This window comes from Triplophysa rosa, linkage group LG8, assembly GCF_024868665.1.
Source record: "Triplophysa rosa linkage group LG8, Trosa_1v2, whole genome shotgun sequence".
In the NCBI taxonomy this organism is placed as follows: Eukaryota; Metazoa; Chordata; class Actinopteri; order Cypriniformes; family Nemacheilidae; genus Triplophysa; species Triplophysa rosa.
This window is the reverse complement of record NC_079897.1, coordinates 5,993,535-6,137,713: the sequence shown is the minus strand read 5'-3', so window position 1 is coordinate 6,137,713 and position 144,179 is coordinate 5,993,535. Positions and strand designations below refer to the sequence as shown.

The following is a 144,179-nucleotide window of genomic DNA, read 5'->3' as shown; positions in this document are numbered from 1 at the left end:
TATGGCAATACAATTACATTTAGTAGCTTATTTTAATACAATATATCAATATATGGATAAAAGTGTCTGATAAATGATTAAATGTAAAATGTAAATATCATTTTCAGGAAAAAAAATAATAAGTATTGGTCAGCACTTATCAATAATATTGTGCACAAGTGTAGGTGTGGGCTAGCAATGCATTTCTAGGGTACACTTAAATTATAAGCAATAATACTTATATTCCTTGACAATAAAATCAGCAGTGCTCTCCTAAGGCGAGATCGTCGAGCAGCTATCCGACGTCTCCTTTGTGAAGGCATTACAAACATGTTGCAAATGCTGGGAAAACTCATGGAAGGTAAAGTTAGCATTACTGATGTTAATGCACCTGTCTCTCATAACTTAAGTTGTTGCGCTTGTTATTACGTCGCATGGTTAATCTCTGGCCCGTGTACACTCCAGTACAGTAGGTGGCGGACATGCACCACAAAAGTAATTTGCTCCCCGCCATTAAAAAGGAAAAGAAGATAATCAATATGGTGGACAACGGCCGATCGCATTCATACTACACCCATTCAGGGAAATGAGTACCCACCCATTCTACTGAAATTGAGTACCTACCCATTGAGTATGCGATTTCGGACTCAGCCACTGTGTCGTATACGCTGATCCAGAGCATCCCAAACATGCTCAATGGGTGACATGTCAGGTGAATAACGCTGGCCATGCAAGAACTGGGATGTTTTCAGCTTCCAGGAATTGTGTACAGATCCTTGCAACATGGGGCCATGCATTATCATGCTGCAACATGAGGTGATAGTCGTGGATGAATGGCACAACAATGGGCCTCAGGATCTTGTCATTGTATCTCTGTGCATTCAAAATGGCATCAATAAAATGCACCTGTGTTCGTTGTCCATAACATACGCCTGCCCATACCATAACCCCCCCGCCACCATGGGCCACTCGATCCACAACGTTGTGAAAACTGGGATTCATCCGTGAAGAGAACACCTCTCAGAAGTGTCAGACGCCATCGAATGTGAGCATTTGCCCACTCAAGTCGGTTACGACGACGAACTGCAGTCAGGTCGAGACCCCGATGAGGACGACGAGCATGCAGACGAGCTTCCCTGAGATGGTTTCTGACAGTTTGTGCAGAAATTCTTTGGTTATGCAAACCGATTGTTGCAGCATGATAATGCACGGCCCCGTGTTGCAAGGATCTGTACACAATTCCAGGAAGCTGAAAACATCCCAGTTCTTGCATGGCCAGCATACTCACCGGACATGTCACCGATTGAGCATGTTTGGGATGCTCTGGATCGGTGTATAAGACAGCGTGTTCCAGTTCCTGCCAATATCCCGCAACTTCGCACAGTCATTGAAGAAGAGTGGACCAACATTCCACAGGCCACAATCAACAACCTGATCAACTCTATGCGAAGGAGATGTGTTGCACTGCGTAAGGCAAATGGTGGTCACACCAGATACTGACTGGTTTTCAGACCCCCCAATACAGTAAAACTGCACATTTTAGAGTGGCCTTTTATTGTGGCCAGCCTAAGGCACACCTGTGCAATAATCCTGCTGTCTAATCAGCATCTTGATATGCTACACCTGTGAGGTGGATGGATTATCTCGGGAAAGGAGAAGTGATCACTAACACAGATTTAGACAGATTTGTGAACAATATTTGAGAGAAATAGGCCTTTTGTGTACATAGAAAAAGTCTTAGATCTTTGAGTTCAGCTCATGAAAAATGGGGGCAAAAACAAAAGTGTTGCGTTTATAATTTTGTTCAGTATAGTTTAAAGGATGTGTTGATGTTGGAAAGTAATGCAGAAGTTAACAAATTAACATTCTTTCATTATTTACTTGACCCCATGCTGTCCCAAAGTTGTATATCTTTCTTTATTCTGTGGAATTTAAAATAATTTGTCACCTTGAAATTATAAGGTTAAAAATATATGTTAAAATTAAATGACTCACATATTCTTATTCTTTAGTTTTTTCTTTATGTTGTGTACATTTTAAATGTTCTACTTTTTTAGAAAACAATAAGATTATGAAGTAAAATGTAATGTAAAAACTTTAAAGCTCAATATCTTCGAACTGCTCAGAATGTAGATAAAACCTTATAATTCCAAGATGGCAAGACGTCAGGGACTGACAGCCTTAGTCAACATTTAGATTCATATCATGAAGAAAGGAAGAATCATGAGGGTGAGCAAATACAGAAAGAATTTTCATTTTTGGGTAAAATAATATTTCTGAAATTAGTTTTATTGTTTTAAACATTTACCAAATTTAACAAGAGTTACTTAAGTTTGCACTTACTTGCCAAATAAACTGTAATCTAAAATATGTTTTCTGAAAACTTCTATAAAGATCTCAATTATAAGATAAAGATATATTTATCTTTTGAATGATTTTTAGATTTTTTTTAAAACAAGACCAAAAAACTGATTAGCAAAATAATATTCTGCAGAGTTCAGATCAGATCAGGGGCGGTGATATGTGCGGTTTTGTCTCTAGGAACGTATAAAAGCTGGTTGAGCTGCGAAACTCACAGTCTTGTATAGCAAAAAAAGCTTGGAAATGATGAAATGGAGCAGTAATGATTCCACTGTAATTCCTCTGCCCCTCATATCTGCCACCAGTCTGACGAATCCGGGCACAGAAATGGGGTAGGCCGCATTGACTATGCAGGGCTGATCAAAGACAATGTGTTGTTTTGAAATGGGGAGAACACAGCGAAACGGAGCACAAAGAATGAGAGAGTGGCAGAGGAGAAAAGACAGGAAAAAGTTTTAATAATGCAGCCACGATTTTAGGTGCTTAGAGTTATGCCAGAGTCATTACTGAAATGTCCAATTAGGTGTAACGTATTCAAGAGCATATGCAAGAACTTTTGCTATGGCATATCAAAAAGGACAGTGGACACAAAACTGAGAAATGACTGAGAATTCATTTAACTCAATTAAATTAGCCATTGATGCTATAAATCAGGGGTCACCAACTAGCGGACTCTGGTCCGAATGCGGACCGCGAGATGCGTCCGTCCGGACCTCAAATCCTTTTGACATAATAAATAAATGAACGCCTAACATTATTTTCTAATGCAATCAAATTTATACCAGGCACATCAAGGTCCGCTCAGTGGCAGTTTGGGTCCTACGGCGCCACGGACAGTTAACATTTACGCACTGTTGCTACGTTCAGACGTCAATGAGTGAAGAGAGCCGCGACAGACTCGCTGCACAGCGCGCAGACAGATGTAACTGTCAGTGACTGAAAAACAATGTCCTTTTCAAAAGTTAGAAAAGTTGACGCTGAAAACCATGTTTTCCGAGATGAATTTATTCTTCCTGCATCGACATGCACGAGGCCGGTTTGTCTCATTTGCTCGGAGTCTGTTGCGGTTATCAAAAGTGGAAACCTTAAACGGCATTATGAAACTAGACGTAGACACTTTGAAGAAACTTACCCACAGCAGTCCGAGGTAAGGACACAGAAAATATATTAGCTCAAAGCCCAGTAGGAGCGATCTACACGGGTCCTCCCTCACTCACTTACCACCCAACAACGAGCATATGTTCCCTAAGAATACAGTGGATCTTAGGAAAACATAAAAAGCCCTTTACTGATGGGAAAATAGTAAAAAAGTGCATGGAGGCTGCGTGTGAAACACTTGTAGAAGGAAAATGAAGACATGAACTAAAAGAAAATATTAAACAAACCCCCCTTTCAACTGCAACAGCCACAAGAAGAGCTGAAATGTTATCAGAGGATGATCAGTCACAACTTGATGCTGCTATTTGTTCATCTCAGTTCAGCAGAAAACAACACTTTAGTTTTCTTTTAAAGTTGTTAATGTTGAAATGAATGTATGATCAGTGCAGGTTTAGAGATTAGGGCATTTTGCACATTTTCCTTCATTATATTGTTGTCAGAAATTGTTATGCCGTCGTATAGATATGAAAAGACATGTTTATTTCTTTGGTCTGCCAAAAAACATCAATTCATGTTTTAGGTATTTAATTGTCCGGACCTCGGCTGGTAAGGAGGGTTCGTTTGCTGGACCTCAAGCAATTTTAGTTGAAGACTCCTGCTATACTGTAGATGTATAAGATATGATTGGCTTTAATCTCATTTAAAGGTACATGTCTGGGGGCAGTCGTGGCCTAATGGTTTGAGAGCTGGACTCGTGACCAGAAGGTTGCCGGTTTGATTCCCAGGGCCGGTGGGCACCTTGAGCAAGGTACTTTACCCCTACTTGCTCCCCGGGTGCTGCAGTGATAGCTTCCCACTGCTCCGGGTGTACGTGTGTTCACGACTTGCTGTGCGTGTGTTCACTACTCTCTGGATGGATTAAATGCAGAGATCACATTTCGGGTATGGGTCACCATATCTGACTAATAGGTCACTTTCACTTTATGATTCACAATCATCCAAAAACACAGTCTTTATGCTTCAGGTTCCTCGACAGCATTAAAGTAAAGCCAAGCTTTGTCTCTTCTAGCAGTGGCCATCCATGATCTCATTCTGCATCAGGCACACTTTAGGGCCCCACAGTGGCTCTCTGCCATTAAACGCCATGAGCAGAGAGCAGAAGAGTGCAAAAGTGAGCGAGCACAGGATTTAGGGTTAGAGAGGTATAGCAGATCAGCATTCGTCTCAAGCTACCCATTTCACCAGGAAGGCAATGACAGATTTTCTGCTGCCTGAGCAGGACCAGTTTATTTCGCCCATCTAGTTTTCTATGCACTCCCACATCATTGTTCTCGAACCCCGACTGGGGCAGAATATACATTTTCATGCACTACTGGCCTCCTGCAAACACAGGTGGACGTGTCTCTGAGGAGGGGCAAAATACAGATTGACAGAAAGCTAAAAATGTTGAAAACAAGTGCAGATAAGTGTAGCTCTGGATGAAAACGGGACTGAAATGGTTAATCGTCAATATGTTATTATGACTCTTGATCAGGCCCGAGTCAAACGACAGAAAGTTTCACATGCTAAATCATACAAAATGATGCTTTAGATGAGTGTTTGTGTGCTCAACTGTGATAATACGCCGATGGTAAAAACTGCTTGGATGGCAAGGTTCTGCCCTCAAGGACCCATTATTTTAGGGCAGGCATTTTAACGGGCAAAAATGTGGTTCATTCATTATGGGGGAATAAATTCTGGTTTCTCTCCCATCCTTCCCAACCAAACACAAATCAAAAGGTAACAGCCATGCGTGTTCACAGGAGGGTTTGCCTGACGTATGCACAAGGGGCTTCAAAAATGACTGCAAATTACTATCAATATGCCACAATGTTCCTACAATCTCATTAAAAAATGAATTATCATTACATGGGATTACATAGTACACAACTCACAGCAACTTCCTACCTAGACCGTGTTGTTATTTTCGCATTGCTTTGTTTTTGCACTTCAGCAGATTATAGATCATAATACGAGACGTTAGCTCTACGCATGTTGCTGATGTTGCCTTTGCTGAGTTTGCTGTAAAGCAGAGCCAACGTACAGGAAAAAAAGCAGTTGTGAGGGGTTTCCCTCTTACTTCAGCACTCCGCCCAACTGTGTAATTCCTTCCACTGACCCAAATCTGCTCCAAAACCAACCAGAAACCCAGTACAGTACATCGTACTGTGAGTAACCTTAAAACAGGCTAAAGTACATCGTTATTCAAGGCATTATTGGCTAAAACCGAAATAACATGTTTAGATAAAAAAAACTAGCTTTTCTTGCCAAGCAAAAAAGTAAGTGGTAAAAAGTAAATAAATGGTGACAGAATTTTATTTTATTTTCTCCCTTAAAGATAAAAAATCCTCTAAACCCATAGAAATCCTGCTTGGCTACCAATATGAGTCATGGCAAATTTGTGTGTTTTTATTGTTGTTCTTTTGCCTTAATCGAGGCGAGTGATGTGGCAAATGTGCAACAAAAGTTTGTAATTACTGGTTCAGAGATAGAGAGATAAAAAGGCTTTAATGAAGATGAAGTGTTAGTGGCAGGACTCCCGACCCTAATCAGACTGTTCCTTTGTCTCCCCCGTGTGGCCAAGAACAGTACTGCATCTTAAAAATTACAGTAATGGCATTAAATGGCACCAATACTACTATTCTACTGAATTCTGAATTATTACCAAATACCACATCATTTGGATACATTAAAGGATACATTTAAAAACACTACACTATTATCACGTCTTAAATATTGCTGTATTGTTTTTTAGAAGCATTTAATCAAAAAATATTTTTTAAACAGGTTTACACATAATTACCTCCACTCCACCAGCCTTCATTTGTCAGACAAACAGACACCCCAAACCCTCTCGCCACTGTTAAGGCTGGTCTGGATACTAACATGATTTTGCAGTACCGCAGAATTATCTACTTAACTTCAGTCCTGCCCATTAGTGCGATTTGTGCACTATGTTTTAAGTCGCTAAAAATATCCAAGCATGTACCCTGAATGGTCTGTGTCATTGTTGGAGATGCGCGAGTCATTCATCTCAGCCACGTTCGAGCGTCGTCCCACCTGACCTTCGCATGGCGCAATCAGCATCCAGCGGCAGTTCGCCTTGGCAAACAGTGAATCCTGACCTCTACGGGATGGATTACATCCCATTCTTTTATACAAGCATAACTCACTGAGAATGTTTGGTTACAAGCCTGTCAGGGGCCACTGGAAATCAGGGCCAGGTGTTGTCATACTGATATCTCTTCTGGAAGGTTGGATAGAGATGGAAGGGAACTTTTTGTGATTCGTTAATTCTTGTTAAATTTATGTTCACGCTTGATAGTGCATTGAGTTGGCATGCAAGGTTGTGGGTTTGATCCCATGGATCACACATACTAATATGCACTTTAACTGGCGGTTTCCCAGACAGCGCTTAAGCCTAGTCCTATCTTAAATGTTAGAGGTGTCTTGATTGAAAACAACTTGCACTGACATGTCTTAAAATATATCAGTACGATTGTATTGTCTCAAGATGCCCACCAGTAATGTTTTTTTTGTAAAGAATGTTTTTTAAATTGACTTAAATATCCTAATTTTATCTAAGGCCTAGTACTGATTTAAACTAATCGTTGTCCATGAAACCGCCCCTAAATTGCTTTGGATAAAAGCATCTTCCAAACAAAACAAAAAGAGTTCTCAACAAGTGAACCTCAACCCAAACAGGTCACATGTCTGTTGTGGGTCATGGACAGATGTGAAAATAACTACAGTAAATGTGTAACCGGTCATTCTTGCACCACGATGCGCGGGCCTCGAACCGCCCTCGGTCCGGATGGGAGACAGGCGCTCTAACGAGGAGGCTAAAGACCGCAGTCTCTAGCGTCTGTCGCTAGAGCGTCTCTGTTGGTCGGGGAGTGAGGTTTACACACTGCACAGCTCTTCACTAGCTGGCCTCCGTTAGACTCACCCCCCTAAACCTCACTCCCATCCGGGTCACGGCACCAATGTAACCGGTCCTACTCGCCCCGCTCTGTGCGGGCCTCGAAGCGGCAACGATCCGGATGGGAGACGGGCGCTCTAACGAGGAGGCTAAAGACCGCAGTCTCTAGCGTCTGTCGCTAGAGCGTCTCTGTTGGTCGGGGAGTGAGGTTTTTACACACTGCACAGCTCTTCACTAGCTGGCCTCCGTTGCAAATGCATATATAAAAATGCAACAGAAAACTATAAAAGAAAGAGAGATGCAACAGTATCACAGATGGAAGTCCATTACTTGTCATGTCAGTCATATGGATTTGGTTATTATGCTGGGTTCAACGCACCTCGGAAGTGGGATATTTCCGCGGAAGTGACGTCTGGATTTAGTAACGTGAAAAGTATTTAGTAAGATTAAAACATTAACTTTACCATTGATTTAGTAACATTAAAACATTACAAGTAAATGTTAACATAGCGCCATTCCATACATTATTTCCGTGTTGAAGTGGGAACTATCGAATTTCCGACACCATTTGTCTGCCTTAACCAACAAAGCATTGGAAAAGCATACCTTTCCTAACAGTTTCTGACATATTGTATCCTTTACGGTTTACTGTCACCTCACATCACTGTTTACTAATCACATTGGCTGTAAAACACGAATGTAAACAAACAGCGTCGCGGTCAAAAAGTTTACTTACGCGCATGCGCTGACACAGTTGTTGCTGTCGAAGTAGTTCACCTGTTTCACGGTGAAAGCCATGCACATAGCGCACTTTATAGAAATCAAATCATACGGCATCACAGGACAACGGAACAAAACTAAATAGCTTCCATTACAATCGACCGATTTATTTTTCCAAAGTCAGCTCATTTCTTCTGAATACAATTTTTAATGACGTGCAATAATGCTGGGTTCACACCATACCCGAACATTCGCGTTCACCGCTCTTTATTACTCGCAGGAATAGTTCGTTATTTTTGCGTGAGTGACGCGATCTGACAAATATTTTCAACCTTTGCGGAAGACCAGATTTACGCGCGTTCGCGGCATTTCCACCGCCTGCCGTGAGTCTTTGCACGGAATTTGTATGTCATTTTATCGCGCAAAACGCTTAATTCGCGTTTGGTGTGAACCCAGTGTAATAATTCATGCACACATATGAGGAACGGCTTCCTGAAAAAGAACAATCAAACCATCATATAGATTCCGTAGTTGTAATGGGAATTGTATTGATTAATGGGTATTATAAAGGATCTGTGTAGGTTTCCACTGGTAATGTGTTGGTGATGTTATCTGGTGTATGGGAACCTAAATACCCAAACACAAAACAAAAATAATTTTTCTAATTAAAACCATTAGAATTTGTATATATTAATGTAGGCTACATAATAATCAAACTATTTTAAGTTTTTGTTGGCTTGAAAGATTGAAAAAGTATGCCAAGGGAGATGTGACGTCTGACTCTGAAAGCTAGCCTTTGCTATTAGTATACTTGTGTGGTGCACAAAAGAATCATGTGAAGTCATTTTAGTGGAGGTTAATAAGTGTTCTGGCTCCCATTGTGCGAAGCATCTGTGCATCCTAAAAATAGTAGGCTGTTTCGCGGACACATTTGTGCGACACCTCTGGGTCACGGCTATGCGTCTGAGACATACAGGTTCACAGAGAAGCACTCATTACAGATTACTATTATGTCATCCAAATACTTGATTAGAAGAAAAGGACAGATGTAAGAATCCGTCTGGCTGTCTTTTAGGAACCTGTAAACTGGTTATTAGCTGGCGATGGCTGATAAGCCATGCATCTTGTGACAGCAAGTCCAAGCAGATAAATAAAAACAAAAATCTGATCATGACAAAAACAGGTCAAATACATGTTTTTTTCTTCATCTTAACGTGTTTCATTAAGTTTTTAAATGAAGGCCAAAGATCACAATAAATTGGCCAGTGTTAAATGAACACTGCTGGGTGTCTATACTGTATGTGTCCACACTATAGGGTGTTAAAGTGACACTGAATCAGTGTTGAAGATAATGAGATAATGAAGTGATTCATTAAGTGATGATTGATCATTATTGATGAACACCTGCTGTTAACAAACACGATCACAGAAGAAAACATCAACAATAAGAAGTCACCCTGATAGTGTTCAACACTGCTTCAGTGTTACTTTTAACACCCTATAGTGTGGACACATATAGACACCCAGCAGTGTTCATTTAACACTGGCCAATTTGCTGTGTAGGGTCCTTGCAAAAGACATACTGCTTTGTAGTGAACGCAAGATGCCTTGAGCGTTAAGATTACTGATAGTGCTGATTGAGGCTTGTTTTGCGATGGTGCCAGATACGAGGAAGGTTATTTATGTGTACACGAAGCAGCCCTCAGAATTCACTCGCCAGGGACAGCACTGTAAACACCACCAGTCAAATACAAGGCCCCGCAATATCACACACACACTCGCACTTCGAGCGAGACTTCAAACAACTCATAAATCACAGCAAATTTAGCATGCATCCTTCTAACTTCAACTTCCAAACAAGATAAATCTTCTGAGAAAGAGGACACATTCTCGAGCACTTGGCTGAGGCCAAGGATGACCTGTTTTACACCTGCCCTCTCTCTCTCTCTCTCTCTCTCTCTCTCTCAGCCAGGCAACGGTATTAAAATAGCATTTTTTATGTAAATATGACAGCAGTGTTTTAATAATTTTTATGCACTTTCTATTGCTAGCGTGCACCACAGAAACCCTGCCGTCTCCCACCCTGACACCATGTCACGAAACAGGCCATGCCCTGCATTACTGCCCTGAGCTACTAGAAATATTCGTCTGCACACTGTACAGAAGCTATCCACCCTAGCTGCTATCATAGACAGACATATTCAATTGCAACACAAAATCCACAGGACAGGAGAAACAAGTAAATGTACTTGAATGAACTCATCTCAGTAAAGAACCACAGTTCAAATTCAACAACAAAATTCTTTGCTAGCAGTTACATATGATAATGCTGATACATAATATTCATTTGTCCATAGTGATCATGTATTTTTATTTTTTATTTTTCCTAAAAAAGAGTAGGCCGGTGGATGTTGGAACATGTAAAGAAACAGAAAAGGACAGAGATTTATGGTTTACTAAGGAGGTATGGCCATCTAGTGGCCACATGCTATTTGTGTAGGTTTTAATTTACTGGGATGTCAATTTGTGTTTTAGAAAGTACAATGGTAATTATGTGTTTATATATATATATAAAATAAAGTTAGAAGAAGACCATTAAGAGACCATTCCAAATGTTCATTTAATCAGCATTTCTAGATGTATAATCAACATTTCTAGATATATTGTGGCCAGTCCTGTCCAGTGTCTGTTAGATTTCAACAAAATCAAACCTCCAGAGTGACATAAAGTCATCCAACAGCAATGTGAAAGACTGACAGCATGACAAGACAAATAAAACTGTGATAAAAATCGAGGTTATCACATAAAAATACATTAACATACAGTATATACAATAAAAATAATAAAGAAAAGATGCTCTTGCAAAGCAAACACACACACACACACACACACACACACACACATATTTATTTATTTATTTATTTATTTATCAGGGTGTGTACTATTACCGGTGGATATTTGCTGCTTAATCACAGGCCTGGAAAATCAGAGCAGGAATTAAAAGTGATACACCCAATGAAACAGCACTTTTGTGTGTGTCTCTGTATAGTTTGCTATTGTTAATAATTTGTGATTAAGTTATATTTTTAATATTCTTCAAATATTTTAGTATTATTTTTGTCATTTGAAGATTGTGATTTTCATTGTATATCTGAATTGCTACTTGGATGTTTATACAGCTTTGTATTGTGTTGTAGCTTACCCTACAAAGTAGCGCTAGTGAGCAACTCAAACAAACTTAAAACTAAACAGGAGGCATTCTTGGCAAGGAGTGGCTAAACAGTACATTTCCTTTACACAGTGCTGTTTTTGAATTGTTACGGCATGACCTTCATACTTAGTGTAAACATAAACCATAATTACGCCTATTGCGTAAATGAAGAGTTAATGTAGCCTATTTGACCAAAGTTCTTTAAAATTATATAAATCATATAACACCACAGAACTGAATATGTTGGGGATAAGCCTGAGAACAAAAATACTACTGATCAATAAATTGAAGGTCTTTGAATGTTGCTGATCTGCATTACAATCCGCGACATTTTAAGAAAGCACTTACGCGCATGCACGCTCGCACGCACACACACACACACACACACACATATAGTCTTAAATACTGTATGTAATGAGAGGAACAGATGTCCTGGTAGTGAGACACGTGCTCTAAAAAGAGCAGACACTGTTGATCAGGGGCGGACTGCGAAGCAAAAATGGCCCTGGAGTTTTCGGCCAACATCGGCCACTCCAACATTACTGTCGACGGGGAGGGGGGTTGTGTTGGGGGGGAGGTGTTGTATGTAACGTGTCATTGCGTAACATGTATACGTGGCCGTCTCGCTAATGCCTTCACGTTAATAACGTCCGTATGTTCCGTATTCCGGCCCCATACATCACCAAGTTCCGATACTGACCCCTGGTCACGACCACAGGCCCGTCGGTGGGATGGCCGTTCTGGACTTTGACAGAATGTCCTTCTGGTCAGTCCGCCCCTGCTGTTGATCATCTCATTCATGTCCTATATTAGCTTGCATGTTTAAATACTCTACAGCACTACAGAAGGTCAGTACAATGGTATATAAAACACTTTTATCCTATGACTAAACATGTTTGTGTAATCGTCCTTCTTGGTGCCTCCTTTACATGACATCACAAGCCAGAGGGATATAATGTCCTATGTGGTTGGATTTAAAGAACATCGTAACTTGTCGAGCCTTGCCTTGTGTTTATTTTTCCTTTCAATTCATGTTTAATCATGATAGTCATGTGATAAACCAGTAAAGTGATTTAAACTCTTGCACTGATTTGCTAACCTTTTGATGCAGTTTATTTGATGACTCATTCTTAAGATTTATAGGAGTGTCTGTGGAATCTGCACTGATATGTTAGCATTACTAAAAACCACAGCCAGCCTTAAAGAAACAGTTCACCCAAAAAATCCTTTAGAACACTCCTTTACCAGAGCCGTTGAAAAACGGAGTTGCGACACTCGCATAGACGTCCGTTGGAAGAATGGAATGCGGAATTAACTCGTGTCGTGGAACCAATAGTTCCAAACATTGCATTGAAGCCCATTAATTTCACTGTTTCCCAGACACATTCGTAGGTAAGTTGATAAAATACATCTCTGTAAAACTGGTGTTTTATTATAAGGATGTTTTTGGAACAAAATATTGTTTTCCTAAATAAAAATGGCTTTTTTGTGTGTCTGTATGTGGTTGAATGATTTTCTATAAAGACTGCTCATTAAATAAAATAGTATCTACCCTCTCCCTGTATACGCTATATAACAAAATCTCTTACTGACTGAAATTTTTTGTCTTGTTCATTTTTCAGCGCTCTTTGTGGTGCATTTAATTGCAATCATTCATTATTTATTGATAAACTACTTGTGCAATTTTGGGTGAATGTCTTAACATAATTTAACATTGGTATGTACTGATGATCATAGAAGCATAAGATACAGATGAATGGATGTATACTGTTAATGAATTGCACATTAGGCATTCTTCCTAGTCAAATGAAACATACAAAACTGATTAATACTGTCTCTCTAACACTCATCAGACAAAATATTATTATAAATTTAATCAACATAGTAAACATTGCATATATTGTGTTGGTATGTAGTGAAATGTGTTGTAGGGTTGTTCCGATTGACGATACTATCGTGTCGATACACAGACATATCAGCGATAGCTGATTCTTTCATTTAAAGGGTTGCGGTGGGAAGTAACAATGTTGCCAGCTGCACTGAACTTACACTGATAGAATGCTAATTGCAGTCACACAGGAGAATTTTCTAGCCACCTAAGATTGTTTTTGTCTACAAATGCAGCTTGTCATAGATAAATGCGTAAATTTCCCCGCCCCTCGATACTATCCTGTATCTGCGATCCACAGGCTGGCGATTAAACGATCTGACTATACAGAATGTCACCCCAACACCAATTTGTTGCAAATACAGCTGCATCCACTGTCTGTTCCGCTTAAACCCATTCAAACAGACTGATAGCTTGGAACTATTGAGAGCGCCATGAACCACGTGACCACGCGGCGGCGAGACCAAAGTGTGTCGCAACTCTGTTTTTCAACGGCTCTGGCCCTGACCATACTTCCCCCTACACTCTCTAAACAAAGTGCTTCGCGATGCCATAAAATTACCTTTTTTTGTCTAAATGGTTTCATAAAGAACCTTTAACGTCCGAAGAACTTTTCTGTTTCACAAAAGGTTCTTTGTGGTGAAAAAAGTTTTTTCAGATCATAAAAAGGTAAGAAAGAGATCATTCTTTAAAGAACCTTTGACTGAATGGTTCTTTGTGGAACCAAAAATGATTCTTCGATGGAATTGTAAGGAGTGACCTTTGTTTTTAAGAGTGTAAACCAAGTGTTTCCAAGAATAGCTCTACTGTCCCTACATTATGCTACTCAATCGATAATCATGCCACTCCATAGTCCACATCATTTGGGACTTCCTGTCGTGTTTATTCTGGCATGAGCCCAGCTGGGCGAGAGGGTGATGGTGAGAGACATTGAGCTCACTGTAGGAACACGCCAGGTTGGGGGTGAACGGCTGTGTGCTGAACGCAGCATTTCCCAGAGGCCTTTGGACTGGAAATCCAGAGAAAGTGAAAAGAGAAGGGTGGGGGTTATTCTGTTGTAAACAGCCATTAGACTTCTCGTCTTGGCTGAAGCTCAAGAGCTTGAGGGCAGCCGGGTCCATTGCTCTGACACGTGCGCCTGCTGTTTACAACACAAACATGGCCTTTTCTCAAGGGGGAGGAGCTACAGATTCTAGGAAATCATAACTGACTGTGGCAAATGCAAGCTTCACTAAAACACAGCACGTGGCCTGCAGAAAATGTCTCTTGCTCTTTTTAAGCAAGATGTTTGTATGTCCTAATGTCCCTATGTTTCTTAAAATATGTGGGCCTACTGATGCTTTTTTAAGCACTTATTTTTGCAAGGTTGTATATCACACTCCTCACTCTGGTACACATCACCAGACTGTCATGTCTATTTTTATTATGATGAGGTCAAGGAGGATATAAACACTTGTTTGTTGAAGATCCCAAAACGGATTTGGAGTTTTGAAGATGCATGTGCTTCAAAGCCATTAATAAATAAATCGAACTTTAATAAACGAAGACTCGGTTGATAAATCATGGCCCTTATGGTGCACTACACAGATTTTTGTTCAGTGATGTAATGCTTAGAGTGAGAATGTTTCTCATGCATGAAACTGGTTATGGTTCAATGTAGCCTATTGACTAGAAAAAGTTATTCAATTGGGCATTCTAACAGCCATTTTCTGTCATTTCACTTGTTCAATCAATTTTCTGCATTTACACATTTCTTTTCCAAGTAAATTAGTAGTAAAATGGCATGCAACTGATATCCTTCCTGTAACCACCTCACACAAACCACTGTGTTGTTCCTTGTCATAATCTCACGCTCGTATCAGAATGAGCCTCTCTCAAAATTTAGATTAAATGAGCTGTACTATGCAAGAGAAAGGTATGCTGGAAGGCAGGTCTTAATCCAGTAAAGCCCAACCCCCTTCTGAAGTTCTGAACCCAGTAGAGATGAGTAATAAAGGAGGTTGTTTAAGGAGGTTGACACCAGGCAGCTACAGTAACACTCCCCTGAAAGTAAAGGAGGAGCTTTGTGTGAAGTCAGAGTGATTTTGTACGTTCAAACAAAAACCAACCAACCACCCCCACAATTCACACAGGTGCAAAACAATTTGTCAAGCAATGCAAGATGACAGACGGCACGCAACACAACACACATGCAATAGGAACCGCTGCTAGTTAGTCAACATGAAATAAAAATTATTATATTTACTTTCTTATTGTGAATGGTTTATCGAAGCGTGCTGTTCCAAAGATATGTGACACTGCAAAATATATACTGTATACTGTACACACAGTATCTCTTTCACATGCTTCTGCTTAAAATGCAAAATTTTATATATATTTTAATTGTTTATATTTCAGTCAATCTTTTGCAAATTTACCTACTTTATTGTTTTTTTTATCCTTCATAGCACGTTATTTTAATTTCACTTTAATGTTTGTAGTTATTGTATATCTTTGTTTTAAAAGAATGCACACACAATTATGCCAATACCTTGAAACTGAATTATATATATTTATTTATATCATATATACATCAATAAATATTGAAACACTAAATATAAAACTGCTTTTTCATGCTCCTTTTGAATAAAAATTCCAGCGTTATGGATGTGACATATAAACGCTCAGAGAATGTATTTGTTACCAATATACTGAACCATTTGTTTATATTTTACTAAACCCTTGTTGATAGAGTTTAAACATTAGAAAAATATCAGTCTATCCACAAGGTTTTCCATTTTAAAAAAGAGAAATAAACGTGTTATGGATGTGACAAAAAAAATGGACACGGTTTTTGGGAGACGACAAGCTTTGTAGCATTTCTGTGAATTAAAATGCACAAACCTGAAGCACTTATACCTAACAAACGTGGAAGGGATGTCTCTTCATAGAACATAAAATAGTGACTTTATTTTAATTTTCATGTGATTTATGAGGAATATCTACTGTTATGGATGTGACACTCCTGAAAATGTAATTGACCTGACTATGAAAAATCATGCACTAAAAATAAAACAAATGCTTTAAAAACTTGAAGAGAGACATCACATGGATATTTGAACCACTGTGCTATCACGATAGTAAAAACCTTTGGTAAAAACTTTATTTTTTCATGGTAAGGTGACATTTTCATGAAATTGCCCATTTGCTATGTTGCTAATGCTAATTATTTCATGTGACCCGGTTTCATAAACTGCTTAGACTAGTCTTACAAGTTAGTCACCAATTTTTTTTCTTCAAGACTGGTCATAACTTCTTCAAGTCAGTTACATAAAAAGGTAGATTGGTTTTATTGAAATAAGAAAAGTAAGACCGATTAGTCCTAACTTATTGCTAGTCTGTGAGAATAGCTGTTAAGACACAGTCTTAACTTTGGTTAAGTTACCTGGACACTGCAACTTTAAAATATATTTAAAACAATAATAAACTAATAATCTTCATACTTTATTTGCTGTGTCAAGGCACGAAAACAGGAAGAGATAAACAAGTCTCTCAGCTATATAAAGAATAGGGCAATAAATCAGGGAGGGGCACTTGTTCTCTCTCTCCTGTTTATACATTGACTTGCTTGTGGATTATCCCCTTGGTTACTTGGCCTCAGTTTGTTTTCGGCTCCTACTTGAAAACAAAGCTGGCACAAAATGCTCAGATCTACCCAGAATCATTGTACCATTCGTATTAAATCAGGACTCTGTCCTTGAAACAGACAGACGTCCTCCTTGCTCACACCACGGCTCTGTGTCATGTCTGTTTATTTTCATATCACCCACAACAAATAACTCCCCACCCACATAAATTTAAAGGACAAACTTGAGTGACCAAAAAGAGATAGCCTGTTCTTTCTTTCTTGAAAATGTACCCTAATGCTAGGTCATTAAAAACAGGACAGCTTTCACAAAGCATCTGATGACCACATGCCGCATTTATGCCTCTTTTATGATGGTATTGCATAATGGAAGAGGAGATTAGAGACTATTACTTGCTCAGCAAACCTGTCATGCAGGCAGGATAAGGTACATATTACCGTAGAGATAAGGCCCAACAATAAGCCTCACGATTTGAAGTTTCATTCATGGCCACAGTACACATTAGTTTATAAATTTACACTTTGACAAACAACATGTCATTATAATAGTGATGCTTGCCTTAGCAAACATCATTTATGTGATTACATGTGACATTTAATGTGTTTCAAAAATTTCCATGAACTTCACCATTTCAAGTTTTACTGATGTGTAGGTTTGTGTATATTCTGGTATGCACACTGTTAGGCAGATGTCAGACCATTTACTCAGACAGATGTAACTCATAAAGGGCTGAGTAAAAGTAGGATGATCTCAACCTCTTTTCACAAAGAGCACAGTGGGTTCTCAGTAAGATGAATTCTGAGAAATTGGGTCCCTGCGGTATACTGATGAATGTGATTGTAAGCAACGGCACACAAGCAGCCATGTTTAATACTTCATTAGGGTCTGAGTCTGTGCTCAAGTCTATTCTCCCTGCTGTGAGGTAAACAATGAAAGCTTTGGATGTTCAGGTGCAATCCATACAAACAGATTTAACTGGTGGATCATTGCATTTAAGTCTGACATGCCTCTATAATAATTAACTGAGAAAAAACATTATTTACAATTTTAGAACATTCGGTGCATCTAATCACAATTATTTGCTCAGACATGGGCAAATTGACAAAACTCTGATACTGAAAATAAAAAGCGTAGCTGAGTGGTGTATTGCATTGCACACTGAGACCAATAATACTCTCGTCCTGCACCATCCACCCCCTTTTGACTGTAAGTATGTAATATTTTTACAGACTGCAGAAATTGGCCCAAACCCCTTTTTTGGTTTGAATAAAAGCATCTGCTTAACGCCTAAATGATGATCATGTAAGATGATGTGCATAAATGTTATTTCTTTCAAAAACTGACAGCATGATTAACCGAATCCTACTTTATATCAATATTTATGTCATGGATGCAATCCTCATGTTAGCGGTAAAGCAGCTTATGCAACAGCTGGTATGATATTTGAGCAGCCTTGAGCTGGATATTTTTAGAAGAATCGATCAAAATGTTGCAAGTTATGAGACGCATGGGGAAGAAAATGTTACGTGATGGTTCAAAGATTTCTGGGAAAAGTAGCCTCTACATTATATATTATGAACCTAAAATGTTACTTATTTACTCAAATGGTGTCATCCTTTGGTAGCTGTTGGGTAAAACGATTCTAAAGTTCTAAAGAACTCTAAGAAACATTCTGAAACAGGATGTGGTCAACTTTGTCAGAACAGACAATACCACAGCATTAAATACTCAGAATTTACATTCATGGGGATGTTTAAGCATTAATTTGTGAGGATAATAACAAGCAACAAACTGATAAAATTGGGCTAATTGCTGTGATGAGTCAGTTTGAATGAACACGTTTTTTAGGTAAGATAGAACAAATCTGGCACACGCCTTTTGTTTTTGTAACCAACCCATGTTACAAAATGTTAAAAGTGATAGTTCATCCAAAAACGAAAATTCTGTCATCATTTACTCAGCCTCATGTCATCTCATACCTGTATAAATTACTTTGTTCTGATGAACACAGAGAAAGACATTTGGAAGAATGTTAGCAATTATCAATTCTGTGACATCATTGACTGCCATAGTAGGTAAAATTAAATGGTAGTCAAAGGTGACCCAGAACTGTTTTGTTTCCTAAATTCTTCAAAATATCTCACTTTGTGTTCAACAGAACAAAATAAAGATACAATATTTTTTTCCTACTATGGTAGTGGATGATGTCACAGAAATGAAAATTGCTAACATTCTTACAAATATCTTTCTTTGTGTTTAACAGAACAAATACATTTAAACAGGTTTAAAACAACCTGAGGGTGAGTAAATGATCATGACAGAATTTTCATTTTTGAGTGAACTATCCCTCTAAAAGCTACAAAAATAAAGCCAAAAAGAGATACAATAACTGACCCACATGGTCAAGGCAGCTCATTCAAGTTCCTTATATGGAAATGTGGTTCAGAAAGGTCGTTTTTGATTTAACGACCATGTGTGCGATACCAGTTCTCGTAAAAATAGTCGATGTGCCTGTGTTAAATCTCTGGTAACGTTACATACAGCTGCACCATCGTAAGACATAAGGGTGCACTGAGTTTACACATGTCTTCGAGTACTGAATTTGTACACACTCGGTGACTGTTATTAAATCTGACTGATATTCGAGACACAGGGGGTGCCAAAAAGAAACATTTCCACTAAGAATGAAAAACGGGCACAGTGTTTCGTAAAAGATGGTTATTTAGCTGAATTTTTAAAAATGGTAAGCAATTTGAAGTAGTTAACAATTTAAAACACACCGCACAATTTAAATGGACTGAACACGTCCCCTCTGCTTCAAAAATGGTACGTGCCGGATTCTGCGTCATCCATTGTTTACAAATCAACCCTCGGGCTGTTTCTGTTGGGAAGCGTGGCGAACGGCAACACTGGCGAAACGATCCCATCCATTTAAACAAAAACAACCCTCGAGACAGGATATTTTTTTAAATATACGCATATATTTGTAAAAATGCCTTGTCGGAAGGAGAATTATATATTTTTGGAACAGTCGGTGACGGTGGATTCAAAGGAGGTAGACGCTCTCGTGTCGAAGATCGGCGAGGCGCTTCAGCTTCACAACAATAGCTCGATATCGCGCCTGCACGGCGCAACCGGCGTCAAAACGAGCAACACGAACAGCAACGCCAACGCGGCGGGAGGTCAGCGGCGCAATGGATGCTGTATCCGTCTCCGCAGCCGGAGTTTACGCACCAGCCGGGCCAGTCCGTACAACCCGCCCGGATCCAGCGATCAGGAATGGGACCATTTTAAATCCTCGTGGAACCGAAAGAAAATCGACGAGGACGATCCGCATCAGCTTCTGCAGGAACTCATACTATCGGGGAATCTGATTAAAGAAGCGGTTAGGAGGCTTCAGTTTTCATCGGAGCCGCTGGAAAACGACATCTCCAATCCCGTAGACTGACTTGAATTATTTACGTCGACTACACCAGCGAATGCATTGACGTCCTCTCTCACGTTTGATGAAATCTCGAGGCCGCCAGCTCATTGGGATATATCGTTTTTTTGCTGGAATTTAAAACTTTGATAACTTTGATATCACACCCTTATAATTTTCTAATGTCTGTCGATGGGATGGAAATGTTATGTATCTTATTTTCCACTGTTTAGCAAGGTGACCCACCTATAGTTCTTTTTAACACTTTTTTATTTAGTTACTTCAGTGTCCAGCAGTATTCATTGAAATGCAATATGAACAAAATCTAGTAATCTACAGCCATGCATTTTATGAGAGTAGGCTATTATTATCTGGCCTCTGGCTGGTTTGTCCTTGAATGGATGGTGCGTTTTGTTTTTGTTTGCTGCTCGTCAGCTGCATGTGTTGGTAGCAAACTGCTCAATGGCTGTGTTTACAGTGTAGATGTGATCGGACTGCTTGTGGTAGTCCACGCCTAGATCAGGCTACGGGTCCCATTTTTGTTTACTTTCTTTGAACACCTTTTTTAGATACTGATATCACTATTTTGGTTTCAAATTGGCCCTCTGTGAACCCCACGTTGGGCCTTTTCCACTGTCCCTTTGATTGCCAGGCAAGGAGCAAGAACACTCCTTAGGGTGGAATCTGTATCAAACTCGCCAGTGTGTGAGCAAATCTGTTATACATGGGAGTGGGATGTGATCACAACACACACTCTGGTGCCGTTTCAGATTCCAATGTGGAGTTACCATGTTTTTGTTTTGTTTTCACTTATTGTGTAAACCGTGTGTATGCTTCGCAACGAAGTGCTTTTAATGACTCTGGTTGTTCAGAGGGTTTGGTGTCGAATAAATGTGGTGTTTTTTGCATTAGATTGTTTCAAATTGTCTTTATTTTTTATGTACCTATAGCAGGGTGGTAATTTTTTCTTTCTTTTATGGTTAATTCTTACATAAACCAAAAAAGTCACATTTAAAAAAAATACAATCATTCATAAAATATGGTATTTTCAGTAGTCCTACTTAAAAGAATGCCGTATTAGTGTAAATTTTCAAATAGTATTAGCAATTTCACTAGTCAGTAAAAATACAAAAGTTGTGTAAAAACAATACTTTCTAGGTCACTCTTTCTAATTGATTCATTTATACTAATGCGTTTAGCAGAAGCTTTTATCTAAAGGGTCTTAAAAAGAGAGAATATAACATTGAGTAAATCTATCAAATTCAAATAACATTTCAGTATTTTACAATTCAAAATTATTCTGGTATATGTCATTAAAAACAACAAAATAAAAAAATCACTAGTGGTTTTTAGTAGACTACATGTTGACAAAATGTTTATATGCTCTACTACTTCGCTTTGGATAAATGCATCTGCCAAGTGAATAAATGTACATCCCCACAACGTGTGTGTGTGCGTGCGTGCGTAATTTAACTACATGATGAAGGTGAAATCAACTGGTCCTCCTTGACACACTTTTGAGGACATTGCCCCTGCAGTTCAAAAGGCCTAATAAACACATTTAAGAAGTTTTTTCGTAAAAATATAGAATGGTTTGCGTGTGGGTTATAATTAGGGTCAGGCCAGGGACAATATTATGTAAAAAAAGAATAAGTAGTGACAAATGTGAAAATGTAGCATTTGTGTGCCTCAAGTACTATGCATATGAACTGCATTAACAACTGAATGCTTTCATGAAGAGGCAATACGTGGATAGGTTGTCCAAAAATTCCACCATCTGTTTACAATCACAGAAAGAAAACATTGACTCTTCATTATAGATGTGATATCTGCAGCGATAAACATCACGATATGTTCTTTGATCACGGTTTGTGGATGAAAGTTAATAAATGTCTAGTTATTTGCACCCGCAGCATTAATAAATATCCCTAAACTAAACTAAACGTTAGAAATTTAGCGATTTACTTCTTTGCTGAGGTACTTTTCTTATCTTCCAGCAGATGGCAGTAGACTACACTCACAACACCAGTCTGACAGGACAACATCTCTAAATCGGTTTAGTGTTTCAGAAACAGAAACAAACATGCATTTACAGCATAAGGAGAATCAAAATGTGTTTAAATTGGGAAAAGGTTGTTTAAGGAAAGTAGGCCTTCTGAAAAAATACAAATTCGTTAACAAATGCTAATATGGTAATCAACGGTTTACTGTTTACTAAAACCAGTTCAAAATTCCAGTATCATGATTTGGAATTTATACTAGGTATACTTATACTATCTTATTGCAATGATTTTTCAAGCAGCATTATATAAAACATCATATTTTGCTCAGCTTATTTTGTAGAAAGCTTATTTTCTTTATAAGTCCACACCCGGTTGCCTTTGACTTCAGAATTACATCCTGCAGCACCAAAGTTCTCACTTCAGATCCCCATCCACCAAAGGCTTGTGTCATACCTTGAAATGTCACAAACACCCAAGACTCAAAAATTATACATAAGCCTTACATAAGTGTTTTTTTCCACGTCCTGTCCTACATTTTGACCTACATGCTAAAGTGACGATGATGAAATGGGGGTTCAAGATCCAAGTCAAAGGATTGCTTCTGAATCTGTCGCTTTGAAGGGGAGAATGAGTAACACCGGCTTCACATATATTTTTCTTCTGAGATAATGCGGCGTGACTCCTCAATTCTCACAATGGGTTATTGCAGCTGGACATTTTATAAGTTGCCCAAATGAAGTTACTGAGTTACGTATCATGTTGGCAATGCAATAGTTTAGCATGTTTCGGGTGTTCTGGATGATTGTTTACTGGCAAAGTCCTCGTCTCTTGGTTCTTATACAACCTGGGACACCTCCTTCAATGTAAGACATTCTGCTTACTTAATAATTGTTGTTTAATAATCTGGTCATCCTAAAAAAGTAATAGCACACTAATCTGTTTAAAGAACATGAACGTGAATAAATAACTAAATTGTTTGGTGAACTGTTCATTTAACAAGAACGATAAACACAAAAATGCTAATCAGCCGATTTCTGTCTAAATAACAGCTGAACCTAACAGAGAAACACATTTTGGATGCTAAGTGGCAAACGCTGAATTCAAAGCAAACCACATGCACATCCAGACACATATTGTAAGATCTACCCTAATTAGAGCTCATTGTGTGGCACCGCTCTCTCTCTCTGATCAGATACCCGCATGGTTCATGGGCCACTTCAGGGCACACCTGTGAGCAGCTGGAACACAACAGACTAGCTAAAACCTGAGATAATTAACCACATCATCAAGGTCCACCAGGGAATGGTCACGCCAGTGACCATGAAACAGCTGTGAACAAATGAAACTAAAATTTGATTGAATTGGCTGTCATTTCTGGGCCCTGATCCAGACACAGAGGCGGCACTTCAGCTTTAGATGACACTATACAGATTTAGTAATTATTTTTTTGCCTGTTCTTTTACGGTGTCCTGCGTACCGGGGTCGCTCTAATGACCGCAAAGGCAATTAAAAAAGTGCCATATGCACTGAGTAGTTTAAAAGTACATAAAGTAGGCCTACATACATGTACATAATGAATAAGCTGTCACGGTAATGCTTTGTTTTTGAGGGCATGTGCTATGCTAATCCTTTGAGGTACTATGCTAATACTTCAAATGATATGATATATGGGTGAAATGAAAATCATTAACTTTTTCATATAAAACATTTCTCAGAAACAAGCTGAAGTGCAGATGAGGTCACAAAAACCACCTGTAACCTGTTGGTAAAACTTAGAGACTGAATTTAGTCAGTTTTTTTCAATTTTGTCAATACACATTCAAATGTATATTACCTTCAGGCTAACACACTAAGGCCCGGTTTCACAGACGAGGCTTAAGTCTAGTCTCAGACTAAAAGGAATGTTTGACCTGTCATAACTGAATATAACTTGCCCAGAAATATATTAAAATATATCAGTGCCATTGTTTTGTCTCAAGATGCTCACCAGTAATGTATTCTTCTAAGGTGTTTTTATAAAAGCGACATAAATATCTTAATTCAAATAAGGCATAGTCCTGGCGTAAGCTAAGCCATGTCTATGAAACCGGGCCTAAAAGCCTAAAAACTACTATTTTTATTTAATGTGAAATTGGCGATATGTTTCTTTACAGATTGTTCAGATCTGTCTATTGGCTTCCAGTTTCTTAAAGCACTAGTACATTTCTAAAACACCAAAATAATAAAAGTTCTTTGTTTTTTTTTAAAGCTCCTTGGCATCAGGCTGTAAAACCGTTTTTCTAACTACAATCTTTCTTTTGAAGAGTGGGGGGAGTTCAAAATACAATAGGTTTTCACTGCTCTCTCTTTATTTCTTTCATTCTCTCTCCATCTCAATTTTTCACCCTCTTCCTCTTTTCTGACTGACATGGTGATCTATGAATGGCCAGCCCCCTAAAATCTCTGAAAACATAGGCAAGTTCGTGCATTTTTGGCAGGTATTTAAAAGCTGTGAGAAATCCCTCGTACCATGTGTTTCTCAAGATTAGCTCCTAAATATCATTTGTGCTACATGTTAGTGTTTGTCACAAGATAAATTAGAGTGACTTCTTACATACAGCTGACAAAGTGTCAAAATGAAAGGTGTTGGTTATTCTTAAGTGTGAACAGAGGAGTGAATTGTTGGAATGCCTTTAGTTGTTATTGGAAGAAGAGCATGTAATTTGATTTTAAAACATAAAAGCTGTCCATAGCATTATATTTTCCTCCTCCGCAACCCTTAGTTCTCCACAGCCTTTTTAACATTTAAAAATCAATGCAAACACTGTATTCGTTATCTGTCTAAGCTCATCTAACACCCTTTATAAGCATACGCTTCCACTTAGCTTGTACTTTACAAAATGGATATTATTTTATCAATGTCTTACACATGTTCTCTGACGGCATACTGTCCATCAAATACAGAAGAAATACAACAAGACATGTAAGTAAATCACAAAAAAACTATTTGGCATTCAAGCAGATGTTCTGACACAGTTTTGCTTTAGATATGGGATAACATATTCCACCCACTGACACAAAAAATCAGGCGATCTTCTCCTGAGCTACATGAAGAGCACTAATGTTTTATCTGTCAGAGTGTGTTTATGGAAGTGTCATAGATAGATAGCGGTTTAATCCATCGTCATAGGTCTGTAAAGGACTGACGAGCAGAATTATTGAAACATACCCTCAGCCCATATCTCTTTGAAGAGCTGTAGGGCTTTAGTTAAATGTTATTTCTGCATAAACATACAATTGCAAAGCGGGAGGAAATGCAGTGCACATAGATGACACATAATACTGTGACCTGTGTGTTGTTGTCATCATCATAATAATCACAATTATGTCTTTGTTAATAAGAAGCAGGACTGAGATGTGATGACATATAATGTATAATGGTGGAAAGTGGGTCAGTATAATCACTGTGATGAAAATGTAGTCATGCCGTGAAATAAGATTAAGGTCATACTGAAACATAATCTAATAACACACATCCAATGCTTTATTAAAGGGATATTCCACCCAAAAATGAAAATTCTGTCATCATTTACTCACCCTCAAGTTGTTCCAAACCTGTATACATTTATTTTTTTCTGATGAACACAGAGAAAGATATTTGGATAAATGTTAGCAACTGACACTTCTCATTTCAAATTATTGTATATATTTTTTAAAGAATATTTTATTATTATTTTATTAATAAAATATTTTATAAGATATTTTAAAGAATATAGGAAAGCAAACAGTTCTAGGGCACCTTACTATACTATTTAAATGTTTCCTACTATGGTAGTCAATGATGTCCAACCAGCTAAGTGAGATTTCCTTAAAGACACTGACTCTTGAAGTAGATGTTTGAAGTTGAAGATGAAAGGATCGCCGTCAGCAGATGTGGAAAACCATTCATCATTATTTAACCAAAGAAGCAATTTTTATAATGGCATGGCCATTGGAACGTTCTCAACATTTCTGAGTAAAATTATCCTAAGGCCAAGAGATGTGCATGTTGGGTAGAGAGAGTGAGCAGTTCTTAGAAGCAGCAGCATGAACTTTTCTTTTGCATATTTTAAGGTCACAGCACATTACTTGTACATTCAAGTACTAATGTTCAAGAACTCAAATGTTGTGCACAGCTATACTAAGCATCTCTCTTTAGTTTCCAGTGGCCTTGTCCAACTCATGTGTATTAGCGATTTGTTTGCGTGTGTGCTTTTGGTTTTCTTGCCTTTGGCTTGTTCTTTTCTTTCATTTGCTCGAAGGCCTGTTAGAACTGAATATTTCTGAACAGTATGGACTCACAGAAGCATTTCTTTAAATGTAAAATTAATGTAAGTATTGTAATGAACTTGGGGACCTGGGTTGTGCCAGGGGGTGTGGTTGGCTGGGTCCACCCCCATGAGCCAGCTGTCTCCTTTTGAGAATCAATTACGGGTGATTGGTTTGGGTGGAGAGGACATTTAAGAGACCTGATGTGAGAGCCAAGGTGTCCAGAGTCAGGGTGTCCAGAGTCAGGGTGTCCAGAGTCGGTGTCCAAGTCCGGGAGCCGACCTGGGAAGACCGGGGAACGGGGAATAGATGCAAAAGGGCCGTATGCGCTCAGGGACGGATCTCTGTGGGGATGCTGTGTGTAGCTCGAGGCCAATAGGGTCTGTCCGGCAACGAAGATAGCTAGATAGCGTGACCTGTTGGGTTTAGACAGATAAAGGAGGGATGTTAGGAGCGCTGGCCACTGGTTCGTGTGGTTGTGAGCATATCAGACTTCGTGGGAGGGCCTAAAGGCAGCCCGGATATGGAAGGATCCAACGACACGTGAGGACGCGCTGAGCAAGTTGTGTCTCAGTGTTAATGGCATGCCGAACTGTGACTGAACGCTGCGATGAGTGGTGTGGACATGACCCTGCGTATCGGTGACTGGCTGGACGTTGCTACGAGTGGCAGGACATTGACCTTGCATATCAGTGACCGGCTGAATACTGCCGGGTGTTTTGTGGACCTGGATCTAGGATACCGGCGACTGGCTGGTTCTCTGTGAGGACTAAAAAATGTGAATTCCCCTGTGGATGTAAAGTCACCTGGGGTCTCATTTATAAAACTGTGCGTAGGATCCTTACTAAAAGTGTACATGCACCCGAAAGCCAAAAATAGCGTACGCCCAAAAATATTCTGACTTATAAAACTGTGCGTACGCACACCTGTAAGCACACCTGTGACTTTGTGCCCGTCGTCCTCCTTAAGAGTATTCTCTTTAAACGCATCCTCGGAGTAAGAGGTTTGCTACAGCATTTAATGTTCATGTCCAAAAAGGGGGCGTGGTGATGACAGGTAGAGTCACACAGTCCTGCTGATCGAAGAAACTGTGGGGGTGTGTAACTGCATCGCCCTAAGCTGGTTCAGGTCAGAGAGGCACGCTGGTGTTAAAGAAACCAAAGACCACAATCCATATTGTGGCGCACAAATGCATGAAAAAATAAGCAGATCTATTTCTGTTCTGCATGATGCCTTGTGCTTCTGTCTGCACGCATGGTGTGAAATCCATCAGTCCGACCAGTTAAGTATGATCATTGAGGCAGCTGCAACAAAGTTGATCGATAACAACAAGATCTTAAACCATTAAGGTAAGTGAAGCAAAGGGCTTGCAAAGTCTTTAATGTCTTCTCTCTAGACTCCTGTTCAGATTACAGGAGATTCCATGGAGGCTGCACCATCCTGTTTAGGTATGAATGAAAACCAGATAATCATAGGACAAAATTAGAATATGCTACGTTTATTGAAAATGAAGAGAAAAAATGTAAAATTGCGCAATTCCGCGAAAACGTCAACCTTACCATGAAAAAAGCTTTTCCCAAAGTTTTTTTTTTGTACTAACAACACGTCAACATTTGGTGGTTCAAATACCCATGTGATGTCTCTCTTCAGTTTTTAAAGCATTTGTTTAATTTTTAGTTGCATGATTTTTCATAGTTGGGTAAGTGCCATTTTCACATCCATGGCACATCCATGGCTGCGTTTCCGAAAAGCATCGTAAGCCTACAATGATCGTGGCTCCATTGGTGACAATGGTTCTAAGATCAACTTAAGGTTACTATGCTTTTGGGAAACGAACCCCATAATGGTATTCCTCATAAATGGACACATGACAATAAAGTAACTATTATGTTCTATAAAGAGGAATCCCTTCTCCATTCATTAGGTATAATTGCTTCAGGTTTGTGCATTTTTATTCACATAAATCCTAGTTTGTTGTCTCCCAAAAACCGGGGTCCTTTTTTATCACATCCATAACACATATTTATTTCTCTTTTTTTAAACAGAAAAAGTGTTCATAGGCTGACTTTTTTCTGATGTTTAGACTATAAAATATAAACATATGGTTCAATATTTTCATTACAAATACATTCTCTGAGCATTTTTATGTCACATCCATAACGCAAAATGTCATGTCCATAATGCTGGAATTGCCCAATTGCTAGTTTAACCATGAAGCTCACAGATTCAAAATTATTAACATGAAATATAAAGGTTGAATATTGAAAATAGACAATTTAGATTTTTAATTCTTTGCAAAAACAACATTTTTATTCTTGATGCAAGTAACCAATATTTATGTATATATATTTATTCATTTATACATGTTTTTTGCATGATTCCATATTTAGTTAAAAGTAATCATTCCAAATATTTTTTGATTAAAATATTAATATTTGTATCATTTACCTATTTATATTTTTATATAGGCCTACTTGATTTATGACATAATTTATATTACAATAATAATTTACATATTTTTTACCTTCTTCCCCCTATAGCCACAAACTCATGCGAAGCATTTTTTTGGTATCAATACCACTTGAGAACCATTGAAACAAGCATTAAATATTTACATAGATTTATAATAAAACCATATATTTATAAGCCAAATATTGAGAAACTGAGCATCTTTTTGAAAACATTTAGACCTTTATAGTGATTGTGCTGGTCTGTCTCCTAGGAACTGCCCTTACCCCTCCGTGGGTGACCTGACCTATTTGTGAGATCCCATGTGGAAACGTGGGTCGTTTTAGCACTCGTTTTTCATCACCACTCTCAGGTCTCAGTGGAAAAGAGAACTGGACCAGTGTCCTTGGCTTCAAACAGGAAGGTTATCCTTTTTTCCAGATCATTGAATGCTTCTAAACTCTTGAAAATATAGGTTCCTTAAAGGGTTGGGCTATTATCTTAAAGAATCATTCTCTGTAGTGGAAAAAGGTTTGACCTTCTTTGCACCATAAAAGTGTTTTATTCAAGTATCAACTTAGTCTCAAACCTTTATCCTGTAATTGCTTATCAGAAATAAAAATATACACAAACACAGACAATAAGACAATAAATACATTGAAATTATGGAGCTGTAAATGAATGTATAGTATTTAGGTAAGAAAAATCTGGATTTGGAATGAAAAATGTTTGTGTTCGTATTGAAATATTCAATAACATTGACTTTTGAATGCAGACTTGGCAGATCTGAGCTCAGTTTGTGCTTAAGAGGTAAGATCTCTTGTGAAACTGTTAAGGCGACATTTGTGACATCTCCTTTCTATTTGTTCACATTTAATCTTATTTATGTCTAGGAGCAATTATTGAAATATGAAAGAGATCTCATCTGTGATTTGTCCTTAATGAGAAAATTTCTTATAATTTTCTATAGAAATTATATTAATGCAATGTACATAATATTTCCAATGTAAAATAAACATTTTATTAAAAAGTGGAAAAATGTTTGAAGTGTGTAGCGAGGAAGGCGGGACGAGAGCCGTGGGGCAGGAAGGCGGGGCCGGTGGCGTGAGTGATAATGAGTATCAGCTGTACGCGCACCGGTCCCGCATGCCTCACGGGGAGCTAGGGAGCATAAGAGGACGAGCGACGGGACTGCCGACGAGAGAGGACCGGGCCCGGAAATGTTAAGTTTTGTTTATGTTTGTGTGGCTGGTGTAATGCCGAGAAATGCACCCCTGCCAGATTATGCATCCACCCTCCCCACAATGGTTAGGGTGAGGATTAAGTGTTAGGGGAGGGGTTAGGATTAGGGTTAGGTGTGGGGAGGGGTTAGAATTAGCCAATCGGACAACGTGTTATTGAAGGAGGTGCATAATCTGGCAGGGGTGCATTTCTTGGCACAACACCGGCAGTCGACCGTGAGGTGGCTGCCGGCCTTTTACTTCCGTGTTATTGTTTGTTTATTTTTGATTAAAGATTGTTAAATGTTTGCCGGTTCCCGCCTCCTTCCTTCCCTACATTGAACTTTGCTACAAAGTGATATTTCGAAGGAACTATGGGGATTTGGGTGGCATTTTCCTAGACAATATGATAAAATACACTCAACTCTTCATGTGACATTTGTTCCAGACATTATTCTTCCCAGTCAAAACAGTCGCCAGCCTCAGGAACTGTTTCCCTGATTAAAAGATGTCTGCTTTTGTGTTTGCACCAGTGAGAAATAGCGTTGACACATTAAAAGAACTGTGCATCTGCCATTCTGCTCTTGATTTACAAAAGCAGCCCTTTTATGTCATACTGTTAATGTTTTCTTCCTCATCACTGATTTGTGGCTCACATGTCAAAATAGTTTTTCATCGAGGTGATATGTAGTGCATGAAGAGTTGACCTGTTTAGTGTAGCACAGGGTAAACAGAGATGTAGATCACTGCCTGATGGATTACATTACAGGTGCAGTGAACTGCCGTTTTTATTGTTTTATACTATTGTCTGATGTCTACTTATGACGTTCGCGTGGTTTTTTGAAAACATCAAAATCAATAAGTAATAGGCTATTTTCTACCCTGGTTTTGAGGCCGGCTGGAGAAACGCTCGGTTTTTAAGGGCGGGCCGCATAGAAGACTTGGAAGTAAACGCCCACTGCTATGATTGGATAGCAGCTTGTGTAGTTGACTTAGTTGGAGCCTTCTGTGAATTTGGTTAGACACGTAACGTTATGCAACTTGATTTTACTCAAATTTACGGACTTAGCGTATAGATTGTATAGCCTATAGTTGTATGGTGTTAACCATGAAAAATGATATATGAGCCCGCCAAATCACAGAGATGCCGATTACAATTATTACAAATGACTAGAGGTCCCCAATTAATACTATCAGGGCATATCAAGCGATCTCTAACAAAGCAATAGTGACGCATAGTACAAATATGTTTTACTCACATAAGATTGCTGCACCATTCCTATCGGATCCAATATTGATGGCACAGCACTGCTTTTTTATTTTAGTCTCTCCGCAAAGACTTGTTCAAGGAATCCGCATTGAAATGAAGCGAACAAACGCTCAATGTTTTCCCCACGTGAGCTGGAACGTCTTTAAAAATGAACTTCAACCACACATTCCTACTGTCGGAATCCAAAGAAAGGTTATTCAGCGACTGTGTTCTTTCACAACCAGGCACTGCACAATATTTTGCGATCTTTAACGGTGTAAGTTCGGACCCAAAATGTCCTGACCAGAGACATTATTCTTCTCCTGAGTAACAAAGAACGCTTCTAAGCACAGTGGGGAACCTAGGCCAAAAGGGTGCCCCTTCCTGAAAAAACAATGCACTGACTTCTGATCAAAGATCATCTTCTCGGGAAAAGACAGAGAACATCTCTCAGTACAGTGGGAGACCTGAACCAAAAGGACACCTTCCTTTGAGAAACAACGGACTCCCTCCAGGACAGCAAACTCCCTACTGAGCTAACACCTACATCTCAAACGACGCATACCAGTGAATCACAGATGCAGACCTCACCCTGCACCCCCAACTGTTCCTTTCCTCCCCTCTCACTCAACTCAGGACACCCAAACGCTCTAAGGACCGTACACAAGAAAAGAACACGGCACATACACAAAAGCATACACATGTTTGGTATAATCCAAAAGGTCTCAGTGCAACTGGTACAATGGTCTCACTCCCATAACAACAGAATGTAATGACAATGTTTTGTAAGAATTTAACAATCTTCCGTCAGTGCTGGAACATTTCTCACACATTTGGTAACTTTCACCAATCACCTACTGTATGCAGATTAAGTACAGCCCCAGGGATCACAAGACCCAATCACAGCCAAATTCCTAACTCTAAAGAATATTTACATAATGCTTTGTTCTGGTTTGGTATTTAAGGGAGGTTGACAAAAATATCAGGGAATCTGTAGCCAGATTGTAACTCCACGCCAGCAGAGGGAGCCCTCTCCCGAGTATTGACTGGCTACCGCACTCGCTGCCTCACTGGTTACTTCCTGTTCTTGGACTATTTAAGCATGCCTTTCCATTTACCCATTGCGAAGTATTGCCAGTTTATCCTGCCTTACCAAGCGTTTATTGTATCTGCCTTGTTTCCTCTGTTATGACCATTGCCTGTCCTGTTCGGTTTACGTCTCCTGCCACATCCCTTTGTTACGTTGTTTGGATTGGACTGCTTTATGGTATTTTCCCTCTGCCTGTTTCACGTTTACGCTACCTGCCTATCGATTTGGATTTGTTTGCTGTGGATTTTAATAAACGACTGCACATGGATTCTGATTCGGCTTCAGCCTCATTACAGAATACTTCGCCAACAGGGGATCCAGCAGAAGTTTCTAATCTACAGATGGCATTTGCTCACCAAAGCGAGATCCTCCAGGCATACCAAGAACAACTGAGCAAACTACAAGTGGCCAATGAGTACCTCACGCATTATATCAGATCGCTACCCCCCACCACTGCCAAGAAGGTAAGCCTTGCCATCCCCAATAAATTTGATGGTTCAGCAGAGCAATGTAAAGGATTTCTTCGGCAAGTTGAAATTTTTTTTAATCATCAAGGGGAGGATTTTGAGTCTGATGAGAAGAAATGTGCTTTTCTGATGTCTCTGCTAACTGGTAAAGCGATTGACTGGGCCTCAGCGGTCTGGGAAGCGGACCCTTTGTTTCAGAGATCATATTCTCATTTCATCAAGCAGCTTAAAGCGGTGTTTGAATATCCAGCGGGGGGTCAGGATGCTTCAACACAACTTTTGCAAATGAATCAAGGCTGTCGTACAGCTGCGGATTTCGCCATTGAATTTAGAACGCTTGCAGCTCAGAGCGGGTGGAATGATGTTGCACTTAAGACTGTGTTTCAACGAAGCCTGAATTTGGAACTACAGGCAGAACTTGCATGTAAAGGACAAGATCAATCATTTTCTGAGTATGTGACACTGGCAATCCAGATTGATAATCTTATACGCAATAACCCCCGTAAATTCAATTTACCCTTCTCCAGAAGTACTCCTAACTCACAAGCTTCACTGGCTTCCAGTTCTTTCATGCCTCATAACCAACCCGACTCAGAACCCATGCAACTTGGAATCACCAAACTTACCACCGAGGAGAGGTCACGTCGATTTGTACATAACCTTTGCTTTTATTGTGGAGAGGGAGGTCACCGCAATGCGATATGTCCTCAGAAAGCACGGAGGTCCACCAATCAAACTAACCGGGTGAGTGCTGACATTTTTTCCCTTTCTTCCACAAGGCCTCTCACTATCAATGTTCAGTTTACTACTGATAATGGCCCTATTGTTTTCACAGCGATGATTGACTCCGGGTCCGCCCTAAATCTTATACATCAAGACACCGTCAAGCAGCACAACATTCCCACACAATCCTGTGATCCACCACTCAAGATCAATGCCGTTAACAACCAACCCATTGGAGATGGGATTACCCAGCAGACTCTACCTATGCGACTGCAAATAGGACTCTTTCACCACGAAACCATCTCGTTCTATGTGATCGACTCCCCACGCCATGAAATCATTTTAGGATTCCCATGGTTGTCTGTTCATGATCCAGTCATTTCTTGGCATCATTGTGAGATTAAACACTGGTCTCCTTTCTGTTATTCACATTGTCTTGAGGCCCCAGCCATCAAACCTTGCTTAGCTACTAGTGTGGAAAGTCTTGAGTCCGAGTCACAGTCAGTCACTATGCCATCTTGTTACCAAGAGTACGAAGAAGTTTTTAGTAAAACCCAAGCAACCCTACTTCCACCTCATCGTCTTGGGGATTGTTCCATAGACCTTCTGCCTAACGCTATGCCTCCTAAAAGCAAGATTTACCCCCTGTCACGCCCAGAAACTCAGGTAATGGAGGATTACATAGAGGAAGCTCTCAAGTATGGTTTTATTAGAACATCCACATCTCCAGCAGCGGCCGGCTTCTTCTTCGTGGAGAAGAGGGATGGTGGACTACGACCTTGCATTGATTACAGAGGATTAAACAATGTTACAGTTAAGTTTCCGTATCCTCTACCACTAGTACCGGCTGCCCTAGAACAACTTCGAGAGGCAACCATATACACAAAGTTAGACCTCAGGAACGCCTACAACCTTATCAGAATAAAGGAGGGGGATGAGTGGAAAACTGCGTTTCTGACCACCAGAGGGCACTACGAATACCAAGTTATGCCATTTGGATTAGCCAATGCACCGGCTGTCTTTCAATCTTTCATCAATGAGATCTTCAGAGACCTCCTGAACAAGTACGTAGTAGCTTATATTGATGACATTCTGATTTACTCCAAGTCTGAAAGTGAACACAAGAACCATGTCAAGACCGTGCTTTCTAGATTGCTAAAGAATCAACTCTTCGTAAAGGCAGAGAAATGTGAATTCCATGTCAAACGAACATCATTTCTAGGATACAATATTAGTCACCAAGGTGTAGAAATGGACAATTCTAAGATTACAGCAGTCACTGAATGGCCCCAGCCAACCACGGTCAAGGAACTTCAACGCTTCTTGGGGTTTGCCAACTTCTACCGGCGTTTTATACGTAATTATAGCATTATCGCGACCCCATTGACATCACTGCTGAAAGGAAAACCTTCAAAACTCAAATGGAATGGACATGCCAGTAATGCCTTCACTAATCTCAAGAACAGTTTCACGACAGCACCTATTCTCAAACATCCCGATCCTAATCTACCATTTATCGTTGAAGTTGACGCTTCTGATTGTGGAATCGGTGCAGTGCTCTCTCAACGCCATGGGCATCCAGGCAAGCTCTATCCGTGTGCTTACTTTTCAAGAAAACTTACTGATGCAGAACGCAACTATGATGTTGGGAATAAGGAGCTCCTCTCTATGAAAGCAGCAATCGAGGAGTGGAGACATTGGCTTGAAGGCGCCATTCACCCGTTTCAGGTCATCACTGATCACAAAAACCTTGAATATATCAAGAGTGCCAAAAGACTAAACCCACGTCAAGCCCGCTGGTCGTTGTTTTTCACACGTTTCCAATTCACAGTTACCTACCGACCTGGCAGTAAGAACAGTAAGGCTGACGCCTTGTCACGAAGATATGATGCTCCTTACATGGAGCCCATGCCGGAGTCTATTCTACCCTCATCTGTTATCATAGCACCTATCTCATGGGACTTGATGGAGGAAATTCAAAGAGAACAACAGAATGAGCCTGCTCCACAAGGTTGTCCGCCCAACAAACACTATGTTCCTCAAACTCTCCGGTTACGAGTCTTGCAATGGGTACATGCCTCACTGTGCTCTGGACACCCAGGCATCTCAAGAACTCTTCATCTCACACGAAACTCTTTCTGGTGGCCATCCATGGTTAGAGATGTGGTTAATTATGTTAAATCGTGCTCCGTTTGTGCACAGTCCAAGACGCCCAAAGAATTACCTTCAGGTTTGTTACGACCATTGCCCATTCCTCATCGCCCTTGGTCACATCTTTCTATAGACTTTGTTACTGATTTGCCCCCATCTAATGAATTCACAACAATCTTGGTTATCATAGATCGCTTCTCAAAAGCTTGCCGTCTAATACCCATGAAAGCCCTTCCCACTGCCATGGAAACCGCTCTAGCCCTGTTCCAAAATGTCTTCAGAGTTTACGGTATACCTGAGGATATCGTTTCAGACAGAGGTGCGCAATTCACTTCACAAGTGTGGCGGTCTTTTTGCAGTCAAATTGACATTAACATCAGCTTAACATCTGGATATCACCCCCAGTCCAATGGCCAGGTGGAAAGGTTGAACCAAGAGATTGGCAGGTATCTACGGTCGTATTGTGCCCGTGAACAGCACCGTTGGTCAGAGTTTCTTCCATGGGCAGAATATGCGCAGAACTCTTTAAGGCATTCGTCCACTGGTCTAACCCCGTTTCAGTGTGTACTCGGGTACCAACCCCCTATGTTCCCGTGGTCAGGAGAACCCTCTATCGTACCGGCAGTTGACGACTGGTTTCGTCGGAGTGAGAGGGTGTGGGATAGTGCTCACTTACGTCTGCAAAGAGCTGTCAGGCATCAGGAGATACAAGCCAATAGACAACGTCGCCCACATCCTCCCTACCAACCTGGACAAAGGGTCTGGCTCTCAACACGGAACCTCAAGTTGCGGCTACCTAGCAGGAAGCTCAGCCCAAGGTATGTTGGTCCATTTAAAATCACAAGACAGATTAATGACGTTACCTACCAATTAGAGCTTCCTGTTAATTATCGTGTCTCTCCATCCTTCCATGTTTCCCTCCTCAAACCGGTTCACCCGGGTGCTGACCCCAATGTCGAGAATCGAGAGCCACCTCCACCGCTGGACATTGACGGAGCTCCTGCATATGCGGTCAGGGAGTTGTTGGACTCTAGACGAAGAGGGGGTCAGCTCCAATACTTGGTGGACTGGGAGGGGTATGGGCCTGAGGAGAGATCTTGGGTAGCCGCAGACGACATCCTGGACCCATCACTCATCGAGGATTTTCATCGAGCCAGACCCAATCGTCCAGCACCACGACCACGGGGACGTCCTCGTCGAGCGCCAGGAGTCGCTCCTAGGGGTGGGGATTCTGTAACTCCACGCCAGCAGAGGGAGCCCTCTCCCGAGTATTGACTGGCTACCGCACTCGCTGCCTCACTGGTTACTTCCTGTTCTTGGACTATTTAAGCATGCCTTTCCATTTACCCATTGCGAAGTATTGCCAGTTTATCCTGCCTTACCAAGCGTTTATTGTATCTGCCTTGTTTCCTCTGTTATGACCATTGCCTGTCCTGTTCGGTTTACGTCTCCTGCCACATCCCTTTGTTACGTTGTTTGGATTGGACTGCTTTATGGTATTTTCCCTCTGCCTGTTTCACGTTTACGCTACCTGCCTATCGATTTGGATTTGTTTGCTGTGGATTTTAATAAACGACTGCACATGGATTCTGATTCGGCTTCAGCCTCATTACACAGATCTCCCGCACAAATTCCTGTGTGTCGTCTCTTGCCAGGTATGCAACATTGAACTTCTCTTTGCTTTATTTCTTATGATTTTCTATTATTTGTTATTGAATTATGATTGCCATTGATTATTGAATTGAATCTTGAATTGGATTTTGAATTATGCTTCCCTTACCTGGCTAATAAATTGTTATGTTTGAATTCATTCTGTATTGTTCTGAGTTTATAAACTTTAGTAGATTACGCTATATCCTTTGTTACCGCATATCTACGTTCAGGTTAGTGACGGACTAGAATCCTGTATTAGGTGGAGCATTGGGGCACGCCAGCTGAGATTTTAGAGCTCCGGCTAACTACTTGGCATTAGTTTAAGTGTACTTAGACCGTAGGCACTAATGTTTCCGTTTAGAACAGCACATAGGTTGTCTGACCAATCTAAATAGGGTAAGTCTCAAACCTCTGGTTATTGGAATATTATTCTGACTAAGTGTACATGGGAAACTATGGCATGATTATACAAAGCTACCATCAGAGGAAGTAAGATTGGTCTATTTTAACCAGCTCTTCCTGAAACATTATTTGATCTAGTCCCCTTAGACTATGACAACTTAATTAAAGTAATGATTATTTCCAACCAGAGGTCATGACCACTCCATAGAGATAAAGACGGCCATCTGGGCATTACTAGTCATAGAACCTCTGGCAGTCACCAAGACTGACGAGTCTGTGACCGTGAGATCTGCGTATAACGGCCGGCGCGAGACTCTAAGCGACATTGAGAATCGGATGAAGGAGTGTAATTTAGAATAAAACAGAGAAATCAGACATCCGTCCAAATTTCACAATTATTAATGATAAAAGTTCAATGTAAACTAAATGAGAAGTCAAGAGATTATTAAATTGGAGTCAGATAAAATGGAGGTACTTAAATGAAATATGCTTTCATTAAAATATTGTTTCACTAAACAAAGGAAAGACAAGAACACGTGTGAAGCCTTCGCCACACCTCTGGATACCGTCATTGTACCAGCGGGTGGTGCGTTACAACGGCATGATGCTTACACTCACTCTATCTGGTTCCGTGCAGCTTGTGTTCAGTACTGTCATGCGCGAACCAGTGGGCAGAGCTCGAGAAGTAGGCGTTGATATTCTTCTGTGGAGGCGGTGTTCAACCTGTCATAGATAGGTGCATTCCAGGACCTGCCGTTAGCTGAGCCTCGTGTCAATAACAGTTGTTATTTCAGGGCGTTTTCAGGTCTGACACTACAGGATGTTCGCTTGAATATGATTCCCTCTTATATAACAAAAGCTCGGGTTAAAATTGTGGTCCTAGTTCACTGCATCTTTAATGCGCCTATGACCAAAAATAATCTGAATCAGAGCTAGTAATTTTAAATCTCTTTAACCAACGACTTACCTTTATGTCCTTTATATCAATTCTGTTTGTGCTCCACTTTCTTTCTGCTCATTCATGAATACATTTACATTTACATTTACTCATCTAGCAGACGCTTTTATCAAAAGCGACTTACAGATGAGGGAAACAATGGAAGCAATTGGAACAACATAAGGACAACAAAAAGCATAAGTGCAATAAAAGAAAACTGGTCTCATATAGCCTACCACAGTGTACAGAGCTAAGTTTTTTTTTTAAAGAGTAGAAAAGAGATAGAAGTCAGAACTGATCAGTCAGGTGTTGACAGAAGAGATGTGTTTTCAGACGATTCTTAAAGATCTCCTTAGAGAATCTGCTGATCTTGTAGCAGCGGGCAGATCATTCCATAAATGTGGAACCGATCCCGAGAAGGTACATGAGAGAGATTTTTCCCTTTTTGGGTATGGCACCCCAAGACGTCGTTTGTTTGCAGAGCGTAGGGATCTGGCGGGTATATAAGTCTGCATTAGCGAGTGAAGGTAAGGGGGTGCCAAATTAGTGGTGGTCTTGTAGGCCAGGAGCAGAGTCTTGAATTTGATTCGAGCGACTATAGGGAGCCAATGTAACTTAGTGAAGAGAGGAATGACGTGCGCTCTCTTCGGTTCATTGAAGACCACTCTTGCCACTGCATTCTGGATCATCTGTAGAGGTTTGGTTGTGCAAGCTGGAAGTCCAGCCAGTATACATATAAACATACACACACTCACAGGTAGACAGATAGTTCATTCTAATTGCACAGGCTTCCGTGCATTCGTGTCTGAATCAGGAAGACAGGTCGGGGAGGCATAAGTCACCTGGGGAACACAGAGCCCTTATCTCTGTAGATCAAACACATTCAAATGCATTCTATATATAGCTCAAGCACGGTACTGCCGGGTGTTTTTTTCCTCTGATTGAGTCCCATATGAGTCAAATGAATTTTTCTTTTATGAATGTTGTTAAAGGAATAGTTCAACCAAAAACACAACACAACACAAAACTAAAATTATTTCACTGGTCCATACAGTAACCTGTTATCGTAAAGCTCTGAATGGCAGTATTTTATCATTTATATAGTATATTATCATTTTTAGGTGAACTATTCTTGAAGCCACTGAAAGCAAAATAAAAAAATAAAAATACTCAAAGGTTGCATGTTGAAAAAAGCCAACCACCTTTTGATACTAAATAGTTCATCATACATGCAGCATGGAAGAAAATCTAGGACAACCTTCAAAAGGAGAATGCTGGGTTTCAAAATATTCAGAAAAAAAGAGCTCCCACAGTATCCCAGCTGAATAAAATCAGCCATTGACAGAAACAGGACAATGGAATGCCGCTTCAGTCTTGATACATCTGTTTTACTAATAAATCAAGCGCCAACTATAGTTGTCATAATCTCTTTACAGTTAAAATTAAAGGTTTAAACAGAGTTTATAGTCCTTAAGGCATCTAAACATAACAGTCAGGGGTTATAGCCAATATTCCTTAAAAGTGCAATCTCTGGTGTAGGGGAACCCAAATGTACCATTTAACGATAACGTTGCATAGTTTGATATTTCATGTTCCAGGTTGTGGACATTGCATTCAGTGTATTTATAAGTCTGCTGATGTCTCCAAAGACATGAGGCTATTTGTTGATTTTTGCTTGTATTTTCTACAATGAAAAGGTGCCAGAGCTCAAGTCAGTGATATGATGCTAGTGCGTTGCTATGGGGTTACTAAGGTGTTGTAAGCGGTTTTAAGCATTTTGCTTAATGGTTGCAAGGGTTATTTACTGGTCAAAGTCAAACAAGCTCACACTCCGGTCCTGAGATTCGGCTCTGGTGCCATCTTCAATCCACATCTGGATTTTCTCACTCTCTTCATCAAATGGTGACCGCAGTTCTCCCGTCTTACTGTGTTCCACAAAATAAAGAAAGTCGTACAGGTTTTGAATGACATGAGAGTAAATACATTATGATCTTTATAGACCACTTCACAAGATTCAATAAATCCTATAAACAGAATATAATTCAATCTTTAAGATATTTGTTTAATATTTTGATTTGGTTATAAATGTTCTGTTGGTTGTATTCTGTTCAAACTGAATACTAAAATGGGAGACTGAAACGGGAAGTTCTTCAGCAGCATTGTTTATGTCTTCTGAAGTGGTCTATAAGTTAAATCATTCAGAAAACTAATAGCACATTTCTCCTCAACAAACCACAATATTTAAGGTATCATGAATTCATTACCTGGAACTGACTTTATTTTTTACAGTTTATTTGTATTTCCATGTAATTTTACTGACATTTAGAGATTTACGGCTTATTATATATTCCTGTGTCGTATCTTGTAAAATAATAACAAGTTCATGCAGGGTAAATTATTGTTCCTGTCTAGCTGTCTCCAGCGAGCCAATTGATTCAGTCTAAGCTTTTAAGCTCTGAATGTCTAGCTGTTACTCTTTCAGAGCAACGTGTCAAATAAGCCATGCAGGTCCATTGACCCGACTGTCTATGGGGAACTTTTGAAATTTTCAAAGGAACAACGGGTCGCAGGAAATATGTGCAGGGATAAAATGTTGCTTTGCGCAAATAAAGTGTTTGTAAAAGCATACCAAAAAATAAATAACAAGCAAACAAAAATCAGGACATACATTTTATTAAATTGAACAGTATAAACTAGTCACATATAAACAGTCAAAATGTTGCACATAGATAAACAAAACAATCTTTGAAAAATGTTATGAGGGGTGATTAAATTGTAAAATAGTTATGCAGAAATTTGATGATTAAACGGTTTTAAACAAAAATGCACGCATGTATGCAGAGACAAGCCACGTGTAGGTCCCTTAAAAAAAAGAGTAAACTCTTCTTAGCATGCAGTGTGCTGCTTTTACTCTGTTATGAGCAGTACAGCATCGCTGACTCAACCAACGACGTGAATTTGGAGCGGGGACAGCCTGTTTGCCGGCCGACAGGCAATGGCAGACAGGCGGAGTGCTTAGTACACCTGTTTGAAAACAGTCATTATTTTTGCAATTCCGTTTGGTGCTGCTTGTGTCACAGAAATCACACACTTTCAACTGAAAAGGTTTTGCTGTCCTTTTAAAGACCTCTCTCTCTCTCTTTCTCATCCTCACCCTCACCCTCACTCACACTCACACACTCTTTCTTTTTTAGTATGTAGGCCTTCTGTTACCACCAGAGATCTCCTGCGCTACTGCGTGTGCTCGCTCGCTCTCGCCCCTGCAACCGCAGCATCTCCAGCACGCTTCTGGCGTAGGCGTCACGCAGATTCACCCCTACTGCCGACATATCCGAGGCCGAGTTGCGCGTCAGCCGCTTCAGAGCCTCTCCGTGTCGAAGCGCCGCCTCCTTCATTTTAAGAGTGAAGTAGCAGGCGGAGAAGCGATCGTTGATGATGGCGATAGGCAGCGCGAGGATGAGTATCCCGGAGAGGATGCAGATAAAGGCCATCACCTTTCCAAGGACTGTGTCAGGACGGATATCTCCGTAGCCCACCGTGGTCATGGAGGTGGTGGCCCACCACCAGGCGCTGGGCACGTTGATAAAGGAGGTCTCTGGTATGTCGTGTTCGATGGCATATTCCACCGTGGCGAAGATGGAGATGCCGACGGAAAGGAACAGCATCAGGAGACCGACTTCCTCGTAGCACTGAGCTATCGTCATGGCCAGAGATTTGAGACCTGATGAGGAGCACATCGAAAACATTTAACTGTATTTTATTTAGAATTATATTGTAAATAATGAGGACAACATGAAGTCAAAACACAAAGTCTCATTGCTTTGTCTCTAAGTGTCGTTTTTGCTGACATCACCAAGGCCATGCAGACTATTGGACTGAATATAAACCAGTAGGCAAATACTACTGTGGTTGTTCTGTACATTTAAAGGCAGTTTCTTGGATTCTGTCGTGTTTGGGGTGGAGATTGTATACAACACAGCCTATGTGACATTCAGATCTGATATATTCTTTTGTTCCAAAGAAGAATTAATTACTGTATATACAGGTTTTGAACAATATGTTCAAAGGGTGAAAAAATGACAGAATTTTTATTTTTGGGTGAACTATTCCTTTAAATAACAACCCAATGAGAAATAAGCATCAATAATACAATTACATAAATGCTGCTCCACCTACATATGAGCGATTGTTGATAGGATTTGCATCAATGACCACATGATTTTATCCTTGGTAAAACATTTTCCATAGAGATACAATTTCTCTCAGTGATGGATGATTCGTGTCTAACAGATTTTCCTATGCAAACAAACTGAAACATTAAAGGATGCCTACAGAAATACAGAGATACTGTTTCAGAATAGGAATGAAATATAGGCTGGCCTTTCTAAGACAGTAGTGCTGTACAGTATCGCTTTTATAGAGCCTCTTGAATGCATACAACATGTTAGGCTAGATTATATAGGTTACATCCCACAGCGCCAAGTGTTTTTTTAGTGCATTAAAAATCTCAAATTGCATTTGTCAGCCTGTGAATCTTGATACCAGTCAAGAAGTGATATAACATTAATCAAAGCATCTAGGCTTTAAATATAGACACCTTAGAACAGCTGCTACACTTTCTCACTCCAAAATGGCACATAGAAAGGCTTTATCACTTTTTAACAGCCTCACTGAATACATTTGCGAAAAGAACATAATGCGTCGGGAGTCCGCACCTAGCCTATTCGGTGTGTATCAATCAAAAGTGTGTTCTTTTATTTTTAGCAGTGGGAAATGCTTTTTGTTTTTAATAAGCTGTCTTTCACAGCCCCCTAAAGTGTAAAGACTAGCATCCGTGTGTTTTGATTAAATTAAATAGTATTGGGAAACAGTTAAAAGATTTTTATCCTTACTGCTGTCCTATTAAAACAAAACAATTATGTCTGAACTGAATTTGCTCTGGTGTCTGGTCTGTCTGGTGCACAGGGCTAAACCTACTATAGGCTCTATGCATGCATGACTTCCGCGTTTCACAGGAAGAACCCTAGGCAGTTTCCAGTTGGGGAGACTTAAAGAAATTGAAAAATTAGAAAATAGTTTCATTTAGCAGATGCTGTACATTGCGGCACACAGCAGTGGTATATAGAAGTGCTCTTCTACTGTATTTGAAATAAGTTAACATTTCGTTATAACATTCAAATACAGTAGAACTTTTCTTTTTTCCTTGAGAAGATCAAAAATATCAGAATGGAAATCAGCAAAGCTCCATGCGGCAGTCAGGTCGGTCTGACTTCAGTACAACAAGATCAGAAATGAGTAACTCTGTCTGAATTTCAGACAATTGATCACAAAACCTTGGTACAAACGGTAAACGGTACAGCATCTTAAAGCGTCAACTTGCAGCCTTGACACACTTCCCACATTCCCTTTCTCAAAAGAGTGTTTAACTGTTTGGAAGCAGATCTCCTAAAAATAGTCAATACCTCACTGCTTTCAGGAACTTTCCCAGAGTCCCTAAAACTGCTTTAGAGAATTTAGCATAAGCCAAATGGTCGGAGTCATTGCAAGAAGAGCTATCAACCCCCTCCAACCCCCTATCTCCTGGTTTCTTGATATCAACCTCAAAAGACCAGAGTCAAAACCTAGCTCCAGGGGTCTGGACTTGAGTTGGTGCTCTCACCGAAAGAGCCATCAACCCCCTTTTGTTTCTCTGTGGGATATTTTACGACCCCTAAGCTTCAAAGCAGAGGGGAGAAGTCTCTCTGTCTCATGTGAAACTTAACATATGAAGCTAACCAGAGAAACTTCTCTGACAAATAGGAACTTGTGTGATTCAATTGTCCTTTTTTATAAATATATCTAAATATCTAGGTTATATGTTGTCGCTCTTGCCATTTTTAAATAATCTGTAATTGTTAAATAGGCAAGTTAATTCAGGTTTTTTTGTATTCGTACCTCTGAATGAATCATGTCTTGATGCACTTCAAACCTTAGCATATTTGATATATAAATGTTTGTCTTTACAATTCCTCCTTGTTTATATACATTGTGTGACGATAGAACACTTTCTTTTCATTATGTTATAATTTGGAATGGTATTTTGTAAAGTTGCCAGGAGGTCCTAAAGATGCAAATTAGCTGTTGAGTGGACAAAGAACCTCTTCCCTGCTCAACTCTGATTGGTCGATTCAAACTCAGGTGGGCAGGCCCTCTCATGACGTTAAATATAGAGCCTGCTCTGAAAACTTCCTCTCTTGGTTCGTGGCGTCTCTTCAGAGACTTCCCTTTTCCCCCCACTGGGGGAAAAGATGGAACAATGGACTTCTACTGCCACGTGGCTAAGCCATGCGGCCGACCACGAGGCCCGCAACTTTCGGCAGGACTGCCTTCTGAAACCTTTTGAACAATTCCATGTCTACACGCGCATACGGATATCGGTCCAGAACAGAGCTTGCAAGTATCCATTTCTATTTATAGAATAGCTGCATTAAGTCTGTGCCTCTTTGTTAAAGATGATTTTTATTGGTGTTCAGAAATCACTGCCATGCCCTCTCTCTCTCTCTCTTCTCACTCCTTTTCCCTCCGCGCTACCAAGCGCATTTGTGTTTCATGTATTTGATTGTTTTATGCAATCGTCATTGTTTTGTTTATCATGTAGAGTAGAGTTTAATAAACAACCATATATATTCATTTGTGATGGGTTTTCTGTATTCACGCTCACAAGCTTGGTCCCTTCTACTGTGTTTCGATTCGCTACCTTTGCTCTAAATCCTGTTTGGTAAAGTCACGTTACTTATGGCCATGAGATAATGTAAAGTATATAATATCATTGAGGCATTCGCTGGACGAATGCATACAAGTATTGTTATGCTTTATATTACTAATCAGAGACCATAAAATATGTATATTTGATCACGATTATTATACGTATTTTCCTTTGAGCTAAACTAATTCCTTAACTGAAATTTATGTTTTAAATAACTCATTTCATGGATGTGATCTCGAAAGATCTGGTGGAGAACCATATTTGGTGAGCTTTGCTCATCAATATAATAACGTTAGCTAAAACGGCTACACTGCAGTTGTCAAACCTCTACTAAAAAAGAGCAATCTAGACAAAACCTTACTGTCTAACTACAGACCAATATCAAATCTTCCTTTTATAGGCAAGATCATTGAAAAGGTTGTCTTCAATCAGCTGACCAAATTCTTAAACTCAAATGGCTACCTGGACAATTATCAGTCTGGTTTCCGTCAGCATCACAGCACAGAGACAGTGCTCATAAAGATATTTCATAAAGAATTCTGATTCAGGCAAAATTTATAGGCTGGAAAACTGGGTAGGGCTTTCTGGGTTGGTACTTAAATGGTTTGGGTCATACCTTAAAGGGAGAGGTTACTATGTGAACACAGGCAACAATAAATCTGACTGGACACCCATGACTTGTGGTGTTCCACAGGGCTCAATTCTTGCTCCGTTCCTCTTCAATTTGTATATGCTCCCACTTGACCAAATAATGAAAAAGTACCAAATTGCTTACCACAGCTATGCAGATGACACTCAGATCTACCTAGCCATCTCAATGACTACTGGCCTATTTCTCTCTTTGCCAGTGCATTGATGAAATAAAAACATCCTTCAGTTAAATAAAGACAAAACTGAAGTCATCGTATTTGGTAACAAGGTTGAAACTAACAAGGTAAACACATACCATGACTTAAGAGGTCTAAAAACACAAAGTAAGGTAAAAAATCTTGGTGTCATTTTAGAGTCTGACCTTAGTTTCAGCAGTCATGTCAAAGCAATAAGCAAATCAGCGTACTACCATCTCAGAAACATAGCCAGAATCAGATGTTTTGTCTCAAACCAAGATTTAGAGAAACTAGTTCATGCTTTCATCCCCAGCAGGGTGGATTACTGTAATGGACTCCTTACAGGGCTTCCCAAAAAGACCATCAGACAGCTGCAGCTCATACAGAACGCTGCTGCCAGGATTCTGACGAGAACCAAAAAATCTGAGCATATCACTCCAATCCTCAGGTCCTTACACTGGTTACCAGTAGGGATGGGTACCGAGAACCGGTACTTTTTTGGACCGGTACATAATTGGGTCGATACCAGAGTATCGATAAGCTTCATGACAAACGATACTGTTATCGATACTTCCGTTGTTTTATCTCTGTGTATTCGGGTGTTAAATGGCGTATTAGAGGCTGCTGCCTATCATTTTTCATCCCTGATTGATGTCCGAATGGCCGAAGTTTGCTCGACGTATGTGTGATATCTAGGACCATATGATTCCGCGATGTATTTGTAATCTGCTGTTTTTGAGTGTTTATGAGTGAAAGAGTGGCACGGTTGCGCTTGTGGAGCTTTCAGCGTCCGCGTTTCACAACAATGAAGCTTCCGTCAAACACCCCATTGCGGCAAACCGTCAAAATAAAAGTCCTTTATTTGAGAACAAGTTATAACATTGTTTTTAATAAGTCGGCCACGGAGTATATTTACTTACTTTAGTAAATTGAAGTAAATGTGCTAGTAAAATTATAAAAAATAGTACATATAATAAAAAAATATTACGTGCTTAGAAAATAGTACTTAAATTTATGTAGACCTAAAACCAGAAAGGAAAAAAGAAATATGGTCTACCAGCCAAATAACCATAGTGATGTAAAGTAAATATGTTGAATTACATTATGATGTGCTCCTATGCACATGCTAAGTGCAGTAAGTGGTATGCTAAGGAACACACACACGTTTTGTTATGTGGCATTTTCTGTTTGCTCAGAAGCATTTGTAAACTGCAGTTCTAAAGCTCAGCTGTAATAAAGAAACTTAAAATGTTTAACATCTTTTCACATCATGTGTTTTTTGCATCAAATTATAGAGTGTAGTATCAATAACAGTATTGATAAGTACCGGTATCGATAAGCAGACTACATTATTAAAATGACAGATAGGAAAGTAGGCTGTCTGCGGTTCCCTCTGTGGATTATCTTTCATATTTTCTTGTGTCAGATTAGAATATTGTTAAAGAAATAGTTCACCCCAAAATATTCATATTAATTCTCTTAATCTTTTATTCACCCTCACGTTGTTCAAAACCTATATACGAATCAACCTATGGGCCAAGGTTGTTTGGTTGCCAACATTTGTCACGACAGGCGTGAAAGAGAACCCAATTGCAGGCAGGCAGTGGCAATGAAGGGGTTAACAGATTTATTACAACAAACAATAACAGAAACAAAACACCCACGAGGGGGTAACAATGACACGACTAAGGTAAAAAACTGAAAACAAAACACTTCCCTCGGTGGGGCAAAAACAATAGGACAAAATAACTAAACTATGACACGACACAACGTCTAATAACAGGCAGGGAACAAGCACAATAAAACACAATACATATGCACAGAGACCACTCACTTTGAGAGGTCTGGGGCACGAACGGACACACATACACAACGTAATCCACGAGCACAAGACAAAGAAACAAGAGGGTATTTAAAGGGAAGACAAACGAGGGATAACGAGCGAGGGCAGGTGTAGAACATAAGACACGAGAGGAAAGCAATACAAGAAACGAGAGGGGCGGGGCCAATGACGAGAAACTGGAGAGAACGTATAATATTGTCAAAAGGACAATAATATGTTTCCCTCCACACATAACCAAAGGCTTTGCCATGGCTCTGCTACAGGACCAAGAAAAACATGACTAAATGAAGCAGAGCCATGACAACATTTTTTAAAGGTGGGTAACAAGCTATTTCATGCATTCTGACTTCTTTACACTGTTAAACGTGCTGTCTTCTCATGCTTAACATCATCAACTTGTCAAAAAACGAGTTGAACGTATGACATAGTATTTCGCGGTCCTAGCCTAAAAGATGCCGGACATGAACTGCACACGGTAAGTCAAACAAAAGCCGTATTCGCATGGGACTAGTATTATCTGGGGACATCTGGTCATTTGTAATAATTGCAGAGATTGTCTGTGATCATGTTGCTCATTCGCACTGGATAAGCGAACTCTGTGATTTTACTCGAATTTACTGACTTATCTCCCGGAAATGACGTGAAGGCGCTTCCCTCTTTCTAAACATGGCACAAAAGAGAGCATAACACGGATGCGCTGTCTGACAGAGATTCACCGACGCAGCCTTTAGCCCGTTACTGTACACACCAGGCTGGACCTCGCGTTGCGTTTTGCCACGTCCCACAGTTTAGAAGCTATCTATCTTCATTGAACATGTCAAAGCAACTGTTTCAAATCGCGCGAATAAGAGCGTGATTACATAATGTAACGCTAGACAAAGGATTTCAAAACAAACGGATGCTGCGTTAATTGCGTTAAATATTTTTCACGCGTTAATTTGAAATAATTAAATGCATGCGTTAACGCGTTTTCGTTGACAGCCCTACTTGAAAGTCTTGTCGTTGTAGGTGTAGTTGTATGTAAACAGAAGAATATTCCTTACCGCATGCTGCCATGCATGTCATCCATCTCCATACATTCCTTCTTTTTTGTTTCGCTCTTCTGATCCTGTCATGTTTTTTTACAGTGAATATTTTCTCTCTGCCAATATTATTGTTGTCTGGTATCTAGCGACATAACCCAGCACCCAAAATACTGTGAAAACACTCCAACGCAGCTTCCATTCTTTGCGAAAGATGACTGAAAAGGCACACAGAAACCTTGAAAAAATGAGATATAATCCCGCCAAATCTTGTTCAAAATTTCAAATCGCAGAGATGCCGATTCGCACTGGACTAATATTATCACAGGACCTCGGTGTTCGTCAAAATATGGTAGGTAATTTGTGGGGGAATTTTTACTTGACAAATTACAGACATGGCCGTTTCGCACGGGATTAAGATCACAGACAATCTCTGCGATTATTACAAATGACCAGAGGTCCCCAGGTAATACTAATCCTGTGCAAATAGGACTTAAGTCATATGTCTGTGTTTTGTTGGCAATCGGCGCGTAGTGCATAATGTAAAAACAACGAATGGTTAATGCGATGGTGTATTGTATGGTCGTGCTGTAGTTCCCCCTCTGCCCGCCTCCAGCAGCTCGTCTTTTTCCGGAAATATTCATACAGCTGTATCTCCATTTTATAAATTTGATCAAACTAAATACTCTTCGAAGATAAGAGGTATGCAATACTACAGTATACTGTAGGTACTCAAGATTGATATGAGATTGGCAGAAACTGCGTGTGTTACCTTTAAGAAAAAGTCATACAGGTTTGTAATGACATGAGGGTGGGTAAATGATGAAAGAATTATCATTTTTCTGTGAACAAAAACAATGTTGAGACCTTTCACCTAACGGTTCAGAGTTATTTGGCAAAGGTCTCATATTTTTACAAGAATATCAATAATAGCTTTGCCTCCTCAAAAAAACTAAAATCCATCCTTTGACAAAGCAAAGTCTTATGAAAGTCTGTTTTGTGGTGGTGTGATGAGCCTCTGTCCCACACGATGCCCTCCTCCCTCGGCTCTTGCACATCATTTCCTTTATTTATTCATGACTTTGTAGTTGCATTTTAGAGAAGGATTCAATCCCCCATAAATACAAGATCAAAGCCGTCTGTTGCTCAGTACGTTTTTTTGGCTCTACGGATCTGCCTCTTCCTCCAAGTCTAGGAATACTGTCAAGTTGTGAATGGATTAATAAATTTACTCTCTCTTTTACTAAAAATAGTCTGACGGAGTTCATGAATTATTTCATACCCCAGGTTGAGAGTCTATCAGGATATGATGTTAAAACTATGTTTTTTCCTTTTCAAATTCCTCTCGCTGATATCATCTGGATGTTGTATATTTTATTCATTTTCACATGGGATTTGAGAGCTGCGATAAAGGATTTTTTTTGTGAAAATCAACTTAAATTTGCTGCTCACACAAACCTATTGCAATGTAGTTCTTAAAGGAATAGTTCATCCATAAATGAAAATGTCATCATTTGCTCATCCTCCAGTTATTACAAACCATTTCTTTGTAAAATAAAGATATTTTAATGAAAGTTTGTAACTAAGCCGTTTTTGGGTCACCATTGACTCCTACAATAGGACTGACTCCCATAGTAGTCTTTTATCCTACTATGGGAGTCAATGATGACCCAAAACGGCTTAGTTACAAACTTTAAACTCCTGTTAAGGCTCAATACACTTTCCCAGTAGATTGTGGGTGTATATTTTGTGCTTGCTTCCAATACAAAATAGCACATGTATGCAGTAAAAATGATCAGGTTTGTCACCTGTGGAGTGTCGGCCAAGTTTTAGCATCCTCAGTGACCTCATCAGTCGCAGGACCTGAACAACTCGTCCGACGTTCTCCAGCTCCGTTGACTCCCCATGCAGGCTCTCAACAGCCAAAGTCACATAGAACGGCATAATAGCCAGCAGATCTATGATGTTCACCACGCTCCTGCTGAACTTACACTTATCCCTAACACACAAGAACCTGAGAACCAATTCACCTGTGAACCATATGATACAAATGTATTCAAGAATGTCCAAAATGGGCGCTCCAAGTATAGTGAAGTCAAGTGAAATCAGAGCCATGTTCACAATGGACACCACCACGAAAAACATGGACAGTGTCCCAAACATCTTGGCCGCCTTGGAGGAATCTGGCTTTTCCATGAGGTCCCAGAGGCGTTGCCGCAAGTCCTGGCATAAAACGCCGCTAAAGTCCACCTCCTCACTTTCCACAACTTCACCATCATTAATATCCAACGACTCCTTCATTTCCTTCCTTCTGTAGTATTTGTCCCTGCAACAGCTGTCTATGCGGAGCTCGTCGATGCCCCAGTATTCAATCTCTTGCAGGAAGGAGATCACACACAGCTCCTCGCGCACATGCAAGTGACCCGTCTTGTAAAAGTTTATGATGTACTGGAAGGTCTGCGAGTTGCGGTCAAAGAAGAACTCGTTCTCTATGAAATCCGCATCGTCGCACAGGTCTAAAGCAGAGTCTCGGGTGGAGAGGGCCAGTTTACCCAAGCGGGTCTCGGGGTAGGAGGCCAGCAATTCCAGAGAGAGGATGTAGCGACTGCCTCCAACATTTATAATGAAGAAGTCCAGTGGATCATCACTTGGCAGAACGGGCTCGCTGAAAAAAACGCTGGAGTCGGAGGACAGGAGCGAAGCGCTGTCCTCGTACAACTCCGCTGGACTTGATGCATCAGTGATCATGGTGTCCTGTGTAACGTCGAGCCCTGAAAGACCCAGAGGGAAACATGCAAAGTGCATTAGTTTGACAGACCAGAAAAAGGAGTATCAAAATGAATGAACACTAGGCTGAGTCTTTACAGTGAAAAATGATACAGTGACAAATTAAGACAATAAAGGGTGTAAAGAAAGACGGTTTGGAGAGTCTGTGTATATAGTAGTTAAAATATCAACTCTGTGCAATGACTGTGCAAATTCCCTTAATGAATACTTTTTATTCTCTTTTCACCATCACTTTTCAGACATCATCCATGAGGGGAGGGAGAATAAAAGCCTTTGGCAGTGTCCTACTTCTTCAAAGTGGCTGGTTGAGATTTAAATATTTTAGCTGGCCTGTCTAATTAATTGAACTAATGGTACTATTCCTGTAATCATTCATTCTCTTTGGTAACTTTGACTCTATAATATTGTCACGATCGTCATTTTAAAGCCTGCATTTTTAACAAGATCCTTTGAGAGGCCACTAATGAAACCTGTGTGTTGCAAGGACACACAGATGGTTGTATAAACATTATCTTTCAAATATAAATGGCACATTTCATTTCACAACATGTTAGTTTAATTCTTGAATTCCTGACTTTTTATTATTTATGTAAAATTAATTTAGAGCAAACCACTCTAGCAATCTAGTTCGATCGGTCTTCTTACATTTTAGGTTTAAATATTTGCCTGACTTTCTTGCTTACAACACTACCAATGTAATACTGCTTAATGTCAAAAAGCATTTTTAAAGGGAATAATGAAGTAAAGACTTGTAAGTCTGCTATAAATGTGAAGGCTTAATGTAATTATTCTGAAAATAACAATTATGCCCCGCGCTACAAAAATGATGCTGAGATGCAATCAACTGAGAGTCTTTCAAAGTAAATCCTGTTTGAATTCAGTAAGAAAAACTGAGGTTTGTGTGGTTCCACACAGAAACAACAAATATTTTTTAATTAAATTTAAAGATTATATTTCACTCAAGCTGACCCAAACACAGTGTCTTTAGGTCGATGTCATTTAGTGCAAGACAATTAAGGTACTCTACAAGACTTTATTTTAAGATAAAAAAAATATTTTTTCTACAAATATATTAAAATGTAAAAAACACACAATTAATAATATTGATCTTCTAGTAAGTGAAGACACCCACCTCCAGACTATAAACCTACACTGACAACTCCTGCGCTTGCATCCATTTGTCTCTTCACCATTCTATCTTTTCCCACTTTAAACGATGTTGATGTTGTCTGTCGACAAACTGACGTGCAATACATCCGTAACCTTCATAATGCAAAACTGATGCAGTTAAATGTTTCACTGGTTCACCGGAGTTGGAGCGCGCTCACGCACCTTTCACGAGCGTTTTAAACGCGCTGGAGAGGGTGCGAGCCATCAACCAATCATGAGATGCTCCACGCTGCTAGGCAACAAACTCCAGACACTTATTACAAGCGGTAGAAATTAGACGCGTTTCAATCTTCTGAAAACACCAAAGTCTCTGCTTTCGTAAGATCTCCACCTGTATGCGCACCACACGTTAGAAAAAAGCAAACCGTGGTTTGTTTCTCGTGGGTGGGTCAACTTTGCCCTTAAACCTACGCTTGATTCAAATAACTTTTCCCACACATTTCAAAACAAAGTCCATCGCTGGGTATGAACAGGATGGACATGCAACTGCGTGCAAGAACACTTTATTAAACCCAGATTTTATAGCCTGAATATATGTAGTTTTAAGAAAAGGATTTATGCTTTTTTTGCAAACTTGCTTCACATTACAGGCGAAAGAAAGGTTAAAAGTTAAAAAAAAAAGGTTTAATAGGTATCTGCTACAATATTTATAAGAATCAGACTAATCTCTTGCTGGTTTTTCATTCATACAGCAAAATATGCAACATGGCTTGCAATTTGCAAAATATATAAAAATGGCTGATCTCGTATACATTAATGTACTAAAGAATGGATGAGTTACTGAATCAGCATAAGTTAGACGTAACAGAACGAGGCAGTCCACACAGACGCTTTTAATTCTGAACGTATGTAGTAGCTTTCGCAACATTGCCCCCTGCTGTTACTCAAATTGCTCCTATCTATATGTCTCTCTCATACTCTTTGTGGACAGTAAATAGCTAAAGGCCACAGTTTCACATATCTGTGCTTGGACGTCACATATGTTTAAAACAAATATGAACATTAATTTAAAATTGTACATTACATACACTACGAAAATATTAAAACTTGCATATGGATAAATAGTATTTTTTAAAGTTACATGAATAAGGCATTTTATTACCTGGCACACAGTTTCATGGTATGCATATTCAGGGAGTAGACAACAGTGTTGGGTAAATTACTCTGAAAAAGTAATTAATTACTAGTTACTAATTACACATTCGATAATGTAATTAGATTACTGTACAAGTTACTCTCTTCAAAAAGTATTTAATTACTTATTACTAATTACTTTCTATATCCTACATCAACCTTGATGAGTTAAGTGATTCAAGGATAGACATGAAACGGCTCTTTTAATTCATTCAAATAAATAATATTAAACTACATAAAGTAGTATTATTAATTACAAATGTGAGAATTATACATTAAAGCATGGATTTTAAAGTTAGGCTTTGAATTTTGATGTAAATTCCTCTTCTGCACACACACATATTACACAAAGTATTTAGTTTAATTACATCAGAAGTAACTGTAATTAAATTACAGAAAAAATAAGAGTAATCCCTTACTTTACTTTTTCAAGGGAAAAGTAATTAAATTACAGTAACTAATTACTTAGTAACTAGTTACACCCAACACTGGTAGACAAGACATCTGAGGTTGCAAGTGGGACACATGGATGTCCCATCCCTTCGATCTCACGAACCTTTAGAGCGTTTTTACTGTGGTTTTCAACCCTTTTGCCATTGTTTAGAAGTGAATACACTGTTACAAAGGCTCTAAAGATAAAAACAGTTTTATTTGCTTAAGTTTTCCAAATCGCGTAAGTGGATTGGCACATCTAGAAGCGTCTTTTACACGTTAATACCCGGGTCCACTTTCATTGTAACAGCTCTGAAAATAAAATAAATCCTGCATTTTTAAAAGGGTGAAAGTGACACGCAGTTTTTAGAGCTGTCCACAGAACCGAACAGCCGCGACATCACTGAAATTACACTTGCAAAATAAACGTGCCTCCCCATAATAAACGCATGAAGCCATTTCGCGAAAACGCTTTTCATGTACCCTCTTATATTTATTTTGTGCTATTTCATATTACTATCATAACAATTTGATAAGATCTTTAAAAAAATGATATGAATAGCGTGATCCCATCTTTTTGTGTGCCCTATGAGAGTAATTCTACTTCCATAAAAGTCCGCGTGGTCACGTGACAGCCCGCCCTCTCTTTTCAAACGCCATGTTTACTGCGCACCTCCTCCATCACAACCAATTGGCAGCAGCGCTAACGTATGTGAGTATGTTTGTAAAGTATGAATGCAAGAGTCTAATTGCGTTTTTACCACGTTTAACATGTTCTATCAGCTCTGTTTTTAAGTATATGCACGTAGCCCTTTCCACGTTTTGCGGCAAATGTGAATTTAAATGTATTTGTGAGCAAGTGGGCGGGACGAATAAGCTAGTTATCAGGCTCCTGGCGCCCAAAAACGTTTAGTCTTTAGTTTATAGATATGTAACGTTACAAGTGTAATATACATAAATGTTTATTTATTTATTACGTACAATGCCGTTGTTACATAGTTTATTGTGCATGCGATGGTTGTTGTTAGCATGCAAAGGGCTGAAAGCTGTGCTGTGCTGCACACAATCGGGAAACAAACACGCGCCAAATTTGTTATAAGGGCTGCCGACGGAAGGCAGGTGGATAGAGATAACTGTGTTTTAGTAAATCTGTTCATGTTTCCCGATCCCAGGATGCAACTGAGTGATCCCAAACATGAGTGAAGCAGTGGATACTGGTAAGACGGAGGATATGCCTCCTTTGGATGAAGACGCTGGAGTGGAGCAGAAAGATGCAAAGTGCGATGTGGTGCAGGATGAATCGGAAAAAGCTGAAACTAGAAACAGAACTTGTAAGTTTACGTCTTTTAATAATTGTTCATTATTATATAAATTACCGTAAGTTTTTGGACTTTTGTGTAGATCTTTGATGTACATTATTTAAGTAATAGTTCACATAAAAAACATAACATTAATTCACCTTCATGTTTCAAACCCGTATGAACATTTATATTTATGCATTTGGGAGAAACTTTTATTCAAAATGACTTGCAGGTCATTTAATCTATACATTTCTGTGTGTTGCTAATGCAATACCTTTCCTGAGCTTCAGCAACAATACAAAGTTCGTTCTTCTACTGAACACAAATGGTAGCAGAATGTCCGTGACTTATTCATGTAGCAGTAGCTCCTATAGTGTACCTGTCAGACTCAGAACGTTGAACTTCACTATGATGGGTTGATAACCAAGTGAGTCATACTGATGAAATGTATCTTGAATGCTATACCACTCTACCACTAATTGTATTCTCGCATCAAGGTCAAATCGTTGAAGGAAAACGAGAGAAGAAAGTGGTTCAGAGACTTGATATGCAGATGTGTAAACCAAAGGAAAAGGCGAAGATTGAGAGCACCGGAAAAGGCGTCAAACTTGGAGACATTGCACGAATTAATCACTGCATCGGAAAACTGAAAGCCCCTCTTCTGAAACCACTGCACAAGATTGTATATGATCGACCCGGAGCTGTAAGTTTCTTATTTTGAGAACTTGTCTAACCATGTTAATAAACATGCTATTCTAAAAGGTTTATAAATAAATAATGCTGTTGTCTTCCTAGGCGTCATCGCTGAGGAAAAATCTTCGGCTGTTTAATGGGTTCACTTTCGATGTTGACAGTGACCCTTACAGCAAAAAGTTGCTAAAAGTGATAAGGTAGTCTGTTTAATCACTTTTATGTTTTTATGAGAAATATTGTTAAAACTCTACAATGCGTTCTGTTTCGGAGTATTTGAAGTCTAAAATTTAGCTTAATGAAACCTTGTTTATACGTTCTTAAATCTTAATGAAGACAAAAAATGTTGCATGCACATAATATTACATTCATGCATTTGGCAGACGCTTTTATCCAAAGTGACTTGCATTGCATTGTATTATACATTTGTTTCTGACTATGTGCAATCCCCTGGGAACGTTAGCATTGTTAGTGCCGTGCTCTAACCACTGAGCCACAGGAAAGCTTATTAAGATATATAATTTATTCCAGATGGTGTTGCACTTTTCTGGTAGTTGTTGTTTGATAAGGTGGTGTAGTAATAGGGTTTTTTCCTGCCAGGCTTCCGAAAACACAGCTCAAAACTATCTGTCAAACTCTTGATCTGGAGAGGTCTGGAAAGCAAAGTGTTCTTGCAGAAAGGATCATGACATTTCTTCTATGTCCAACCAACTCCGGGAAGGTAAGATACATGCTTGACAGACAGAAAATGCAAAATACAAATTTGAATGCAAATAGTTTAATACTACAAACCAGTCCCCCCACACTTTTACATACTTGGATTAAGGTGATGTGGGACACTTTTTGCAATTCTGAATTGTGTATTTCCATATTGAAGGCAAAACCATATATTGATCTTAGATCATCATAAAACATCTCAACTCTAATTAATATTTGATTATTATTTGCTTTAATATTGAATTTGTAACAGAAATCTTTTGTTTACTCTTTGAAGCCTGTTTTAAAGAAGAAGAAAAGAAAGACAACCAAAGATGTCAAAGGTGACAAGTCTTCATCCAAAAGTAAAAAGCCACAAAAAAAAGTGGAAGGTGGGAAGTCTAGAGCCATCGTCACTGATTCCAGCAGTGATGATGATGACGACGATGATGAAGATGAAGAGGAAAAAAAAGATAATAATAAGAGCACTGAGAAGTCAACGGCAGTGAGTCAGAAGCGTAACAACAGTGAAAGTCAATCTTCTGATAAAGGGGAAGATGATGAAGACGATGACAATGAGGAAGATGGTGAGGAAAAGCAGAATGATGCTCCTGACAGTGAGGAGGAAAAAGTGAGTCGAATATGTTTTTCTTGTCTGTTTAAGAAAGTTTCCATTGAATAATTAATAAAGAATACTTTTATGGTTTTTAGTTAATGAAAGGCAGTTTTGCAATGTGCAAGTGCTTGTGTTGACATCAACCTCACTATCAAAATCCAAACAGAAATCACCTCGTAAGAAGAAATCTCCTGCCAAGAAACAACCTGCGACAAAGAAATCTGAGCAAAAGTCTGATGAGTTAACAACAGATGACAGTGACCAATGCAGTAAGGAAGAAAAGACTGTCAAAAAGGTTACTAGTGTTATTTTCTTACTCGGAACATTATTGTCACATAATAGGAAAAGCTATTTTCAGTTTCTATAAATTCAATGGGCCTCATTCATGAAACACGAGCAGAACGATTTTTTGTGTAAATCGTTCGTTAAGTCGTTTTGACATAAATTTCCGGATTCATGAAAATGTTCGTATTTTCAAAATGTTAGTTGGTACGAAATAAATGTACACCTGCTCCATACCACTTGTAAATAGTGCGTAAAACTGCACGTAACGTTCTGTATTCTTTTAGACAAACTGATGACACTGCATTTTGATGCACTATGTATCATAATGATATTTCACGAGTCGTATAATTTTTTACTTTTTTACTTTGGGTAAAACGTAGAGCTCGTCACTGTCCTTTTTCACACAGCCGTCCAATCACAGTGGAGAAGAGTCAGGACAAACACTACATTGATCAACCATCATACACAACAATGGAGAATTTAATATTAATGGTTACTGCATTTTCATATTAAGTAATATTCTTTAAAATAAGATACTAGTAAGTAGGCTAACTGTTGCCGATTTTTTAAATCACCAACCAACGCATCTCCGGAATAACGCGCAGTGCCTCCAAAGCGTGGGTATTTGTGAATCCGGAGGAGAGTTTTCGGGAAGGTCTGTTTTTACGTGCAAATTACTCGGTTTTACACATATATTTACGAATGTTTCATGAATGAGGCCCATTGCCTGTATAAACACACATGATGAGCAAATTTTGTCTGTACATGTGATTTTCTTTCCCTGCTTTATAAAATTGTATTTAACTGGATCATTGATTTCACCCTTTTCCTAGACAACAAAGAAACCTGCAAAAAGAAAAGCTCCAGTGAAGCCCGTCCCCAAAACCAAGAAAGCTGACAGCAGTAGTAACAGGGGGAAAAAGACAGCAAGCAAGAGCAAATGTGGTAATTAAGTTATACAAAACTTGAAACCATAAAACTAGCGTATGCTTTTATTCTGTGTGCTGACTGTGGCGTGATCTTTTTTTCAGATGATAGTGACAGTTCTGACGATGATCAGCCATTGATCAAGATGATTAAAAAGCCACCAAGCGATGAACAGCTGAAGGCAACAATCCAGGATCTGCTCAAAGATGCAAACTTGGAGGAAGTCACAATGAAGCAACTCTGCCGACAAGTATGATAACACAAAGGATACACATTTGTATTGGGGCCATAAATACTTTAGCGGGCGATCACAAAGAACTCGCGTTTTCTGTTTGAAAATGCGAAGCGTGCTGTGTATGGAATTCCAAAAGTGACAATATAAAAAATAAATACAAAAATAGATCCATGAAGAAATGTAAAAAAGCAAAAATAAATGAGTATTTATACTTTTATTTCCTTATTTATGGGTAATTATATATTTTTTCACGCTTATTTATTTTTTCATTTATTTATTTATACGTTTATTTATTTCCACTTTTATTTATTTCCACATTTATTCATGTATATATGTATTTATTTTTACATTTATTTATTTCTACATTTATTTATTTATGTATTTCTTTTGTCTGTATGCTAATGAGTGGGGGCGCGGTTCACCTCAGACATTAGCAATCAATCTCAGAGCGGCGGGGCTGAAGCTTTGAGGCCACAGTGACACCTTGTGGCGTGACCAAACGAAACGAGGTTGACGAAGTTGCATAGAGAAGGCAATCGAGTCATTTAATATCACCCTAACTGTATGTAGATAGGGTTACCACACATAGCCTACATACTCTTTATTAGGGACATTGCCGTAAAACATTATTCGGTCGAGATTTCTAAAATGTCTTTGCACACATGAACAGAAACTGCACAACAACAGGTCTGCTATGAGACACTTGGAAGAATACACTTGGACATGGAAGTGCGTGAAATTATCCACTAGTGATCATATTTATTGTAAATGCGCTGGATGGAGCTGATAAGAACTTGAGTTGTTTGTCGATGAGACTCGCACAAACTAGCTCAGAACGCCGAGGGAAACCAGCGCATTTCACTGAAGTCTACGCAAGCATTATGATCAATGCGTTTGAAACGCATCTGCAAATACAGTTTACATTCGCGTTTCCTAACTTTGCAATGCATAACACATGGCATTTTGAATGCTTAAATTATAACGCATATTTCCATAGGCGTAATTTGCGGGTGGACGGGTGGGTCATGTCCCCACCACTTTTTGCCAAAGTCAATTTTGTTGCTTTGTAAGCAGAGGCAATTTCTAATAACTCCGCCCATCAGTTTCAGATTGGAATAGACAAAGTGTAAGAAACGCACAAGAACATCAACTTCTTCAGTGGCGTAAAGCGTGTGTTACCTACTTCATGTCGTCGTGGGTTCGGGACTGCTGTCTGCTGAACCTTTTCCCTGTCACATATCAGATTGTAAAGGTATTTATTTGTAATAAACGATGAAAATATTTGAAAATGGCTGTTCAAGTCATACATGTACCAAACATTTTGCGCTTAATTGCACTTTGATGCTATATATTCGTCCTTATTGTTCTCGACATGCCGTTGCTATCGTCTATTGCAAGATTAATTACATTTTGATACTTGATAGAAAACTGAAATAAATGGAAAAAGTCACAACTTTGTAGTTTCATGAGTTCAAAACAAAATTTAGAAAGTTTGTTGTATATTTGTAGCCTATCTGGCAATGCCCGTATAATAAGTGAAAATAAGATTTTTTTAAAGATATTATTTTTCCATCTGTTTCCCCTGTATAACTTACTTGAATGTTTGTCCTTATTAGCAGAGGGTTCCCAAACGTCTCAATCCTTGACCCAGCAACAGGTAATCTGTGTCAAACACACATTTTTAACATGGGGAAAACACATTCGTTTCAGTAGTTTTTATTTTATCACAAATTAATACGTTTAATTACGTACGGCAACAGCCATCCTTACATATAATAAAGCACAACATGCTTTAAATGATCTATTCATGAAAACATGATATAGTTTAAAAACAAATGGAAGCAGATCTGATATGTGGAAATTTAGAATAGTGAGTTTAGCGGATTCGTACGGTGGTGTATTGCTGCCACGTATTTTTCCACTCAATTATGTCGTTAAAACGACATATCTCGTTTTAACGACATATTATTTCGTTTTAACGACATATTTGAGTGGAAAAAATAAAATGTAAGTGGCAGCAATACGCCACCGTAGTAAAGGGATAATATGACGTCTCATAATAATTACACATTAATCTATTACGTGAAAGTGACATGTTTTCTAGCTGGACATAGGTAAAATGTCATGTTTTCGAATCACGGCCCGCTGTACGGTACACTAAAAAAATCCGTAAAAATAGGGCACAATATACTGTATTAATATGAAGGAATTTTCTGTATTCATTTTTACAGTTGTTTTACCTGTATTTTACATTTTGCACTGCATTAAATAGCATTTTAGCATTAACGGAAATGTCCATAAAATAAAGGAAAATGTACTGGTAATTTTCTGCAACTACTTTATCCGTTTTTTTACGGGATTTCTTTTTTACAGTGTAGCCAAAATCAAGAGAGCGATTTCTCTTCTGAGTTGTGCTTACGGATACAGAATATTTAATAAATGTTTGACTGACAACAAATCCAGCCTGAATACATTTCAGATGTAGTAGTTTATATCCACGAAGCTTCCCATAACGGTCTAGTTCATCAACAAGGAATAATGCCACTTCCAATGGGTCCGTTCAGCTACCACAGTGACGACCGGACCATATTCGTTGCCACGATGTACCAAATAACGTTTATGGGACGTGACGAGTACATCCCAACAACCAAACAGTTAAAATCGTTTTTATAATTGTATTTAAGCACATCGTCCCTCGCATGGAGGATTAAATTAATTTGTGATTTAATCTGTGCATTAAAGATTCAATTTTATGCATAATTTAAATAATTTTCTAGTTAAATATGTATTATATAAAATATGACGATTAATAAAACTTAACACAGCACTGTACATCAGCATCAGACACTTTATTCAGATAGGCTACTGAAGTAAATGACATAAATAACCAAAGACTTCAACTCAATGTAGAGGATTCAAAGCAGATATTTATTGACAAAGATTAATAAATATTATCTTTAATCTTAATATTACATTCTTGTTTTACCACAAGTTTAGCAGGATGTCTGTTTTTTAGATACAACTATCAAAAGCTTCTTCAGTCACACTCGCAAACATCAGGGTCCGTTCATTTAAACGCGCCAAATCGATCGAAAATGTGTTTACTCTCACATCTGTGAGGTATAAAGAAAAAAACTTAAATAACCGTTAATGTTTTAATGATGCCAGAGTGTGGCTCTTTGCAGAACAGAGAACGCGCGTGCTGGACAAGCGCGCGCATTAAATAAATAGGAACAGTTTTAATTGTTTTATCTTATTAAACTCCAGTTTAATAGCTCAGTTAATAGCACCAGTTCAGTTAATGAACCATCTTATCAAAAAACTGAATTAATTTACCGAATTCATGCAATTCCGTTTGAATTGTCTATTAATGAAACCAGTGAGAAAAACATGTTGTTTAAAATGATATAATATCTCGTTCAAACAGGAAAAATAAGACGTTTACACAAGAAAATTATTTCGTTTAAACGACATATTATCTCGTTTTAACGACATAATTGAGTGGAAAAATACGTGGCAGCAATACGCCACCGTACGAATCCGCTAAACTCACTATTCTAAATTTCCACATATCAGATCTGCTTCTATTTGTTTTTAAACTATATCATGTTTTCATTAATAGATCATTTAAAGCATGTTGTGCTTTATTATATGTAAGGATGGCTGTTGCTGTACGTAATTAAACGTATTAATTTGTGATCAAATAAAAACTACTGAAACGAATGTGTTTTCCCCATGTTAAAAATGTGTGTTTGACACAGATTACCTGTTGCTGGGTCAAGGATTGAGACGTTTGGGAACCCCCTGCTAATGACAAACATTCAACTAAGTTATACAGGGGAAACGGATGGAAAAATAATATCTTTAAAAAAATCTTATTTTCACTTATTATACGGGCATTGCCAGATAGGCTACAAATATACAACAAACTTTCTAAATTTTGTTTTGAACTCATGAAACTACAAAGTTGTGACTTTTTCCATTTATTTGAGTTTTCTATCAAGTATCAAAATGTAATTAATCTTGTAATAGACGATAGCAACGGCATGTCGAGAACAATAAGGACGAATATATAGCATCAAAGTGCAATTAAGCGCAAAATGTTTGGTACATGTATGACTTGAACAGCCATTTTCAAATATTTTCATCGTTTATTACAAATAAATACCTTTACAATCTGATATGTGACAGGGAAAAAGTTCAGCGGACAGCAGTTCCGAACCCACGACGACATGAAGTAGGTAACGCACGCTTTACGCTCTACGCCACTGGAGAAGTTGATGTTCGTGTGCGTTTCTTACACTTTGTCTATTCCAATCTGAAACTGATGGGCGGAGTTGTTAGAAATTGCCTCTGCTTACAAAGCAACAAAATTGACTTTGGCAAAAAGTGGTGGGGACATGACCCACCCGTCCACCCGCAAATTACGCCTATGGAAATATGCGTTATAATTTTAAGCATTCGAAATGCCACGTGTTATGCATTGCAAAGTTAGGAAACGCGAATGTAAACTGTATTTGCAGACGCGTTTTAAACGCATTGATCATAATGCTTGTGTAGACTTCAGTGAAATGCGCTGGTTTCCCTCGGCGTTCTGAGCTGGTTTGTGTGAGTCTCATCGACAAACAACTCAAGTTCTTATCAGCTCCATCCAGTGCATTTACAATAAATGTGATCACTAATGGATAATTTCACGCGCTTCCATGTCCAAGTGTATTCTTCCAAGTGTCTCATAGCAGACTTGTTGTTGTGCAGTTTCTGTTCATGTGTGCAAAGACATTTTAGAAATCTCGACCGAATAATGTTTTACAGCAATGTCCCTAATAAAGAGTATGTAGGCTATGTGTGGTAACCCTATCTACATACAGTTAGGGTGATATTAAATGACTCGATTGCCTTCTCTATGCAACTTCGTCAACCTTGTTTCGTTTGGTCATGCCACAAGGTGTCACTGTGGCCTCAAAGCTTCAGCCCCGCCGCTCTGAGATCGATTGCTAATGTCTGAGGTGAAACACGCCCCCACTCATTAGCATACAGACAAAGAAATACATAAATAAATAAATGTAGAAATAAATAAATGTAAAAATAAATAAATGTAGGAATAAATACATATATACATGAATAAATGTGGAAATAAATAAAAGTGGAAATAAATAAATGTATAAATAAATAAATGTAGGAATAAATACATATATACATGAATAAATGTGGAAATAAATAAAAGTGGAAATAAATAAATGTATAAATAAATAAATGAAAAAATAAATAAGCGTGAAAAAATATATAATTACCCATAAATAACGAAATAAAAGTATAAATACTCATTTATTTTTGCTTTTTTACATTTCTTCATTGATCTATTTTTGTATTTATTTATTTTTTATATTGTCACTTTTGGAATTCCATAGGTGTGCCGCTTTTTCGGTTGGCTTTTTGAGCCTATTTACACCTGATCACTTAAAGGCGGGGTAACCGATTTCCGAATTACGTTTTAGACAACTGAGTCGGGGTGAGTTCCAAAAGAACCTTGTAGCCAATCAGCAGTAAGGTGCACAGGACGGACATTAGCCAAGCCAAGCGCTGACGAAAGCAAAAGATGGGGGTAGGGGTGTGTTTGTTTTGGTGATTTGAACATCAACAACGCCTAAGAGAAATCGGACACCCAGCCTTTAATGCTTTTTCTCTGATCGGATAGTTGTCTGATTATTTAAAACTTAACCACATAAATGCGTCTCAGCTGAACGGATATCAATCCGATATTTTATTCGCGTGCAAAATGTGTGTTGTTTTGCTTTATTTACTTCTGCAAATGCAGTCGTGTCTAAAAAGGCATGAAAAACTCGTATCGTAACGTTTTCTCTTCCAAAGCGCTTGTGCTCTTGTGGCATTATGCCTTTGCAGAATAACCACAAGTCGCGTTCTCAAGGATGACGAGATCTCAGCGCTCTCACCCTAAACCGCGTCTACGACCACACATGTAAACAGCCCCAGCGCATTGCTGCAATGAGTGTCTGCGTTTCGCGGCTGCTCCATCCCCAGCTGTTTTATCAGTTTATTTGCCTCAGGCGTGGCTAACATGCATCTGTTTGGGAGGAGTAAGGAGCTGACGTATGTGACTGGAATGCGTCCCAGACCACCTCCTGAAGTGGTTTGAGTGATCGGATTGACTCGAATGTGTTGCGGAGGGCATTTACACCTGGTCTTTTCACGATCGTATAGCTATCCGATCAGAGAAAACGCATGAAGTGACCAGGTGTAAATAGGCTCATTGAAAAGAGCAGCATGCAGCATTTTTTATGTTGCAAGGCAACAACCGAAACAGTTGCACTGTCAGTCAAGGAATATAGCGTGAGCTCTCTAGTTGCTGTTAATTGTCATATTAGCAGAAACTTTAAAACGGGTACAAGCAGAGTGTGCTCGCTCTGACCTTGCTCTGTTAACCCGCGACAGCCAACACAAGTTTCTCCCCCATCATTGCTGTCTCCGGATGTTTCAAGGTTCAAGTTCAGTCACCACAACAGAAGCCCTGCCTCTCCATTCATTCGATTGGCCAATGGAAAAAGGCGCATGACGTCGACTGTTTTTCTGCTCGGAGTTGATTTTTTTTTTTACTTCAGGTGCTCAGAGTGCTCCGCCAAATACGCGAGGCGCAGTGGCAAAAATGCGAGGCACCCAGCACTCATAAGCAGCTCGCAAAACGCTCCCAGCCAACTTAAAACAATTCAAAAGAGGCGCATCTAAAGGCTTGTACACACCGGGACAATAATCGCAGGCACTTATCGCCAACGTTTTTCGAGACTTTTTTCAACATTCATACCCAAGTGATTTTCACTGGCGATGAGCCGAGTGAACGTGCAAATTCACTTCCTGACATAGATGGAGCTTAATGAAAAACAGAAATACCCCAGTACACGTGGTGCTGCTTTGTCAATGTGTGCTCGGCAAGACCGTGTTGTGCTTTACCGCTACTTAGTCGTGTTTTACTGTAACTTCAGCCGCTCCAATCTCATTGGTCGTCCAGTTTTTAACGTGGCGCGTCAAACCAAAAAAAAGAGCCTGAGGCATTTAACAAAAATTTACGCTTTTAAGCTGGCCGTATTGCACGTCGGTGTGCACACTCACATTGGCGCCCTTTGTTTAGTCACGAGGCATTAAATATCAAAGATAAACACGCACGATTATCGTCCCGGTGTGGACTAGCCTTAACAGCAATAAACGCTTTCTATTTGATTGGCCCCGCAGGTGGCAAAAAACGCGAGGCGCCCGGCGCGCATAAGCAGCGCACAAAACGCTCCCTGCCAACTGAAAACAATTCAAAAGAGGCTCGTCTAACAGTGAAAAGTGCATTCTGTCTGATTAGTCCCATCTGCCTTTTATATGCATCCATGAATGTTTGTTTTATTATTTTAATGATGTTTTTGCTGCGCTTTTTTTCGTAGGTTTTCGACAAATACCCAGACTTTGATCTGACCAGCAGGAAGGACTTTATCAAGGACACTGTTAAAAGTGTAAGTTCAACAAAGCACTAGATTTTATTAAAGGTTGCATTGATTTGATTTGTTGGTATCAGCATTTTTTTACTCTTCAATGTTATCGTTTTTTCCTTAGGTAATATCCTAAAGGGAAAAACTGCTTTATTTAAAAAGAGGGCGAGGGTGAAGATGATGCATCAAAACTCTATTTTCATGACATCACTTGTTTTGTTTTTTGTCTTTTTATATGAAGTTTCTGAGCTTTCCATCAAATTAAGCTTTTTTGTATTTTAAAGTATTATTGTGTTGATTTGAGACAATTGATCATGAATATTGGATTTTGTTTTTATTTATCAGTTAACCAAATATTACAAATTTTATAATTATATTTTTTTGGATTGTAAAAGGGGCTGTGAGGGGCCATTCGAAAATTTATGCAAGACCTTGTCACTACTACAACACCTTTAATACGCATAGTTTTATGAGCAAAGTCAAAAGTTTATGTCATAATTGTGTTCAGTGAGCCCACAAGTCATTTCGGGTTGTATGTGTATTTCTGTTGATATAGGATTTAATGTTTTTATTACTAGCTTGTAGGGCTGTCACGATTATGAAATTTGATTGACGATTAATTCTAATAAATCATTGCGATTATGGCGATTAATTGTCTGTTTTTGAGCTTTGCCATTTAATTCTCATTCATTTTTTATTCAGCGATTGAAACGACCATATTGTTCTGAATACAAGACTGTTTTTTTCATGGAAATACATCGGAAAAAATTGGGTCATCATATATTTAAGGTTTAGGCTTTTACCTGTCAATAATACAACCACCAAATACTTGTAAATGAAGTAAATTCATCAGGTGTGAATTGAAGCCACCATTAAAATTTGATTTCAAATTTTTTCTCACTTGCAAGACTACAGTAAAATTTTACTTGTGTGTTAATGAAATTTTGGTAGACTGGTTTTCACACTGAGATTTGCTTAAATAATATTAAATTGTACTGCAGGTAATTTGTATATGTTTTAGTTTTTTTTTAAGTGATTGTGTTGTGGTGATACATTTTACAAGTATTACCATGCTTTAGTAACAATATATACACTAAAATATGCAATATGCAGATGCACTACAGCTCCCCCTAGTGTCTTCTATAGAGATGTGCGATAATTGCGATGAGGTCAAACAATCGCGATGAGACGATTATTTAATAATCGTGACAGCCCTACTAGCTTGTATAAAGACTTGGCTGATTTGGTTGATTTACCTTCCCTTAATCTTTGCTTCATAGTTAGATTTTTGTGTTGTGTAAATACATGCTCCTATGTGCATTTGGATCTTATTGTATTTTAAATACAAGTCATAGAACAAGGTCTCAAATCTGTCATGTTATTCATAGCTTTGGATCAGTTGTTAATGATATAGTTTTGGGATGAGATTGGAATCATGGTTGATCTATTAAGTTTAGCGGTTATCCTCAGTGATAGTTTCATCAAAATGAATGTTACCGCAAACCAGAACACTGAAGACATAGCAACTATTTATATTACAGGTAAGTGTCTACTCTAAACCTATATGAATAATTTACTTTCATTGGAGACGACAATGTATCGAAGATGTTGAGTTTTCTGTTTAATACATTGACAGCAACTAAAACAGGATTGAATCTCTCAAATCTGCAAGACATTTTGTGTTCAACGAAGTATTGGGTTTGAGACATTGTGTAAATTATGACAAATAAATGTTTGTAAACTACATCTAGATGTGAAGAGATTGGTTCCAAAATGAGTTAATGCCTAACAATTTTTCAAAAAACATGTTTTTGTGCATTCTAATTAATATAAATCAAACTGCAGTTAGTTTGTTTTGATGTAAGCCATAATAACAATAAATACAGCTAACTAACACAATAAAAACATGATAGCATAATAAAAAGCATGATTGAAACGGATTTATCTTATTTTGGAACCAAACTCTTCATGCGTCTCATTTAAATTCTTTACTGGGTAGCTTACGTAAAATACCACGTTCCCTGACCGGGAACCCGAACCCGGGCCGCGGCGGTGAGCGCCGAATCCTAACCACTAGACCTGTTGCTATGTTAAATTAATTATTAGATAAATTATTTTATTTAATGCTATTTCTTGATTTTTAAAAACTATTTTAAATAAAATACAACCACCAAAGATTGGAGTGAACTCCTGCTCGTTGTGCCTAAATTCTTTCGCAAGTGACAACACGTACTGACTCACTGTATGCTAATATACATATAATGTAACCGTTGCATATGGTGTAAAGACATTATTTAAATATGCCCTGTTGCCATGCTTGTTGCTGTCAGTGGCGGTTAGTTCAAGAGAAGTTCTGCTAGTTTAAGACTAGTCGAAGATAAGAATACTTATCTTCACAGCACACAGCATTGTCATTTCTCTACGTGACCTATAGAGGACGCAGTGTGACGCGTGTTTGGTTCAGATCTGCTTGAGGTTGAAGTTGAGGGGTCATGTTGGTTAGTGGCTGTGGCTTACAGAAGCTGACATGATGCAGGCAGAACAGTAGAGACCGGATCCCTGACTGCTGGACCTTGCATGCTGTTTCATCATTAAAACAAGCTAAGGAAGAGGAAGACAGAATCTGTTAACAGGGTAAGCGATGATCTAAGCGCCGTTGTGTACGTTATATTCATATGCTTAATTCATTAAATTCGAGCATTTTAGAAGCATCGCAGGGCCCCCGGTGCTCAGTGTTACTCTTAATAACAATTAACAATCTGTCAAATCGCTGTTTGGACACGTGTGTATCTTCTCGCCACAATAAGACTGTGAAATGGTTTATTTTGTATTGGGTTATTACCTTTAGTGCCTGTCTTTAACGCTAGCCTCGTGTAGGAAAAGCAGCAGCAAGTGCTTCACATATGAAGTGTTGCTAATGCTAAAGCGTTAGCTGCTCGGCTAAAGTTAATACCATGTTAATCTCAAGGAAATCATAATAAATAATCGGTGTATGTGGGTTTTATAAAGGTTATCAGGCCATTATGTGATGAATTATACAGCGCACGTCGCGAGAGAGCTTAGTTGACAGGGCTGCAAAACTTACTGTATTTACAGTAACGTTAACTGTTATATGCTGTTCAATATATGTTAGTATGTAGCTTTGTTGGACTGATCCGCTGGTTTCCACCAGTCCATTTGCTGTCAGTTTACATGGGTCACAATAACAACAGAGGGGAAAAAAGGGAATTTCTTAAGTCTGTGCACCTGTTCATAAGATTATACAGATGTCTTGTATGATATGGGCTGGATTGTGTACTACTAACAAAAAAGTGCTATGTATTTTTAGACCTTGCAGAACCACGTAAAGACTGTGCACCTTTGTCACTGTACCACGGTTTTGCTGTCATATTGTTTAGTAATGGTGTGAAGCTGTTTTACTGCACTGCTGTATGACTTTTTGTTGTTTGAGTGCAAATGAATTTGACTGATGCAAATTCACTTTAAACATGACAAGCTTTCTAAACCATTAAGGGATGGTTACATTTAAGTGTTTTGCTGTGTTTCAGTGTGTGTTTTCAATTCAATTCAATTTTATGTATATACCGCTTTTCACAATGTGCATTGTTCCAAAGCAGCTTTACAGGAGCAAATAAGAAAAACACAGAAAGGTAAAACACAGCACAGTGCGTGGTGTTTATAGACCAAGCAAGATCATTATAATAAATAATATCTAATAAATAAATGAATAAATAAATAAATGCAGTCTCCCGGTGAGCAAGCCAACACTGCACTGCTCTGCTGTGGCGAGGAACCCAAACTCCAATGATGAATAATGGAGAAAAAAAACCTCGGGAGAAACCAGGCTCAGCCGGGAGGGCCAGATCTCCTCTGACGTGTCATAGCTGCAATCAGTGACCCAGACCAAAGCCACCGAGCAACGTCCACGAAGAACAGGGAGAGCCCACGAGCCGCGACCCAGGAAGCCCCACCCGCCGAAACCGTGCAGGTCCAACCCGGTCCCATTCCGCGATCAACAACAGACAACAGAGGAACAACCAGGGGAAAGTAGTTATGGCATAATTACCTTTATTCCTCTGTTGTCCGACATCGACCACAAAACAAGACCAACCAGACCAGACCCACACAGTCCCAACAAATGAAACACCCCGAACCACAACCAACAAGCCCCCCCACTCCCTACAACACCCACCCAGCTACCTCCAATCAAAGTCACTGAGTGCAGCCATAACTTCAAACTGCTGTCATGTGATGTAAGTTTAGCATTAAATACCAAGTATTGTAAATTTAGCATTTATGTGACAGGTAGTCCGTCTTTGCTCTCGGTTGGGGATGGAATTGTCTGAGCTGGGCCGGCCAGATGGTCGCCTTTTTCTTGGGTGGTGATGGAATTGCCTTGGATGTTTTGATGTTTTGACCCAAATCTTTAAACAAATTTGAGGAATCACTTGTCCATATCTCAGCTCATGCTCGTGCCGCTTTAGATAAAAATGCATTGTGAACAGTGCTAGACAAATTGACACTACTAAATTATGTTGCTGTAAACTTTACAGATAAAATTAAATTAATAAAATAAAATAAATACTCACACTTGCATTTATTGATTATTTTTACCTGGCTATTATGTACAATAAGAGGTTTTTTATTTCACTGACTAGTCTGAGCTGTAATATGGTCTTGATGGTTGTGTACAAAGCAATAACTGGTCACTACAGTCGTGGTCTGACTTGCATGGCAGCATTATTAATTTATTGTGTCACTAGACTGCCAAATAACACAAAATTAGTACAAACCGGTTATTCTGCTATTCTGCACATTTTGACAAGCCTGTGCCTGCATAATCCCACAAGAATTTAAAGTCTTTTTTTTTGTCATTGCCCCATTTTTGTGCTGTAGCATTTGGGTTTGTTCTGCATTTCAATAGTGTCTGTGGACTTGCTATTCTCTTGTAAGCCACCCAGACTTGGCCATAGAGTGAGCAAGTATGAGAATGCAGGAGAGAAAGAGATTGCATCAGGTTTTTTTAGTTGTAATCAGTTGAGAATATTTGTCTTAATGTTATATACTTAGCAAGTCATAAATTAATGCATTCTCATGTCTAAAAAATTTTTTGCACCTGACACTTATAAAAATATGTTGCAAACAAATTCCTTTTTTCAAGGGTTGTGAAAATGTTGCCATAACATGTTTTATGGTCCTGAGATGATAGAAACAGATTTGTCACCATGCTCGCAGTCAAGTAAAAATTATCTTTTATTTTCACTCCAGTGCATCATGCAGTGAATAGACATTCACCATCAGACTTCAGATTTTGTGCACACACGATATTTAAAGGAACACTCCACTTTTTTTCAAGGAAATTTACTGCCTTAACATGGCCGCAGCAGGCGCAGTGCGGCCATGTTACGGCAGCAAACATCCTTGATTATTACGCCGGAATGGGAGTATAGTTGCTAATCATATCGGCCTAGGAAATCGCTACTTTTCATTTCCCGCCGGTCTTAGCAGATGATATAACTACAGAAGAGTCCAGTTTTAAATAGGAAAAATATCGAAAATCTTTGGTCATTTTTAACGCGATGCTATTCTACTGGTCTAATTGGATTCAATGATCTATGCTAAACTATGCTAAAAGTGCTATCGCCAGACCCGGAGATTGGTGGAATAAATTCCAAAACGGTAAAACTCAACTTATTAACTCTGGGGGAGTTGGAGAATGAGCCTATTTCCAAAAAAAGTGGAGTGTTCCTTTAAGGTCTATTCATACCGAGTGTGGTAACAGGTAAAAGATACATTTTTTCAATAAAAAATCAAATGTTGGAGGCTACACCACAACTACAATACAACGATAAAGATGCTGAGCAATGATATTCAAAAACACTTTCAGACTGTGTTTTCGTCTGATAAAAACAGATGATGTAGCACCGTGGTCCTGTGAGGCACGACATTTCGTTCCACTGTATGTACCCACATGTAGCAGAATGACAATAAAGCTCAACTTGAACTTGAACTTGAATAAACAATAAGACATTGATAGATTGATTGATTTGGTGGGTTTGCAGCATGCTTAAAATAAATATGTTCTAATCTGTTAGTGTGGATGCTAATATAGTAATAACAGTATAGTTATGTTAAGTGATCGTTCTTGGTGTGAACGGGTAAAGCAGAGTTGCTCATTAGATGTTGGTTAGCTTTGCATCATTCTTGTAATTACTCATAATAGTAGCTTGCATCTCTGTTTTGAAATGAAAGAAGTGCTTGGATCTTAAAATAAAAACTAAACGGTGTTGACATCAGTTATGTAACCTATGTTGTGATATTCAGCGCAAGATAATGTAAGACTTATTTTGATCAGTTTTGGTTAAATGAGGTTGCCTTCTGTGTTTGGTACATCATAGTTTCCTTTTATTTCAATCTTGTGTTTTTATGAAACCTCTTGCATCATGTCGTAATGCAAGTTGCTCGCCATCGTGGGCTACTGCTCTTTGTTGGGCTGTGTGTGTCATCTTGTTTATGGAATATTTATAGAAATGTGTTGACTGTAGCCACTAAGGAGGTAAATTCCCGAGAGCTTCGGTCCGCAGGGGCAGTCATTGACAAAAAGGGTTCTTTGTAAGCCGTAGGCCACCAGTACACCTAATAACCCTTGAACCGCCTGGTTCACTGTGTAAAGTCTAGAGTCCACTCTTCTGAACATAGGGTTAACACAAGCAGGTTTTGCGCTGAGGGGAGCTTTGCATCACCAAACCTTGTTTGTTGTTTTGTTACATTGGTTGTAGGGCTGCAGCTATCGATTATTTTAGTAATCGAGTATTCTGCTGATTTTCCAATCGGGTATTCGGATAATAAGTACTTTTTCTTTATTAAAGAGCAATACTAAATATACAGTACAAGAGAAAATAAGACAGGTCTCTTAAAATGAACAAGTAATTTGTTTCCTTTTTAGAAAAATTAACATATTTATTGCTGAAATTGCATACATTAATATCTGTGAAAACTAAACCCATTTAGTACATTCCATTGCCATATTACATTCAAAATGCAATATAGGCCTAATACAAATGTATAAATAAGAAACATTAATAAAAATAGAAAGAATAATTTCAAAGGTAAACAACTAACTTCAGCTGATGCATTTAGTTTATCTAAATTAGTTTGTTTCTTTTTTTACTATTAAATAGTAATATATTTGTCCACATAAAAATACAGAGTTAACCGGACTTTTATTTTGGCAGGTCGTCGGAAGACGCTTATTTTTTAGTGTGTTAGCTTCACTCAGTAAAATGTTCTGAAATAAAATCTCAGAGCAACTCTGGAGATGAAGTTCATGTGTTTATATCCTCATAAAGTGCAGTTCATTCACTCAGACATGCAGAACAGCCAGATGACATGTGTAAATAACATGATTCGGCGTCCACTAACGTTAGTCAGAATCTAGTTTTATGGACTCAATGCAGCCGGAAAACAAGTTTCACTCGCAAAATAGACTAAAACTAAATAAAATAGCAGTTCACCATTTCAATAAGCTATCACTTATTTATGAGCATGAGAAATACGTGTGAGCGTGTGAACAGTCTAAAATGCGTGTGTCTCATGGTGAATGCGTGAGACTTGAGAGCCCTGTAACATGAATCGAGTTTAGCGGGCTGTGCGTCGGTAATAACGGTCTGTGGGGAAAGGCAGTGCTCCGTGTGTACTGTAGTTAAATGGATTAAACGAGGCTTCGAGGCAACAAAATTTGCCTTGATGATTTTTTGTATTCAAATTACTCGAGTTACTCGAGGAATCGTTTCAGTCCTAATTGGTTGTGTCCTCTATCACCATAACATTCTGAGAGAGAGAGGACCATACATTTATTTGTGCATTAATAGCATTAATAGCTTTGGGATTTTAACATGACTTGAACTTCCAGGCTTTCTGAGGAATTGTATTTACTTGACAGAAGGGACACTATTGACAGAACCTGAATCTCCAGGAAGAGTAACTAGCAGGGAGCAATACTTACATTTGTGTATATGCTGTGTTTGCTCAGATCCCTGGATGCCCGCCGGTGCCCTCGCCCTGGCCGCACATGCAGACCCAATGGCCATCAGATGACCCCTCCCCCCAGGATGACGGTGAGAGAGCGGCTTAGGCAGAACATCTCGGCTGCCTTTTACCGGCATGGCCTACTATGCGCCTCCTACCCGGTGCCCATCATTCTCTTCACATCTGCCAGCATTCTCACCTGCTGGTAAGTCTCCAGTCAACTTTCAGCAGGATACTCTCATTGTTGACCCTACAGGAAAAATCACATCATTGTAAGGAAAATGATGCAATGAAGGTGAATGATGACTAGGCATGGGCCGGTATGAGATTTTGACGGTATGGTAACCTTAAGCCAAACTATCACGGTATTGCGGTTGCAGCTTTAAAATGTGTTATTTAAAACATTGAAAACACAAAAGATTTGATTTTTAAGCAACACAAAATATTTGGAACAGTAGTAAACATGAACAGTATGTCAGGTTAAATTAGTGCTTCCCAAACATTTTGAAAGCATGGCACCCCTTTCTAGTCTTCTTTTACGTGCATTTCCAGTAATTAAACTTGCATGCATTCATCCATATGCATATACATATACATAAATAAATTAAATGCAGATGAGCAAACAACTAATTAAGCATAAACAAAATATAGCACAAAACCTGATGGATTCTAGCTCAAAACAGCTTATACCTTTGGAACGGTATAACAGAAACTTTTAGTGGTTTTAAAACCTTGACTTTTCCAAACCGCAGTATACCTTGAAACCGGTATTCGGCCAATGCGTAATGATGACTAAAGATGTCCGTCCCGGTCTCCATTCACCATTATTGTATTTAAAGGGGTCATATGGCGCGAACACTTTTTTTTCTGTGTCTTTGGTGCGTTATAAGTTGCCCATGCATGTATTAGAAACATAAAATTGCAAAAATTAAAGGTTCGGAAAAAAAGATGCATTCTATCGAAAAGCGAATGCTCACCCAGACCTGCCTGAAACGCCTTGTGTAACCACACCCCCACAAATCCACGACAGTTTGTGGTATTAGTTGACTAAGACCGCCCAAATGTGTACGCAAGTCAGTACTGTCAGTACAATTGCTTTGGAAGCTGATGTTCCAAATATGGTAAGAGGCGTTATATTTCCGTCACACGCTTGCAGTATTGGAATAGTGTGCACTATGGGAATAGTGCCTAGCATAGTAACTATAGATACCGATAACATTAGTCTATGTGGCATGAACTAAGGAATCAACAACTTTTGACCATAAAACATTTATTGTGGTTTGGTAGTCATCGTTTACAAGCATAACACTAAATTCATGACGAGACACGATCATGCTACGTAAGCTATTGCGACCCGGCAACATTACATTATCTCTAGTCTACCTTACGGTTATAAATTGTAAACCAGTAACCTTAGTGTGCCAATAAATAACCCGAGCACAGCCTAATAACTAATATGCTCAAAAGTACAGGACAGTAAGAAAAAAATGTACATACAAGACTTTCAAATCCAGTAGCAGGAAGGCTAGGTCTCCATCCATTTTGCAACCCGTTTCCTTTTGCAAGTCCGTCAGATATTGATTCTTGTTCGCCGGGCTCGTGTCCGATCACACTCTCTCTTTTCCTCTTTTTTTTTTCTGGCTCGCCATGGTGATGGTTTGGAGACTTGCGATCGTCTAGATCTAGATCGTTTCGTCTTATTGTTAGATGTTGGCTAACTTCACCCAGGCTATGAGTTAAACGTGATGTATGCCGTAAAGCAGGTGATGGGCGGGGCTTGTGAACCTACTCGCGTACCAAAGTTACAAGTGTGATTTTAGCCGGTAGAGGGTTGCTTAGGTAGCAGCGGCAGTAAAATTCATCCAGTTAAGAGTTGTCCTACCACTAAAATAATTTTAGAGAGATTATTTTAAGGTCGAAAAACGGCTTGTTGTTGCTTTAAAAAAAAAAAAAAGTAAAATAAAAGTGAGCTGTGGCTGAGGCTTTTTGTCCCAACACATTAACTTAGAATAGTACCAAAGATGGCAACTTGAATTACTATGAAAAGGACATTTTCAACCTTGAATCTGAAAGGGTGAGTGAGGGCAGCATAGGAATAAAGTTGGCTGGCAGTGGGTTGCTCTTCACAGTTCTCATTGGAGGGTGAGATTAGTCATGAAGTTCTCATGCCAGCAGAGCCGCATGCTACACAAATTCAGCAGAGCACTGAGAAAAATAGCTTGAAAAATCTGTCAGTAAAATGTGAATGAAATCTCTGATGCTTCAGCTAAAGGACAAAATAAAGAAAATAGTGTGAGAAAGTTTCTGCAAGAACAAGCCAGTGTCTCGAGCCTCCTGGAAGAACAAAACTATCCTTTGTCAAGGGACCGTGAGTTACTCAAATTCATGACATGAAATCGCAACAGTGTTTTCCTTACATTGTGGATTTCCATTGTGCATTATTGTACGTAGACTAATCAGTTTGAACCAACAGTCTTTCAATACATTCATCTACAGTATGTATGTATAATATGGTTTATAATAGGGCTATTATACGATGAGCAGATAAGAAGCAGGATCAGGAAATATCATAAACTGGATTTAAATATGTTTGACCACCTTGCCCAATAAAACCTATAAATGATTTTATTTTTCATATGTAGTTATTTTCCTGAAAATCTTCAATAAAAACGACTGATTTCAAGAGTGTGGAAAACAAGATCTGTAAAAAATTAGAAATGAGCTAAACACAGACCGGAAAATCAAACATAATAACTTTTGCAGTCTTTAGTTTCCCTGTTAACTAAATCAGCCTGTGTCATCTCTGTGCTTCACCCAATAAAGTCATTCAGGCCTTTTGAAGAACTGAAAGCAGAGAGGAGTAACAGATGTTCCTTTTGTGAGAAACAGGCTGTCAGATGTCCATCTGGAGGGTATTGCTTTCTTGGTGACTCTTTGTTTCAGGGACATGCTAAACGACATGTTTTTATAACCACCATGTAGTCAGTCCAGATGACCTGTATAAATAAATGATCGAGAGTTATGGAAGTATTTTAATGCCATTAGTCTTTGAAGCAAGAAAGCATGTTGAATTACCACTAATCAAAAATAAATCTGTTGCATTCCCAGTGCTTGCATTTTTAGAGTCTGCAATTCAATATGGGTGTATATAAGCTGTGAATATTTCAAATGGAAACATTTCACACACAATTTCACCGTTAAAAAGTTCAATAATCAAAATTCGCCTTTTAAATTTCACTTTAAAAAAAAAAGTGTCTGTCTGTGCAGTGCAAGCGTCAGTAAAATTTCTGAAAATGTTGATGATGCATAAGAAGATATCAATGAGAACAAATAATTTCACTTAAATGAGCAGATGAGAGGATGTGTGGACTGTGCGGCCAGCATATAAAAAGTTTCTACATTTCTTGCCTTGGTCTTCGTCAGAACTGACTTGCACCACCTGCTGGTAAAGCGGTCAGACAGCAGGTAGAGATCATGCATCGGTGGATTCGGCGCTCTATTGCTTCTCCTGGGATTCCCGGATGCAAAACTTTGAATTTCAAGCCGAATTTGAACCACTTTTAAACCGAAATAATATGGACTGAAAATTGTCTTTCGAAAATTAAAGGTTGTGTAACACTTGCGTTCTGTAATACAAACACTGTGTACTGGACCAATTCTAGGTTCGAAAGGAGGGAAGAGGAGATATAAAAACTAATGGAGAAGACCAGAAAGGTTAGATATAAAATAACGCTTTACTGTACGACAACACAGAACAACAATTTAAATCAATGAAGAAAGGATAAACAGTAAAACAAAAGTAAACAAAATAATCTTCTAAGCAAATGGTACGTAAACACACTCGTAATCTCTTTTCCAGATCTCCAAGATGAAAGGTAAGTATACACTTTCTTTCCTTTCTTTAAATTAGGACTAAACCAAATTATCAAATCCACCCGAGCTGGATGGTTAATTGAGCTTGCTTTTCAATAAGTGTATCTTTTTCTATAATAACTCTGGTTTCTTTCACAGGTGCAAAATCAGCATATCATACACCAGATAAACACAACCATATCACAACGTGAATCAGTATAACATCAACTAATACTCTTTTCAATGCATGTTTCTCCATTCAAATTCAGTTTGTGTGGAATAAAGTTCAGTTCCTTTGTAGTATAGTTGAGTCACACAACAAAAAAAAACTAATCCAACTCAATTGAATCGAAAAAATAGGAAAACGGGATTTATCATCCAATCCAATTCAAACAATCTCTCCTACCGCTTTGTCAGTGGGTTACCGAGCAACGCAACATGCCCGCCTGCCGACGGAGAGAGGAAGTGAAGTTCACAATCTGGGTTGGCTCACCATCTTTGTTCCTCTATTGTGCACGTCTTTCCCCACGTGCGCAACAATCACGGAAGAATTTCTCCAACATCAAACTTTTCTTTACTGTAACATAAAACCTGACCTGCACAACAGGTCATAAAACATCATATAACTCCATTAATACATTCAATAACGTCATACAAAACCCTAAAGCACAACATGACCAACACGTTATTCAAACAACTCAAAATAGTATAAGAGCAAATTACAAAATCAAATTTACACAATCAAATTTCATTACACACACTAAACACATATATTCCATTTATATAAACTGTTAAACAATGCATATTTACACAGCTCGCCATGTGATGGCGGACTTCAGTGATAAACAGCATATACAATTATCAAGTTAGAAAACTCACCAAATAGATGTCATTCGCTCAAAACAAGGTCATTCACGTAAGAATGCAGACAGGTAAGCATTAATCCGTATTAGAAGCTTTAAATCAACTTTTAATAAGTTCAACAATAATCACTCGGTTTCGAATGTCTCCCTCCGTTTCTGTGCTGAGCTGCGCGCTACTGCTGCACACGCACTGTGCACATGTGTTTTTTCTTAAAGGGGAAGCGTCACATAATTATCAGTTAAATGAAATACATTTTAACTTATTTATACAACATGAAATGTCATATTTATTATCTTTTGTCCATTGCAACTAATTTCCATGTTCCTACATGTGTATATTAAAATAAACCACATTTTTATGGTGGGTTACATCCTCCCCCCCTTACCTAATGCACGTCCCTGTGCATTGCCTTAGAAATTTACACTGTCTGGACTGTGCAGGGCTTTAGGTAACTAGGTTGTACTAAGGAATCTACAAGTACTTCACTCAGGCTTTGGAACAGGGACTGGACTACTGTAACTAATGGATTCCCCAGTTCAGGGTAAGTTAGCCGTCTGGCTGCTCTCCTTTCTCTGGTAGATCTTCTGAAACAGCTTTCAGGTTCAGTTTGGTCTATGACACATCTGCTTCCATTCCTTTCTGGATCAATTTGAGCAGGACCATAAACGGCGTTCAATCCCGTTTCAGGTATGTTAGATCTTTGTCCAACAGGTAGACCATCTTCTGTAGGAATGGGTAGATTCTCCTCCTCAGGATCAGGTAAGTTAATTTCTCTAGGATCAGGTAAGCACATTTCATCGGGATCAGGTACGTTAATTTCTCTAGGATCAGGTAAGCACATTTCTTCGGGATCAGTTAAGTTGATTTCTTCGGGATCAGGTCGACTTGCAGTATAGGCCTCTTCTAGAACATCTGCCGGAAATGCCTTCGCTGCGCCTGAAAGAAACTGCTTATCAGCAGTTGACTGGTTAGAATAGTCTGGTTCTATTCTCTTTGGTAAACACTTCACAGTGGCTGGGGTATCATCTGTATACAAGGTTTCCACTCTTAGGTTTCTGGAAGTACCACTACGTTCCTCGAGGTCAGATTGAGAGTCGTATCCATCGGTTTCTCCAGGTAGGTCGATGCTGGGGTGTCGTCGAGTCCTTGGCCGCCTTGCTACTTCCGTGGTATCAGCTTCGTTTTCTATTGGAACCGAAGGAAGGAACCCACATGGCAGCAGCAGGTCACGATGAAGGGTTCTTTGCGGCCCTTCTCCAGTCTCAGGCCTCAATACATATACCGGAATACCTTCAAGCTGTTTCAAGACGAGATATACATTCGACTCCCACCGGTCAGCTAACTTGTGTTTTCCTCAGAGGCGGACGCTCCTGACTAAGACACGATCGCCTTCCTTTAAGTTGGAGTTCACCAAATGTCTATCAAACCGTGCCTTGTTTCGATCTGCCACTTTCTTTGCACTCTCTGTCGCAGCCCTGTAGCTGTCTTGAAGCTGAGATCTTAGGTTACGGACATACTGTGAATGTGACCCAGGCTGGTGGTTGACAGGTAAGCCAAAGGCTAGGTCGACAGGCAGTCTTGGTTGTCGTCCGAACATCAACTCATACGGACTAAATCCAGTCACTTCATTTTTAGTACAATTGTAAGCATGTACTAACGGTTTGACATAATCCCGCCATTGACTCTTCTTCTGATTCTCGAGGGTTCCAAGCATGTTCAATAAGGTCCGGTTGAAACGTTCAACAGGGTTCCCCCTTGGATGATATGGTGTGGTTCTTACTTTCTGTGTACCAATGAGTTCACACAACTCTTTTATGATCCTGGACTCAAAGTCAGGCCCTTGGACGCTATGGAGCTTCTCAGGGATGCCATAATGAACAAGGAAGTGGTCCCACAAGTACTTAGCTACTGTTCGGGCCTTTTGGTTTGGAGTGGGGACAGCCACGGCATATTTAGTGAAATGGTCGGTAATGACCAGAATGTCCTTAATATTGTTTGAACCAGGCTCCACTGAGAGGAAATCCATGCACACGAGTTCAAGAGGCCTTGTAACTGTGATATTTGTAAGTGGCGCTGCCCTTTCAGGTAAGGTTTTGCGACGTACACAGCGGTTGCAGGTCCTGATCTTGCTTTCAACATCAACGGACATCTTAGGCCAATAAAAGCGTTTTCTCACGAGGTCTAAGGTTCTTTCTACCCCCATATGACCCATATTGTCATGCAGGCTCTCCAGAATCAAGGGTCTCAAACTCCCAGGAAGCACGAGTTGATGGTAAGTTTGTGTACCCTCCTGCCGCTTCCAATGCAGAATGCCATTCAGGATCTCAAGTTTGTTCCATTCTTTCATCAGAAGGCAAAGTTCAGGAAGCTCTTTTCTGAGAGATGGCAGAATAGTTTCTCCCTCTTCCAGTTGTCTAAGCACCTCGCGAATGCAGGTGTCTGCTCTTTGTTTTTCTCTTAACTCATCAGATGCAAGTGGGGCTATGACAGGTAAACCACCAAGCTGGTCCTCATCTTCGAAACTTAAAGGAAGAGCTTTTGGATGGTGGGCAAGAGACACAACAAGAGTGGTTTTTGGTAGCGTCTCCCCAGAAGGATTTCTGACCACTAGGTGAACTAAGTGTCTATCACAGATGGCTTTAATGGTGTTCTCATTCAGAATCACATGCTCGGGTTCCAAATGCCTCCTTGTAAACTGCTGTATTCTCTCCATCTCTTTCTGTGATAATGCATCATCAGCTAAGCTGCTGTGTGGCCGCCTGGATAGTCCATCTGCATCCTGGTTTTGCTTCCCAGCCCTATACTGCAACTGGAAGTCGGACGTGGACAGTGCAGCCAACCATTGGTAGCTTGTGGCATCAAGCTTAGCAGAGGTGAGAATGTAGGTTAATGGATTACTGTCTATGACAACAAGGAATGGGCTCCCATACAAGTAATCCTGGAACTTTTCTGTTACAGCCCATTTGAGGGCAAGGAACTCTAACTTATGGGCAGGGTACCGGCTTTCACACTTCGACAACCCACGGCTTGCGTAAGCAATGGCTCGTTTCTGGCCTTCTTGCTCCTGGTAAACGGCAGCGCCCAGGCCTGAGGTGCTGGCATCCGTGTGTAGTATGTAAGATAAACTAGGATCAGCAAACCCAAGGATGGGGGCGGATGTTAGCCTCTCAATCAGGGTGTCAAAGGCTCTCTGGCAACTGGGGGTCCATCGATCGCCAAAGAGATCTTTTGGGTGGTGGAATTTTCCAACTTTCTCTGAGGCATTGATACGTTTCCTCAACGGTGGGTAACCAGCCGTAAGCTCATTAAGCGGCTTTGCAATTTTTGAGTAATTTTCAATGAACCGGCGATAGTAGCCGCAAAATCCTAGGAAGGTTCTCAACTCTTTCAAAGTGTTGGGTTTTGGCCAGGTTTTTAATGCTGCAATCTTTTCCGAGTCTGTTTCTACACCCTTTTCCGAAACAATGTGGCCCAAGTACTTTACAGACGTCTGAAAGAACTTACATTTTTCTGGTGAGAATTTCAAGCCGTACTCTTTTAGTTGGTTTAGTACTCGCACCAACCTCTCCTCATGTTCTTCCAACGTTGGAGAGAAAAAGATAAGATCATCCAGAAAAACTAAGGCTTGCTTCAAGTTCAACTCTCCGATGCACCGCTCCATGAGCCTCTGAAATGTGCTAGGGGCATTTGTTATCCCCTGAGGCATCCTATTAAACTCGAAGAATCCTAAAGGGCAAACAAAAGCAGTTTTATGTTTGTCTGATTCTTCCATTTCAATCTGATAAAAGCCAGATTTGAGGTCTAATACTGAGAACCACCTGGATCCAATCAGTGCGGAAAAACATTCTTCCAAGTTAGGCAGAGCATAAGAGTCCTTTACCGTCTGGAGGTTCAGTTTCCTGTAATCCACACATAGTCTGACATCACCGTTCTTTTTCCTGACGACAACAATAGGAGAGGAGAAAGGAGATTCAGATTCACGGATAACTTCAGCATCCAGAAGTTGTTGGAGATGGTTGCGCACAGCTTCGATGTCTTGAGGGTGTATAGGCCTCACTCTGTGCTTAAATGGTGTTTCATTGCTGAGGTTTATATGATGTTTCATTTTGTCAGTGCGACCGAAGTCAAGCTCATGATGTGCGAATACTTCGGGCATGGAGTTCAATCTTTCAGTTATCCTCTCTTTCCACTAGCTGGGTACTGGAGAGTTCCCAAAGTCAAAAGTGAGTTTTGGTTCAGGAGCAAGTTCTGTTCGAGAGTCTAATTTGGAAGATTTGATAGGCTGAACACTCTTGATGGCATGAATCTCAGCTATCACTGCTTTCGGAGACAAGGTAATATCATGATCTGACTCGTTTTTCAGAACAACTGGTATGCAGAGTGGGAGCTTAGATGGCAGACTTGCTATGCTATCCGTTACCAACATTCCGCCTGGCAATGGGGCTGATTTTGGGGACTCCACCATCACCCATCTTTGCGCTTGGCATCCTGTGATTCACTGTTCCTTTAAAGACTTGGGTTTGACCGGCTGCGATGGTCTCAGATCTACTGCTGCCAAGTCTCACTTCTCCCAAACTGCAGTCAAAAGACAATCTTTTCCTGGCTTCGAGGGTCTTCAGGACAACTTTATAGCCATAAGGTAATGAATCACAATCTCGCAGTACAGTGTCTGTACATTGTTCATAGAGGGCATCCAATGTGTTGGTACCTATTAGAACTGGTGACAGAGTGGTGCGCATATCCGGCACAATCAAGTCCAAGGTCGGAACTTCAACTTCTTTTCCTAACAAACTCTTGGGGAACTTGATCATCGTTTCCACGTACCCAATATAAGGCACATCTTGGCCGTTAGCTCCCTCCACTTCGAGTAAATTGTTCAAAGATTTGACCGGTAGATTAGACAAGTGCTTTTTATAAAATGAATTGAGAATCGTCGTCACCTGAGAACCTGTGTCTAACAAGCAACTACAACGTTGTCTGTTCACGATCACTTGTGCAGTGCATTTAGCACCAATTAGCCCTTTCGGCAGGTTTACCAGCTGTCCTCTGGTGTGGGAGTGTGCATAAGTGAAGCAACGTTTGTTCTTGGGACATTTTGCTTGAGTTTCAGTTCCCGTTCGCCCCTCAACCGGAACTAAGCCAAGTTTAAATGATCAGGTTTCGAAGCACTGTTCTCAATATCCCATGCTAGCTGTTTCTCCCTCAACTGCCTTCCCTTCGAGGCTACTAGAGAGGGGTTCGGCTCACTTTCACACTGGGGTTTGATGTGCCCGTTCTCCCCACACCTGAAACAATACCATGGCTTCGGTCTATTGCTTTTGTTATGTGTGTCTCGGCTGCATAATTGTGACTTTTGGGGTAAGGGAGCATCGGCTACAGACTTTGCAATTGCTGGTTTGGGAGTCACAGGCTTAGAAGCTGGCTTATTTGAAGTCTTTTTGTTGTCTTTCTGTGTAATCCGTGCGAGTTGGGATTGTAATTCAACTATCTGTCTTTTTAGGTCTTGAATCTCACTCTTAGAATTCGAAGTAGACTGTGATGCGGTACACTCCTCTTCATACAGGGGGTAAACGCCTTGGTAATGGGACAACACTTTCTGCTTCGAAGCACCGAAGTGCTTCTTCATACGAGATGCTTTGGAGACTCTCTTGTCCTCTGCTGTGCGAAGTAGCAGTAGAAGTTCTGCGAAGGTAGGTGGGTTTTGTTTCTTCTGCTCTAACTGCAATTCTGATATTAGCATGTTGTCCCAACAGCCTCTGACAGACTGTCTCAGAAGTTGTCGGTCAAGGTCGCTTGCAGACACACCTCCCCTCCTGAATGCGGCGTTCAGCATAACTTGGAGCCTCTGAAGATACGTGGAAGGCTTCTCCCCATTGTCTTGCATTGTATTAAGATACCTTGCAAAGGAGTCATCTCCATCTTCAACATTTCCAAAAGCAGAATCTAAGATGTCCAGATAGATGGCTGGAGGAGATTCAGGTGTCAGGTGTTTCACTACATCAACAGCAGGTGATAGTAGGCTTTCAAGGATTTTTCTTGATTTGTACAGGTCTGGCTGATTTGCTTCTTTGAGTAGGAGCTCCACATTAGATCGCCAAGTCTCGTAATCCACCTCATTGTTTGGGTGAGGGCAGCGTCCAGAGAATGGTCGAAGTCTTAGGGGTGCATGTACCTGCATAGTGGATTCTTCATTTCTCACTATGTGTTCAACAATCACTCTCTGTACTTCGGGAGGATTTACATCGGAAAGGTCCCATACCGGCTGTGTTTTTCTTTCAGAGGATGTCTTTGGTGGAGACCCGCTACTACCCTGATAAACATTTGGCTCATGGTCTGTGCTAAGTAAGGGGCTAACCTGGGCAGCAGCTTCTAGAGAATGCCGTTCTGAGACATCAGACGAGCTTGGTCCAGTTCCATCATTATGGGCTTCTGTGCTTTCAAAGTCAACAGCTTCACTTATGACAGAAAGTTCCTCTTTGAGGAGAGTAGCCAAATCTCTCCTGGTTTGCTTTGCTATCTCTTTCAATTCAGAGAGGTAGGTCTGCGTGGCTGTTTTACTGACTACAAGTGCATAGGTGCTGGCTAAGGACCTAATGTGGTAAGTAATGTCAGTTTGGGTCTTAGCATGAAACTTGAGGAGCTTGTATGGCAACACAGATGAAAGGGACTGCACAGCTGCCTCATATGCAAATTCTACTATAACTTGTTTGCTTGCCCCATACTCTGAAGAGTCCACTGGGATTATCCTATCAATAGACCCATACTGTTTAAGGAAATCATATAGTTCTTCATCAACCTCTTCACCAACTACCCCGCTGACTATAACTGAGTTAGGGATTTTTACACTGCTTGTTTGGACAACCTCCATCATGAATCAGTAAGAACTCTGTTTTCTGGTCCTTTTATATCTGCCCTAACCACTCCTGGCTGGCTCGCCAAATTATGTAACACTTGCGTTCTGTAATACAAACACTGTGTACTGGACCAATTCTAGGTTCGAAAGGAGTGGAGAGGAGATATAAAAACTAATGGAGAAGACCAGAAAGGTTAGATATAAAATAACGCTTTACTGTACGACAACACAGAACAACAATTTAAATCAATGAAGAAAGGATAAACAGTAAAACAAAAGTAAACAAAATAATCTTCTAAGCAAATGGTACGTAAACACACTCGTAATCTCTTTTCCAGATCTCCAAGATGAAAGGTAAGTATACACTTTCTTTCCTTTCTTTAAATTAGGACTAAACCAAATTATCAAATCCACCCGAGCTGGATGGTTAATTGAGCTTGCTTTTCAATAAGTGTATCTTTTTCTATAATAACTCTGGTTTCTTTCACAGGTGCAAAATCAGCATATCATACACCAGATAAACACAACCATATCACAACGTGAATCAGTATAACATCAACTAATACTCTTTTCAATGCATGTTTCTCCATTCAAATTCAGTTTGTGTGGAATAAAGTTCAGTTCCTTTGTAGTATAGTTGAGTCACACAACAAAAAAAAGCTAATCCAACTCAATTGAATCGAAAAAATAGGAAAACGGGATTTATCATCCAATCCAATTCAAACAATCTCTCCTACCGCTTTGTCAGTGGGTTACCGAGCAACGCAACATGCCCGCCTGCCGACGGAGAGAGGAAGTGAAGTTCACAATCTGGGTTGGCTCACCATCTTTGTTCCTCTATTGTGCACGTCTTTCCCCACGTGCGCAACAATCACGGAAGAATTTCTCCAACATCAAACTTTTCTTTACTGTAACATAAAACCTGACCTGCACAACAGGTCATAAAACATCATATAACTCCATTAATACATTCAATAACGTCATACAAAACCCTAAAGCACAACATGACCAACACGTTATTCAAACAACTCAAAATAGTATAAGAGCAAATTACAAAATCAAATTTACACAATCAAATTTCATTACACACACTAAACACATATATTCCATTTATATAAACTGTTAAACAATGCATATTTACACAGCTCGCCATGTGATGGCGGACTTCAGTGATAAACAGCATATACAATTATCAAGTTAGAAAACTCACCAAATAGATGTCATTCGCTCAAAACAAGGTCATTCACGTAAGAATGCAGACAGGTAAGCATTAATCCGTATTAGAAGCTTTAAATCAACTTTTAATAAGTTCAACAATAATCACTCGGTTTCGAATGTCTCCCTCCGTTTCTGTGCTGAGCTGCGCGCTACTGCTGCACATGCACTGTGCACATGTGTTTTTTCTTAAAGGGGAAGCGTCACATAATTATCAGTTAAATGAAATACATTTTAACTTATTTATACAACATGAAATGTCATATTTATTATCTTTTGTCCATTGCAACTAATTTCCATGTTCCTACATGTGTATATTAAAATAAACCACATTTTTATGGTGGGTTACAGTTGCATTTTAAAACAAGTTGAATATTTTAAATGAAATTTAAAAGGTGAATTTTGATTATAGAATGTTTAAAGGTGAAATTGTGTGTGAAATGTTTCAATTTGAAATATTCACAGCTTAACTATACAACCATATTGAATTACAGACTCTAAAAATGCAAGCACTGGTAATACAACAGATTTATTTTGGATTAGTGGTAATTCAACATGCTTTTTTGATTCAAAGGCTAATGGCATTAAAATACTTCCATAGAGGGTCATCAAGGAAACATAACCGAAAGATATTTAAAGAGAAAGTTCACCCAAAAAAGAAAATTCTGTCATCATTTACTCACCCTCAGATTGTTCCAAACCTATATACTTTTCTTTGTTCTGCTGAACACAAAGGAAGATATTTGGAAGAATGTTTGTAACCAAACAGATCTCATTCCCCATTTACTGCCATAGTAGGGAAAATAAATACTATGGGATTCAATGGGGGATGACATCCACTTGGTTACTGACATTCTTCCAAATATCTTCCTTTGTGTTTAGCAGAACAACGAAATGTATACAGGTTTGGAACAATCTGAGGGTGAGTAAATGATGACAGAATTTTCATTTTTGGTTGGAGTATCCCTTTAACATTTAAAAAGGCTAAATAACTAGAATCTTTGGCCAATCAGAATGGCCCGGGTCCAGCATGGCAGAGTTCAGGTCCAGTTGACAAAAATATTGGGTCATTGCTGTCTTCTTAATAAATTTTGTTGATCTTGTACATGTTGAAGTTTGCACGTCATTAAAAACATCTGTTCTCACCCCAGTTCTACTGTATTTACTGTACTTGTACGTGACTGTAAGATGCTGTGAAACTGTCTGACAAAAATGGTGAAATGACATATTGCACCCACCCTATCCTTTCAAATATGAGTTTTGTTATGGGCTCTTTGACAGGGAAAGCCTGTCAACTGTTCACTTGACATTCAGGATGGAATGCAGATTAATAATTACGTTAATAATGATGAATGATTTGTCATCTGTAATCACTTTTTTTTATAGTTACCCTCTGCTGAAACTGCCCCTGCCTGGAACAGGACCGGTGGAGTTCACCACTGGAGTACGAGATTACTCTGTCCTGTCCCATGAGCCTCAGGGTGACGGGTCGGAGCGCCCTGATTGGGTAAGACAGAAGGCGTGTTTGATGTACAGTGTGTGTTCGACCTTTGAACAGAATAATACTTATAACTTAATCAAATATTAGAGTGTTCCCTTTCTGTTGTTCTCTCGACTTTGTGTCGAGCCGACAGATGGGGTTCGTCCTTGAGAACCTATCGCTTCCGACTTCTTTACAAAAGGCCAATGAAATTGGCGAATGAAATTTGCATGCTGGGCTCCGCCCCCGGATATCCGGGTATAAAAGGGAGACGGCGTGCTGCATTCATTCACCTTTTTACTTCGGACCCTTCACACTGATCGACTTCGAGACTTCAACTCTACGCCGAATTACTGCTGGAATCTTATGACGTGGTGCAGCGGACTGTCTCTTCCTGCAGCGACTTCCCCTGGGCGTCTCGGCAGTTCCAGAAGTGTTTGAGTTTTTTTCTCTAAAAGAGCTAATTTCTCCAGCGTGGCATGTCCCGCTGTTCTCGTGGGTGCAACACACTCATCGAGGAGGGGGACGGAAACGAGGTCTGCTTCCAGTACGCTGGGGCAGCCCTTGTGGATACATCCTGCCCGCACTGCGGGCGGTTGACGATTCAGACGTTGCGTCATGGGTGGCTGTGTTCCCACGGGACTCAGCCACCACGTCGTCTGCTTCCCGTTCCATGACAGCAGTGGCTATGGCCCTGCCATCCGCTACGGCGAGCAGCGAGGGTGATGTGAGGATTACTGTGAGCGCTAATCCATCAGCCACCAGCTCGCGGACCGTTCGCACCTCATCTCGCTCGTCTGACTGTTCCCCATGAGACGGTCCCACCGTCTTGTTCCTCAACCACGTATTCGGAAACGGTGCGTGATGACGAGATGTCCGTTGCAGCATCGGAGGGTGACTTACTGGCATCTGACTCCGACGATTCCTCGGAGCTCCCTCCCTCAGGGGGTCGAGCCCAGGAAGAAGCGGACGTCAAAATGTCAGCCATGCTTTCCCGGGCCGCCGGCATTGGGTTGCAGTGCACCGCACTGCCTCTCCCAACGCTCGCGGCTGGATACATGGTACCTCGGGTTTGAGAGCAGCTCCAACCCGCACTCGCCCCCAGTGCCGTGTTTTCCCGGAAGTGCATGAGGAACTTAGTACGACCTGGAATGCCCCCTTTCAGCGCGTGCACGTCAACTAGTTCTATCGCCCTTTCTTCCCTCGATGGTGGGGCAGCTAGAGGATACTTCGATGTCCACCAGGGGCTCGACCTAGACTCCCGTCCAAAGCATGTAGGTTTTTTTGGCATCTTAGGTGTCGATAGCTTACTCTGCTGCGGGCCAAGCTGTCCCCTCTCTCCACGCTATGGCCATCCTGCAGGTCCATCAGGCCAAGGCATTGAGAGAGCTCCACGAGGGTAAGTCCGACCCAGCGCTTATGCAGGAACTCCGCGCCGTCACCGACCTCGCTCTACGGGCGACCAAGGTGACCGCGCGGCTCCTGGGTCGGGCGATGTCCACACTTGTGGTCCAGGAGAGACACCTCTGACTGAACCTTGCACAGATGAGTAAATGTCGAGAAAGTCCGCTTTCTCGACGCACCCATCTCGCAAGGGGGGGGGGGGGCTGTTTAATGATACTGTCAAGCCACAGTTCTCGACAGTAAAAGAGCAGACAGAGGCTATCAAGCATATCCTCCCCCGCCGCGACTCAGCCGCCCTCCGGCCGTCGAGTCCCATGCACCGTCTGCTTCCCAGCAGCCCTGGTCCTCTTCGACGCCTTCCGGTTTCGGCGCCCCCCACTCAGGCGACCCCCCCCCCCCAGAAGAAGACATCGAAGAGGAGACCACCACCCCGTCAGCAGCTGCGGCGGAAGCCAAAGCGGCCCTCATGGGAAGACCCCAGGGAGATCGAGAATACCTTTGGGCCCGACCCCAGCCATTCCATTGCTGGTTGGTCAATCCGGGACGGTTCCTGCCCCGTCCCAACAGCCCACTTCTAAGAGTTTTATCTCTCTCTGGGTGTTTATCACAGCCGCTCTCACCCTCTACACGACGGTGTTAGGCAACTCGACGTTGCGTCACGGCGAGACCCAATGTCGAGGATAATCAGCAGCCTAAGCACTCTCAATCGACGGTGCGTTGTGCTACATCATCGTCTGGGTATTATCACAGCCGCTCTCACCCTCAACACGACGGTGTTCAGCAACTCAACGTTGAGACGAGACCCAATGTCGAGGATAATCATCAGCCTAAGCACTCTCAATCGATGGTGCGTTTTGCTACATCATCGCCAGGCAGGTAAAACAGCAGAGCCAATCTCCTCTCCGGGGGCCCGCACACGGCGAGGGATCCGCAGTGCCAGCCATCGAACCACCCCCCGGGAGGTCGATGAAGCAGAACGTACCCCTAGCCTCCCTGTCTCGGTCCCTGGGAGCCTGACAAGAGCTTCCCAACCCGTCACGGTGACTACGGGATACGATCCGTCTCGGCTACGCGGTCCAACTCTCTAGACGCCCGCCCAAGTTTCGGGCATCCTTTCAAACCTCAATCAGAGGCAAGGATGATCCCGTGCTTCGGGCCGAGGTCGCCACCCCTCTGGAGAGGAAGCGATCGTGCTCGTCCCTCTAGCCGAGATGTTCAACGGGTTTTACAGCCCGTACTTCATCGTCCCCAAAAAAAGCGGGGGTCGCTAGATCTGCGTACCCTGAACGGGCACCTGCTCAAGCTGCCGTTCAGGATGCTCACGCAGAAGCGCATCCTGGCATCTATCAGATGTCAAGATTGGTTCATGGCAATCAACCTGAAGGACGCTTACTTTCATGTCTCAATTCAGGGAGAGAGGTGTGCAGGTATGTAGCGGGCAGAGTAACGAGACAGTCACGGAAGTGTCAAGAAGTCCCCGGAGGGTAAATTTATTCACAAGGTTCAATGTACACAGAGGAAAGTGAGTAGTGTTATGGGGAATTAACTCCGTCCGCTGTGGGTGTGTGAATCCTTGTTCCAGTGGTGCTCCGGGGTTGGTGAGTAAACGTGCCGTGTTGTGATAAGTGAGGATCCTGCCGATCGTCAGTCGCTCTCTGTGTGGGACAAGAAGGAGACAATAAGTTAGTCATTCGTTTGAATGGAGTACGAGCTCGCTCTCTTATTCCTTCACCCAGCTTATATCTGGGAGCCTTGATTGATGGCAGCTGTCGACGATCGGCAGGTGTGCGGGTGTGATTTGTCCGTTTCCATGGCGACGCTGATTGCGCACCGGCAGACTCGCCACACTCCCTTCCCTAAGCGTCATCCTGGTCCGGTGTGTCCATCTGTGGGGAAACAGGGGAGAATGGAGGGGAAGCGTACCTGACTGAGATGTCCAGCCTGACCACATTCTTAAGAGTCCATCGGCATTGCCATGGGAAACCCCTGCCCGATGTAAGACTTTAAAGTGGAAGTCCTGGAGCGCGAGGAACCACCTGGTCACGCTGGCGTTAGTGTCCTTGGCTTTGGCCATCCATACCAGAGGCGTGTGGTCTGTCATCAGAGAGAAACTTCTACCCAGTAAGTAATATCGGAGCTCCAGGACTGCCCACTTTATGGCAAGGGCTTCCTTTTCGACCGTGGCATACCGAGTCTCCGCAGGGGTGAGTTTCCGACTAATGTAAAGGACTGGATGTTCTTCTCCTCCTTTCTGCTGAGATAGCACCGCTCCCAAGCCGACGTTGGAAGCATCTGTCTGTAGTATGAAGGGGCAGCCAAAGTCAGGAGCATGTAGGACGGGGGACGACAAGAGGGCCTGTTTCAGTGACTGAAATGACTTCTCTGCTCCTGGATTCCAGTTCAGCTTCTCTGGCTGCCCCTTTTTGGTCAGGTCGGTCAGGGGACTGGCTAGGGAAGAGAAGTTCGGAATGAAGCATCTATAGTAGCCCGTTAACCAGAGGAAAGCACGTACCTGAGTTTTATGGGCGGGCCGGGATGCTTTTTGGACTGCTTCCACTTTTTGTGACTGAGGCTTGACTATCCCACGGCCCACTCGGAAACCCAGGTACTGTGCTTCTGCTAGTCCGAGGTGGCATTTCCTCGGGTTCGCGGCCAGCCCCGCCTTCCTGATGTCCATCAGCACTTTCCGCAATCTGACAAGGTGTTCATCCCAGCTCTCCGAGTGGACTAAGAGATCATCCAGGTAGGTGGCTGCATACTCCTGATGAGGTCGTAAGAGGACGTCCATCATGCGTTGGAAGGTGGCAGGTGCCCCGTGCAGCCCGAAGGGTAGGACCCGGTACTGCCAGTGCCTTCAGGGGGGTGCTGAAGGCAGTTTTTTCTCTTGACTCCGGGGAAAGGGGCACCTGCCAGTACCCTTTTGAGAGGTCTAGCGTGGAGATGAACCGCGCTCTTTCTAACCTGTCCAAGAGTTTGTCCACCCGAGGCATGGGATAACCGTCGAACCTGGATATAAAGTCATTGCAAAAGTGGAGAGTGCCATCTGGTTTTGGAACCATGACGATGGGGCTGGACCAGGGGCTACGTGATGCCTCAATCACCTGGAGGTCTCTCATCCGTGTAACTTCTTCCTCGATAGCCAGTCGACGAACCTCGGGGACCGACCCGGTAAGGCCGCTGCCGGACAACTACACCAGGGGGCGTCCAGATCTCGTGCTGGATTAACCTGGTCTGCCCGGGCCTTTCGCAGAACACATCAGAAAATTGACTGACCAGGGCACTCAGTTCGGGTCTTTTGGACGGGGGAGAGCTGCTTTCCCGTATGTATCACCGGAGGTTCCGAAGCTGCGAAGGCTGTCATATGATCCGCTGGGGCCACCCATTTCTTCAGCAGATTGATATGGTAGAGCTGCTCCTCCTTCCGTCGTCCCGGCTGACGGACACGGTAATTGACCGGCCCCACTTTCTCTAGGACGGTGCATGGGCCCTTCCAGGACGCCAGGATCTTTGACGTGGAGGAGGACGTCAGGATTAGGACCCGGTCGCTGGTTGCAGCTCTCTGGGTTGTGCAGGCCAGTCATCTAGCCGCCGTTGGGCGCGCTGGGGCTCTGCGAGGTGTTCTCTGACGAGGGGCATCACCAGGTCGATGCGCTCTCTCATCTGTTGGACGTGCTCTATCACACTTCGGTGAGGGGCGGGTTGGTGTTCCCAGGCCTCCCGGGCAACATCGAGTAAACCTCTGGGTTGTCTGCCGAACAAAAGTTCAAACGGTGTGAAACCGGTAGAAGTTTGGGGTACCTCACGCACCCCGAAGAGTACATACAGCAGCATCAGGTCCCAGTCACGCCCATCCTCTGCCACCACTCGCCGTAACATCCTCTTCAAGGTTTGGTTAAATCGCTCAACGAGGCCGTCGGTCTGTGGGTGGTACACGGAGGTCCGGAGCTGCTTTACTTTGAGGAGGTGGCAGAGGTCCACCATCAGCCGGGACATGAACGGAGTTCCCAGGTCAGTCAAAATTTCAGAGGGAATACCGATCCATACCGATGCGCGACAAGGGTACCTCAATGATGGGGAGAGGAATCAGAGGACTGGGGGGAGGTCGCTTTGGTGACTTTTGCTGGCAAGTAGGACAACTTTGGCAGAATCTTTTCACTTCTGTCTCCAAACCCGGCCAGTGAAACCGATCCCGGATGCGCTGAGCGGTATTGGCGGGGCCTAAGTGTCCCGCCATTGGGAAGGTATGTGCCAACTCCATCACCGTTGCAGTCTTGGTTTTCGGGACCACCAGAAGAAGTTTTTCCTCCTCCCGCCTCAGTGCGACACAGTACAGCAGACCGTTCTTTACCACAAAATAGGGTATGGGGTGGGGTCCGAGGTGTTGCACATCCTCATCTACTATCCGTACCTGGCCCCAACAGTTCCGCAACCGCTCATCCTCAAGTTGCTCTCTTCCAAAGGAACCCCCTTCCGTCACGCGCTGAAAAAGACCAGAGAGTATGTTAGTGGATGGAGGCGTGCACTCACCCTCTCGCTCGGTTCCGGTGGCCATGAGGACGGGCTGCTGTCCTCGCGCACGCCGGCGCCTGGTATCCCGGGACCTCTGGGTATCGCGCCAAAACATCAACGCCAACAACTGATCGAACCCCCGCCAATCCCGTCCTAACAGCACGGGTACCGATAGATCATCTATCACCCCAACGTCCACTGGCCAAGCCCCAGGTTTTGCAGAGATCGTGACCCGAAAAGCCAGAACCTCGCGGGTATCACTGTGGACACACGTTATGGACAGGGAGAGTTTTCCTTTTGGCCGGGGCCGAAGCACTCTGGGGTGAACCAGCGTCACAGAGCTCCCCGAGTCGAGTGTAGCCACTATGTCCTGGCAATCCAACCTTACGACTCATTCTGGGGCTCCGGAGGTAATTTCCGGTGCCGATACAGCCCGCTAGCCAGGTGCGTGGTACGGGGGAAGCGGGCTCTGTTGGCATCGGCTCGTCCTGGGGTGAGTCCACCGGGGGTCTTCTGACTGGTCGTGAGGTACCCTCCTGGTGTCGCTATCCGGGGTTTACCCTCCTGGGGGGTGGCATCACTGTCTCCCAGGCGAATGTTGCTTCCGCCAGCTCTATCGCTTCCACCAGTTCTCGGAGGGAGGTGGGGTCTCGCATGCCTACGGGACCCCTCAGCCGGCGAGGCAGTGCACGAAGCAGGCGGTCAATCACGACTGTCTCTGCAACCTGGGCCCCGGACGGTTCTCCCGTCAGTAACCAGAGGTGAGCCAACCGCGTTAGTTGAGCAGCCTGCACTCGAACTGGCTGATGTTCGTCGAAAGTCCAGAGATGAACCTGCTGGGCCGCTCCAACTGGTGATAAACCCACCTGGGCAAAAATTTCCCTTTTCAAAGCGTCGTAGTCGTCATTTTGCGGAGCTTGGAGAGCAAAGTAGGCTCGTTGTGCCTCACTGGTTAAGAAGGGAGCCAGCAGCTGCACCCACTCGCGTTTATCCCACGCTTCCCGTACAGCAACCACCTCGAAGGTGTGGAGGTAGGCATCAATATCATCCAGCTCACCTAACTTAGTAAGGTGGAGGTGAGCTGTGGCGCGTACATCCAGGAGGGGTACTCGGGACGCGGAGGTTTCTCGCAGCATGTCGAGAGAATGTTCCATCCTTTCTTGCTGTTTGGCGAGCTGTTCCGTGAAACCTTGTTGCCGAGTAGAGAGCTCGGTGAGCCGGTGGATAATCTCTTCCATCCTGGTCTCGATCCAGAGCGAGAGAGAGAGAGAGAGAGAGAGAGAGAGAGAGAGAGAGAGCAGGATCCTGCAGGGACAATAACAGGGGTTATTTTTTTTCCGTGGTGGTTCTAATTACTCGTACAACGGCACCCGCATTCTCCACCAACTGTAGCGGGCAGAGTAACGAGACAGTCACGGAAGTGTCAAGAAGTCCCCGGAGGGTAAATTTATTCACACGGTTCAATGCACACAGAGGAAAGTGAGTAGTGTTATGGGGAATTAACTCTGTCCGCTGTGGGTGTGTGAATCCTTGTTCCAGTGGTGCTCCGGGGTTGGTGAGTAAACGTGCGATTTTGTGATAAGTGAGGATCCTGCCGATCGTCAGTCGCTCTCTGTGTGGGACAAGAAGGAGACAATAATTTAGACATTCGTTTGAATGGAGTACAAGCTCGCTCTCTTATTCTTTCACCCAGCTTATATCTGGGAGCCTTGATTGATGGCAGGTGTCGACGATCGGCAGGTGTGAGGGTGTGATTTGTCCGTTTCCATGGCGATGCTGATTGCGCACCGGCAGACTCGCCACAGGGTACTAAACTATCTCGACGACTGGCTCATTTTGACACTTGCGAGATCTGTTATGTACACACAGGGACCTAGTGCTTCGGCACCTAGATCGATTGGGACGACAGGTCAACCAAGAAAAGAGAAAGCTCTCCCCTGTGCAGAGCATCCTCTTTCTTGGTATGGAACTCAACTCTGTCTCCATTACAGTGCGACTGACTACAGAGCACGCTCAGTCAGTGTTGAACTGTCTGGAATATTTCAAGCAGTCAGCGGGCCCCCTGAAACAATTTCAGAGGCTCCTGGGCACATGGCATCCTCGGCGGTGGTGATACCCCTCGGGTTGATGCACATGAGACCGCTCCAACACTGGCTACAGAGTCTAGTTCCCTGGAGAGCGTGGCACACCGGCAGCAGGCGGATGGTGATTACTCCTCTCTGCCGACGCACCCTAACCCCTTGGTCTTCAATGACCTTTCTTCGGACGGGGGTCCCTCTCGGGCAGGTCACGAGTCTCGTCATGGTGACGACAGACGCCTCCCTGAAGGGTTGGGGTGCAACGGGCACGCAGTGTCGGGGCGATGGACGGGCCCCCGCCTGCGCAGGCATATCAACTGCCTAGAGTTGTTGGATGTGCTACCCGCACTGAAGGGGCTACAACCTCTCGTGCAGGACAAGCACGTGCTGGTCCGGTCAGACAGCACAACTTCCGTAACGTATATCAACCGCCAGGGTGGCGTTCGCTCACGGCAGCTAACATGACTCGTGTCATGCGGTCCTGGAGCCCCTCAGAGATGCCGCTCTTTCTCACCTCACGATGAAGACGGCTCTCCGGATGGCGCTCAAAAGGGTAGCGGACCTACAAGCATTCTTGTCTCAAACAGAGATTGGCGCACTGGATCATGGATGCCGTCACTATGGCGTACCTGTCCTAAGATCGCCCGTGCCCACTGGCAGTGAGAGCTCACTCCACACGGAGTATAGCCTCCTCGTGGGCACTGGCTCGAGGCACCTCTCTGCCAGACATCTGCAGAGCTGCGGGTTAGGCTACACCCAACACGTTCGCGAGGTCCTACAGCCTCTGCGTAAAACCGGTATCAGCTCGAGTCTTGCAGGGCATCAGGTAAGACCGACGGCGGTAGGGTGTACGCCTATAACAGTACCTTCCCCCTTTTTTCTAGGTGGGTCAGTAACCTCCCTTCTTTCCCCACTGGGTGAAGAACAGGCACTCCATCCATCACTAAGCAAGCACCTCCTGCTGGGCAGAGCAGCCCTGCCCCTTAGGCCGGGTACCAACTGAGTTATCCACAACATAGCTCTAACCGGACCTAGTGCTACTGGACGTTCTAACCCCCCAGCATGGCGGTTCCGTCTGACTGTATCCTCATGATTGGTTCCCACCTTGGTAACCCATGACCTTCCCTAGGTGGACCTCCACCTTGCGGTTAACTCCTTCAGTCCGCACATTCCTCCCATGAGTTCTCCCCTAACGGCGAGACCATGTTGGTATCTCCACTAAACACCTCCCTACGGTAGGAAGTGGTCTCTGTAGCGCATCCCCCATTTGAGGAAGTAGCGCTTACCCAGTGGCCTTACGGTACCGGGCGGCTTCTCGCTGTTAGAGAAACAAGGCCGCCGCCTGTGAGGCCGAAGGCAGGGGCCTTCCCACCTTTCAAGAAAAGCTCTGGGACCCCCTACCTACCCACTGGTAGGTTACAATTTCGCGGTTGCGCTCACGGCTGACACGCCCAGGCCAGTCACCGTCGCTTCGCTAGAGATTGTGACAGGGCACAGCGTTGTGGCGTATTCTATAGGAACCCCATCTGTCGTCTGATTGGATGATGGAAGTCTTACACACAACTAAAATATATATGCCTAAAAGGAGAGTTATTAGTCTGATTGAAGATGAATTGCAATATTGTTGCTTCAATTAAAAATACTGTCGTACTGTAATATATTATATAAATTATTACATATTGTTAATATAAGTTGTATTAGCTATTGAATTGATAACCGTTGCACATGTAAATACTTTATTTTAATATTTAATATGTTAGGCAAAGTTTCAAAAACATTATAGGATCTAGCAGTTTTACTTCAGTTTACTATATTTAAGTTGTCAAAATGCAAAGTTGTATATTGTTTAGGTGAGAACAAAAATAAACGTCAAAATAAATTACATTTGTGTCTGGAGTTAACCTATTAAATACCCTAAATGCATAATGACCTTCAACTGCATTTAATGACAAAGCAGTTGCAATTTTAAATATTTTTTTACAGAGAAAATCTGTAAATTATTACTTAAATACATTTTGGAAACTGTAAAAATACTTTAAATTGTTTTTGAAAACAAAATGTTTCTGTAATATTAAATTATGGTTAATTTTTTTAAATTTGAATAGTATAATTTTTTATTACAGCAAAAACCCGTAAAATAACAGGCATTAACTGTTTAATGGAAAAAAGGAAAAATTCTGTAAAATAATACAGACCATTACCTGTAAAATTACATTTTTTTCTAACAGTGTAGGTTTACGGCTTTGGGGGGGGGGCGTATATTGCGGTCTCTATATATTTTTTGCTGGCGAAGGTCCGGACAATACTTTTTAAAATAAATAATGTTAAATCAATCAATCTAATGTTTTATCAGGCCATTTACTTTATATTCTATATAGCCACAGTCTGTATGAAACATAGAAGGTCTGGTAACTGAGAAAACGTGTTGTAGAATCTGGTGCTGAAGTGAAGTCCCAGTGGTCTATTTTGATATTTAAAAAAACTACTGACAACAAACTGTAACAACTGAAATTTTTTTATTTTTTTTTATTTTTAAATTTAATTTTTTGCATTTTGATTCACAATGAAATGCTCTTAACATGCTGATTATTTATGCTATTAATATCATAAATGCTATGTGTAGATACAAGACGTTATGTTTTATAATCTGTCACAAACCTACTAACAGTAAACTGACTGACAGCTAACAATACTTTATTACTGTTGCATTTTCGTTTACTTAAGCGTTACAGAAAAAGTGTCCATTTATTTACCTGCTGTTGGTGTCTGCAGGTCTTTATATGCGACCATCTTTGGCTGGAGAAGCAGAGCTCACGGAGCGGAAAGGTTTAAAATAAAGCGCATTTGGCGCTAAATAAAGATATTAAAGGATATAGCGGCAAAATATAATCAACATAAATGTCCCTGAGTGCGCGTGATGTTTACATCTCAGTTATGTACACGCGCTGCTCAATTTAAACCACAGAAAGATTTTTTTTAATGGTTCATTATGTCTTGCGGTCCAGATGGAATGAAGGATAAGCTGGGTGAAAACCTGTCATCCGGTGGTAACTGCTCTGTTGCTTGTCAGGGGCAGGGCATGCGTATTTTCAACACCCTGGGAGCGTTTAAAAATGCAATTTGTTTATCTTGCTTTTCAGGTGGTTGACGCGACATATTTTCCCACACCCGCTCTCTGTCCGTTGGTGAAAGTGTGCTTACCTGTGTATGTGCACACACGTGTCTGTGTGTGTGTGCGCGCAAATCGGGTCGGAACTCGATACAGAGAGCAGAGGAGAATTGTAAAGGCGCGACCACGTAGAAACAGAAATGACATGCCGCCATGTAAATAAGATAAATACCATAATGCTATTTAGTTTGTTTAATACGAGAACAAGGTATACACATGTATAGGAAAGGTAACCTTAAATGACTTCTCTTGTGATCATAAAAAAATCAATTAACTTGACCTTCAAGGGGGGCGGGAGGTGCCGTTGGGGGGGCGGGGCGTCCCCCTAAGGTAATGGTAGGGGAAACACTGTTATATAGTAATATACAATTATAGTTATATACAATTATATAGCTTAATATATTTTTTATAGAGTAAAATATGTTATATTCCAAACCTTGAGGGTGAGGAATTCATTTGTTGTGGAATTTTTCTGAGGAATGAGGTCAAGGCTTATATTTGAAGTTTTTTGGTAATGCTTGCAAGCAGGATCAACTCAGTACAGAATGACAGGTATCAGCCTGAAGAGAGTGGAACCCCCTCCTTTGTCTTACACACCTCTTTATACCCTTATTCTAATTCTCAACATCCTATCATCCATCATCATTTTTACTTCCTTGCCCCTATATTGCTTTTTCTTTGTCTTCTCAATACTTTGATTTGGTCTACAGACTACCCAAAATCTCTTAGGGGTTTAGGTGTTACATTTTTTCTCTAGAGGTACTGCTCCACTGAAAAACAGGAAACTATACAGACATACATTTCTAAAAATATTTGTTTACGTTTGAAGCGTAGGTACATTTCTACCATGAATCACTTTCTCAGAAAAATTAAGTAAAGTAAAGAAACACTTATCTATGTATATGCATGTAACTAGCTTTGCTAAAAGATGATTGAATAAAAGATAATTGATGAAATATAATTGAACAGAATTAAAAATTTCCATTACACATTCGTTTTCATTTTTGGGTGAACTATCCCTTTAAGGTTGGGGTTTTGCTCAAATAGGAATATAATAATCTTAGGGAACTACTCGGATGCTGTAGAGCTCTAGTTCCCTTTTACGACCCTATTAACTCCAAAGTGTCATTCCGTGTCAACTCAACCATAGGTCCCCAGCTGAAATGTTTTATTTTTTTTCCTTTTAACAGAAGCAAGACCAACATCAGTAGAGATGAAAGCCAAAATATGAAATGCCACCGATGAATGGTTATTAAGTAATCAATTAATATGTAGAAGGAGGTAAAAATTAAAATTTTCAATCTTAATTTGGAGCCATATTAGAGGGTGTGAAAAATGACATTAGAAATATGCCAGCATCATTATTTTATTTTTACACAAAGATCAGTATATCTGTTAGTAAATCGGTTAATTTTAAGAATAATTTATGCATTTTATGCCAATGGTGACAGTTCAAAAATGAAGAAAGGGCAATTTTGTGTTCTTTTTGCAAAATATGCATGCCTCTAACTCCAGAACCGTTAGAGATACCTTAATGTCCTTTTAGCTTCTTGTTCTTGACCGACTTCTCTTACTTAGGGAACTACATTTTTAAAGCCCTATAAGATGCAGTCTTAGAGATATGAGGATCTAAATGTGGCTTTATGAGAAAACTGTTAAAATGCACACATTTTCAGTCATCAAAAACCAAATGTGGGTCATTTTTCAAAAATCTGGTATTTCATTTCTTTTAAAGAGGAATGTCTGAAGAACAAATAGTGTTGAATCTAGAAATGTATCTTTTTTCTTTCTTTTAAAACATCTGCATTGAACATAAATTTTAACAACATCTTAGTACAACACTACTGAAATTGCTAAGGGACTACTGAAGTTGAGGCACATTAACTTGGTCTCAATAGTTAATTTAAAAGATATTATAGTTCCAAAGGAAAATACTGTCTCAGATAAATTAGCAAGAAAGGATTTTTTAGCCATTTTGGAATGACCAAGAGTTTAAATATGCAGTATAATAGCTAAGTCTATTCTGTTTTTAGGGCAGAGTGTTAACTTACCAGTGTTTGGCAAGTTACTCTGAAAAAGTAATTAAGTAACTACTAGTTACTAATTACATATTCAACAGTTTAATTAGATTACTGTACAAATTACTCTCTCCGAAAAGTATTTAATTACTTATTACTTTCTATATCCTACATCAACCTTGATTAGTTAAGTGACTCAAGGATAGACATGAAACGGCTCTTTTAATTCATTCAAATAAATAATATAAAACTACATAAAGTAGTATTATTAACTGACCAAAGTATTACAAATGTAAGAATAATACATTAAAGCACGGATTTTAAAGTTAGACTTTGAATTTTGATGTCAATTCCACTATTGCACACACAAATATTACAAAAAGTATTTAGTTTAATTACATCAGAAGAAACTGTAATTAAATTACAGAAAAAACTAGAGTAATCCCTTACTTTACTTTTTCAAAGGAAAAGTAATTTAATTACAGTAACTAATTACTTGGTAACTAGTTACACCCAACACTAATAACTATTCACCTGTGGCATTTCATATTTTTTTAACATCATTCCAGATGTTGGTCTTGCCTCTGTAAAAATAGAAAAAATTAATAAATTTGAACTGGGGAAATATTCAAAATTTGGTTGATTTGACACGGAATGACCCCAAAAATGTTGCACTTCTTGCAGTATCGGGGTCCTCCGGTGGCGTTCATCCAGCAGGTGTTAGTCAAGGCAGCAGTCTCACCATGGGACAACAGTCTGGTTCCTGTGGACGTCTTCCGCTCTCCCCTTGGGCGTGTTTTCAGTCTTTTGGAAGAGATTAGAAACCATGTTTACACTGACAGGTCAGTGAGTTTTCTACTCTGACATTGATTTTGACAGTTCTTTCATCACACTTTGTTACCGAACATTTCACAAATCTTGTTCTTTCCTTTGATTTTCTTCACCTCTCACAGAAGTTTGGAGGCGCTGTGCTTGCAGGTGACAGACCTGTTGCCGGGGTTACGGCGCATGCAGGCGGTCCTTCCAGAGCATGGCTGCCTGCTGGTATCCCCTGGCAACTATTGGCAGAATCGGCGCGACTTGTTCGATTCAGATCCAGACCTCCAAAAGACAGTGCACCAGCACGAACCCAAAGGCCTTCACACGTCAGCCACCCTGAGAGGTGATGAAGCTCATTGAATTTTTCCCGGCATTAAAAGTGACCTGCTGTTGTTTGAGGACATTTATGCTAATCCCAATGATCATGTGTATGTTTCAGACTTACTCTTTGGTGTCCCAGGAAAGCAGACGGGTGTGAGTCTGTACAGCAGGATGCGAGTGGTCACATACACAATCACGATTGCACTAAGCACTTATGACGCAAGGTCAGCCTCACTGGTGTTTCTAAATAATGAGAGAACCTCTGACCCTTTCAATGAAAATAAAAAGAAAATCGAGTAATTATTTTGGTTCTGATTAGTGCTGTCAAATCGCAAAATATGTGTTTGTGCTTATAATAATATATGCATGTGGCGTGTTTATATGTATTTATAAATGCAAACATGTGCATGTGTATATATGACAAATATTGACATAAATGTATATCAATTTATATTTAAATATAATGTACATTATGTATAAATTTAAATGTATATTACTCGTATTTATAAAATATATACATGTACGTTTGTGTATTTATATATACAAATAAATATTCACCCTTACACATATTATTATATATTACGTATATGTTATATTATAATGTATTTTATAAATGCAAACATTTACTTTGGAATCGATTTACCAGCGCTAGTTCCAATATTCTAACACCCTGTCTACACCTGACGCAACGCAACATGAAAAAACACAATATGACCCATTAGAACCCATTATAATTTTTAAAGCGAGACATGGAGCGCTTTTCCACCATTGCGCCGAATCGTTCTTGTTGCTGAATCATTCCACTCCGTGCTGATCCATGCCAGCTGGTACGTAAATGGTTTCATTTTCCACTGCAGGGCTGATAACGGAAATTTTTAGAATGTAAACACAAACGCGTCATGCGCTGCCTTGGTAACACCAGAGACTGAGTTATAACGCCTCTGCGCACATTCATTAGCACGATTCAGCACGGTTAGACAACCGTGCCAAAAATTCTGAGCCGAGAACAGTTTGTAATCATTGCGTGTCGAACCAGGCTCATGTGGAAACATAACTGTAACCGTTTCAGACTGTGCTTAGAACGTTTTGGCGCGATTGTGGAAAAGCACAGTTCCCCCATGTGGTTGATAAGTGCAATTGTCTGACCAGTGGCGTAAATACTGTTGCTGTACAAGCTTCCCTGTGGGCAGCGCAATACACGTGAATTTGTTGACTAAGCTGATGGAACCGCCAAATGTTGTTAGCACATAGCGTGCTAGCTACATAGCACATTTGCATCCACCCAAAACACAACACATGGACGCGAATGTGTTTAGTAATCACAGAAAATAGTACTTTTCTGTAGTTATATTTTCGGAAGTTACTAAACACACTCGCGACCAGGCGTTTGGTTTGTGTAATAGCATGGTAGCTTACCTAGCATGGTAACTACAGATACTGATAACATTAGCCTATTCAACGACTGAACTTCTCAACAATTATGTGGATTATGTGCATGAAATAAGGAATCTGCAACTTTTGACCATAAAACATTTATTGTGGTTTGGAAGGCATCGTTTACAAGCATTACACACATTCATTACGAGGCACGACCGGCAAACATTACCTTATCTCTTGGCTAAGGTAATAAATTATAAATTGTGAGCCAGTAGTGCACCAATGGACAACCTGAACACAGCCTAATAACAAATAAGCTTAAATTACACGACAGTAAGAAAATAATTATACATAAGACTACAGGATGGCTAGGTATCCATCCGTTTTGCATCCTGTTCCCTCTTTCAGCTTTCTTTGGTTTCTTTGCTGTCTCTGCATGCTGTTTTGAGACTTGCATATTAGATCGTTTCGTCTTATAGTTAGCTGTTGGCTTACTTCACCCAGGCTTAGTGATGTGGCGGGCATGAAATTTTCCCACCGGTTAATCGACGTGTAAAAACACCGGTAGTACCGGTGACACCAGGGGTGGGGGGTTTGCTGTGGTGTGGTCGAAGATGACACATTTTACTCTTAGTTCAAGCAGCCAATTGCTTGAATTAATAGTGGGTTCAATATCTTTCTTAATAAAAGCACACAAAACTACAAAAAAGTACAGTGACATTTACTTATATTATACACAGACCTAACAAAATGAATAATCACGGCACCATGCAAAAAAATAAGAAACAAATATTAAAAACTTTAATGGCAGATAGGTTGCCTTTAACAAAACGAATAATCACGACACTAATCAAGCAAAAAATAAATAAGAAATGAAAAAAGAAACCTTTACGTTGAAGTAATCACGGCACACACTGTGCAAAAAAAGAAAAGAAACGAATAAGAAAGGGAATACGAAACGAAAAACGTTCATGTTAAATAAATAAAAAAGAAACGAATAAGGAAGGCATAGCCAAAATGAAAAACGTTTATTTTAAATAAATTGCAAAGCAGAGGCTTTTTAAAATTAGAACAAAAAGAAAATTAAAATGTAACCGGGATGTCAGTCAGTGACGGAGCCAGAGAGGGGGTCCAGGGTGGCACTGAATACCCCTGACATCCAATTTGCCTCCCCAAAAGTTGATTCGCTACTTATGTTGATTGACATCTGATTTCACTTCTCGTTGAACAAAGTTTTTATTTTTACGTTTGGCGGCAGTGCTTGCACGTGACATCATCGTAGCGCACACAAAAGTCAAGCGAGTCAGTGTTTATCGCTATCTTTTCTTTGTTTAGAACGGAAAAAAGTTGTTGTGCAGTGGATTGTACAGCGCGAAATCAGAGATTTCTTTTTAAAGACTGTTGAAAGATATAAAAGAAGCAAATGGATCGCTGCAATTTGCTAAACAAATGGAATATTAAAACGTACACGCTTGCTAGCCATTTCAAGTTCAAGTCAGACTCAGTCAGGTACTTTTTTTTTGTTGAACCATACCATTATAGTATTATCTACCTACTTTCTAACGTTACACTTTTAAATGTTGCATAAATGTAAAGTTTCCCAGCGTTTTTTAACCTTAGATAAATATAATCAGTGTTGGGAGAGATCCCCTGTTTCTTTTAACATTCGAAGCAGGTGTACTTCATACAAATATTAGAAATACACAAGAAGGAATCATTGTGTTTTAAATAAGTTTCACTCTTTAGCCTTGGCTTTAGGATTCCTAAATAACTTTTCAGTGTGTAAGTTAACGTTAGGCTCCATTAACAGATAGTATCGGTTCCCAACATACATTGTTTACATCAGGGTCGGAAATTAACAGAGGCTTTGGAAAATAATGAACAAAACTCTCCAAAATTAAGATAAAAGAGGAAAAACAGTCTCTGCATAATAATAAACTAGCTACGACAGTCGCAATCTAAATAAGATGAGGTGAAAATGAACGAATGTGGATGACAGCGTTTTTGCTCTGCTACAGCTTTGAGCATTACAGCCAATCAAGTTCATGGTAAGAATATAATGGCCAATAAGAGGCGTTTAAATGATTCACCAGTGAAGAAGAGCTGTGCTGAAGTGCTCCACGCTCACAAAGTTTATCATTAACAACCGCGTACAGATACGATGTAAGAAAGAGATTCATTAGAGTAGTCAGACTCTTTACTGTATAACCTGAAGCCATTGAGTGTTTTAGTGATGTTGGATGTTCTTTGTTTGTTTTCTATTTATATATTTTTAGTTTGAATAACAAATTTTTATGTTCCTTAGATAATCAAAACAGCAATAAAATAACTCATAAACGCTTCTCAGCTTGTTTTGTAGCGTGTGTTCTAATATCTGAAAGTAATAATCAATATTACAACATCAATGGCAATAATCAGCATCAATGATTTTATTTTAATCTTGCAGTCCTATGAATGAGTATATGTTTTATCAGATATATGCTACTCTGATCCACATAAGTTTAAAGACACCTCTGGTGTTGCTTTGTTTCATGTTTAATTTAAACAAGTTATCAGGGTTAAACTATGTTTTCAACATTTTCATAATTAAATTTTATAATTTATTTAATCTATATACATTTAGAATTACATTAATCTCATTACGTTGTGCAATTGTTTTGTATGCATTTGTCACATTTGTGTAAATTATCACTTGTACCTCTAATCAGCAATCCTAGGATTTATTTATTTATAATTCGATGCCAGGTCAGGGTTACACACACATTTTCTGTCATGGTCTGTGGACCCGCTGAAGTACTAATTGGCCACCCCCTGGCCACCCCATATATAAAACTCTGGCTCTGCCACTGATGACAGTGCTTACATATTCTACTAGGTTGCAGAAAAGCCTCCGCCATCGGCACTTCAGTCAGCACTTCACTCTTCTCACATGATGAATAAAATCTAACTCCTGCTGCTGATCTTTGCTGCGACACTTGTTCTGCTTATGCTGAATGCAGCAAGTAAAGCAAGTCGCACTCTTCCGCAGGCAGGGGATGGGCAGGGTTGTGTGTACAACCAAAGCCACTAGGAGGCTGCTCAGGTTGCAGTGGCAGTAGAATTCGTCCGGTTAAGAGTTGTTCTACCACTGAAATAATTTTGTAGACATTATTTTAAGGTTGAAAAACTACATAGTGTTGCTTTAATTTTGTCCATACTGGATGTGACACGACAAACCCATTAAGAATAAGGCATTCGTCGCGCCACTCATGTCTGGTGTACATAGGGTGTTACAGTTCCTTTAAGTTGTTATTTTTTGAAAATGAGATTCAGATATGTCATGGCATGAAATTAACTAAATAATATTGTTATTTAAAGAACTGTTCATTTGTATTTGTGCGTGTGGTCGAGCAGGTTTGTAGCCAGCCTCAGAGCGCGTCTGAAACAGCTTCATCCTTCAGCAAACTGCAGCCTGCGTGAAGATCACATGGTACACGTCCATTTCAAAGAAGAGATCGGCATCGCTGAGCTCATCCCTCTAGTTACCACTTACATCATCCTCTTTGCTTATATCTACTTCTCCACGCGTAAGCAACATCTGCATTTTCCCTCTCTACAGTCTTATATTGAGCCAGAGAAGAATGTGTAGCTTTTTATTGCTTTGTCCGTTTACTCATTTCCTAGACTTGATTGTATTGTCCTATTATAAATGTTTGGCGATATTATGACACTGTGTGTAAATTGGTCATGTTGCCAGGTGCCCTGTGAACATAGTGTTGGCAGCAGAAAGCTTTGGGATTAATAAGGCCGTTCACTTTCTAACTGAGCTTTCGACAGGCGTGTTAGAGTCCGGATTATCCTTAGAACAGAACGTTCAGCATTAACAAATCATTTCTATCCTACGTTTTTCTTGAAAGTTCATGCACATGCTTTATTAGGATCGTTCTTATAAAATCCTCTTGGGAAAAAAACGTTTGTTTAATCTCTCTCACTTTACAGGAAAGATTGATATGGTGAAGTCCAAATGGGGCTTGGCACTAGCTGCCGTGGTCACGGTTCTCAGCTCCTTGCTAATGTCTGTGGGACTCTGCACCTTATTTGGCTTGACGCCTACGCTCAATGGAGGGTATGAGATCATCCAGTACACATATTCATACACTGATATCATGAAAATCCTCTCACATTATCAGGCAGCTAAGCATCGGAGAATTGGAACTCTTATCAATGACATTTTGTGGTGTTATTAGCGGAATCAAAATGCCACGATTGATTTAGGAGGCAGGTTGATGTGTAACTGATTGGCAGTAATAATGGCAGCATGCAGATTTGGAGGAACATGTTTGGTAGGAGTGGGCAGGGATGATTCTCCGTTGGCCTCACGGAGTCACGGTGGTGTGAGCTCAGGCTGTCCAAACAAATTCAGGTTCACCAGGTCATCCTACAGTCAACACATGCACACTATCTGGGTCAACGCACAGCAGGCTTACAGAAGGTCAAGTCCTCAGCGTATATTTTATTAATAATGCACTGTTTAGCCTGTTTAGTTTCTCTCTGACCAACCTGTCCTCACTTTAAAGGGATAGTTTACCCAAAAATGAAGATTCTTTTATCATTAACTCACCCTTATGTCATTCCAAACCTGTATGACTTGCTTTCTTTTGCAGAACACAAAATAAGATATTTTGAATGATGTGGGTAACCAAACAACATTGACCTCCATTGACTTCCATTGAATGGACACAAAACCACTGAAACATTTCTAAAAATATCTTCTTTTGTGTTACACAAAAGAAAAAGTCATATACACGTTTAGAACTACATGAGGGGGAGTAAATCATGACAGAATTTCAATTTTTGGGTGAACTATCCCTTTAAGTTCCATTCAGTACAGTTTAAGGTATTCTTTTTTACACACGAGCCTTTTATATCACGATTTTCAAATGCTTGTTTTTGTTCCTGTTTCTCAACCCAAGGTCATTGGTTCAATTGTCAGGAAACACAGGAATTGATCAAATGTTTATGACTTTCTATGTTGCTTTACATAAATGTAAATGTAATGGAAATATTTGATCTGCTTCTGGCTTGCAGGGAGATCTTTCCGTATCTAGTGGTGGTCATCGGTTTGGAGAATGTCCTGGTTCTTACTAAGTCTGTTGTGTCAACTCCTGTTGACCTTGAAGTCAAGCTGCGCATTGCTCAAGGTCAGAGATCTTCCAAACTGGCACAATGTGTGCGATGGAGTTTTGTGGCCATAGTATTTGGTATGGACCAGTAACGAACCGTGACGTTTGAGCCTTGGCCCTCTGCGCATGCGCAACCCAACCCCCCCCCCCCAAACCCACACACTTAACCTTATTTTACCTTACTGTGCTTTCCTATAGAAGTGCGCATACATCATTATACCATCACACTTACCGCATTATACATTTACAATACTACTCCAGACTTGAAAAGCAACAAGCCAAACAACACAGCAAGACAGTTATCACCAAAATAACACGCAATAAAAATACAAATCCTTATTACACATATGCATTATGATCGGCGTGCCATGTGTATGTGCTCTTCAATGGAATAATGGACCGGGTTGCACACACATGACCGACACTATCTCCCAGTCTGATCATAAAACCAACACAGACTAATGTACACAATACCAGTTTATAAAGTGACACCTCTCATGAGAGCACTCTCAGCAAAGAAAACCTACACTAGCAGACAATAAACAGAGATTCACCAGCGAATATAAACTGTGATTATAATAAATCTTAATATTAAACTGGTAATGTTACAGTGAGCTAAATATATGGAACTGACCATAGTAAATTTACCATTTTGTCTGATAAAATGTCACTGTTATGCAGAATAACAGCAAATATATGTTACATTTAAGACTGACCAGTTAAAATCAAAATTGAGAAATTTAACTGAAATTAAGCTCACATCAGCAACCAGAATGAATTGAGGCACGGCGGCCTAATAAATCATAAATAACTTACAATTTGATGATCAAATTACTTGATAACAAAGTCTTCCTCCTTTATCAGCTTTTATATATTTTTCCGAGACTTGATAACAAAGTTCATCCACAAACTGTTAGTGTTTTGCATTTTGAATGAAGTTTTCCGCATTCCTTATTCTTTCTTTTATGTTTGGCGGTTGGCGACCTGCTTCGGGTGCTGCTTCCGCTTTACGAGATTGCTGGTGAACAACCCCCCAGATGGCAGAAAGTTAGTAAAAAACAAAGCGCGCACGTTTAGAAAGATGATATGATTGGTCAGTTTTACTGTCATTCAAAATGAATCTCTCCCATTGATTAACTGTACTGTCAGCCAGCGGTATGCCAACAGAAGGCACCCAACGTAAGCACACGTTCGACTTCTTGCACCATGCGGAGGCTGCGCAGAAAGCGTTTGACATCGCAGAACTGCAACTGCTCCGTGATCTTGAATTACTCTCGTGAGACTTGGAAATCTCACGTGGATCGAGTCCGCATCTATCCAGGAAGTCAAATATAAATAAATCATAGGGAAAACCTTCAGACTTTTATTGAAAATAATATTTTAAAGTTTTTAAATATTATTTTTTACGATAGTTTAGGTCATCACAGAGGGCCCTGAGGGTTCGCTACTGGTATAGACCATTGTTTGTGTAGACTCAATAGTTAATTTAATGCCAAAAAAGGGGATTTTAAAGTTCATTCAGTGTTATACTCTTGTGCATCTCTATGTCAATAGATAATAAATAATCATATTTATTTAACTTTTTATTTGTCCATTAAGGTCTAAGCAATGAGAGCTGGTCCATCATGAAGAATATGGCTACTGAACTAGGCATCATCCTCATTGGATACTTCACATTAGTACCAGCAATTCAGGTGAAATTCGTTAGAAAAACAAAACAAATATTCCCTTTTGTCAATTTGGAAGACCTTACTATTCCTTCTATTTCCTTGTGTGTTTATGTGTGTAGGAGTTCTGTCTGTTCGCTGTGGTTGGTCTGGTCTCCGATTTCTTCCTTCAGATGTTTTTCTTCACCACCGTGCTGTCTATCGACATCCGCCGGATGGAAGTGAGTCACTCTAGAAGATGTTTTTGGAATTAAATGAGAAACATTGAATCTGAATATCTTGTTCTGATTGTTTCACAACAGTTAGCAGATCTAAACCGGCGACTCCCGGCTGAAGCTGGAATGCCTCCGCCTAAACCAGGCCCTTTACGTCCACGAGAGACTCCCCCACCACCCCGGCCCTCACCCCACACAATCACCCTTCAGGCTCCAGCCTTCCGTAACCTCCGCCTGCCCAAAAGGCTCAGGGTGGTGTACTTCTTAGCCCGTACTCGCCTGGCACAGAGAATCATCATGGTAAAGATTATCACTTTAAAGCTGAAGTATGCAATTTCTGCGGTACTAGTAACACCAAACAGAATTGCAAAAGTAGTGTTTGTTTCCAAACAGTATCATTTTATTTTAAAACATGTCTTGCCTAACAACAAACACATTGCAGTTCTGTTTAGTGGTGCAGAAAGTTTTCACGCACCATCTTCAAGACGTTGAGATATTTGTTATAAAATCTGAACAGAGAGCATGTTTGTTGTTTTATAGGTGGGCACTGTAATCTGGATTGGGATCCTGGTTTACACCGACCCTGCTGGTTTGAGGACATTTCTCGCCGCTCAGGTGTCAGAGCAGAGTCCTCTTGGGGAGGCGGGGCTTCCTCCTCACCTGGGCGTGGCTCCAGTACTTCCCGGTGGAGATCCAACCAGCACTCTGAGCGTGCTCCCTGCCCCTGAGCCCACCCCCATACCTGAGAACCAATCCCAAGGTCACCGCCCGCCCAGTCCGGGAGCTCCCCCTGTGTCAAGCCCCCAGATCACCTGGGGCCCTGATGACGAGGAGCTGTGGAGGCGACTTTCTTTCCGGCACTGGCCGTCTCTCTTTAGCTATTACAATATCACTCTTGCTAAGAGGTACTATATTCTCTTTTAAATGTTAAATTATGGATGAACTCATAACTGAGTCTTTTCTGTATGTAAAAGGACTTACGTTGGTAAGCCCCTCTCTGATGCCCACAGGTACATCAGCATTCTGCCAGTCATCCCTGTTACATTGCATCTCAGCCCACAAGAGGCCATAGACACTCGCCATCCTCAAGATACACATCACGCTCCTCCCCCCAGCATCAAGACCTCTGATCTGCAAACAGACCTCACGCTTTACAAGTCAGTATCTTTTTGTTTAGGTATTCTACAAATGCTTTGACCAACAATGTTCGGAAATGGGGCAGAGTAGGCTAGTCACAAAAAAGGCTGGTTAACCTAAAGATTGCAAGTGCAGATCTAATTTCAAAAGACCTTAGCAACCCCCTACCAACCACGTAGAATACCCTAGCAACCATCAAGAACATCCTAACATTGTGGGAGTAAGTTTTGCACATTTTCCTCTAGTCGTATCTTGCAACAACACAGTAGGGATGGGCGATATGGCCCTAAAACTCTATCACGATAATTCCTGGTATTTGTTGCGATAACGATAAAAATGACGATATATCCATAACGCCATCCACCGCTGTTTTTTGCGTCAAGTGATAGTAGCTGCATGTAGTCTAGACCCTCAGAAAAACAACTATTATCAAAAAGTAAAACTTACCCCAAATCAAACAGCTCCTAAAATATACCTACAGTATTTTTGTAAATATCAAATATCATAGTGAGATTCAACTTCAAAAGGTTGTAGTAAAGAAAAGTTAAATGAACTAAAGCTCAATAAACACATCATGTCATACCTAAAACTGTATATATTCTATTGTTGGGTGTAAACGATCGATCACATCACGCTGTCAATCACTCTCTCTTGAACTGTGTGAACCTTCTCTTCTCACAGCAACATACACTGAATCTGTCTATGACTCGCGCTACAGAAAGAGAACAGATAAAAGAAATCTAATTAAATAATCCATGCTTTTATACGCTCATAAACGTATTTAAAATAACGTAATACAAACTCGCATTTTGTACTGTATGTAAACAGACAGCAGTGCTGTGCACGCTGTGTCGTTATGAAAGCACATGTGGGCGTGAGCTGCGCACGGGACGCTCCGTTCATCCTGTATATAGGCAAGAAATCGTATTAAACAATTTGCGAATGCGCGCATAACATCTAACGAATGTTTAAATAAATACTTTTAGCCAAACTAAATGTTGTGGTGTAACGTATTATGACTATCAACGAATACTTAACAAACGAATTAAATAAAATGAAAGTGAAACTAAACATTAACACGGATGCATCTACAGTGCCAACCTAAACGAGATTTAGAGCTCGTCTTTTAGTGCAAACTCTTTCTCAGCTTCACGTCCGCCCTCCGCTATACCCGTTTTCGCTTCACATATGAGCTGTGAATGGGTCTCACAAAGAAATACGTCATCAACTACAATTTATCGTTTATATCGTGGGAAGACTAATTCCTATCGTGTAGGGAATTTCTACCGGTATATCGCAAACTATATAACAGGCATCGTCAACTGGCGGACCGCGGGCCGGATCCGGACCTTTGCTTCGTTTCATCCGGACCGCGAGACATTTAAAATTTTGACTCTTTCAGTTGTTTAAATTGAGCCGCGCGTCACAACGGAGAATCAAATCGTGCGTACTCTCAGGGACATTTATGTATTTGATCTTTTGACGCCATATCCTGTGATATCTTTTAGCTATAAACGCGCTTCATTTGAACCCTTTCAGCTCCGCGTGCGCTGCTTTTCTCCCGCCAAAGACGCGCCGCATGAAGAGCAGCAGACACGTGCTTATTTTAACAACACTAGTGCAGACATGCAGAGCAGATAAATGGAGACACAACAGTAAACAAAATGCAGCAATATTCAAGTATTTGTTTCTGTCTGTTTACTGTTTGCTATATATCCAACCTTTCAACCAGATTTGCGATATTTTATGAACGTTTTTATCTAGCCTACATTTATCATTAGCATTATTGATCAGCACGTAAACATTTGTGTCCCTGTGAAAACCCAGGCTAAAGCATCATAAACGAATTAATCATTAAATAACAAGCATCAAAGATTAATTTCAAGCATTAACTAAAATTTTAATCTTTGAAATGGCATTATTCAGTCAATATTGAAGATATTGTTGTTATATTTTCACAGAATATTCTGTAGGATGATTTTATGTAGAAAACAGTAAAAAGACTCGCTGTGTTTTCACTAACAGGATCACATTTTGTTCTAATTGGGAATTTAAAGATAGAAGTAGTTCTGGTATGAAAGGCATGGAAAGGCTAATTTAGTAAGTAATGTTTTCTGTTTATGATGAGAGCAATTTAATTCTTACATTAAATTTGTTGTTTGTAGCTTTTTTATTTACAAATATTAATGATCAGACTTCTATTAAGAGGGCATTCCCCTAAAGCCACAGAGCCTACAATACATACATACTGTGGATATCAAAATATAAAATAAATGGCCTGATAAAAGATCATAACTTATATATATATATATATATCCAAGTGGGCTAAACTGATTAAATATTATTTTTTTGTTATTAAAAAAAAACATGTTGTCCGGACCTCTGTTTGGAAGAAAGTATAAAGACTGGACCTCTTGGAACTTTAATTGAATACCCCTGCTATATAATATCGCCCATCCCTACAACACAGAAACAAATTCCACATTTCACGGTCGTATGGTAATAAAAAAAATTTTTTCTTAAAACTCCTCCACAGTTTGCGAAGTCACCAGAGGGCTTTGAGGAAGATCTGAAAGGATTTTCTTTTTGGTTTCTTTTCCCCACCTTGTTCTATATATAAAACAGACAGCATTCACTCAGTCATTGTGAAGCTCTAGTTGCTCAGTAACTTTTCTCGGAAAGTCTCTATCAGTGCTTCCCTTTGTGGTCTCTCTGTGTGCAAATGTCGAGAGCTTTCATACCACAAGGCTGAAATATTCTCCTAAACAATAGGACTAGTTCATTCATACTGTACGTTGAAAAAAGCTGACATTGATTAACTAAGAGCTCTCGATCGTATCTCATACCAGCACACTCCGCATGTCCAATGATGTCACTGTGGAGATAAACAATAGCATCTCTCTCACACAAACATAAACACAGTGTTCAAGGTCGTTGTTCCAAGGTCTCACGGGCTTATCTATAAGGCCGTTGTGGTTGAGATATACATCAGAGATGTGGGTCAGTTCACTTTAAAGGCTTTTTCTCAGTAATGCTTCCATTGGGCTCCAGCTAGATGTTCTTTGTTCTTTCATACTTGAACCCTGGTCACGGTTTGTGTGCTATGTGTAAGATAAAACTACAGTGTGTGGATGTGTTTAAACGTCATGCTGACCTTTGAGTCACCTTGGAGTTTGCAGACATGAGTAAACTGGAATTTCAAGAAATACTGTTTGTAGTTACACACGCTCACGTGTCGATTTGATATTAATTGTCCCATTCATAAGAGAATAGAACAAAGCTAGGGCTATAACAATACATTAATTTTATGATTTGAGACAAATTGGGATTTTTATTGATAATTGTTAAAGAATTGACAACATTCAAGGTCTAATTGAAACTTCTAACTAACACAAACTAACAATAAGTAATATTTTCAAGTTTCTCAGCATGTATTGAACTTTGTTAATGTTACTTAATGACAATACAATTATTCATGTTAGTTCATGATGCATTATTGTTAACATTTTCACATTTAACGTTTGATTATATTCATTGTTAGTTTGTTAGCTAATGCATTATCTAATGTTAACAAAACCTTATTGTAAACTGTTACCAAATTATAATTAAAAAGGAATTGAGAAAGCTAAACCCTTTAAAGGTCAGATTTTAAATCGGTAAAAGCACAAAAAGCATGAAAATATTAAATAGATGGTTTCAGCAGCAACAACATAAACAAACGTTATGTGGTCCAGACTTAACTTCCGGTAGACCTCCGCAAAGAATCAAAAACTGTTAAGTAGTTTTAATATGATTTAATACAATTAATATGTAATAAAATAATGTAATATAAATTAAATATAAAATAAATTGTTATATTATAACCGAACACAGTCCGGAAGTTAACTTCAGCCAGTCGCTTGCATCTGATGCAACGTCTATATCTTGACACAGATGACTGCTAAAGCAAAAAAAGATTAAACAGACGTCATGTTGTATAATTTCACCATAGCTCTACAATACATTAAAAAAAGTTTTTATTGTGATTAGGGCTGTCAAACGATTAATCGTGATTAATCACATCCAGAATAAAAGTCTGTTTACATAATATGTCTGTGCACTGTGCATATTATTTTTTTATTTATAAACACATACATGCATATAAGAAAAATAAAAAATAATAAACGTTTATATATAATTTTAATTATTGATAAATATAAATAAATACATAAATATTTCCTAAAATACAGGTGCTGGTCATATAATTAGAATATCATCAAAAAGTTGATTTATTTCACTAATTCCATTCAAAAAGTGAAACTTGTATATTATATTCATTCATTACACACAGGCTGATATATTTCAAATGTTTATTTCTTTTAATTTGATGATTATAACTGACAACGAATGAAAATCCCAAATTCAGTATCTCAGAAAATTAGAATATTACTTAAGACTAGGGCTGTCAAAGTTAACGCGTTAACACATGCGATTAATTTTTTCAAATTAACGCGTGAAAAATATTTAACGTAATTAACGCAGCATCCGTTTGTTTTGACATATTTGTCTAGCGTTACATTATGTAATCACGCTCGTATTCGTGTACAGGCTTTTAAACCACTTAAGCGCGATTTTAAACAGTTGCTTTGACGCGTTCAATGAAGATAGACAGCTTCTAAACTGTGGGACGCGGCAAAATGCAACGCGAGGTCCAGTCTGGTGTAAACAGTCACGGGCTGAAGGCTGCGTCGGTGAATCTGTCAGACAGCGCATCCGTGTTAAGTTCTCTTTCGTGCTTGAATGGATAAAACCATACAAGATTATGTCAGAAAGCCCGTTTTGTCTAGCATTTTCTTAAGCAAGACTTCAAAGTGTAAAATAAAATCTTAAATGAATGCAAAGAGTTGTGAAAATGGGAGTGCGGTGACTGTCAGATCTGCGTACTGAGACAGCTCTTAAAGGGGCCACGCTCTTAAACGTGCTGCTGTGACTCCTGTCACTAATGTTAATCAAAGAACAAAAGAAAAGAAGAAATCAATGAGATTTTGTAGCTTTAATGAGAATTCTTCTGCATTTAATTGATAATTTAGCATTAAAGACTGTAAAGTGTTTGAGAACTTCCTTCAATTTATGTATATTTCATGATAGCTCTCAATTATATTGTTGAATGGCTATAATTAATGTTAAAATAATCAATTTAATAGAGACATCAGTTACAATACTAATATCAAAATGTTAGCTTTCATAAAATGATGCTGTTAAAGAAATATGTTGTTTCTACATCAATTTGAAGATTAAATGTGAAATTACTAAAATGTAAAAGTATATTTTAAAATATTATTGTTATGTGCGATTAATCGTGATTAATCACAGAAAATGTGTGATTAATCCGATTAATTTTTTTAATCGATTGACAGCACTACTTAAGACCAATACAAAGAAAGGATTTTTAGAAATCTTGGCCAACTGAAAAGTATGAACATGAAAAGTATGAGCATGTACAGCACTCAATACTTAGTTAGGGCTCCTTTTGCCTGAATTACTGCAGCAATGCGGCGTGGCATGGAGTGGATCAGTCTGTGGCACTGCTCAGGTGTTATGAGAGCCCAGGTTGCTCTGATAGTGGCCTTCAGCTCTTCTGCATTGTTGGGTCTGGCATATCGCATCTTCCTCTTCACAATACCCCATAGATTTTCTATGGGGTTAAGGTCAGGCGAGTTTGCTGGCCAATTAAGAACAGGGATACCATGGTCCTTAAACCAGGTACTGGTAGCTTTGGCACTGTGTGCAGGTGCCAAGTCCTGTTGGAAAATGAAATCTGCATCGCCATAAAGTTGGTCAGCAGCAGGAAGCATCAGAAGCGTCTCGCCTGGGCTAAAGACAAAAAGGACTGGACTGCTGCTGAGTGGTCCAAAGTTATGTTCTCTGATGAAAGTAAATTTTGCATTTCCTTTGGAAATCAGGGTCCCAGAGTCTGGAAGAAGAGAGGAGAGGCACAGAATCCACGTTGCTTGAGGTCCAGTGTAAAGTTTCCACAGTCAGTGATGGTTTGGGGTGCCATGTCATCTGCTGGTGTTGGTCCACTATGTTTTCTGAGGTCCAAGGTCAGCGCAGCCATATACCAGGAAGTTTTAGAGCACTTCATGCTTCCTGCTGCTGACCAACTTTATGGAGATGCAGATTTCATTTTCCAACAGGACTTGGCACCTGCACACAGTGCCAAAGCTACTAGTACCTGGTTTAAGGACCATGGTATCCCTGTTTTTAATTGGCCAGCAAACTCGCCTGACCTTAACCCCATAGAAAATCTATGGGGTGTTGTGAAGAGGAAGATGCGATATGCCAGACCCAACAATGCAGAAGAGCTGAAGGCCACTATCAGAGCAACCTGGGCTCTCATAACACCCGAGCAGTGCCACAGACTGATCGACTCCATGCCACGCCGCATTGCTGCAGTAATTCAGGCAAAAGGAGCCCCAACTAAGTATTGAGTGCTGTACATGCTCATACTTTTCATGTTCATACTTTTCAGTTGGCCAAGATTTCTAAAAATCCTTTCTTTGTATTGGTCTTAAGTAATATTCTAATTTTCTGAGATACTGAATTTGGGATTTTCATTAGTTGTCAGTTATAATCATCAAATTAAAAGAAATAAACATTTGAAATATATCAGTCTGTGTGTAATGAATGAATATAATATACAAGTTTCACTTTTTGAATGGAATTAGTGAAATAAATCAACTTTTTGATGATATTCTAATTATATGACCAGCACCTGTATATATATATATATATATATATATATATATACATACTGTATATGTGTATGTTTTTGTGTTTATAAATACAAAATTAATATGCACGGTGCATATGTAAACACAAACATTTATTCTGGATGCGATTAATCGTGGTTAATCATTTGACAGACCTAATTGTGATGTGTTATTACAATATATCGTTACACCCCAAAAAAACTCTTAATGCTTTATTTCTGTATCTGTAGACTGATCATGTATAACATCACTGGTTATTATGTGCACAGGGTGGCGGCTCTTGGACTTTTCGCTGGCGTGGTGTTGGTCCTTCTGCTTTTCTGTCTGTATCGAGTGCTCTGTCCTCGAAACTACGGGCAGAACGGGGTGTCCCACGGCCGGCGTCGCCGTGGGGATCTGCCCTGCGATGAATATGGTTACTCCCCGCCGATCAGTGAAATCTCTCCTCTGCTGCTGAGAGGTCACAGCATGGTAAGAGTCCTGCTGAAATGTTCCATTATTACTGATCAGAAATGCGCTCTGACGTATATAAAGTAACTTTGATACCTCTCCACAGGATATTGAGTGTCTGGCCAGTGATGGCATGCTGCTGGCCAGCTGTTGTCTGGCGGGACAGATCCGTGTGTGGGACGCGCAGACGGGAGACTGTCTTACTGTTATCCCCAACAAAGGGTAATAAATGCTGACCTTCATCCGTTGCACCTTTTACGTTATTATAATTATGCTCTAATGGGTGAATGTGGTGTTGTTTTTTGTGTTAGTCTGCGCAGGAGTAGCAGCAGTGGTTGCTGGGAACATCGCGATGGCTGGGATCACATAAACGCTTGTGAGCCTGATGGCCTCCTGGGGGCGGAGTTCAGGGAGGTAGGGGGTGGGACTATGGGAGGTTCAGATGTAGATATTTTCCCAATAAGGAGGAGGATCACTCCCGCACGGCCCGCCCTGTTTGGGGATCAGCCGGACCTCACCCCGCTCATTGACACCAACTTCGTGACCTTGCCCCCTTCTCAGACCGCGAGCAGCTCCGGCTTTGACTTCGGAGGACTGGTGGAGAAGGCGTACCAAGAGCACGAGACCTCACCCCCACTGGCCTTTCCCCCTTCTCCTCCACCGTCACAACAAAGGCGACATAGCCTGGGGGACCAGCCTGCTCTGCCGTCAGATCTTTCCCCGCAGAGCAGTGTTGACTGGGACAGCTCAGTTTGGGCCATGGAGCTGAGGGGTAACCTTATTGCCACGGGTCGGAGCAGCGGCAAACTGGAGGTGAGCGAGTCTTTGTTTACACCTGATCCAAAATGGTGAAAATTTCATGAGATTCAACCACTTTCATCCATTTTCAGAGGTTGATGAAAATGCCTGTGTGCACATCACATTTTTTCTTTAGCTTTATCAACATGCAGGGATGTATGTCGGAGGGTAGTGTATGTTCTCTAGTATTGAATTAAGAGACCCTCCTCCTGAAATCCAGATCCATGAGATGCATCTTACTACCAAGTGTAAACGATCTGCCAGTTAAAAGCAGAGCTGGAGATGATGAGGGCTTTTAAAGTAACAACATTTTGAGGTATTTTGAGGGCTTAAACCCGCCCTCTCTCTTTCTCTTTCTGTTTTTATCAGCTGTGGGATGCAGTAGAGGGAACATTAAGATGCTGTAATGAAGATGGTGTATCGGGTATCACTGCATTAGCTTTTCTCAACAACAGGTGCATTTCACAAACTCAACGGCACACACCCCAGACCACATCAGTTTCACGCCTGACCATTAAACACGTGTTCTCCTGCTAACTGTGATGTTCTCTGTTAGAATTGTGGCAGCCCGTTTGAATGGCTCTTTGGATTTCTTCACCGTGGAGATCAACAAACCTCTTGGGTTGCTGCAGTATCGTGGTGAGTTGGGAAAAAGTATTAGTGAACTATGTTGAAGTCTGCAGAGGAATGTACCAGTAGGCGTGGATTGGTACCTTGTAATTTGGTTAAATGTAGACTCATGATGTAAACAAATAGCCTGACTACGTCAGACTACGTACTTACGCTCAATTTCAGTTCGCTTCTGTACTCAGTCTGATATAGCAAACCAGCTCCCAGATTATCTCCGGCTCCGCACCAGCCGTCCAACCAACGAAAAGAGGGCGGGCTGAGAGACGTGACGTAGACGCTTGGCGGCGAATTTAAGATTGTAGATTAGGGAAATCTAAAACGACAGCAGACATGGAGACACGGGATGCTATTCGCTCTGTTGTGGAGAATATTGCCGGCATTTGCCAACTGAAGCCCGAACAAGAATGTTTGGTTCACATTTTGAATGGAGGCGATGTCGTGGCCCTACTCCTGACAGGTTTTGGGAAAAGTTTAATTTATCAACTGTTGATCGTCAGCGAGAAACTTGGGAGACCAAAGTCCGGCAAGGCGATAATTGTGATTTAACCCACCTCGGTGACACTGCTCCGTGATGGCAAGTCAATGGCCTTCTTCGGCTTTTTTATGGTCCTTGGAGTTTTAGAGGGTGTATCTCGGTCTCTTTGATCTGTCGAGCTCGAACTGGCACCCTTTTGACAGGTCAGTGTCTCCTTTCTTTTCCAGTCCTTGAATATTGCCATGTCATGCTGTAATCTTGCAATTAAGTTGCAGCATTTCCGACAGACTCGAAATGAATGAAGAGCTGCGTTTAACAGAACTAATCCTAACTTTGACAGTTGGTTGCAAATATTTTCTTGTTTGTCTCTACTGTCAAATATTAGTTTAGATACACTAATTGTACCGTGGATGCGTAGATTTACTTAACATAATCTGCAAAAGTCGTTCACAGCCATCCTCACTCCAGTATTTCGCTCGATAATTTTGTTTTCGCCGCATACCTGTGTTTACAGCAGAAGTTTGAGGCGGCTGAGCCAGCGCATAACATACGTCATAACTAAACGTTATGTGATTGGCTTACAGGTACACCAATGATTTTAATCTTCAGACAAGCGCCCCCCCTCCCCCACGAGAATGTAAACGCTTGTCAATTATGCCCTTCCAGACTCTATCTACGAAGCAAAGCAAAGTAGCAGAGTTTGGTATTACCAGGCTAGTAAACAAATGCCAGTGACATTCAAATGTTTTCCTGTCAAACATGATTTGAAAAGTTGAAACAGTATCTTCAGAAAATGGTATTTTTACAGCTCTATTATGAACTTTTGTGCATCAATGCAGAATAGTCCAAGAAAGTCAATCTGTGCATGTATGAATCTTGTTTAAGTGACGCTAATTTTGTTTGCATTAGGTCCACCAGGCCGGGGGAGTCTTCCACCCTCACCCTGTTATAGCAGTGAAGATGTGATCAGCTGTCAGCTGACGCGCTCGGTGCAGTGCGCCCACCAGAAACCAATCACTGTGCTCAAAGCTGCTGCGGGGAGAGTGGTCACCGGCAGCCAGGACCATACAGTCAGGGTAAAGGACACAACACAAACACATATCAAGTGAAAACAATGCCCACATCGAATATGCATACTTTTGGGGATTTTCTGCACTGATTGTGGGGATTTTTACATTGTTATTTGTAGCATTATAGCCTTAGCATAACCCAGAATAGTCTTCAAAGTTTACAGTGACCTCATTCTTTGGTTTGATGTTTATTCTGTCCTCTTTGCTTTATAGGTGTACCGTTTAGAAGACTCTTGCTGTTTGTTTACCCTGCAGGGTCACTCGGGTGGCATTACTGCCATCTACATAGACCAGGTAAGAATCACAACCACGCGTAAATCATAAATTTTATGTATTTGTGCATTTACTTGGATATTTGTATTGCTCTGCTGTCATGTTGCTTTTAGCACAGATTTTTTTAATAGTACTCCTCCTGTGTTGTGTCGTAGACAATGGTTTTAGCCAGCGGGGGCCAAGACGGAGCCATCTGCGTATGGGATGTCTTAACAGGCAGCCGCGTGAGCCACGTGTATGGTCACCGCGGTGATGTCACCTCGCTGGTTTGCTCGACCTCCTGCATCATAAGCAGTGGTTTGGATGACCTCATTTGCATTTGGGACCGTAGCACAGGCATAAAGCTGTACTCCATACAACAGGTGCATGAATATTATAAGACACTTTAAAGGGGTGATATGACAGGGCTAAACCTAATATTATCGTTTGTTTTAAATGTAATGCAATGTGTATACACGATTTAAGGTTCAAAAATGCTGTATTTTCCACATACCGTGCATGTTTGTATCTCCTCTTTGCCCCACCTCTGAAACGTGAAGATTTTTTACAAAGCTCATCGCTCTGAAAAGCGAGGTGTGCTATGATTGGCCAGTTAACCAGTGCGTAGTGATTGGTCGAATACTGGAAATGTATCGCCTCTTACCATATTTGGAACATCAGGTTTCAAAGCAATTGTACTGACAGGTACGCCCACCTTACTTGCCTATACTTTTAGGCGGCCTTTGTCAAATACCACAAACTGACATAGATTTGTGGGGGTGTGGTTACACTAAGTGTTTCAGGCAGGTCTGGGTGAGCATTTGCTTTTAGATAGAATGCATCTTATGTTCCGACACTTTAATTTTTTGCAATTTTACGTGTCTAATACATGCATGGGCAACTTATAACACACCAAAGACACAGAAAAACACGTATTCGCGCCATATGACCCCTTTAACTAGTTCTTCATTGTGAGGTGGTTTCAATACTAACCTCTTCACACCCCTCTCTGTTTCAGGAGGTGGGATGCGGGGCCAGTCTAGGGGTGATCTCCGAAAGCTTACTTGTGACGGGAGGTCAAGGATGTGTGTCGTTCTGGGACCTGAATTACGGGGACCTTCTGCAGACTGTGTACTTGGGCCAGAGCAGCGAGGGCCAGAGTGTAAGGCAGCTCCTGGTTCTGGACAATGCCGCCATAGTCTGTGACTTCGGTAGCGAGCTCAGTCTGGTCTATGTACCCTCTGTTCTGGAGAAGCTGGATTGAAATACACACCAGCCCGAATACCTCTTGGCCGGTGGAACAGCAATCCCCCTTTAACTTGTATGACAGGAGGTTCATTGTAGACATGTCTGATGTCGTCTCATCCACTGGCCTTCAAGGAGGGAGGAGTTACTGTTAGGTCTTGATCTGTTCTTCTGGAGCATTCTGGATCTTTAGGTAGAACACAACTCCATCGTACAGTACAGTCTGTAAATTTTCGTTTTACATGAAGGTAGCATAACAGCTGCTGACCGTGAGAGGTGCCTCACTTGGCTTGCCTTAAGATGTCCGTGTGTGTGTGTGTGTGTGTGTGCGTGCGTGCGTGCGTGCGTGCGTGCGAAGCACATAGTGAGAATGCCACGCTGCCTGACACCATAACTGTGTGACGGCTTGAGACTTCACATAATGTGTTTGTAGGTTGAATGAAGAGGAGGAAGGAGAGAACAAAAGGACAAGGCTTAGATCTTGGTCAAAGAATATGAGTTTGTCTTGGTGTTTGTTTAAAGGAGTTTAATGCTTTTGTGAGTGTGGTTGTGTGTGTGATGTCAGAGATGCATTGTCAAAAAGCAGATGTTTGGAGTGGGAGGTTGTCAGTTATAATGTTGAAATCAATTATTTATTAGTAAAAAATTTCTAACAGTTTGTATGAAACTTGGCTGATAGATAAGCTAAGGTGGAGATATTAAGTTTTAATATGCAAGTAAACTTGACTAACTTAAACCTTAATATAATAGTCAGTAGCTGTAAAAAACATGTCAACCTGTTTTCCATGAGTATTTTTGTATTTCAGCCATCAGTACAAATGTCCCAGAGTCAATTAAATCTTAATGCAACAAATGAGGTTGAATATTAACACCTTTAATGGAGAAATGGTAGAAAGGGCTGCTTTTTAATGTGTATTATTTTTCCCGTTTTGAATTGTCTGTTTGTTTTAGAACCATGAGCAGTTTACAGGCGTCACTGAGATTATGTTGAGCTTTAGTTGTTACTGTATGTTTTGAAATGATAAAATGCTAGTCAATCAAATCAAGCCCTGAAGATTCCATTGAAATACACACATTTGGTCCGGCCTATGTTTAATATAGCCATAATAACCAATTTGTATTACTGTATTTGTCTGATGTGCTGAGACACAACAAATCTAGACGTTTGTCCTGAGAACTGAAATTCAATGAAATATTAAAGCACACCTAGATGATACAAAACACTAGTAAAGATGTAAGCATTGTTCATTTTATTCGAGAGTGATGTATACGTGTGCATTCCAAATGAAATGTTTGAGCATTTGGGTTTATGGGGTTGTAAAAGTGGACTGTACCAGAACGTCTCTTTAAATGTAAATGTGTTTGGGTGGTTTGTATTGCACCTTAAAACTAATTATAACATGATGCTTTAATTAACGGTTTATGGATAACTGTTTTAATAAATTGGATTATATTTCTATCCCCGTATATAAAGGTTATACAGTGCTGCAGGACTGGATACTGCAATTTGGGCCAAGATTTTTTGAATCAGGATTTTTGATCGATTGGGACAACCAACAAAAAGATTTCGCAGCTGTAACTGAACAGAAATCATGTGCATTTCTATTCATAACTCATGTTGTAAGTCCTTTATTATTCATGTTTTAGGAATGTAAATATTAGATGATAAGAGGACTGGTGTTGAATTAGTACCCCTTTAAACTGAATTCTTCAAACCATGTAGTCGCTTTGACAAATGTTGTTAAATAATGTTGTTTCGTTTTTTAACACCCCTCATCTCAATTGATTTGTGATTATTGTGGCATTGGCATGGCTGAACTTTACCGTCCAATTTTCAAAAACAAAATGTGTATATGAGACCAGCTGGTAAGACTGCTCTAATCATATTGAAAACAGGAATAGCAAAAATCTAATATTTTCAAGTGAAAATGTTGCCAGTTATCACTAGCACCATGTATAACATCTTGCTTTAGTGCATCAGAAACCCTGTGCGTACAGAGTACTGCTTGAAGATTTATAATAATTTTCAGGACAAGCATCATTTCCTTGTAGGGTTGCTGTCACATACAATGGCAGCCATTATGATATTGCGAGGAGTGATAAATTGTATTCAATTTACTGCTGTCTCACCCTTCCCTTAAACTGATGTGATGTGTGCGGTGTTGATGTAGAATACTGCTCTCATCTCGCTGTATCTTACGATGACTGCTGCTGATGTAGGGGATGTTTTGATTGATGTGAAATGCCTGAATGTTGCACTGTTTATTCAGATATGGAGAGGGCAGAGAGATATTGGGTGTAAATATTGTTCTATGACTTTTTTTGGGCCTACTCTACCCTCTTTGTTTCTTTTCCGAATACACTACACGGTGTAACCAGACTGGAGGATGTAACTAATGCTCTGTTCTATTTTTAACACGGGAAAAAAAAACCTTTGTACTAATTTGCAAATAAAAAGGCTTTAATACCTTCTCTATTTCGGTTTTCATTCTTTGACGCAGATCAAATGTCTGACATTTTTAGCTACAAGAATCATTAAAATTGGACATTAGGCATGTGACGGTATGACACATGCGGCAGTATCATGATATCGTTTCATTTATTACACGGCTCGTTGGAATGCTTGATTCTGATTGGCCATTCGTGACATTTGCAGGGTCGTTATTCCCAGATAACAACCTCTCAAATATAACAACACATGCAACCTAGATGCAGCAAATCATTTAGGTTTTTTGACACATAAATATGTCTTTTAATAACATATATGACATTATATTTACAAATGATTAAACCAAATTGCCTGTTCGTGACATTTGAACGTCATTTCTTACCTTAAAATGAAAGTAAATAACTTCCTCGTGGAACGTCTGCATTCGGTAAAAATTAGCTAATATTTCAAATTCACATTTCCAGTTTTTTTCTCATTTGGCAAGTAGCCCTGTAATAAGCAAGATAATGTACAAGCAGCCGGCTGTTATCGCGAAATAAGCCCCTTCAGTGATCACACTGTCGGGGCTTATTTCTGCGATAACAACCGGCTGCCTGTACTGTACATAATACCTTACTTAATAGTCTGACATTATTCACTAGTCGTCAATAGCAACACGTTCATATGTAATTGATGTCAAGCTTTTCACTTATTGAATGCATTAAGAATATATGTACACATTTCTCCTAGGTTTCGTTTACACTTCCTCCCCAAGAGCAAGGGTTGCATTTGAGCATCTTAATTTTGACTTATTGATAGAATAAGTGTAATCAAATGTAATCAATTAAGCCAATACATTATTTAGAAGTTTTGGTCACCATAACAATATTGTGCAAATCAATTATCAGGATAAACCATATTATTGAATATATTGCCACAAGTCTACAGGAGATACAAAATCCCTTTGTTTTAACATCATGCATCTGGGAAAAAAACATAGAATTGCTTTATAGACTACCATTGTAAGAGAATGAATCAATGTGCTTTTCATTTTTTGGCCTTCGAAAAGACAACAGGAAACTGTTATTTGTTAAGATTTATTTACAGTTTAAAGAATGACAAGTTAGAATCAACTCATAAAAATGCTATGATTTCTGAAGAGGTTCAGAAATGTAAGTGTCTTAAGTATAATGAGTACATCAAGTCATATCAAGTAGTATCTTCATCATCGCCAGCTTAGATTTTTTCCTACATACAAGTTGCAGATCACTGTAGCTTAAGAGCAGTTGCAAGTGAATAATAATATACAATCCACAGTGCAATGTGGACAAAGGGCAAGCAGTCAGTCTTAATCTGCTTCATACAATGACCGAGAAACAGTAGCCTGAATGTCAGTTTTTAACACGCTATCCATTCTGAATGTTTACATTTTTGGTGTTAAAAGGCAGAGCACTACATTGGAGTCAAAACTCAGGCACCTTAAAGCCAATCACGAACACCATGGCATTAGGAGTGCATGCTTAGGAGACAAGACTGGATTCACAGAATGTAACCTGAAACATTGGGATCAATGATGGAAAAGTGCCAACTAAAACTTGTCAGGACAGACACACGTAGTGATGAGGTCCTAGAGGCATGAACAAAGACTAGTTATAACAGAGGCTCGGGAAAAAAGTTCGCGGCAGTGCCGCCTGTGGGGGAGAAGATAAAAAAAAAGAGCCCTGTTGTGTTGTTTCAGCTTTTGTTGAGTGTCCACAGAGGATCCAAACTACTGAGCGGATCGTCACCTTCTGGAGGCCCCTGAAGACCTCTTCCCTCCTGCGGTTGAAGAAAACTTTGTTTGTTGATCCGCTGCTTTCCTCGATGGGCGCTGTCCAGCGTGAATGCTTCAGGTGTCAAAGAAGCCAGCAGGTCTAGAGATGAAGCAGTGGGTGGACAGGGAGCAGGAGGCACTGCGTCTGTGTACGGGTGGTGATTTGAGATGGGTGAAGCGGGTGTGGACCCAGTGAATCCATTCCCGTGACTGCTGGGAGGTGAAGGAGACTGTGTTTTGCTTGGAGAGGATGTGCAAGAGAGGGGGGGACTGATGAAATCAGGCATAGCCTCATAAGAAATAGGATCCTGAGACGTTTGAAGAGACGTATCTGTAGGCTCTGGGTCCCCTGTGCTTGGTACTTCAGAAGCAGAAGACATTTGGTCTTGGTTGGGATCTTGTTCATGGTCGAAACTCGATGGTCGAATGCTAAGTTTAGCTACCGTGGCCTGTATGGAGCTAATGGGCATGTCTCCTCCCAGAACAATGTCTTGACATTCCTGTCGTGGGTATGACTAGAAAGACACAGAACACACTGGTCAGTCACACTGGTTAATCTAATTTATAAAAGATAAGCCTGTAAGAAAAAAAAGGTAACCTTTACTGCAATGTTGTTTGGGGTCTTGGTGCAAGGGGAGGTTATGATTCCATGGCGCTGCAGAACCTGCTCTGTGTGTTTCAGCACGGCCTCATAGCAGAATTTAAGGTGAAGCTACAAAGGCAACAATGAGGAAAAAAATATATGTACTGTATAGGGGTGTCCCCGACTAAGAATTTACATAGTCGAATCAGAATTGTCACGTCTTTCCTATAGTCGAATCAGAAGGGTGTGTGTTTGTGTGTGCGTGCGCGCTAGTGCATGTGTGGACGACACCAGGTGGTTAAGGGTACAGCACAACATTGATGCACCAAAAAACAATCAAACATTAATTTACAGAATTTGTTTAGAACAGAATATACCTTTATAATAAATAAGCCAGAATCAAGTCACAATGTGCAAAATAAATGTGTTTAGGCAAAATGTCTGAAATGCAGAGGAACATAATTTTCAAAACACAAGCCACAAATACTCAAATTAATTTTCCTTAAACATCACGTAACAATGCTGTGCCATACAATACTAGACCAGATCTTGCCTTAAAACTATTTTTAAAACTACTCTGCAACTTATTTTTTACAAACGGGAATGCAGCACGTTCATTACCAATAAACTACCAATAAAGTTACTTTATTTACCGCATGTAAAGGAGGAATGCAATAAAGCATCTTACCATTTAAACAGTCAAAAAGTCCCTTAAACCTTTTTTCCTGGGCACTCTTTCTCTGTCCCCCTGACACGCATGCTCGCTTTCAGTTCCAAAAGTCTGCGCTGTGCTATATATGGTGATTTTGGTTATTTTACTTTTTTTTAATCATGCAGCGCAAAGTTCAGTCTAAGTAACGGACTACGTGCATTTAAAGAGATGGTGTTAATTCATATTTAAATGCCCAAACATTCAGTAAGTGACAAATGTTTGGAAACTGTGTACACATTCATTTGCGAGTCATCAGCTGGTGCATGCGGAAAGTGCTGCTTCTCTTTACCGGTCTCACAGCACAGAAGACGCGGGGGTTTTGGTACCCAACCCTAAAAATGTCCCATTTTTACATCATAAATAGCGCAGTGCATGCCCGTTTGCTACGCCACTGCCCATATAACCAAAATGACATGATCCCCATTGCATAACACCTCTGCGAAGATTCGACTGTGAGATTGGTAGTCGAATCAGGCTCCTCCGATCGAAGCATCGAATCGTCGACGATTCGGGGTCACCCCTAATACTGTACCATATTTCTGTATTTGCTAAATATTACGCTGAGTGGGACGTTACCTTTTCTTGGAGCATGTTCTTCCTTTGCTGCCTCATCTTTTTCACAAGCTGGGTCAGGTCAGGTATACCATTGCCAGCTTCGATTTCTTGCAGTGCTGCATAAAGCAGGCAAAAGGCACCTGTTCGCCCAACACCAGAGCTGAGAACAAAGTCAAGCTGAGTCATGCTACATTCATTCTCCATTTACACTTTTAGTATTGTTTAATGCCATCTAAATGTCATAAATGTATGTCAAACATACAGTACCTGCAATGCACTACGACTGGAGTGTGTAGCGGGCGCTGAAGTAGGTAATGTCCATGGACTTCTTGGATGAACCGGATGAGGTTGCTTTTACTTTCTGGAAGACCCCTTTTCAAAAAACAGTCCCAAAAAACAAGCTGTTACAAAATCTAAAAACAAAATAATTCACGTGAATATGTCGATTTGAAGAAGAGTCTGTATATGAAAAATGATTTCTTACAACTCGGGCCATGAAGTAAACTGAAGGTGTATGACGGTGCGTCTCAGACTCTGGTCTCGATACTGTAGTCCTATCATGCGCTCTATATGGGTAGGAGTGCTTTTCTGTGTGGTCAACGTCAATGTGATTGGTCCCTGGGCAAGCTGTTGCCCCCTCTCTGTTGGAAAGTAGCGCAATACCTTTTGCTGAAAATAAAAAATGCAAATTATTTGTATGGTTGGTCCTTAGATTTGGCACTTTGACTTAAAAGTGATTCCAAAAGCCAGCAAGACTCATTCTGCATTGCACCACAGTATACTATTTACCTTCTCCAATTCTTGCTCGGACACAAGCATGACAATTACAGAAACCTTCTGCTCATAAACCATGAGCCAGAAGTCAGCTGCAGTGCTGGTGAGGGGAGCCTGTGTTGCAATGAGGCGGGGACAGTATGGCGATAGGTCCTCAATGAAACTTGCATTGATATAGTCATCTTTACCAGACTGCAAAATAACACGATTGCAGTCATATGGCATCACGTCCTGATGGCGATTCTTCATGGTGTAGCATCGAGCGATGGCGATAGATAGCTGTCGAGTATCCTTCTCCTGCTGCTCCTGCAGTTCTTTCCATCGGGCATCAAGTTCGGACAAACCTCCCTCCCCTGGACGCTCTAAGGATTGGACTGTTGAACGAAACCGTTCTAGCTGTGCGCTGAGCTTCGAGACCCTCTCTGGTGCTTGGTAAGGGTTCCCCTGAATAAGTCTCACACCCTCTGCTTTCTTTCTGTGATGTTCCTCCTGAGGATCGGCTTTGGTGGGTAGTAAAACATTGGCAGTGTCCTTAGTACCTCCATGCTGGCTCTCGGGGCTTGAGGAGAGCAGATCATCAGTACTAGAATTCTGTCGCGGAAACAAGCCAGAGTCGGCTGGAGGCATGGGACCACTGGCAGCTGGAGCGGTTACCGAGGACTGTGGCAGAGCTGCTCCAACTGGGGTAAGAGCAGGAGATGGCCTCTGAGTGACCATACCCAGGGAGGGAGGACCAGGAGAGGGAGATGGTGATGGGGCAGGAGAAGGCAGCACATGGGGCTGTGGAGCACCAGGTGCTGCTGAGGATGGGGGTATCACAGGATGCTGTATTGACCCTGGAGGAATGCTCCCAGCTTGTGAAACAGCAAAAGAAACTGGGCCTCCTGGGGGTAGCTGTTGTGGAGCCAAAGGCTGTGAATTGGGTGGCTGTGACTGAGGTTGTGGAGTGGCCACGGATTGGCTGGGAACCATAGGAACACTTCCTGGATAACTCATGGGAGAAGAGCTCGAAGGAACGGTTGGTTGGGGGCTGTAAATATTGTGAGGGAGCACTGGAGGACCGTGTTGGGGAAGCGTTTGGTGCTGTGAAGGAAGAGTTGTGGGCGGCATTTGTATCTGTGATGAATGTGAGGCATGGGGTATCTGTGGTTGAACTGGAGCGGTAGCCCTCAGAGGGACTCCTGGATATACTGGTTGTTGGTTGGATTGATGAGTAATAATTATTTGGGACTGGGGGCAGTGAGATAGTGGCTGGGAGACTGAGGGCATTTGTGGATGAGGAGGAGGCATGTGAGTGGACGGGGGAGGAATTTGTGGCTGTTGGGGAGGAGGCATCTGTTTTGAGCCAGGAGGTATCTGCATATGGGATACAGGGCCTAAATGATAAGAGGATGGGGGTATTTGAGGATGAAGAGCATGAGGCAACTGCTGATTGACCGGATGTGTTAATGTTTGGGAGGCAGGGGAAATCTGTTGATTAATATGTGCTATGTGTGGCATTGACACGGGGGGGACTCCCTGGGACAGTGGCATCTGTGGAGGCAAGCCGTGATGGGGCATCTGACTTTGGGTGATATTGTTAACTTGTGGAGGCTGGGAATTGGGAACAAAGGAGACAGAAGGGTATCCCTGATGAGGCTGCATATAAGCAGCTGAAGCTGGGTGTACATTAGTTGCAAACTGTCCTTGGATTGGTGGTTGCTGGAAGTTTGTTGGTCCAGGTTGTCTTGTTGGGGCCATGTACTGTGGGAACTGAGGGTGGGTATGCTGTGGAGGTTGAGGCCCTGTCAAAGGTCTGGGCACTTGCTGTTGAGCTGGTACAGATGGATAAAATGATTGTGGTTGGCTTTGACCACCCTGCTGAGGAAACAGCTGCTGATGTTGGGGCTGAGGGTGTGGGATGGCCTGTGGAGGTTGGGCCATGGAAACTCTAGGCTGTTGCATGTACTGGACATGAGGTGTCATATGAGGTGAAGCTGAATACAGTGATGGGGCAGGGGGCGGAATAGGCTGGTGTTGAGCATGAGGAGGCATGGGTTGGAGTGGGGCATGAGGAGGCATGGGTTGGAGTGGGGCATGAGGAGGCATGGGTTGGTGTGGGGCATGAGGAGGCATGGGTTGGTGCGGGGTAGGCATAACTGCCTGGGCAGATGCAGGACTGTAGCTCGGAATAGGTGTTTGTACACTATCCACTGTTGTGGTAGAAGGTCGGACAAGAGTCCTTGGTGGTCCAGGCTGGCTCTGAGGTTGGGGAAGACTAAAATGACTAAAATTCTGAGACAGCCTAGGCGATGGAAAATGGGATATTTGAGCAAGGACTTCAGGCGGAGGTAAATTTGCAGGAAATCTGGGTTGTGTGTACTGTAAACCTGAGCCAGCTCTGGATCCAGGCCAGCGCAGAACAGAACTAGCAGCAGCCCCAGAAAGTGTAGCAGGTGGAATTGTAAGTTCAGGAGGCAGACTGCGTAACTCTTCCGGAAGATCCCCGCCGAGGGCTAGGATAGCAGCACTCAACTGGGCTAATTCAGGGTCATCTAGAATGGCAGGATCCACACTCTGGCCTTTTTTCTGAGGTGGCTTTGGGGCAGTGGGTCGTTGAGGAGTCTTCTTTTTGAGCTCGCTGTTAGATATGAAGCAGAGTCAAATAAAGTTAATAAAACAACAAAATAAAAAAACAGGTTTGATTTAGAGTTGCTATTCTAATTATATGATGTAGTAAATAACAAATAATCAGATCTCTTAAGTTACTTTTCCATAATGACTTGTCTCTCCTCTTTTCGAGCCTTGGACACAGTCTTGGCTCTCTCTAGTAGTCGAGAGGCCTTGGTTTCCAGGTCTTCGTAAAACTCTTTTCCCTCCTGAGATTTCTTCATTAGGTCTTCATAGGCCTCATAGGAGGCCGCAAGCATTTGTATAGTGCTGTTCCATCTAAAAAGTAAACATCATACATATCAAAGAAAAGTCTTCATTTAGTGACACTATACTTGACAAAATCTCATTAAACCCCATATTCATGTTTGCATCACACATAAATGTTTCAACTCAAGGCTTACTTCTGTTCAGTTTCTGCCAGGCCTTTGCGCACCGAAGCATACTGGACATTAGCTTCTGTCAGTGCCTTCAGTATATTCTCCTGAGCCGCTAAGTTCTGGTCAATGTACACTTTCACCTGCTCATACTTCTTCAGCTGCTCCTCAAACAGTTTCTATAAAAGTAAGAAATCAACATGAAACTTTAATGCACAGTTACAAAGTAATGACACAATATCCTTAAAAACAGGTGGTACAGTCTTGTAGGGTCTATACCTTTATGTCAGCTCTCTCAGTTGTGACCAGAACAGTAGTGATGTCATCCTGCTGAACGATGTCTCGAAGCTGCTTCTCCAGGGAGTTTCGTTGGTCCCGCATCTCTTGCACTTTACCTAGAATCCTCTTCATAGTCTGAAGGCTTGCCATCTCATCTAAAAATATAAAAACTTTAGTTCTCAGATGTTCATAATATGACATTTTGTGTACCTTGTGTCATAACACCTACCCTCACTAAGTTGAGGCCTTGGTAGTGCTTCTCTAAGGGTGTCCAATGGTCCACCAAGGAGTCTTAGATTGCTGATGTGCAGATGCATGGCTCGATGAAGTTCTGTGTTGGTGAAGCTGGCTTTCTCGTGGGCTTCTAAATATTTCTCCAAGTCCCGTCGCAGCTCGGCAATGGTTGAAGGTCGTTCTGGTACAGCCTGCTTTCCGGCAGCCTCTTCCAAGCTCCGTTCACCTGCCTCATTCTCATCTAATACGTCCCGAATCTCCCGCAGAGAGGCTTCTACATCAGTAAAGACACCTGAAAGGACTGAGGAGAGGAGGAAGAGTAAGATTAATATTGTAGGAACTTTACAATAGAAAGGTGCAACTAGATTTAGAAATTAAATCAAGAATGTTGAGCCTTAATCACTAATACAAAACAAAATTACATGAAAACACAGTGGAAAGAAAAAGTATGTGAACCTTTTGGAATTTCATGGTTTTCTGAATAAATTTGTCAATAAAAAGTCAAGGGTATTGACAAATAAAATGTGTCTAAAATAATAGCACAATTTTTTTTTGATCTTTCATGTCTTTATTGAGAACAACCAAAAATACCTCGTAGTGCTTGTGGAAAAAGTATGTGAACCCTTGAGTTAATGACCTCAAAAAAGCTAATTGGAGTCTCGTTAAGATAATAGGTTTGGAGGTGTGGACTACAGCTACTTTGACTGATAAAAACCCCTCAAACTTCTGGAGTTTGCTCTGCACAAGAACATGCTTATGTGAGCCATGCCTTGCCAAAAGAGCTTGCAGAGGATCTACAATCAAGAATTGTTGCTTTACATAAAGCCGGCAAGGGTTACAAAGTTATTTCAAAGACTTTAGAAATTCACCAGTCTACAGTTAGGCAAACAATCTACAAATGGAGACATTTTGGGACTGTTGCTCATCAATGAGGTAAAGAAACAACCCCGAATGACAGCCAAAGATTTGAAGGCATCATTGGAACTTGCTAACATATCTGTTCATGAGTCTATAATACGCAAAACACTGAACAAGCAGGGTATCCACAGCAGGACACCACGAAGGAAGCCACTGCTTACTAAAAAGAACATTGCTGCACGCCTGAAGTTCGCAAAAGAGCACATTAACACTCCACAGCGGTATTGGCAAAATGTTTTGTGGACTGATGAAGCTAAGATTGAACTATTTGGAAAAAACACACAGCACTACATCTGGCGTAGAAAGGACACGGCATATCATCATGAAAACATCATCCCAACTGTAAATTATGGTGGAGGAAACATCATGATTTGAGCCTGCTTTGCTGCATCAGGGCCTGGCCAGCTTGGAATCATTGAGGGGAAGATGAATTCCCAAGTATATCAGACAATTCTTCAGGAGAATGTCTGTACGTCAGCTGAAACTGTGTAGAAGGTGGGTGATGCAACAGGACAACGACCCAAAACACCAGAGCAAGTCCACAACAGAATGGCTTCAGAAAAACAAAATCCGCCTTTTGGAGTGGCCAAGTCAGAGCCCAGACCTCAACCCAATAGAGATGCTATGGATTGACTTGAAGAGGGCCATACACATGAGACGTCCAAAGAATATGACCGAGCTAAAGCAGTTCTGCCAGGAAGAATGGGCTAAAATTCCTCCTCAACGATGTTCAGGTCTGATCCACAGCTACAGGAAGCGCCTGGTTGAGGTTATTGCTGCCAAGGGGGGGTCAACCAGTTATTAATTCTAAGGGTTCACTTACTTTTTCCACTGCCATTTTGAATGTTGAATGAGTGTGTTCAAAAAAGACATGAAAGATCAGAATTTTTTTGTGTTATTATTTTTAGACACATTATGTTTGTCAATACCCTTGACTTAGATGAAGATCAGATCACATTTTATGACAAATTTATTCAGAAAACAATGAAATTCCAAAAGGTTCACATACTTTTTCTTGCCACTGTACATCTCAAAGTATAAGCGGATGCCACTGACCTTGCATTGCTTGGATGAGGTTTTTTACAGTATCTGGTCTCACGCTCAATGCAGCACATTTTTCCATCAACACAGTTGGAATGGTATTATACATTTCCAGATTATCTACAGAGTCTGGGTCCAGACCAAGAGAGTCCATGAACTGTCTATATAAACATGATATTTGAGGCATTTAGATACATACTGTGTTTTACAGATGTATTATTATTAAAGCGTGTTTAAACTCACTCTAGTGTCTCATTCTTGTTGTCTATTTTTGCTGTGACATCCCGTAGCAGCTTGGCCTTCTCCTCACTGTAATTTTGACAGAAAAAGGGTATTTGTAATGGTAAAATACAGACCCATATTTGATTTCCCTTAAAAATATACTGCAACAGGGGAACTATCAGTTAATAAACTGAGGAACTGAAAAACAAGTATATGTTTTCACACCCTACATGTTCAAATGTTTCCTTTTTTAATCAAAATTTGTGCAAGACTTTAAACAAACCTGTAAAGAGAAGAGGCCTCATGAGCAGCCATAGGTACCAGCTTCGAAAAAATATCTGGGCCAGTGACACTGGGGTCTGTTGGGTTCACAGGTAATGCTTTGACCAATGGGGCACCTGTTTTAGACAAAAGTGTGTTTAGAACCTTACGGCAAGTTTTTGTTTAACTATAGCACTGTTTATAGCAAATAATAACGTGACATAAGGACTTTCTGCAGCACAGTCTTAGTTCAATTTAGACTGCATTTCTTTTGTGCTGAAGATTCATAACAGCGGTACAAGTAACAATGCACTATTAGCTAGTCATGTCTTCGGCAAATCAATAACGTCACAGCAATTACAGTGAACAGAACAACGGTGGCCAAAATACCTTTCACTGAGGTCAACGTGTCCAGAGATGGCACAGCATCATGATAAATGAAGTCATTGTCTTTCTTGGCAGAGTTAAATCTACAATGAAAAGTGACAAAATATGTTTCTGAGGGTTTTTTTAATAACATTGTAAGAATAAGTCAATGTTGTTGAATAAGTCAAATATTGGATCAATGTTAAGCATAAGTATGCAGGGTTTTTCCTGGCTCAAAATGAGGCGGAGGTGGTTCCATCCTGATCTTGTACACACACATTTAAGCCTACTGTCCCTTTAAGTGGCTAAGTGACTTTGACATATTAAAAGTTCTAATAAAATTTGATGAAAATATCAATTATTAAGTTACCAAACAGACTTTTTTTATCAAATAAAGCTTTTTGGTCATTTTCACATTAGTTTCAGTTTAAATGAATCGGTTCAAATGAGTAATTAGTGTGCAAGTCAGAACGCAACGTTCATACTGGCGAACTCACTGTGTACAGTATACGCTGATTCAATGATCCAACTGCGCAGCTAAAGACACTACAATGATGTATGTCATGTTAATTTAAGAAATTTCAAGAAATTAAACGTAGTTTGATGCAAAACAAACAGCCGTCAAACGCAGCTAGCTCTTGTTCTGCATCTCTTTTAAGGGCTTCAGTGTGCTGATAACGAAACAGCGCCTCCACTGTGGCGTAATGCCGCAACTGCAGTTACAAATGACAGTCTGTTAAATGCACGCAGCATTTCTTGTGAAGACACCCGACATAATTTTGGCGAGAGTCTGCACATTTGACGGAGGCGGCCGCCTCCAATTTCTCTACGCAGGAAAAACACTGGTATGATGTATATTTGCTTACTTTCCCCCAATGACATCCATGGTGAATCTAAGGGCTTCCTGTACACTCTCTGGCTGACCCTTAGCCAATTTAATTGCCTCTGTGAGTTTGTCTACTGAGCTTTGAAGGTAAGCAACCTGGCGAAAAGTGAAAAAAAAATAGGGTTGTCAATCAATTAAAATATTTTACTGTGATTAATGTAGACTTAAATTGTAGAATTATTATGTTTGGCCATTTTAAGCAAATGTATGCAACAGAGTTCTTTCCTCTTCTCACAGATAAGCAAAATAAACAGCAGATTCAGTATTTCAAAGAAACACACAGGAAATGACAGAAAAAAAACATTTTATATTAATATAACATAAATTACCCTCTCTCCATACTTCTGCTGCTCTTCAGCCTGTTTACCCATGTGCAACTGTTAAAAGAAAGTGAGAATTTATTATAACAGGCTTTGAATAATGTTTAAGGGACAGTTCCCCTTAAAAATAAAACTTCACTCATCATTTACTCACCCTCAAGTTGTTCCAAATCTGTATAGATTTCTTTCTTCTGATGAACACAGAGAAAGATATTAGGATGAATGCATGTAACCAAACAGTTCTTGGTCACCATTGACTACCATAGTAGGAAAAATGACAATGGTAGTGAAAAGTGCCCCAGAACTGTTGGCTTTCCTACATTCTTCAAAATATCTTCTTAACATTTATAAAGCAATTTTTCCTACTATGGTAGTCAATGGTGGCCAAGAACTGTTTGGTTACAAGCATTCTTCCAAATATCTTTCTCTGTGTTCATCGGAACAAAGACATTTATACAGATTTGAAACAACTTGAGGGTAAGTAAATGAAGACAGAATTTTCATTTTTGGGTGAACAGTTCCTTTAAAAATAAATGTTCAGTGCAATAACCAGCTTTCTAGTTTATTCATAGTTTGAATAGAACACTTACATGTGCGACTGCAGCAAAGTAGTAAATCTTCATTTGCACTAATTTCTTCCAGTCTTTCTGTATCTTTCCCAACATTGAGGCTGTTTCAGAGTTCTCCAGAGCTCTGCATGCCTCTTTGTAGTAATCCACCACCTGAGTACAAAGATTTTAGACAAAATGTTAACTTTCAATGTCTATATACTTTATATAAAAAAGATTAAGTGAAAGCAAATTTGAGAGAATTTTTGGAACCACATAATTCTGAACTATCACCAAATTTTCATTTTTGGGTGACCAACGATACCTTTAAGCTTCAAGAAACTAAAAGGCAAAGAAAAACCATGTTTTCAGACCAAACCGTCAAGCAGAGAAGTATTAAAAAGAAAAGTGCATACCTGGGCACTTATCCGAGCAACAAGAAAGCTCTTCCTGTTATCCAACATGGATTTTTCCAACAGGCACTCTTGGGCCTGACCCTGAAATAAAGCATTATCAGTGTGAATGAAGATTTGTGAATGAATTTGTTATGAACGCTTCTATGAGAGCAGATGGACAAAACCAACAGAGATCATACCAGCATGAGGTTGATGTTGAGATTAAGGATCTGGTGACTCATGTCCACACTGAAGTTGTGGCTAAAGTGATCTCTCAGGTAGGTGAATGCTCCAGCTGAGCACTGGAAATGTGTGCAAGATACTTTCATCCCCTCAAAAGGGAAGGAAATAAATTGCTCAGGACTTAATCTCTTAAAGTAGAATATCTCTCTGAATTATGCTAATCGTGTCAACATTTTGCGCATTACACCACATCTTGCTTTGATTGTATGGCTGAGCTCACCTCTTCGGACACCCTGTTGTCCATGGCTCCCAGCATTGAATGAAGTGCTCCTAAAGCATTGGGAACATGACTTGAATTAGGAAACAAGCCTGACCTTGAACAATACTCTTTCTCAACAACACCGATGTATTAAAGTATTTCACACACAATGCTGCCCATTTAGGGGAGGAATAATAAGCATCAGTGTATGGTACTAACCCAAATTATAAAGGATGCAGGCTTGCTCATAGCAAATGTCATCGTGGGTCACGGTCTTCCCAGAAAATATCTCTGTCCTGTGTGTTAAGCAGGAAGTTTGTTGTCATTACAGAATAAAATAGGAGGGTATAGGACAGGGTTAAACAAAGGTTGGTTTAGCAAACTTACCAAGAGATGGGGACAGCAGCTTCTTGCCCTGATCCCAGAGGCACGCGACTTTGCAAATAATGCAACTGCCCAAAGTATTTCCTTAATGTACTGCAGCCCTCAAAGTCTCGTGTGACATTCACTGCGCTCTAGTAAGACAAGATATCAAAGAGAATGAGGAAGTAATGCATTATCATATACATCCTAAACTATCAACCTGTATAAAATATAATAAAAATTGTATCTTTATAATCCTAATGTTTTCCCACATGACATTTTGCATGGTTGAGAGCATTATTCTGGTGTAGTCTGACTCTTAATTTGGACATTTATCGGATCTTGCAATCTTTGCTTTGAGTGCTAGATGGTCTCGGCAATGCCTGTCTCAGTGCCTGATGATGTTTGTAGAATGAACCCATACCACTAGAGACGCCTTTGCCGCATTATTTAAATGATTTTATTATTTATTGTATTATATGTTTTGGATAATCTATTAATGCTTTCAACTACCAATAAATGTGCATGTCAGCTACGTTTTATTCATTTTAGCATCTATAAATCAAAGCAGCAGCTAACCTGTCGCAGTTGCTCCAGTTTCTTCATCTGCTCATTGTAGTTGTCAGGATCTTCACCGTAGTTTTTTAGTATGAACTTAAAAAGGGAAAAACGTTGTAACAATGTCAAGGAGCAAACAACCCAAATCATTCCACAGTAAAGATGCTGCATGAATGAATCCATGCTGCAATGAAACCTGCAGCTGCAGTCACAATGCATTATTTCATTTCAGTCATATTGTTTAGACACTTTACTGTTAACAATTACCAAGACACATAAACAAACAACACCATTTAACAACTCAAACCTGCTTTTCTTCCTTTGGCCTAGTTTCTTAAGGATGAATCTGAAAACTCACATGATGCAAGCAAAAAAATTCCTGACTGCTTGGAGGAAGTTGGTTTAAGACTTTATTTAGCACAGTAAATAAAATAAAAACAGTGAACTTATCTTCAGTAAAGGAAACTAAGTAACAACATGACAATAAACTGGAAATAATAATAACACAATAAAAACAATAATGATTCATTGATGTTGTTATTAACATGTGCTACTGAAGTGCATAACATGCTTTTAAAAAAGAACGGGGTTTTGGATATTTAATACCATCTGACATCTATTAATTGAACAGTTAGTTCCTCTATAATGACAAACTATGTTAAATCAAATGTGCTCAGCTCTGTAACATAATAAGTTCAAAGTTGAATCATACATGTTTTCATACGCCTAAACAAAACAGGTCAAATAATGACTAAATAGCACGTGCCAGGGCTCGATCGAACTTTCAGGCTAGATCATCTGTATTAAAAGTGCTTTTATGTTGATTATTTGGTGTGTATATGATTAATGACAGTATTGTTTAGCTGATTTAGGCCTGTGTGATCTCACCTGTCTGACAGTCGTACTGAACTGAAAGTCTCCAGCCTCCTTTAGATCCAGCCAGATCATAGGCATTCGCGGCACCGCCTCCATCCCAACTGCCGATTTCTCTCAACCGACTAATGTAAAATAGTATTACAGCGTTGATGCGCTCGAAAAAATACCCAGTGGAGTTTTAGCTTTAATTTTACTGCTCTAAACGACTGTGTCATATCCCCATTTACATCCATACAGGAAGTGATTGCGCCTTCCGGAAGTGACGCCATGAGGGCTGGGTTCTGACTCTAGATTCTGGGAAATGTAGTCCTGCATTGAGTGTCGTTTCTTGTGGGCCTGTCAAGAGTGTTGTCAACCTTTTCCGGCAGGTGTAGCCACTTCTCTATATAAAAAGTAAGATTTTATTAGCATTAGTGTAATAAGAATAAAAACTTGTATGATTACCATCAACAAAACATTGACCACACTATAGTTCATGTAAGTCATGTTTTGCTAAAGTAATAATTTAATATTTGTAGTCAACTGGTCAACATCGTTACTGCACTTTTATTATTAAATCATGGCTGCTTTTCCTAATCACCTTTAGAAATAAAGGTAAATTTGGCTGACTGTAACTACCCCATAACAAGATGAAAAGGGTGTTATGATATCTGTGATACATATTATATATCTATAATAATATGATGTGTGTAGTGTCAATAGCATGTATTTGTTCACACAGTATGTGAACAAATGTGCACAATGTATTAAAAGTTAATTAAAACAGGGTGCATTTGTAAAACATTCTGATGGGTATTTGGAAAATATGAAAAAAAATAAGATGCACTTTTATTGTAGATTATTAGGAAGGAAATGAAACTGATAGAGACTTCTTCTTTTAATATTTTGCGAAAGAGTTTCTAATTCTCTGACTTTAATTGACTGCTGACACAGTCACATCATAAAAACAGCTTCTACAAATACTACAAATAACTCAGAATAACTGAGAAGGTCAATTAAAATGCTACAAATTATTCTGCTTCTCCTGCCTGGTAAGTGGTGATTTTCTTAGTTTTTTACCTTTTATCTGTTGTTAGTTTAATTATTTATTTAACTTAAAACACAATGTAAGCAAGACGATAATTCATGAAATACACAATATCTGCTTATTTAGTTAATTAAGTACAACATGTTGTTTAATGGTCACAACAAAGTCCTTAAAGAGACAAAATGTTATGGATTTTGGTGATATGACTTTATGTGATATTAAGTTGTACTGTTTCCTTTATGTCAATCAGTTTCAAATACAGTATTACAATATAACTAAACATACCTATTTTTCAGGTGTTCTACTAAAGATTGGAATGTGGCAAATTCTGGTTCGATCTGTGGAGTGCGAGGATCCAATGTCACTATTAACTGTACATTTACATATCCAAAGAATCTGCATATAATAGTAACAAATGTTTCATGGTGCTCATCGAAAGAAAAGCCCATATGTGATAAAGGGGGTCCGTATGTTTATAGTTCAAACAAAATCAATCAAATCAACTTTCAGTACACTGGTGATAACATTTCAAACTGTTCTTTGTTGATCAGTAATATTAATTCATCAAGTTCTGGAGTGTATTTATTCAGATTTATAACCAATTCGACAGAGGGACGTTATAA

The 144,179-nt window shown here is 40.4% G+C and overlaps 5 protein-coding genes across 7 annotated transcripts; 3 read left to right on the top strand and 2 right to left on the bottom strand.

Annotated features, from left to right (window-relative positions):
- The first annotated feature begins 19,701 nt into the window (after positions 1-19,701).
- Positions 19,702-21,176, top strand: gbp (glycogen synthase kinase binding protein). Its single transcript, XM_057339648.1, has one exon. It carries the CDS (start codon positions 19,837-19,839, stop codon positions 20,290-20,292), a length of 456 nt encoding a protein of 151 aa, XP_057195631.1. The 5' UTR covers positions 19,702-19,836; the 3' UTR covers positions 20,293-21,176.
- A 19,246-nt stretch (positions 21,177-40,422) lies between these two features.
- On the bottom strand, positions 40,423-53,502 carry kcnv1 (potassium voltage-gated channel modifier subfamily V member 1). Its single transcript, XM_057339645.1, has 4 exons — positions 53,252-53,502; positions 51,141-52,103; positions 42,109-42,616; positions 40,423-40,820 (listed from the first exon to the last, which is right to left on the bottom strand). Exons 2-4 carry the CDS (start codon positions 52,078-52,080, stop codon positions 40,697-40,699), a joined length of 1,572 nt encoding a protein of 523 aa, XP_057195628.1. The 5' UTR covers positions 52,081-52,103; positions 53,252-53,502; the 3' UTR covers positions 40,423-40,696.
- Positions 53,503-55,436: 1,934 nt separating this feature from the next.
- On the top strand, positions 55,437-69,266 carry dek (DEK proto-oncogene). 2 transcript variants are annotated; one of them, XM_057339646.1, is made up of 11 exons: positions 55,437-55,567; positions 56,028-56,186; positions 56,654-56,859; positions 56,952-57,046; positions 57,447-57,567; positions 57,841-58,173; positions 58,325-58,453; positions 59,277-59,388; positions 59,475-59,620; positions 67,045-67,113; positions 67,214-69,266. In XM_057339646.1, exons 2-11 carry the CDS (start codon positions 56,051-56,053, stop codon positions 67,223-67,225), a joined length of 1,359 nt encoding a protein of 452 aa, XP_057195629.1. In that variant the 5' UTR covers positions 55,437-55,567; positions 56,028-56,050; the 3' UTR covers positions 67,226-69,266. The 2 variants fall into 2 exon arrangements, with proteins under 2 accessions (XP_057195629.1, XP_057195630.1); XM_057339647.1 differs by having other exon boundaries at positions 55,474-55,563.
- A 310-nt stretch (positions 69,267-69,576) lies between these two features.
- scap (SREBF chaperone) lies at positions 69,577-127,401 on the top strand. Of its 2 annotated transcripts, none has more exons than XM_057339644.1 (23): positions 69,577-69,723; positions 75,122-75,322; positions 89,288-89,408; positions 103,244-103,401; positions 103,513-103,721; positions 103,818-103,923; positions 108,470-108,642; positions 109,055-109,181; positions 110,144-110,256; positions 111,838-111,932; positions 112,028-112,126; positions 112,208-112,420; positions 112,661-113,025; positions 113,131-113,277; positions 120,279-120,480; positions 120,566-120,681; positions 120,771-121,272; positions 121,627-121,712; positions 121,814-121,896; positions 123,272-123,438; positions 123,646-123,726; positions 123,861-124,067; positions 124,703-127,401. In XM_057339644.1, the coding sequence occupies exons 2-23, from the start codon at positions 75,183-75,185 to the stop codon at positions 124,946-124,948; spliced, it is 3,756 nt and encodes a 1,251-aa protein (XP_057195627.1). In that variant the 5' UTR covers positions 69,577-69,723; positions 75,122-75,182; the 3' UTR covers positions 124,949-127,401. The 2 variants fall into 2 exon arrangements, with proteins under 2 accessions (XP_057195627.1, XP_057195626.1); XM_057339643.1 differs by having other exon boundaries at positions 113,095-113,277.
- Positions 127,402-128,446: 1,045 nt separating this feature from the next.
- ptpn23a (protein tyrosine phosphatase, non-receptor type 23, a) lies at positions 128,447-142,774 on the bottom strand. The gene is made up of 24 exons (XM_057339642.1): positions 142,542-142,774; positions 141,675-141,749; positions 141,120-141,247; positions 140,952-141,028; positions 140,754-140,803; positions 140,491-140,622; positions 140,312-140,392; positions 139,938-140,069; positions 139,357-139,404; positions 139,008-139,123; positions 138,166-138,245; positions 137,798-137,912; positions 137,536-137,601; positions 137,308-137,453; positions 135,329-135,634; positions 135,100-135,254; positions 134,848-134,999; positions 134,543-134,722; positions 131,810-134,414; positions 131,505-131,689; positions 131,288-131,392; positions 131,042-131,180; positions 129,769-129,882; positions 128,447-129,685 (listed from the first exon to the last, which is right to left on the bottom strand). The coding sequence occupies exons 1-24, from the start codon at positions 142,623-142,625 to the stop codon at positions 129,092-129,094; spliced, it is 5,865 nt and encodes a 1,954-aa protein (XP_057195625.1). The 5' UTR covers positions 142,626-142,774; the 3' UTR covers positions 128,447-129,091.
- Positions 142,775-144,179: the final 1,405 nt, after the last annotated feature.

What these genes read in the sequence shown, in the direction of transcription:
- scap (XM_057339643.1), top strand. Translation starts at nt 75,183, where the DNA reads ATGACCCCTCCCCCCAGGATGACGGTGAGAGAGCGGCTTAGGCAGAAC. An exon ending in AACCATGTTTACACTGACAG is followed by an intron (nt 103,402 to 103,512) that starts GTCAGTGAGTTT and finishes CACCTCTCACAG; the next exon opens with AAGTTTGGAGGCGCTGTGCT. An exon ending in CATTAGTACCAGCAATTCAG is followed by an intron (nt 111,933 to 112,027) that starts GTGAAATTCGTT and finishes TTATGTGTGTAG; the next exon opens with GAGTTCTGTCTGTTCGCTGT.
- gbp (XM_057339648.1), top strand. Translation starts at nt 19,837, where the DNA reads ATGCCTTGTCGGAAGGAGAATTATATATTTTTGGAACAGTCGGTGACG.
- dek (XM_057339646.1), top strand. Translation starts at nt 56,051, where the DNA reads ATGAGTGAAGCAGTGGATACTGGTAAGACGGAGGATATGCCTCCTTTG. An exon ending in TGAAACTAGAAACAGAACTT is followed by an intron (nt 56,187 to 56,653) that starts GTAAGTTTACGT and finishes TCTCGCATCAAG; the next exon opens with GTCAAATCGTTGAAGGAAAA. An exon ending in AAGTTGCTAAAAGTGATAAG is followed by an intron (nt 57,047 to 57,446) that starts GTAGTCTGTTTA and finishes TTTTCCTGCCAG; the next exon opens with GCTTCCGAAAACACAGCTCA.
- ptpn23a (XM_057339642.1), bottom strand. Translation starts at nt 142,625, where the DNA reads ATGGAGGCGGTGCCGCGAATGCCTATGATCTGGCTGGATCTAAAGGAG. An exon ending in TCAGTACGACTGTCAGACAG is followed by an intron (nt 141,750 to 142,541) that starts GTGAGATCACAC and finishes TCCCTTTTTAAG; the next exon opens with TTCATACTAAAAAACTACGG. An exon ending in GCTGCTGTCCCCATCTCTTG is followed by an intron (nt 141,029 to 141,119) that starts GTAAGTTTGCTA and finishes CTTAACACACAG; the next exon opens with GACAGAGATATTTTCTGGGA.
- kcnv1 (XM_057339645.1), bottom strand. Translation starts at nt 52,080, where the DNA reads ATGATCACTGATGCATCAAGTCCAGCGGAGTTGTACGAGGACAGCGCT. An exon ending in ACTTGGCCGACACTCCACAG is followed by an intron (nt 42,617 to 51,140) that starts GTGACAAACCTG and finishes GCTCCTCATCAG; the next exon opens with GTCTCAAATCTCTGGCCATG. An exon ending in AGCGCAGGAGATCTCTGGTG is followed by an intron (nt 40,821 to 42,108) that starts GTAACAGAAGGC and finishes TGTGGAACACAG; the next exon opens with TAAGACGGGAGAACTGCGGT.